The following is a 144179-nucleotide window of genomic DNA, read 5'->3' on the forward strand; positions in this document are numbered from 1 at the left end:
ATTTCAATATGGCCCTTGTAGAAGTTGCTGATGGGCACAAAAACATGCTGAACGTCCTTAGTTTTCCAAGAAAAAGAGGTGTTGAGGGCTGTCATGTCATCATGGTTGGTCTAGGTCAGGACATTGGAAATGTTTGCAACAAAGAACATGAAGCTGTTTGCTCTGTCCGCTTCAGCACCATTGATACAGGCAGGGTTATGGCCTCCGTTCTCTCTCCTGACATCTCTGATCATTTACTTTGTCTTAATTTAATTGTACTTTAGACATACAGCACTGTAACAGGCCCTTTCAGCCCATGAGCCTGTGTCTCCCAATTGACCTACAACTCCTGTACGTTTTGAATGGGTGGAGGAAACTGGAGCCCCCAGGAGAAACTCACGCAGACACCAGGAGAACCTACAAACTCCTTAAAGACAGCATGAGAATTGAACCCTGTTCCCTATCACTGACGCTGTCACAGGGTTGCAATAACCGCTACGCTAATCATGCCACCCTGTTGATGTTGAGAGATTGTTTGTTATGTGGCAACAAGCCAATGGACTCCCAATCTTTTTCTGTATTATGTCTTATCATTATTATTAATCAAGAACCTATCAAATTCTGCCTTAAATCTACTTAATGACTCTGCATCCACGGTCATCTATGGCAATGAATTCCATAGACGCCATGTGGTGATACAACCACCACACTGGCCGCTTTTCTACCAGCCTACTGCAGGGGGAAATCTGAGAGCCTGGCCCCACTTGGCCGGCTGTCAATCACCGGCCTGTATATTGACTTGAGCTGGCCCCTCCCAGGGTCAGTCAGACACATGGAGCCAGCAAAGATATTAAGACTGATGTGTTTGAGCTGATTAAAGTCTGTAGTACATGTTTTGTGTTTGCTTGCTGCACCACAGCCCATCACAATTAAATCAGCTCAACATTTTAAAGGACCATGGAGAAGTTCCTCACCATTGAGAGACTAGATATTGACCCTCAATACTCAGGTGTCCCAGCATACTTCAAGATCTGGAAGCATGCAATTGAGGCGATCATCCAAATGTAGGCTGAGGTCATCAACACAAACCAGAAGAGACTCGTGGTACTTCACACCAAACTAGGGCCCCGTGATTTCCAGCCCACCTGAGACTGCACGGATTTCCATCCTGGAGGGCATGTACCAGCCACGAATGCACATCCCCTATGGCTGGTACCTCCTCAGCATCAGGGTAGAGCAGCTAGGTGAGACGGCAGACACTTATCTGGGAGTGCTGCAGAAGCCCATGCACGATTAAAGCTGGGATAACTGAAGGGGAGGTGGAGCGACTCATCTGAGGTGTCTACATGCAAGATTTACAGTTGAGAGAAACTTGACAGACTGTTGGAGGAGAATAATGCCTCCTTTACCAGGATCATGTAGATGGTCCGCTCCCTTGAAGCTGGAGCTCACCATGAAGAGGCCTTCGATGCTCGACTCCCCCAACGTCCGGCCTGGTTGATGTAGTCACTGAGTGGGCCCATGTGGAAGAGATGATCGTCGCCACTGACACAGTCTGCCGCTATAAGTATTGCGGGTCCCAATGTGGGTCAGAAAGGAACTCCCAAAAGAGCTGCCCAGCGAGGAACATACATTGCTCCTGATGAGGCAAGAAGGCTACTTCATTAAGGTGTGCCTCTCCAGACCCACTAGGAGCACTGCAACTCTCCACAACCAACTGGGAGCCACCCCTGGATGCCGTCATATGTGAGTGTCGAACACTGCCATTACTCCACCCGTCATTTTCGCCCACATATCGACGTCATTTCCGGCACGGCTCTCCACCCACACCACCACAGCATGCTCACCACGGCCCCTACTGTCTTTCATCCTCTGAATTCCACCTGCACTGAAGACATCATGTCCATCTGCACTGATGACATCATATCCGGCCTCAATTCCGGTCAGGTCGCCCAACTCCACTGATGCCACGTGCACCTAGCTAGATGTTTACCCTCTGCCCCATTTCACTGACAGGACCTTTATCAAGGCAGAGTTGAGACGGCTTCTGGTGGAAGGAATTATAGAGCTCAGCACCAGCCCCTGGAGAGCCCAAGTCCTTGTCGTAAAAGGGGGCAGAAACCAAGGATGTCATTGACTATAGCCAGACCATCAACTGGTACACCCAACTCTGCCCCGCATCACCGACATGGTCAACAAGATAGCCCAGTACAGGGTCTTCTCCACAAATGACCTGAAGTTGGCCTACCACCTGCTCCCCATCCATGCCTGGAATAAACCTTATACTGCCTTTGAGGCAGATGGGTACCTCTACCAGTTCCACGGGATTTCTTTAGGGGTGACAAATGGAGTTTCCATCTTCCAGCAGGATATGGACCACAGGTAGACTGGCACAACCTAAGAGTGACCTTCCTGTACCTGGACAATGTCACCATCTGCTGTCATGACCAACAGGACCATGAAGCCGATCTTGAGAGATTTCACCTAATAGCTGAGGTGCTAAACCTCACTTACAACAGGGAGAAGTGCATGTTCAGCACCACCCACCTTGCCATTCTGGGTACATCGTGGAGCATGGTGTCATCAGACCCGATCCCCAATGCATGTTCCCCCTAATAGAATTTCCCCTCCCCCATACACTCAAAGCCCTCTGCAGGTTCCTAGGGCTCTTCTCCTACTACTCCCAGTGGGTCCTCCGCTTCTTGATCAAGGTCCGCCCACTGGCCCAAGCTCCCCCCCCCGTGGTGCAAGTGCCCGCCCATGTCAAACAGGACATGCAGGACATGGCCAATGCCATGATGTATGTCACAAATGAGGACACCCCATTCCAGGTGGAGTGCGATGCCTCTGATCTCACCCTCGCTGTCATCCTCAATTAAGATGGCTGACCCATGGTCTTCTTTTCCAGGACCCTCCACACTTCATAGCTAGGACAGTCCATCATTGAAAAGGAGCCCCAGGTGATTATAGAAGCTGTCCGCCACTGGTGCAACTACCTGGCAGATGGAAGGTTCACCTTTCTCATTGGCTAGTGCGCAGTGGCATTCTTGTTCAGCATTACCCACAGAAGAATGATAAGATCTTCTGCTGGAGAGTCGAGCTGGCTACATTCAGTGACAACATCCAGCACAGACTGGGGAAGTTCAATGACTCCCCCGATGCCCCGTCCTGGACCTGCGCCACTGTGCAGTCTGACCAACTGCAGGTGCTGCACGATACCCTCTGCCACCTGGACGCGCCTGTATCACTTCATTAAGCGTCGGAACTTCCCCATGACCATCCAAGAAGTCCAGACTATGACCGAGTCATGCAGGGTCAGTGTGGAGTGCAAACCACGCTTCTTCCACCCGCCACAGGCCCATGTAGTTAAGGCTACTCAGCCCTTTGAGTGACTCAGTTTCGACTTCAAGGGACCACTGCCTTCCATGAATAAGAATATCTATTTCCTGTCAGTCATAGACGATTATTCTCATTTTCCCTTTGCTGTCCCTTGACCTGAACCTCCATCCCCTCTGTTATCTGGGCCCTGGACACAGATTTTCACCATGTACAGATACCTGGCCTTCATCCACTATGACCGGGGTCTGGCTTCATGCACCAATACCTGACAGAGCGAGGCATCGCGGCTAGTCGCATGATGAGCTATGACCTCAATGGCAACGTGAAAATGGGGTAATATGGAAGGCAGTCCTCCTGGCCCTGAGGTCCAAAGGCTGGTCCATCGACTACTGGCAAGAGGCCCTCCCCGAGGCACTCCATGCCATATGGTCGCTCTTGTGCACGGCTACCAATCAGACCCCTCATGAAAGCCTTTTCTCCTTCCCTAGAAAATCAGGGACTGGCATCTCCCTGCCAGTGTGGCTGACATCTCTGGGACCAGTACTCCTCTGCAAACACATGCAGACCCATAGGTCTGACCCCCGGGCAAGCAAGTGCTCCTTGTCCATTCAGATCCAAACTATGCATACGACAGGTACCCCAATGGACATGAGGACACCGTCTCAACCAGGGTCCCAAACTTCCCACCCTGGGTACCCCTGGCCCACCCTGGTAGTCGACCCCCTCCCTCCATCTCTCCAGAGGGCCCCACTCCTCACAGGCCCACCCCAGACTTAAACCCACCCAGAGCCAGATGCCATTCTGCCCACACCACCAGCCACCCTGGCCATCCCAGACACAGCTGACCCTCAGGCAGCCCCACCCCTGCCGACCATTGACCAGGTGCCAGCTCTGGTCAGAGGCACAGATGACCATTGAACTGCCTAAACCTGTAAATACTACCCTGTGACAAAGGACCCCCCCCCCCCACTCAAGGACTCAATTTAAAAGAAGGGGGTGAATATGGTGATACAATCACTGCACTGGCCACATTCCTACCAGCCTACTGCAGGGGGAAATCACTGTACCTGCAGGTCGGCAACCTGGGAGGTTGGCCCCTCCTGTATATAGACTTGAGCCAGCCCCTCCTGGAGTCAGTCGGACACATGGAGCCACCAAAGGACAGCCAGGCACACGTTGAGCCAGGAAAGATATTAAGACTGGTGTGTATAGAGTTTGAGCTGATTATAGCCTGTAGTACAGTCTTCTCATGTTTTGTGTTTGCTTGCTGCACCACAGCGCACACATTCCTCACCCTCTGGATGAAAACATTTCCTTCATCTTTGTTCTTTTATTTTCTTTTTTAAAATAGTTTCATTGAGTTTAATAGAGAAAAAAAATCTTTATACATGGTCTTCTAATTAATAACATAAATCAAATCCTATCATATCCAAAATTGTAAATCAGAAATATTAACCATAATCATTTATTTAACTTAACCATTCAAAACATTGAATTCTATGATTATATTGAGTTAACATTTAATCCATTCCTCATAATATTGCCAGAATTAATGTTGAATAGAAATAGATAAGAAATAATTAAGATTCCATTATATCAAAAAAAGGGATTTTATACTTCTCAGGTATTCTCATCTTATTCTGTGATATGATCAATCTCAATGATCCACAGTTAAACCCATCTTTACCTAGTTTATCTCAAATTAATAAAAAGAAAAAAACAGAAAGAGAAAAATACTCCAATAATCCATGCCCTCTAAACAAGATAGAACATCTCTGTTCTAAAGGTGTATTGTTTTATTCTGTTCCTGTGCCCTCTGGTTCTAGACACTTCCACAAACATTTTTTCCATGTTCACTCTATCTTCAAATATTCAGTAGGTCTCAATGTGATCCCTCATCTTGTGAATAAAGGCTCAGAGCCATCAAATGGTCCTCATTACATGAACCCCCTTATCCCTGGGATTATTATCGTAATCTTCTTCTGGAGCCTCTCCAACATCATCACGTCCTTTTTTATGTTACGAATCCAGAGGGCCCTAAAACCCAGCAGCAATAGATAATCAGCAAGACAAATGGTTACTTAAACAAAAGTTGCATTTAATTATCTTTATACATGACAACAGAATCACACTTTAACTTATCACTATTGACTTAACTAATCTAAATTAACCCCCTTTTAATTCTAAGTGCACATGTATGTAATGTGTGTGTAAGTTCAGAAAAGTTATTTGATTCTCATTCTTCCAAGTTCACTGGTTGCAGGCATTCTTATATTGTGCACAGAATTTAACATTTATAAAGTTCACCAGGCTTTGGTGCTCGAAGGTAAATGGTCACTGCTCAGGAAGTTTCTTGTCGGTTTTCAGAGAGAGATTTGTTGTTCCTTTTTAATCAGTCACTTCAGTGTCTTGCTAACAAAACTTACCACCTCAGGGTACTCCAGATGATAACCTCTTTCTTTCAGGTCACCACAGGGTTCCTTCTTGTTTCTCTTATTTCAAGTGAAACATTAGACACACAGCCCTCTCCTCTTGCATGAACCACAAGGGCTTTTATCAGGCTGAACCAAAAACTCACAACCCGTCTTCCAAATGGGGTTTTCCACAATCTTGCCAGCTTGTCCTGTTCCAGTCCCAGTTGCTGTTGCAGAACACTGCACAACTGATCTCTGTCTGTCTGTCTGTCTCTCTCTCTCTCTCACACACACACACACACACACACACACACACACACACGCACACACACACACACACACACACACACACACACACACACACAGATAAAGCCTGTTTGATTCTCTCTGCTTGACAAACCACATGAGCATCTTAGAACAGCTCCAGACAATCTGTGGCTCTGACAAGCTCTTTCATTTGTTGTCTTTTTGTAAACAACAATCCATTATTGAAGTCTCTTGGGCACTCTCCAAAGCTCTTACAAAGTCTTTGGGGCTAATATGTCTAGAATTAGCAGAGCTCCAGTATTTCAAATAAGATCTGTTTTAAAGTGTTTGTATGTGACCTTTCCCAATTTATCTCCCAAAAACATATCTATATACTCTGTCATTCTTAGATTTGGGGCCCAAATTGCTCACAATACTCCACATGTGCTCTGACCAAAGCCCGATGAAGCCTCAGCAACACATATTTGCTTTTAAATTCTAGTTCTCTAGAAATGAAGTTGCTTTCCTCTCTACCGACTCAACCTGCAAGTTAACCTTTTGGGAATCTTGCACTAAGAATCCCAAGTCCATTTGGGCCTTTGCTTTCTGAATATTCTCCTCATTTATAAAATAGTTTACACTTTGATTCCTTCTCCATACACTTCTCTGCACTGTATTCCATCTGCCACTCCTTTGCCCAATCTCCCAAACTATCCAAGTCCCTTTGCAGGGAGTCCCCTGCTTCTTCAGTACTCCCCATCCCTTCACCTCTCTTCATATCATCTGCAAACCTGGCCACAAAGCCATCATCTAAATAATTAACATAGAGCTACTCCCCCCTTATGACCGTAATTCAGACCGAAGGTTCGATTGAATCTCAGAATGGTCGGGTGTCAGAATTGCGTGCTTACCTTGTTAGTTGGCATCCTGCGGTCTGCAGATTGGGCGCGGCCATCTTGATTCCTGTATGCAATGTGTGAGTCTTCAGTTGGTCCATGCACGTTGGGTTTGAGTATTAGAGCTCAGTTAGTGCAGCCGCGAGAGTTAAGCACCCTAATGATATTGAATTAGCACCCCTTAACTCTCGTGCATGTGCCAGTCGAACTCCAATATACAAACCCATCATGCATGTGCTTGTGTATGCACACAGGAATCCAGATGGCCGCACCCAGCCTGCATATCCAGGGACACTGACCATCAAGGTAAGTACACACATTTTGGCTCTTACATGCCCTGTATCCCTGGAAATAGTTTGGTAAAATACAACATAAACCACTTAAACTATATATTTTATATTTTTTTCTTTAACAAATTTTCGGTTTTATGTCCAGATGGACTTTAGTCGCATAAGTCGCAATGTAAAAAGTAGTGGACCCAGCACTGACCCCTGTGAAACAATATTAGTTGATGGCAGCCAGCCAGAAAATGTCCTCTTTAACCCACTCTTTGCCTTCTGTCAGTCAGCCAATCTTCTACCCATGCTGGTATATTTCCTGTAACACTGTGGATTCTGATCTTATTTAGCAGCCTCATATGTGGCACCTTACCAAAGGCCTTCTGAAAATCCATTAAAACCACATCCACTTACTTTCCCTTTGTCTCCCTGCTCATTACTTCCTCAGGCAAAATTTCCCCTGAAGGAAACCATGATGAATTTAGCCTACTGTATCTTCTGCTTTCAAGTACCTTTAAGGAAATCATATCCTTAATAATGGAGTCTGGAATCTTGCCCACCATTGAAGTCAAGCTAACTGGCCATAGTTCCCTGTCTTTTGCTGTCTTAAAGTGTGGAGTGACATTTGCAATTTTTCAGTCCTCTGGAACCATTCTTTACAGATCACTTCTAATGCCTTCACAACCCCTTCAGCAAATCCTGGCGTGTCGTCCTTCCAGTCCAGGTGACTTATCCACCTTTAGCTTTTTGTCTCCTCTTTTATGTTACTGGCCCACTTACCTTCTTGCTTCATCTTTTCTCCCCTTATTGCTTTTTCAGTTGCCTTCTGTTGGTATTTTTAAATGCTATCCAATTCTCCGGCTTACCACAATTGTATGCATTTAGTTTCAACAGTGGTATCGCCAGCAAATTTGAAGATAGATTTGGAACAGTATTAAGCTGCGCAGTCATTGGTGCAGAGGGAGTATAGTAGAGAACTGATGACACAGCTGAGTGTATCACTGGTATTGAATCAGCCATCATTCGAAAGGTGGAACAGGCTCGACGTTTGAATTGCCTAATTCTGTTCATACGCCCTATAGTCTTCTGAATGTTGGAGGAGATGCTGCTACCCATCTTTACTGACTGTGGTTTGTGAGACAGAAAGTCGAAGTTGCAGAATAAGTGCTCAGGCCGAAATCTGAAGGTGGAGGATGAGTTTGCTGTGGTCGATGGTACTGAAGACAGTGAACGGCAGTCTGGCATAGGTAGATAGCAATATTTTATGTTGCTGTGTTATTTGTTTTCAAAGGGGTAACTTTATTGTGTATGTGCAAGTTTATCTTGTGCAGCAAACTAGATCATATAGTATAACGCTTGATGCTTGTTGAAACACTACCAATGGTTGACAGCTGATTGCATTCAATGAAGAATTGTTAGAACCACTACCTCTGTTAACTTGCCTAAGGATCAAAAAGTTAATGAATTTATTCAAGGTAGAGAATATATTCAATAAACCTGTGCTATGGAAAGGAGTCAAGGGTATCTTAATAGTGTGTAAAAATGCTGTTGCGATCAAAATGACAGCAGTCACTGGCAAAGAAGGGTCGTCTGGGGACCAAGTGACAACCCTGGTTACTGCTACATTTGTAGTGGGAAGCAGCAACATTAGAAAGATGCACCACTGCAGATCTCTTCCTTCATGTCCTGAGGGTAGATTGGTACTGGTGTCAACTCCTCCTTCAGAATTTCTGCTCATAGTTGGAATTGGATTTCAAGCCACAAGGCTGTATGAACAACATGAAATCATTCAGGAATGCCCTGTTGTTGGGAATTTTGTGGAGTACCTCCATTACCATTGCGCTGCTTCTTCATCCTCATCACTGTTCACAAATATCACGAGGATAAATGAACCAGAAATTGTCCTTTTAGCCATTTTTTTTTTGCTAGGTGAACTGCTTCTTATTCAATTGTAGAACATTTGCATTTGCCATCCTAATCATAAGGCCTTTGTAACAAGTAATTTTATTTTGCACAGAGACCAGGAATTCTGAATAGGTTTAACCATTTGGAACATGAATATACTCAAACCAGATGTCCTGAAATGAATCCTTCATGCCTAATTATTTGAGTACATTACACAGGCAGTGTTAAGATCTGTCAAATGTTTGGACAAGCACCTCTGGGTTCAATAAATTTTTTTTAGACATACAGCACAGTATCAGACCCTACCAGCCCATGAGCCCATACAGCCCTATTAACCTACAATTTTGAAGGGCAGAAGGAAAATGGAACACCCGGAGAAAACCCATGCAGACACGGGAAGAATGTACAAACTCCTTACAGACTTTGCCAGATTCCAACCTGAGTTGCTGTCGCTGTAACAGTGCAACACCGTTATGTTAACCGCTATGCTAACTCTTTCGTTCCAACAGTTGTCACACTGTTGAACATCCCCTTATTACACTCTCATCATTAACTGTTCTGACAGCACAAAAATACTATCAGTATTGCTTTGAATATATGTATTTACTGACTTTTAAAAATTCAATTAAGTTTCCTATTATAACCTTTTTAGCAAATACTCATTTGACTGAAGTAAATAAGAATTTCAGTACATATGAACTGTGAATGACAATATACTCTTTATCACAATCAATGCTTCGATTTTGGTCAAACCTGTTCTATATACTTGGACAGATGCCATCACCTAAACGCTGTTTCTCAAGTGCTGTGCATATCTCATGAGCTCAGGGAGTCTGCAGAAGTCTAATGTAACATTTGTATGTTTATATAACTTGCAAATAAAAAACCTGATGGATTTGCTTCCACAACATTAAAAGGTCTCAATATGATAGACAACATCTGGGCACCATGCATGGGTTGCCTACGACTGGTTAGATGCTGTATCACTTGTTTACTCAAGAATGCTCACTTAAATCAATGCTTAAATTGCAAAATAGATTTTTGAATGCAGGTCATTGTGGTGGAACGCAATAGTGCAGGAGGTGACCTCACAACACTGTCTCGGCTAGCCTGCCTCTGACCCCATAACTCCTCCCTGTAGATTCCCAATAAAGGCTGATAGCCCTAGTCTCCTGCCGCCATACCCCAGCCTTTAGATCCAGGCCAGCAGCATGTAAAGACTTTTTATGTTATTAAAGCCTTTAATAACGTGCTACAATTTAATAACCTGATTACTTGTCGTGGACAATGCGATCCGAGTGGAGATGCTGGAGGCCGACCCCAGTGATCCAGAGGCTTCTGTCAAGTTTGATATCTGGCTGTATTGCTTAATGGCCCACAGGAGGTGCCACGAGATCTCTGCAGACATAGACAAGTACGATCTGCTCTTTCATCAGTGGACTACCGAGTTTACCGAATAATTTGGGACTGCGAAAAGTACGATGACACAATGATCCTGCTGCGGCAGCAATAAGTGCTCCCATGAACTCTATGTATACATATTACCGGCTGGTCACATGGCACCAGGCCCTAGTGAGTCTGTTGATGACTTTGTGAGGGCTAAAAGGGAGTTGGGACAAGCCTGTGGGCGCATGGATGTGACCATGGCAGTCTGTCAAGAGGAGCTCATCCGTGATGGGTTAGTGGTCGGCTTCCGTTTGAACCACATCTTCAAGTGACTCCAGAAGGGCAATTGGACCCTACAGGAAGTTGTACAGATGGCTCAATTGCTTGAGATAGCCCAGAAGAACGATGAGGCTTACTCTGCGAGCCACACGGCCACCAGGTGGGGAGCATGGGTGCTGCCGTCTTGGGACTTGGAGACCTTGACTGCTGAAGACGCCGCTGAGAGAGGTGCAACTACTGAAGCCAGACCAGCACCCGAGGAAGTACCGTCCAGCCCATAGCACAACCTGCTTGAACTGCAGGAGGAAGAGGCACAACACCAAGGCATACTGTTCTAAACCTTCCACCACCAGCGCCGCGTGTGGACGGCAACCTGCATCACCATCTTGGATTGAACCATTTCTAGCGCCACTCCCGGTGGCCACAAACCAAATTGCAGGACATAGGATGATGTCACATCCGGCATCTCTTTCAGACTCCACCATATTCAGTCTATGGCCATCTTCGGGATCTCCAGGGTGGCATCTTAGTAGCAGCCATCTCGACACTACAGCAGCAGTGACTCCAACAATGAGCTAACTCTGGCCTCCGTTGTGCTGGACTAGAATAAGCCATGTCAACTGGCGCACTCTATGATAGACAGAGAGGTAAACAGTCACACCATGGGCTGCCTATACGACACAGGGAGCACTGAAGTTTTATATACCTAACAATGATCCAACACTATTTACTTGCAGTGTCTCCTGCAAAGTGTAAGGTAGCTCTAGGGTCCAAATCCTACTCCACAGAAATCCGCGGGTGCTGCACCATGACCCTGGCCATGAGGGGCATGAAATATAAAAACTTCAAACTGCTCATAATCCCCCTCCTCTGCGTGCCAGTCATACTGGGGCTGGACTTAGCTAAAGTGTGTTTTCATGCAGTTTGGTGGGCCCCATCCTCTCCTCACAGTCATAAACAATCAATTCCTGTATTGTCCGCCCACCTCTCCAAACATGGCCAATCAGTCACCGTCCTGGATCCCCAACTATGGTATGGCCACCTTCTGGGTCCCTCTACACCCCCCACCCCTCCATTCCAGAACCTCATCCCTAACTGAAAACCAGTCACACAAAAAGTAGACGATACAGCCCCGGGATTAGAAAGTGTACGAAATATGAAGTTGGCTGACTGCTAGTGGAGGGCATCATAGAGCCCAGTAACAACCTTGAAGGGCACAAGTGGTGGTGGTTAAGAGTGGGGAGAACCACTGGATGGTCATCGATTATAGCCAGACCATCAACAGATTCACCTTAATGGATGCGTACCCCCTCCTCCGTATAGCCGACATGGTGAATAAGATAGCCCAGTACTGCGTCTTCTCCACCATCGATCTCAAGTTGGTGTATCACCAGATTCTGATCCCCCTGGAGGACCATCCATACGTGGTGCTCGAAGCCAATGGCCGACTCTACCATTTCCTGCAGGTCTCATTTGGACTTATGAATGGACTGTCTGTGTCGAAAAGGAGATGGACCAAATGGTTGATAACAATAAATTAAAAGCCACATATCCGTATTTGGATAATGTTACCAGCAGCAGCCATAATCAGGAGGGACATGATACATGCCTACAGAAGTTCATTGACACCACTAAAGCCCTAAACTTAACATACAACCAGAAAAAGTGTATGTTCTGTACTTTGCGTCTGGCAATACTGGAGTATGTAATGGAGTATGGCATCTTTGCCCTGACTCTAAGCATATGCGCCCCTTTTTGGAACTCCCATTGCCCTAAAACCTTGAGGCCTTGAAAGAGTGCCTGGGGTTCTTCTTGTACTATGCCCAACTCCGACCCTGTAACTCTCACTAACTCCTCCCCATAAGATTCCCAAAATAGGTCGATAGCCCTTGTCTCCTCCCTCCATACCAGCCTTGGATCCTGGCCAGCAGCATGTAAAGACGTGCCTGACACCTCAGGTTATTAAAGCCTTTAGTCACTCACATTGAGTCCACGTGGTTATTGATTGCGCTAAATCATATCATAAATGACAAAATTGCACCAAACATTAGGTCATCTATATTAGTCTATCATCCAGATTATCAAGAAATCCCTCCATTTAAGCATCCTGGTTAGTTTGTGTGTGGCTGATTGCTGCCACAAAGTTGATACCAAGTTGATGGTGGAAGAGTAATGATCTGGGATTGAATTTTCTGATGGATGAAAAGTTAAGAGTAGGAAAGAGCATTGGGAAAATAGCTTTTATAAGAGCTAAAGCTCGGTCCTTAACTGTTGTTGGGTGGCATCCCTTTGGTCTCCGCAGACAATGGCGGCGTCCTGGAGGTTAGTAGGCTGTGCAGAGCCATGTTGATTACTGTGCGCGCAGGTGCTGTCAGGCGCATGTCTGAAGGCCGGCACTGTTTGCGGTTCCGGAGGAGCAAGGTGGTGAATGTGTGTTTGGCTCAGCCCCATCAGTGAACCACTGGAGCCAGGGCCAGCGCGTGCACAAAGGAGTACCATGGGTGGAAGTTTAAATAGAAGCTCCACCATGCGAGTCATCAGTTGGAGATCTGAGGAGGTGAGTTAGATGTCGACAATTTCTGCTGACCGTTTAAACAACATTGAACATAATTGAACCACATTAGAGCAATGTTTAAAACACATTAAGCCATGTTAACTTTTATATGAATATTCTGTTATTAAGAATCAACCACAAAGAGTGTTACTTAAAGACTTATCATAGAACATTAAAGAAGCTGGTTACAAGCTTTATGTGTTTAAAAATAAAGGATTTAAATACAACTGAACTTGTGTTGGAAATTATTGAAAATGTGTCGCAGAAACAAAATGCTTAACTTAGCCTCCAAGTGACTATTTTATTGGAACGAAGTCACTACAGCTTTCGTACATCATGTAATCGATCACTGAGCAATACCCTTAACAACATCTCCTCACTTGTCAGGAATGCAAAACAATGACTGCACATTCTGAGAAGACTGAAGTGGGTAAGGCCATCATGTTAACCTTCTATAGGAGCTCTTTCAAAAATGTTCTGGCCAGCTGCATCACAGTGTGGTGTGGTTACTGCAGAGAAATGGAGCGGAGGTCAATCCATATGTCCATAAGAGTGGCAGAGGTTTCACGTATTGGAGTTCAGATGGCACATGCACACGGCACAAATTCAATAGCATCAGGGTGCTTAAGTTTCGCGCATGCACCAATTGAACTACAATATGCAAATCCACTGCACATGCGCCAACTAAAGACTTGTGCATGCACACAAAAAAATCAAGATGGCCGTACGCAGCCTATGAACCCCGCGATGCTGACTAACAAGGCAAGAATGCACATTTTGGCTCTTTCATGCCCTGTATCCCTGTTATAGTTTATCAAATACAATGTGTGATTAAAAAGTTTGCTTTAAGACTTCGGTACTGTGGTGATATGTAATTACACCACTAGGTCACCAGGGATCATCCTGGTGACCTTGTATATAAAGCAGTCCAGAGCTACAGTCTAGCCTTCCAGGTTCGTTTTGCAGAGAAACAAGACCCCTTAGTGTACATATTAGTTTATTAAAGCTGTCTTATACTCACACTGCTGGTGTGCTTATTGTCATTACAATTTAATAAACTAATATCATAGCTTCTAGGATGGAAGCTGCTTCTGCTCTAAAGCATGTTCCTGACCACCTGGAGACTCTTCCTGAGGAATGGAATCCGGGAACAACCAGCACACGCATGCATCCAAAAACAGAGATGGCGAGGGACCGCTGTACTGGAATCGTGGTAGAATGCGGGGAAGACCGCAGAAGTATGATAGGGCAGGTAAGAAATGGCCAAGAGCCCTGTCTGCCCATGGGTTCACCGGTTCAGGCACCGCCAACCCTAAACCCTAGTCCGATCAGAAAGGGGCCACTACAAGTGTGGGTGGAAGGATCTCCACAAGTCGTGCTCCCGATCGCCACACATGTGCAGAATTCCCAACCACTCCAGACCCAGGGAAAGCAGACACCGTTACCATCACTCCCCCAGCAGCAGTTTCCCCAGTACCATGGAGACCTAACGCTACCACTGAGATAGCCTTCTGCAAACATCCCAAAGCCAGAGACTCAGCCAACAGCCCCAAGCACCCAGGTTACTCCTCCAGCAGACACAAGCCCCACAGAGGCTCTACCAGCAGCTCCCAGTACTCCAGGACCCGCTGTTGCTACACCTAGACCCAGAGACCACGTGGAGACCAGGAACAACCCCCTGGGTTCCCCCACATTACCTAAGGGACCAGAGACTGTGGCTTAGCCGTGTGCTGCGACCAGACAGGCTGGAGCTCGACCCCAGAAATCCTGGAGCTGGCACGCACAGTAGAGAAGCCATTGTGGAAGCAGTAAGGTACTGGCGACATTATCTGGCATGCAAACACTTCACTCTCATCACAGACCAACAGTCTGTGGCTTTTGAGTTCGATAACCAGAACAGGGGGAGAATTAAGAACAACAAAATCCTGTGCTGGTGGATAGAATTGTCTACATTTAATTACGACATTCTATACTGACCCAGGAGACTCAACGAGCCCCCGGACGCGCTGTCCAGAGGCACTTATGCCATCCTTAACCACATGTCCCAGTTGCAGAGTTTGCACAATGAGCTGGGCCACCCGGGGGTCGCTAGACTGTTTCACTTCATTAAAACCCAAAACCTCCCATTTTCAGTAGAGGAAGTGAGGTCAGTGAACAAGTGTTGCCCCACCTGTGCGGAATGCAAACCACAATTTTACCGGCCAGACAAAGCCACCCTGATAAAAGCTACCAAACTTTTCAAGCGCCTCAGCCTCGATTTTAAAGGCCCGCTCCCATCCAATAATAGAAATGTCTATTTCCTAAACGTTATAGATGAATATTCCCGTTTTGCCTTCGCAATCCCGTGTTCTGATGTATCAGCAGCCACTGTTATAAAATGCCTCCAACCCATCTTCAGCATTTTGGGTACCCGAACTACATACAGACAGGGGAGTTGCATTCATGAGCGCAGAAGTACAACAGTACCTGCACGAGAGAGGGATTACTACCAGCCGCACTACAAGTTACAATCCCAGGGGGAATGGACAAGTTGAAAGGGAAAATGCCACTCTCTGGAAAACGATCCTCTTGACCTTAAAAGCAAAAGACCTGCCTGTTACTAGATGGCAAGAAGTGTTGCCAGAAGCCCTACACTCTATACGTTCTTTGTTGTTACTGCCACTAACATGACCCCACATGACTGTATCTTTTCTTTCACAAAGAAAGCCACGACGGGCACAGGTCTGCCTAAATGCAATGATGACACCGGGATCTGTTCTCCTCCGGAAGTACTGCAGACCCCACAAAACAGAACCGCTGGTGGATCAAGTGGAGTTGAGGCACGCAAACCCTCAGTATGCCTTCATCACATTCCCAGATGGAAGAGAAGACTCGGTGGCCACCAGGGATCTCGCGCCGGCTAGATGCTTGAGCAACACGAAGGAAACACAGATGTCTACAGATCAACAAGGAGCATGGCAGCAGTCATTAGAACAGTCGTCCATCGAGTCACCCCAGAGGACTAGACCACCCACCCCGGAAATCAGGACCCTGGGTACGCCCACCCCACAAAATATCACCACCTTAGACTTAGTGGCAAGATCGAATACCATACAAGAGGATCTCCAGCCCACTTGGCCACATAACCAACCAGTACTTCCCACTCCCTCACCTCCACCAAGAAAGGCCAAAAGGCAGACCGCATTCCCCACCCCTATACCACTACTGAGAAGGTCCAGAAGGCAACGGAAGCCACGAAAAATTTTGGACTTATGAACTTAAAAACAAGGAAAGAAGGACGGGGCGGGGGGGAGGGGAACAATTTTTTAAGGGGGAGTGAATGTGGTGATATGTAATTACACCACTAGGTCACATGGGGTCATCTTGATGACCTTGTCCAGAGCTACAGTCTAGCCTTCCAGGTTCGTCTTATTGTACATATTAGTTTATTAAAGCTGGCTTATACTTGCACTGCTGGTGTGGTTATTGTCAGTACAGGTACTCCATGCTCACGGGCAAAGTTCTGACTTAAGTCCTTTTCGAGATACGACCAGTCCCAATTATGGTCGGAAGTCAGAGAGTACCCGTTTTGCTTATGCATCATATGTTGGAATTTCATAAGAGAATTGTTGCATCACTGGAACATATATTTCTGGTGATCTAAATGAAGATAATATTTGAAAATAAGATTGTACTTTTAGCTATTAAATGGAATTTATTCACCAATTTAAATGATGATGTTTTAATGAGTTCCTAGTGAATGTTTTTTGCTCTCAAACTATTGTGAGAGGAATTATTTCCTTTAATAATATCTGTGACAAAAGTAATCAACCAAAAGTTGGGCTATCAGAGATTTTATTTTATACGTATAAAAACTCCTTTATTTTGGATATCTGACATGTGAAAGCTGGAAGTGTCTCCTTGTGAATACAGACTACACTCAGTCACACAAATCCAGGCATGAATCTGTATTCAAAAGCATGATTATATTTCTCATCAATAATATTACACCAAAAATGTTTCTAATGGTACTCAACTGCCTTCACACTTTTTATGCACTGCACAATTTACTCTCAGAAAGTAAGATTTATAACACCATAACAGAAGTATTTCAGATGGGAAAAAATTATGGCATACTATTTACAATGTCAATTCAGCCCAACTGATAGTTACGAAAATAATAAAACCACACCAGATTTTACTACCCAACACAGTGGATCGGCAATTTTCTGAGCTGCCCTGCTTTTGAACAATACAATCAGAAAATTATCTCTATTGTAAATGAAGAAAGTGTTGGGGATATTCAACAGGTTGGATAACTGTAGTGAGAGAAAAATACAGAAAAACTTCTTTGACTGAAAATCAAAACACTGAAGATGCTGGAAATCTGAAACTTAAAAAAAAACCCAAGAAATCCTGGAAACACTCACAGTTCAGACAGTTTCCATGGAAAGATTAATTTTTTCAGGTCAATGGGTGCATGTTTACATTTCAGATAGAAGAATCTTTGTTGGTTGATCACTCAACTAGTTTCCATTTTAACCTGTAAAAAATAAATAAAATGTTTGAGACCTTTTAAATTCTCTGAGCTGGTTTGAAGGCCCAGGCCAATCTAACTCTTAGTTACTCAACTTGACCATACATTAATCACATTTCTTCTAATGTAATGCATTATTACCCAGTGTTCTGTGAAGTTGGGGCAGTGGCATTGCAGGTAGCTTAGACTGATTTTACACAATCACATCACACAATGAAATCTGATGAGATTATTGTCTGACTAATCAGAGTTTAATGGTTCCTATTTGACCTATATAATGGCTCCTATCATTACTTGGTAAAATTGGAGATGTCGCAGGTCTTTAAGTGGTGAACCGTGATTTTTTTTTAATTCACTGGTACTAATAGAGCAAGTGTGAAGGATGTAATTTTTCCTGATTTAAAAAGAACAATGGTCATCCTATATTGCCTCTCCCGCACGGCCACTAAGAATGGATATGTGAGTCATCTTTTTGAACTGCTGCAATTCTTCTGGTGGAAATGCTCAACTGGGTAGTGGGTTCCTTGATTCAGTCGTGAATCTGCAGAGGTTATCCACTGCATCTGATGCTCCCGTTGTGGTGGTATCCTCTACATCGAAGAGACTGGACGCAACCTGGGAGATCGCTTCGTTGAGCACTTCGGTGTTTACAGTGGTGGATGAAATGCTAGTCGAATGGGCTCCTTTATCCTAGATGGGGTTGAGCTTTATCAGTTTTGTTGGAGTGGCATTTATCACGCTGAGCCCATCACATCCTTGGTGGGAGGGATGACTGAGGATACAGCAGGTGGCCTTGGATCAGCCACATACTGCTCTATGTTCCTGTCCATTAACTTTAATGATCCTGAACAAAACTAATTGAGTGTCCCATGAGGATATGGCTAACAGCAAATGCATTGATACAAGGCATGTATATGCACAGAGTGTAGAATTCCAGGGCATTTTGACTGAACAGAATAAGTCAGATTTGAATAAAGATGATGCTAATTAATTAACCTTGCTTTGAATAAATTAACTTGCATTATGCATTTTATGAAACCTGATTATATTGCTTAAAATTATTGGCTAATGCACCCCTGCCATCCAGAACAAAGATTTCAAGTTTAATGAAATTCTTTGGAGAAGGCTTCTACAACCACTGAGAAGAAAACAATTGGTTGGGAATGTAAAATTTACTGAGCGCTTCATTAAACATTTTAAATGTAAGCTGGCTGCAATACCTCCCTGGTGAATGTAATTTAATGTGATGTCCTGTTAGCGAGCAGCGAAAGACTTAAAACAAATTATTGGTAGCTACTTGAACAGTAAAACAAAAATAAGCAGTAGGGGGAAAAAAAATTACCTTGCTGCAGAATTAGAAAAATCTTTTTTTTTCAGGGTCAGAAATAAACGAACAATTTTAGTAAATTGCTTTCAATAATCAGGAATCTTTTAGTGGGCTAAAAAAACTCAGCCTCAGACAATCTCAATAAAATTCTGCATGCCATCTCTCAACAAAAGCTCATTGTCGTGTCTACAGTCACAAGCCTTCCTTTAGTTGCCAAATAATCTGCTCCTGCTCCATTTAATTCACAGAAATTCACGCAAACTCTTGCCGTTGTTCCCCACCAGGAAGCACAAAGCCATTTCCCTGAACTTCCATGATCAGGGGATTCATATTAAACCCCTCCATTTGGCAAGGGGTAATATCGTCACAGTAGGATCATGTAGATATGCAAGGAAATTCTTACTTGCTGCAGCCAAACAGGTACTTGTAGATGTTCTCGATAGTGGGGAGGGTTTTACCTGTGATGTCCTGCACTGAGATCACTATCTTTTGAAGGGCTTTTCACTCGGGGGCATTGGTGAGGCTGGTCAGCACACATTCCACCATACAAATGTAGAAATTTTCCAAGGTTTCCACAAACTCCTGAGGAAGTAGAAGCAGTGACATGCTTTCTTCGTGATGCCATTTGTGTGTCGGGTCTAGCAAGATCCTCTGAAATAGTGACTCCCAAGAACTTAAATTTGTTCACTTCTGATTCCCCAATGATCCCTTCCTGAAGTCAACAATTAGCTCTTTAGTTTTAGTGACATTGAGTGGGAGGTTGTTGTTGGTGCACCATTCAGCCAAGTTTTCAATCTCCCTCCTGTATGCTATTGCTCATTTTTATTATCAGCAAATTGGTAGAGGTTGTTATTGTCATACCAAGCCACACAGTCGAAGGTGTAAAGAAAGTAGAGCAGGGAGCTAAGAACACAGCCTTGTGGTGCTTCAGTACTGTTGGAGATTGTGGAGGAGATGTTCTTGCCAATCCTCACTGATTGCATTGTGCAAGTGAGGAAATCCAGGATCCAATTACACAGTGGGGTGTTGAGTTCCAGGTCTTGGAGTTTGCTGATCAATTTTGAGGGAATGATGTTGTTCAATGGCAAACTGTAGTAAGTAAAGAGCATCCTGTAGCATTCATCTTCGCTGACCAGGTTTTCCAGGGCTTCATGCAGAGCCAATACGATGGCATCTGCCATTGACCTGTTGCTGCGATAGACAAATTGGAACAGATCCATGTCACTGCTCAGTCAAGATCTAATATGCTTCAACACCAGGCTTTCAATACTCTTCATTTCTGTTGATGTGAGGGCCACTGATTGATAGTTATTTAGGCAGGTTACTACACTCTCTTTGGGTTGGTACAATAGATGCCTGTTTGAAACAGGTGGGCACCAAGCCCTGCTGGAGAGAGATGTTGAAGATATCCGTGAATACATTGCAAGGTGGTCAGCACAGATTGTTGATACTTGGCCGGGTACTCCAGATGCTTTCCTCAGATTCATTCTCTTAAAGGCAGCCCTCACATCATCTTGGGTTACGGAGAGGAGAGGATTATCAGGGGACAGGGGAGTATGTAGGGTGGTTCTTTTTGTTTTTATGGTCAAATCAGAAGTAGAAAGCATTTAGTTTATCTGGGAGAGAAGCTTTGCCATCTCCTACTGCACTGGATTTGAGTTTGAATCAGGTTATGTTACTTAGACTCTTCCACAGCTGCCGGGTATCCTTCGTTGTCTCCATTTCGCTGGGTCCATGTGCTGAGTCCAAGGATCCATGTGCTGAGTCCAGGATCTTGAAGGCACTAACCCTCTCCACATCCGTGCCATGAATGTAAACATCCGCAACCTCTGCATTCCTAGACACTTTTGTTGTCAAATCTCATGACTGTTCTGTGGTATCACTGGGAGTGCAGATGAACCAGAATACAATTGCGCTTTGGTTACTGAAGCTGTGAGGATTATGGCAGCAGTGTCATGTTTGTAATGAACTTGCTAAAAGCAGAGTGAATTAACTGGTCTGCATGTGCGATTTAAATTGAAGGGATGGCTGAGGGAGACCCATGATATCCTGTGAGTGTCATTCAGTTAATTTGTGAAAATGGTAAGACACACCAGGGACTCAGCTCTCAATCCATTTTCTTTCCTCATTATTTAATGATCAAGCAACACCTGAACAAAGGATGGTGGGGCTGCTTGCAGTTTGTCAAGCATATTGTGATTGGATGTCCTTCCTTAACTGCATCCAAAGAGACGCTCCAGGAAACCCTGGCTGACCTGAAAGCGTCACGCATGCCTGACAGCAAATTCCAGCAAACCCCCGAACAATCTCAAAACAGTTCTCCAAATGAAACAATTACAAGCTGACTGAACACAAAGTAAAATATGGCAGCTGTTGGAGTTGAAATAAAAATTAAAACAACAGCAAGCCGGTCGGACGGCAGCTGTGGAAAACAGCAGTCAACTGATCGAGCTGCTGGCTTGCTTGGTCTTCGGCACCAATCCCTGCAATTCACGTATGCAAGAGTGATGGGGAGCCTGGAGTTCAATACACTCTCAGCTGTTTTATGATGCAGTGGTGGTTACTGGGAGCGATTATAACTCACCAGGCCCAGAACTTTCATTGAAAGTGTGACTTGATAGGCAATCAAGTGAGAAAGCTGATGAGGAGGGGAGAAATGACTATCTGTCGAACAGCAGGAATGGGTTAGCTCCCTATTTTCGCTTTTCCACAAAACTATTGACTTACTTTCAAAATCCATCAAGAACTGCAAAGATCAAATAAAAATGGTGGTAATAACTTTCTGTATGATTTTGGCTGGGGCATGGTGAGGTGATGAAATTATTGTCAAGGCTTCACATGGACAGCTTCTGTCCTTCAGGGGTGAAAACATTTAAACTGCATGTAGGGCCAAGTCTGGAACATGATCAGGTAATCCAGTGCATGGAGAATTTTTTTTTTAAAATGAAAGATCTAAATGCTCTCCATCAATTCTTATAATTTTTTCAATCTTGAACGTAGTAAACTATAGAACTGAACCGTTGACAATCTGGCAGAGGAACCTGGGCAAGGTATGAACAAATGCAATAAGTGAGCATTGAGGGAAGGAGAACCCAATGTTAAAACTCCACACTAACTAGAAAGCCAAATCCACAGAAAATTCCTTTGAAAGGCATAACTCACAAGAAAATCAGAACGGGAACGATCAGTTGGTCTGGCAGACTCACTCTGACATTTGTTATGATCAGAGGTGACCTAGTGCAGATTCCCTCTCTGCACCAGATCCACATAGCCCTCACTCCCCGATCTTTCAATAATTCATCTTTAAATGCAGCTAATGAGCTCTCCTCCCACAGCTCTCTGAATTCCAGGATAGTTGCGGGAAGACTTTCCTACATACCCCACTTCATGAAAGTAGAGTATGAAACCATTCATAAGCCGAAAGAGCGTAAAACAAAGACTCATTGGGTATTATTGAAGGCTATTTTTGTAAAAGCAGAAACCCATTAAACTTTCTTTTGGATAGCGAACACAGGTTTCTTCATAAAAGTAAATTTGCGTAAAGCACAAATTCCTCTTTCCTGTTGTTTCTCCTACACAGTCCTGCCTTTCCACTCTCCCTCCCCCTCAGTGCTGCTGTCCCCTCCCTCCCTTCTCTGCCTATCATCTCCTGCCCTGCCACCCCACTTCTCCCTCCCAGTCTCTTATTCTGACACTCATTGGGATTTTCACATACTTTGATAAAGGGCTCAAGTCCAAAACATCAGTTATGTATCTCTGTCTTTACTACATAAAGGTCACTGCTTGACCTGTTGAGTCTCTCCAGAATTGTGTGTTTTTACTTCACCCACAGTGTCCGCAGAATTCTGTATTTTAACCCTTGCGTCAATCGAGTATTTGTAAAGCTGGACCTCAGTTTTAAATAATAATAATTTCCTTATCTTGAAACTCTACCCTTTCATCTGAGACTCTTATACAAGTGAGAACAATCTACCCTGATATGAGACCATCAAGTGAGTGCTTACCGGATCCCTTGGACTATCCAGACACCAGCCTGCCGCTTGGATACTGCACCTCGACACCCTTGGGGACAGGTCCCCGATGGAGCTGATGGACAAGATGCTTGCGTTCATGGGTGAGCACATCAACTGCCCACTCTTCCAGTGCATTTTCTTTGACCATATGAACGGGAACATCCGGCCGCTACTGGTCAAGGAGAGCTTCGCCGACCTGTGGAATGTCACTCATAAGGCCCAAGAGCTATGGCTTGTACAATTCCTGGAGCGCTCAGTGGTCCAGCAGGTCATGAGGCATGGGCACGACCATGCCAAGCCCAGCCCTCGCGCTGCAGTAGAGCATCCGGCCCCTAAGAGCATAATCAAAGCCATAGCATCTGCTCCAGGCCTCTGCTTCTACCATCAGCGCTGGGGAGCCAAGGCTCAGAAGTGTCATCAGCCCTGCTCATTCCAGGGAAACGACCAGGACGACCGCTGTTAATGGCAGTGGTGGCTGGCCAAGGACACAGCCTCCTCTACCTGCGGGACTCAGTCAGCGGCCAGCGGTTCCTCGTCGACGCTGGAGCCCAGATCAGCATCATCCCAGCCACGATCATTGAGTCCAGGAACAGACCTTGTGGACTTCCCCTCTGGGTGGCCAACGCAACAGAGATCCAGACGTATGGAGACAAGACAGTCCACTTCCAGATCGGCCAACGAAATTTCGCGTGGAGGTTCACCATCTCATCCCTCCCAACTGCCATCCTGGGTGCAGACTTCCTCCTCACACTCGGGCTTCTGGTGGACATTTGAGGTAGGCACCTGGTGGATGCCTGTACTTTTCAGGCTATTCACATCGACGCCTCCCGCTTGGAGCAACCGCAGATGGTCACGATCAGCAAGCCCAGAGATGAGTTCCAGCGAATCCTGGATGAGTTCCCGACAGTCCTCAAGCCACAGTTCTCTGCTGCCTCACCGCGCCATGGGGTGTTCCACAACATCCCCACCCAGGCCCCACTGGTTCATGCCAAGGCATGCCAGCTCCCACCTGACAAGCTCCAGGTGGTGAAGGAGGAGTTTTTGCACCTGTTGGATCTGGGGATCATTCAGTGATCCAACAGCCCATGGGTCTCGCCAGTCCACCTGATCCCAAAAGCCTCTGGTGGCTGGCATCCCTGCGGAGATTATCGAAGGCTCAATGAGGCAACAGTTCCTGACCTTTACTCCATCCCTCACATCCAAGACTTTACGGCCAATCTGCACAGTACGAGGGTTTTCTCCAAGGTTGACATGGTACACAGATATTACCAGATCCCAGTACACCCTGAGGACATACCCAAGATTGTCATCATCACCCCGTTTGGCTTGTTCGAATTCCTGTGCCATTTGGGCTCAAGAACGCCGCTCAGACCTTCCAGCGCCTCATGGACTCTGTGTGTGGGTAGGGTCTTTATTTATTTGGACGACATTCTCATCGCCAGCAAGGACGGGGCACAACACAAGGCCCACTTATGCGCCATTTTCTCCCGGCTGGCAGACTTCGGCCTTACCGTCAACCTGGCCAACTGCCATTGGCATCCTGCAACCAATGGTTCCCCAGCAATGGTGCAGGGTGGTCTTTCATCACATCCACGACCTTTCACATTCGTCTATCAGGACCATGATCCGGATGGTGGCAGAACGGTTCATATGGCATGGGTTGCAGAAGCAGATCGCGGGCTGGGCCAGAACATGCACCCATTGCAGACATCCAAGGTGCACAGGCACACCAGGGCGCCCGTACAGGAGTTCGAGCACATCCGGGAACTCTTCAGCTACATTCACGTGGACATCGTCGGGCCCTTACCCGTTTCCTGGGGCACCACTCACTGGCCTGAGACCATCCCATTGGTTGACGTCTCCACCAACTCCTGCTCTCAAGCACTGCTACAGGGTTGGGTTGCCAGTTTCGGCGTCCCAGGTCATCTCACCAGCAATTGGGGTGCCCAGTTCACATCTGTGCTCTGGGCACAGCTCACCAACAGGTTGGGGATCCAGCTACACCACACCATGGCCTACCACCCACAGGCCAATGGACTGGTCAAACATCTGCACCACCACCTTAAGTGGGCACTCATGGCCCACCTCACCGGTCCCGATTGGGTGGACGATCAGTGAGCAGATCAGTGCCCAGGTGCTCCTGGGCATCCGCTCCACTCCCAAGGAAGATCTGCAGGTGTCTTCTGCTGAGCTGGTGAATTCGTCAACACACCTCATAATCCCCAGCGGTCGCCGCACAAACTACTTCCTCACCTCAGGGCATGCTTGGACTCGTTCGAACCCCCACCGCCGCCCAGGCATAGCAACCGCCCGGCAAACTGCTTTCCGTGAAGTACATTTTCGTTTGGTGGGGCCCAACCGTGGCACCTCTGCAGTGACTGTACGAGGGGCCATACAAGGTTGTGCAGCGTTCTGGCTCTACGTTCACGCTGGACATTGGTGGTAAGCGGGAGCTGTTAACCCTGGACAGGCTGAAGCCAGCGCACGCCGATCCCACTGAGCCCGTGGTCGTAGCCCATCCCAAGAAGTGAGGCCATCCAGTGAAAAAGGACATTGGCCCGGTTCTGAGGGGGCTCTGTGGTGGCTCATCACTAGGCAGGCAAACCGGCCCCATTTGTAAGCCACGTGTCGGGGCAGCTGGCCAAAATGGCACCGTCGGGGGTTTTTCCTTCCTCCCAGCACGGGACTCAGAAGCCCGGGTGACATCAGTGCCCTCCAGCACAGTTCTCAGCCAGGTCCGGGCTGGGAGTGTAAGTGCAGCCTAGCAGCCCGCAATAAACCAGTCTGCTCACTGAGCTCAACCCATCTGATTGTGTGCGTTCTTTCAGGAGCTGTGTCACTGCCGCTACAGAGATACAATTTAATTTCTTCAGATTTATGTTTTAGATGTCACAAGGAAGTAGGTTTATTTTTACATTCTGTCTGGCTATGTGAAACAGTAAAACCTTTTTGGAATAGACTTAAGTAACTTTTAGAAGCTATTTTGAAAGTGAAACTTTCACTGGACCCTTTAGTATTTTTGTTGGGTAATATTAAAAGATTGAGTTTAGAATTAAGATAAATAGATTTCAAATTGCATTTTTGAGATTGGCATTAGCTGCAGCTAGAAAATGTTCAGCAATTACTTGGAAGAACGAGTCTGATTTGAGTATTCAGAGATGGCATACTGAATTGAGGTCTTGTATTCTGTTGGAGAAGATAACATATAATTTGCATGATAATTTTTTTTATCATAAAATTTGGAGCCCATATTGAACCCCTTGCCCACATAGTATTGGTGTTACTCCAATCCATGATAATTAAGTGACATATTTTGTTGTTATGGTCAATCTCCTCATCTTCTTTGTTTTTACTGTCTTTGGGATAGGTTAGTGGGGGTAAGGTTGGGTGGGAGGGTTAGGGGAGTTGTAGAGGGTTAGTTTTTTTTGAAAATATCATGTATGTACGTTTTTTAAAATGTTTCATTAATTGTTACATCATGATTTCAATAAATAAAATATTTTTTAAAAAGAAGAATGGAATATAAGGATAGGGATGTGACATTGAGGCTTCATACGGCGCTGGTGAGACCTCACAGAGTATTAAGAGCAGTTTTTGGCCCCTCGTTTAAGAAAGAATGTGCTGACATTGGAGAGGGCTCAAAGGAGGTTTACAAAGATGATTCTGGGAATGAAAGGGTTATCTCATAAGGAATGTTAGACAGCTCTTTGCCTGTCCTCATAAGACAAGAGAACGCAACATCAGCATTGAAGAAGATCTGCTTAGAGCAGAGGTGTGTAGGAATTTCTTCAGCCAGAGGGTGATAAATCTGCGGTATTTGTTGCCACAGGTGGTTGTGAAGGCCATGTCATTGGCTGTATTTAAGGCAGAGATTGAAAGGTTCTGCATTAGCCAGGGCATCAAAGGTTATAGGAAAAGGCCGGGCAGTGAGGGTTAGTGGGAAAATAGATCAGCTCATGATTGAATGGAAGGGTAGATTCGATGGGATAAATAGCCTATTTCTGCTCCCAAGTCTTGTGGGTTTATGGTCAATACAGGCAAGGGAGACCCAAAAATGTTCTTAGCCATTTTAAAACTTTCATATGAACTTCAGAATCCACAATATGGAAAAGATGATAAAAGATGATAAAGCAACACTATCTCAGTCCAACATCTTTGGACCTAACATTTCTGGATAGGATCCTATTTGGATCCTGTCTGTAGAGCCCACATTGCTGTTCTAGATCAGAGGCATTAAGCCAAATGTTCAAGGGATCTGTGGTTTTCTAGAGAGATTAGGAAGTTGGTTCATGATAAGAGGAAGGCCTACATTAAATAAAAGAACAAAGGATTAATGAGATGTTTGAACGATACATAGATTATAGAAATAAACTTAAGAGGGAAATTATAAAGGCAAAATGAAGGTATGAGGGGACTATAGCAAATAGGGTGAAAGCAAATCCGAAAGGATTTTACAAATATGTGAACAGAAAAAGGAAAGTTAAGGATAGAATAGGTCCACTGGAAAATCAGAGTGGAGGAATGGGTGAGGAACCATATGAGATGGGGGAGATATGGAATAAATTCTTCTCGTCATTGTTCATGAAGGAATGAAATATTGAATTGTGTAGGATAAGTGAGGCAAAAGGGTTAGTTGTGGAAAAGATAGGGATTAGTAAAGAATGGATTTTAGAACTTCTGGGGGATATAAAGGTAGATAAGTCTCCTGGTCCTAATGGGATTTTTCCCAGGACATTAAGGGAGGTCAGGGAGGAAATAGCGGAGGCTCTGAAAGTGATTTTTCAATGGTCACTGGAGGAAGGTGTGGTGCGGCGGAATTGGTGGGTTGCAAACCTGGTTCTGTTGTTTAAAAAGGGCGCAAGGTGTATGCTAAGCAATTATAGGCCAGTAAGTTTGACATCGGTGGTGGGGAAACTAATGGAAAAACTTCTTAGAGCTAATACGTATAAATATCCAGAAAGGCAGGGATTGATCAGGGGCACCCAACATGGGTTTGTGAGGGGAAAGTCGTGTTTGACGAATCTTGTTGAATTTTTTGAAGAGGTGACCAGAAAGGTTGATGTGATCTATTTGGATTTTAGTAAGGCTTCTGATAAGGTTCCACATGAAAGGTTAGTGAGGAAAGTTCAGTCTCGAGGGATTAATAGAGAGATAGTCAGATGGGTTCAAACAGTGGCTGGAAGGTAGGCACCAGAAAGTCATGCTGGACAACTGTCAGTCAAGATGGAGGCTGGTGATGAGCGGTGTGCCTCAGGGATCGGTGTTGGATCCTTTGTTGATCGTCATTTAAATTGGGTGAGTAAATATGCGGACGATACAAAAATAGGGGGAGTTGTTGATAGTGAGGAGGTTTTTCATGGACTATAGAAGGATTTGGACTGTTTGGAAACGTATCAGATGGAGTTTAATGCAGAAAAGTGTGAGGTGCTTCATTTTGGGAAGAATATCCAAAATAGGATGTATGCAGTGAAGGGGAAGGCATTGAGGAATGCAAAGGAACAGAGAGATCTTGGAATAACAGTTCTTTGAAAGTGGATTCCCATATAGATAGGGTGATGAAGAAGGCTTTTTGTATGCTGGATTTTTTAAATCATAGCAGTGGAGCTGGAAGGTGATGTTGAGACTGTTAAAAGCATTGGTGAGGCCAAGTTTGGAGTATTGTGTGCAGTTCTGGTCACTCAATTATTGGAAGGATATAAATAAGGTAAAGAGGGTGCAAAGAATGTTTACAAAAATGCTGCCTGGATTGCAGTATCTTGAATACAGAGAAAGATTGAGTAGACTGGGACTTTATTTATTGGATCGTAGAAGGTTGAGAGAGGATTTGATAGAGGTATTTAAAATTATGAAGGGAATAGATAGAGTGGATGTGAATAGGTTCTTTCGCCTGAGGGTAGGGGAGATTGGATCAAGGGGTCATAAGTTAAGGGTTAGGGGGCAAAACTTTAGAAGTAATATAAGAGGATGCTTCTTCACTCAAAGAGTGGTGAGTGGGTGGAATGATCTTCTGGAAGAGGTGGTTGCGGCAGGGTCAATTCTGTCACTTAAGAGGAGGTTAGATGAGTACATGGATGTGAGGGGGTTGGAGGGTTATGGGGAGGGAGTGGGCAGGTGGAACTAGTAGAGTTTCACGTAAATCGGTGCGGACTAGAAGGGCCGATATGGCCTGTTTCTGTACTGTAAATTGTTATATGGATATATATATATATGGTTATAGAGTAGATGTTCTTGAGCTACAAAAGAGAAATAAGAACAAATGTGCTCATGTATCACATCTGAGAGTGAATCATTGGTTTCATATAATGAGAAAGAGGAACCACTGGTCAAGGCTCTGAGAAGGAGTCAGGTTTGAAGCCCTGCCTCCAGGACACACTGACAACTCTGATACCTTGGCCCTTATCAAAAGGTACTAAAAGAACATTTTGTTTTAAACTTCAAAATGTATTTGATATTTTTAGACATACATCACTGTAACAGAGCCTGCAAGCACATGAGCCCGTGCCGCGCAAATATACCAATTAACCTACAAACCCTGTGTTTTTGGAAGGTAGAAGGAAACCGGAAACTCTTTACAGAGAGCGCCGGATTCGAGCCCAAGATGCTGTAATAGCGTTGCGCTAACCGTCAAAGTCTTTAAAGAAAACTATTCAGATTGGTTGAAATATATTAGAAAAAGTAAGTAAAAATACATCAAAGCCAACAAATGATTCAAGCTCTTTTTCTCAGTTTATGACTCCATTCCAATGAGTCAGGCTGCTGCCTGAAAACCAGGCGTCTAGCAAATACGCACAACCAAAACAGTGCAGGCAATCTCTGCTAAGCTGACCTCAAAGACTGAGAACAGACTTCACAGTGGAAGATTAGAGGGACACATCTCATGTGCAGGCAATAGTTTTAGTTTAAATACTAACGTCCCCTTGTTACATTAATCATGGTCTGCTCCAATGGCACAATAGGACTGTTTGCACCATCTAGGGAGGCCATTGCAAAAGAAGATGTGGCCATAGGCTATTATATATAAATAAATAAATATATAGGAATGGTAATATATGGTGCTATGGACCCTGGACAATTGGACAAATTTATTTCAGGACCAGGGACAGGACTGAACCTACAGTGGGAGAGAGAGGATTGTGAAGCACTGAAGTAGTGAGGGGAAAACTAATAGCTGCCATGAAATGCTGAAACAGCGCTGGGAAAGCTGACAGCTGTCAAAAGCATGAGAGCCACGTGCTGGAAGCTGGTGGGCTTGCGGAGAGCACACCCACTGCTGTCAACCGCTCTCCACCAATGGGGAGAGCTGAAGGAAAGTGCTGGGACAGTTGAAGGGCCTAGCACGTTGAGTTTTGAGCAGGTTGTCGGTTGGTTGGAGGGCAGTCAGTGTGCTCATCCAATAGTTTCAGTGGGAGAAAGGAGACTGAGCTACTTTGTCTGCGGGTGCCAGCACTGTTGTCCTGACAGCAGTTTGCACCACTCTGATACCTGGGCTTCCCCAGCCCCCTTCCAAAAGGAGGACTTTGTGCGATAGGAGTCAGTTGATGACCCAAGACTGGGTGTTTAGAGGGGAAGACTTGTGTGACAGAAGGCCACTTGTTAACCCTAAGGTGGGCTTCGGAGACGTAAATCTTGTGTAATGACTATGAGGTCACTGGGTGAAGATTCCCATGTGAAGAAATCAAAGGTGGTTGTATCCATATTCGAAACTCAGGAAAGTCGTAAGTCGACAGAGATCATGGCCATCTGACTCCATGTCTAACTAGTAGACCAGTGTGCAGTCAAATTAAGAATCCCAGCCTGGAGACCAGACACTGCGAGCTGTTCCTTTTTGACCGATGGACTTTTTTTTACTTAAACAAGTGATTTTATTTTCCTTTTTTTAAAAATTTTTCACACCATAAACCATACTGACCAAAATACATACAGACATTTTCCTCTTGAATATATAGGGTCATTTTCTCCCCTTTTTCCCCCTCCCTTCCCTCCCTCCATCTCCCCCCTTCCCATTTATTCAAATTTCAATCTATATGATACATTAAACACATTAAACAATGTCGACACTTAATAAAAATAAACAAGAAATTTTTATCTTTTACTTTTACATATTGAGTCAGTTCATTTTGTTGTCTTCTCCTTCTGTCATTTTAGGTGGTGGAGTCCATGGTAGGATTTCTCTACTGTATTTCATGTATGGTTCCCATATTTGTTCGAATATTGTGATGTTATTTCTTAAATTATATGTAATTTTTTTTCTAATGGAATACATTTATTTATTTCTATGTACCATTGTTGTATTCTCAAGTTGTCTTCTAATTTCCAGGTTGACATAATACATTTTTTTGCTACAGCTAAGGCTATCATAATAAATCTTTTTTGTGCTCCATCCAAATCTAATCCAAATTCTTTATTTCTTATATTACTTAGAAGGAAGATCTCTGGGTTTTTTGGTATATTGCTTTTTGTGATTTTATTTAATATCTGGTTTAGATCTTCCCAAAATTTTTTCACTTTCTCACATGTCCAAATTGCATGTATTGTTGTTCCCATTTCCTTTTTACAGCGAAAACATCAGTCTGATACTGTTGGGTCCCATTTATTTAACTTTTGGAGTGTGATGTGTAGCCTGTGTAACCAATTATATTGTATCATGCGTAACCTCGTGTTTATTGTATTTCTCATAGTTCCGGAGCATAGTTCTTCCCATGTTTCATTCTTTATCTTTATATTTAGATCTTGTTCCCATTTTTGTTTAGGTTTACAGTTTGTTTCCTTGTTCTCCTTTTTTTGCAGTTTGATGTACATGTTTGTTATAATTTTTTAAATTATCATTGTGTCTGTAATCACATATTCAAAATTGCTTCCTTCTGTTAACCTCAGACTGTTTCCCAATTTGTCCTTCAAGTAGGTTTTCAGTTGGTGGTATGCAAACCTTGTATCGTGAGTTATATTATATTTGTCCTTCATTTGTTCAAAAGATAATAATTTATTTCCCGAAAAACAATTTTCTATTCTTTTGAACCCTTTTCTCTCCCATTCTCTGAAGGAAAGGTTATTTATTGTGAAAGGGATTAGTTGATTTTGTGTCAATATTAATTTTGGTAGTTGATAATTTATTTTATTTCTTTCTACGTGTATCTTCTTCCAAATGTTGAGCAGATGGTGCAATACAGGTGAATTCCTACGTTGCACCAATTTTTCATCCCACTTATATAGTATATGTTCAGGTATCTTCTCCCCTATTTTATCTAGCTCTAATCTGGTCCAATCTGGTTTTTCCCTTGTTTGATAAATATCTGATAGATATCTTAATTGTGCTGCTCTATAATAATTCTTAAAGTTTGGTAGTTGTAAGCCTCCTTGTTTGTACCATTCTTTTAATTTATCTAGTGCTATCCTCAGTTTTCCCCCTTTCCATAAGAATTTCCTTATTATTTTCTTTAGCTCCTTGAAGAATTTCTCTGTTAGGTGAATTGGTAATGATTGAAATAGGTATTGTATCCTTGGGAAGATGTTCATTTTAATACAGTTTATCCTTCCTATCAGTGCTCGTGGTATGTCTTTCTAGTGCTCTAAGTCGTCTTGTAATTTTTTCATTAATGGCTGATAATTTAATTTATATAGATGGCCGAGATTATTATTTAGTTGTATACCTAGGTATCGAATTGCTTGTGTTTGCCATCTAAATGGTGATTCTTTCTTAAACTTTGTGTAATCCACATTATTCATTGGCATTGCTTCACTTTTATTTGCGTTGATCTTGTACCCTGATACTTCTCCATATTCCTTCAATTTCTTATGTAATTCTTTTATTGATATTTCTGGTTCTGTTAAGTATATTATAACGTCATCTGCAAATAGACTGATTTTATATTCCTTCTCTTTTATTTTTATCCCTCTTATTTTATTTTCTGTTCTTATCAGTTCTGCTAGTGGTTCTATAGCTAACGCGAACAGTGAGGGAGATAGTAGACACCCTTGCCCTGTTGATCTGCTTAATTTAAAGGGCAACTCAGACAGGGGAGGGACTATTGGGGTTAAAGGAATTTTAAATATGGGAATAGTGGAAATATTTTATGTTTTAGAAATGTTATCTTACAATGTGTTCAAAAAAAGAAAACAGAAATGGATAAGAAGGGAAGGTGGTGATGAGGAAACGGAAAGGAAAGATAAACAAAGTATGAAATGGCCATGTTGAACTATATGACTTTAAATATTAATGGAATACATAACCAAATCAAAAGGAAGAAGCTGTTAAATTTACTGAAGAAAGAAAAAATTGATATAGCATTCGTGCAAGAAACACATCTAACTGAAGTGGAACACAAGAAATTAAAGGGAGATTGGATAGGACATGTAACAGCAGCATCATATAATTCAAAAGCCAGAGGAGTCACTATATTAATCAATAAAAATGTACCAATCAAAATAGAAGAGGAAATAATAGATCCAGCAGGGAGGCATGTAATGATAAAATGTCAGATATATTCAGAATTCTGGCATTTACTCAATGTATACACACCTAATGAAGAAGATCAAAAATTTATGCAAGGTATCTTTTTGAAGATCGCAGATAAGCAAGGGAATATACTAATAGGAGGAGATTTTAACCTTAATTTGGACTCAAACATGGATAAAACTGGATAAAAGACTAACAGAAAGAACAAAGTAACCAAATTTATAATTAAATCGATGCAGGAAATGCAACTTTTGGATATATGGAGGAAACAACACCCAGAGGAAAAGGAATATTCATATTATTTGGGTAGACATAAAACATACTCAAAGATAGACCTATTCCTGTTATCAGCCCACATTCAAGGAAGAGTTAAGAAAACGGAATATAAAGCTAGATTGTTATCGGATCACTCACCCCTGTTATTAGCAATAGAGCTGGAGGACATCCCACCAAGAACATATAGATGCAGATTAAACTCCATCCTACTTAAAAGACAGGATTTTACAGAATTAATTGAGAGCCAAATTAAAATGTACTTTGAAATAAATACGGAATCAATGAAAAATAAATTTATACTATGGGACGCAATGAAAGCATTCATCAGAGGACAGATAATAAGTTATGTAATTAAGATGAAGAAGGACTACAATCGAGAAATAGAACAGTTAGAAAGGGAAATAACAAATACAGAAAAAAAATTAGCCATAAAGAAAGATACAACGAAAAGAAGAGAATTGACAGACAAGAAAATAAAATATGAAACACTACAAACATATAAGGTGGAGAAGAACATAATGAAGACAAAACAGAAATATTATGAGCTAGGAAAAAAATGCACAAAATACTAATGTGGCAGCTTAAGACAGAACAAACTAAAAGAACAATATTGGCATCAAGGAAAAAGGACAAACAAATTACATATAACCCAACGGAGATCAACGAAAACTTCAGGGAATTCTACAAGCAACTATATTAAACTGAAAACAAAGGGAAAGAAGACAAAATAGATGAATTTCTAACTAAAACTGAACTACCAAAATTACAAACAGAGGAGCAAAATAAATTAATAAAACCATTTGAAATAGAAGAAATACAGGAGATATTAAAAAAACTACCGAACAATAAAACACCGAGAGAGAATGGACTCCCAATAGAATTCTATAAAACATTCAAAGACTTATTAATTCCTCCTCTCCTGGAAGTAATGAACCAGATTGAAAAAAACACAAAACATACCAGATTCATGTAAATCAGCAATAATTACAGTAATACCAAAGATGGGGAAAGATCCACTAACACCAGCATCGTATAGACCAATATCTCTACTTAATTCAGATTTTAAGATAATAGCAAAATTATTAGCAAACAGATTGGCTGACTGTGTACCAAAAATAGTAAAACTAGACCAAACTGGATTTATTAAAAAAAGACGAACAACGGACAATATCTGTAAACTCATTAACTTAATCCATGCAGTACAAGGAAACTAAACTCCAACGGTAGCAGTTGCTTTAGATGCAGAGAAAGACTTTGACAGAGTAGAATTGAATTACTTGTTCAAAGTACTACCAAAATTCAACATACCAGAGAAATATATTAATTAGATTAAAGCATTATATAAGGGACCACTGGCGAAAGTGACAGTAAATGGATATATATCAAACCAATTTAAATTAAGCAGATTGACTGATGGACTTGACATGACTGACTTGAAATTTGGTTTTGGGAGTTTTCTTTTGGGCATTTTCAGCTTGGACTGTAATGGTCTGGATTTTTACCCTACATATACCTTGTAAATATCTATGGTTAATGCAGATTTGTCATAAAGGCTGATGTTTGGGGGGTGGGGGGGGGTTAAGTTTATTGAGATAATTCTTATTATTGTTAATTTGTTAATAAATTTGGAATTAAACTTAACCCTTCTGTTTATGCTTCTCTCAATTGCTGGTGGTGAGGCATAACATAAATTTGGGGCTCATTCGAGATAGTAACCAAACTTGGGAAGGTTATTTGTATATGTGCTGTAGGAAGAGCACAGTATTTGGAGCTTAGTCATCAATTCAATTTTAATTGATTGGTTAAATTCCTCTAGCAAGTTCATTAAGAGGCTTGTATGTGCGGAAAAATCAACAGTAATGGATGTGAAGAAATTTATAGTCACTCACTCTGGAGAGTTGCGGGGAGCTAGAAAGCATAAATTGGTGGCTATTGTCCAAAAATTAGAAATTGTGTTAAAGTCGAGCTCCTGTCAAGATACAAAAAGTACAACCAAGCCACAAAGTCCAAAACACAGTCTTTATCGAGTCACATCAGTGGGAATGAGGGGTACCAGTGGTGGGTAGACAGAGTCACCTCACTAGCACTGTTCAAACCTCATTCAAAGGACACAGTCACAGGGTACAATATTTAAGGCATTTTCCTGCATACAACTTGGATAATATCTGTTTGAAGGTATTGCTACAGCTTATGTTTTACATTTTGCATATCCTCTTCCTTAAGATAGGGAAAAGATTTGGTGTTGGTCATTTAATCTCAAGTACCAGTTATAATTAAGAACATCTAATATACAAATAAATCAACTGAAGGGTTGCTCACAGTACCCATCAGTATCTATTCTCTGCCTTCCTGATTTCTGGTTTCCAATTTACAATGGCTAGTTTAATAGTAATCTTAAATTCTTGAAGTTGACAATGGTGGCCAACGCTTCAAAGCAGAAACAATGCCATTCAGGGACTGAGTTGTGCTGGCTGCTTATTGCAGCCTTTAGATCGTGTCTAACAGGTAGTCGTTACTTAGCACTGTTGTGTTAAAGAGATCAGGCAAGCTTTAGGATATGGCTCAGTGGAAGAGGTGAGAATTGAATCCTGACTGAGAGTTTGATTGCCTTAATCTTGCGTACCCTGCTCTTTGGAAGCTTCTTGACTGAATAAACTCATGTTGATTCTTACTTATAATAATTTCTGTGTGGTTATTTTAAAACACAATTTCTACATTTCTACAATTGCTTCAGTAAAACCATTAATGAAAAAGGTGGAGATTGGGAGAACGATTGCAAAGTATTACATAGAAGAAGGACAATTTGAAGATGTGTTAAAACATTTTCCCAAGTGTCAAACTTCTGGAAAAATACAGTTGGAACTGAACAGACTGGATATGGAAATAAAACTTAAGAAATTAGAAATGGGAACAAGAGTATCTGAGAGACAAAAGAGATTAGAAATGGAATTAGATAATAGAACTAGGCTATATGAGTTAGAAAAGTTTAGAATGGAGAAGGAAAGGAGAGAAATAATGCCAGAAGACCCACCTCTGGGTCTTGGTGGAGGGTTTAAAGCTAGCAGTGAAATTAAGCTAGTTTCACGATTTGATGAAACTGGAATAGACAAGTATTTCCCGCATTTTGTAAAGTTAGCTGTGAATTTGAACTGGCTAAAAAGTTAGTGGTCCATTATGCTGCAGAGTGTGATTAGGGGAAATGCTCAACAGGCTTATTCTGTCCTTACAATTGCACAAGCTGTGAATAATGACTTGGTAAAAGAGACCATCCTTAAGGCCTGTGAACTAGTCCCAGAGGCCTACTGACAAAAGTTCAGGAACATAAGGAAATCCCCAGCCTAATCGTACACTGATTTTGCATACAAGGTTGTGTGCTTCGTGTCCTTCCAGGAACAAAAATAATGATTATGATGGGTTGATGGAATTATTAATAATAATGGAAGAAATTAAGAGATATGTCCCTAATGACATCAAGGCCTATTTGAACAAGAAAGAGACAACAACTTGGCAGGAATTTGCTAAGAGAGCAGATGAGTATGACTTAACCCATAAGTTTAGGTGGACATCAATTAAAACTTTCCACAGAGGTCAGACGGATAGTCCAAGTAAGGTACCAAGTAAACAAGATAGTAGTAATAAACCCAAAGATGAAGGGAAGGCAATAAGAGGGAAGCCTTCTTTGTAAAGATTGCAAAAAGACTGGTCATGTGATCACCAATTGCTCTGTGTTGAAGAGAAAGAAGGAAAGGGAGGTAGCCCCAAATGGCTACATTCAGAGTGAAAGGAGATTTAACAACTGGAAAATGTCCAGAACTCATGGAGGTAAGGGATTAGGCACTAAGGTGCCAGTAGGATATTATGTTAGGATAGGAGTGCTAATGAGAAAATGGGTATCACCTGATATCACTGCAAGTGAAGACTGGGCAGTGTTGCAGCAAGTCCTGGTACCTAGAGCCTACAGAAACGAAATGTCTTTGGCTCATAGAACCCCTTTCAGAGGTCATCTTGGGGTGAATAAAACTGTAAATAAGATCACCAAGCAATGTTATTGGCTGTCTGTAAGGAAGGAACATTGGATTAATCAGGATATACATTTGAACTCATTGGATTATGTTCTCTAAATTTAAGGAACAATTACAGAAATCCTGTGAAATAGCGAAGGAAAATCTGAAAGTCGCTCAACAGAGCATGAAATTCTGGTACGACCGTAAGGCAAAAGTGAGGAGTTTCATACCTGGTGACAGGGTGGTAGTACTATTTCCTACCCAATCAAATCCTCTTATGGCTAGGATTTCCAGACCATATGAGGTTCAGTCTGAACTTCATGAGGTTACATATGTAATTAAAACACCTGATTGCAGATGGGAGAGACAAGTCCGCCATGTAAATATGATCAAGCCATATTTTGACCAGATGCCTCCTAATGAGATGAAACTCTTGCCAGAGGTGAGGGTGATTGGGCAGGAAAGAACAAAGTTTCAAAGAAGCTCAAGCGACACAGAAACTGATGACTCCGAGATTGGAGAATTCTATAGTTTTACTGGCCCTGGTAACAAAATTGGTTCATCTCAAAATTTAGGAAAGGGAAGAAATGAAACATTTAGTTATAAAATTCAAGAACTTGTTTCCGGTTGAACCCCAACGAACATTCATAACAGCCCATCATGTGGATATAAGTGATGCTGGGCATATTAAGCAACTTACTTATCAGATTGACTTGGAAAAGTGTAGATAAATGAATCAGGAACTTGACTATATGTTAAAGAATGGAATCATCAAAAATTCAACTTCAGATTGGAGTTCATCGTGTGTGTTGATACCTAAGGCAGATGGCGCAGACTATAGAAAGGTTAACACTGTGATGCCTATCTGATTCCTGGAATAGATGATGGTACTGACAAAGTGAGAGGAGCTAAATTCATTACTAAAATAGATTTGTTAATAAAGGTATGGGTGTGGAAAGAGGAAGAACGGTTTCAGTGTTCGTAACCCGATCCGGGCCGTACGAATATAATGTGATGAAAAATGCTCCAAGGACTTTCCAGAGAATTATGAATTCGGTGATTCAGGGATTGAGCTGCTCCTTTTTGACTGACGGACTTGACATGATTGTCTTGAGGTTTTATTTTGGGTGTTTTCTTTTGGAGCATTTTGGGCTTGGAATGTATTGGTCTGGGATTTATCCCACGTACAACTTATAAATGTAGAGTTAATGCAGAGTTGCCATAAAGGCTGATGTTTATGGGTTTAAGTTTATTGAGGTAATTGAGGTTAAACTTAACCTTTCTGTATATGCGTCTCTCAATTGCTGCTGGTGAGGCTTAACACTGGTAACCTATGACCATGTCCTCCTTTGGAATAGCCACTGTCACGTCAATTTTTGGCAGTAATAACATTGTGAATATTTATTATCCAACTATCTCATGAGTTTATTGTCTGTTTAATTCAATGATATTTACTGTTAGTTTGTTTTACCAATACCTGTTCAGCTGTAGCAAGTAAATATTTTCTTGCATGCATAAGACAATAAATTCATTATCAAGTTCATGGGTCAAAGGCCCTGTTCCTGTCCTGCACTGTTCTTTGTTTCAAGATCGGATGAAACACAAGAAAATTCTCGTTCACACTCTACAGATCTAGCTGGACTTCTGGGAGATAATTTCACCTCATTACAAGATAATTAAATAGTTTGCTAATTAGCTTGCACATCACTTCCTGTTCAAAATCAATTGCTCCCTTTTGTGATACCCAGATGATTAATTAATTCAGGTTTATCATGGCTACGCTTTTTCTGATCACACATTTTGGAGAGTCAAGTCTCGGCACTTGCGGGTTCTGCAGTTGTCTGGGGCTTTGTACCATTTGCATGGACTCGTAGCCAACTGATTCTCATCACTCTAATAATTTTGTATCAAATCAATCTCAATTTCTTGGTCATACAATAACTTCATGTCACTCTTTCTCATATTTCTAAAGAAATGTTTTTTTACATGAAGCCGCTTAGAAGTGGCTGTAATATCTCAGTAATTACATTGTCCCTGAAAGGTGGACATCTAGTTTAACTAAAAATCATTTTGTTCTTGTTAAAGCTGCAATAAATGGCAAGGAATCTAATTATTGCTGAATAAAGCATGACAGGGTTCATTTTTGTGCTGGTAAAAGCAAGGTACAGGAATCTAATTCTGATGTGCCAACTTCATTGAGTCTCTTATTCACAATCACATTATTAAAAATCTTTAATACTTTAACTGCCTTCGGTGAAATTTTCTCATGATGCTTTATAGTCGTACTTTTATTCATGCATTATTCGATTGTGTTGCTATAAAAGATGACTGTGAGCGGAGGTAAAACAAATTATAGTCTGTTGTCAGTCAGATGATTAAAAAAATTCAATTAAGAAATCATGACTTTCCAGCAGGTCGCTGAGAAATTGGATTTCCTCCATTGTGAGGCATTAAATGGGTGCTGCATTCCCCCCCCCCCCCAACATCCATTCAGGTGATGAGCAAAATATCGTCTAATGCATGGAATTTGGTGTGCTTCCCTTTCTACCTTCTGCATTAAAATAGTATCTGTGTGATTCCAAGGCATTTGTAACACTGTTCCCACATTAACTGCTGGGAAGTTATTCAGTGCCTTCTGGTACGTTTGTTATTGGTCCAGTGCAGCCACGGACCCTGGTATGCAAACTTAGAGCAGTACATGGATGGGATATGGTCCAAACGCAGGCAGGTTTGGACATTTTGATCAGCGTAGACAAGATGGGCCAAAAGGTCTTTATCCATGCCGTAAGACTCCCATGACTAATGGACATTTGAGAAAATAGGGTAATGGTGAGTTGAAGTTTGGCGATAGGTGACAACTCCTTAATGCTTGTGATCAAAATCCCTTCTGACCCTTGCTTGCAATTGTCAGCACTGATCAAGACTCCATGAAGCTAGGTGCGTTTATAAGCCTTCAGACCTTATCTCACTGAGGGTCTCGGGAATAATAAGTGCCTGTAGCAGTGCACAGAGCAATCCTCAGTCCACATTGAGGTTCGTTGCATGGCTTTCCCATCATTGGGGTGAAAATGAAGATTGTAGCCTGAACTTATTGGTCCAGTTTCTGCTGGTAAGGCAGAGATGCACACCACACAAATTAACCGTGAGATCACATGTGCAAATGACGTTACTTGCAGCAGAGTGAACCAGAGTATGTGGTCCTGATGGACAGGGATTTCAACCAGGAAAAGCACCAGACCTGCAAAATGTGTGTAAAACTGAGTTTAGGTGTGTTCTTTGTGCGGATAGGTTTCCTCCATTGTATATAGTTATTGTAGACCACTGTATATATGGAGCTGGCCTGCCCACTGATGACTCAAACCCTATGACTCCTCCTGCAATGGTCCCGGGCCATAAAGGTCGAGCCACCTCTCCCTTCCCTCCATCCCTATACCTGGATCCAGGCCAGTAAGGTTCTTCTGTATATTAAACCCTATTGTTCCCTCAGCCTCGTCTTTGTGGTTGCTGGTAGTGCCCTACAATCTTTCAACATGAACTACATGTTCAAATTATTATGTATTTATATTGTTACAAAATATATACACTAAAATTCCCATTATACCAATTCAAGCAACCGCAGCCTCAAGCAACCGGCAAAAAAATTCATGGAAAATAAATAGATAAAAAAATACAAAAGTTTAAAAATAGCACCCCCACCTGACAGTTCACCAATCATGCAACACATAGTCTCAAGCAACTGGAACATTCACTTATCCGGCATCAATCAATCCCCAGAGGAGTCAGACATGAGGGGTTTTACTGTAATTAAACACACAAACATGACTTTTCATCAGAGAACCAATAAAAGGTTATTCAGCAAGTCCAAAGGTAAGGAAGAAGAAAGACTCATCCCCCTTAGTGCGTCTCATGCAAACAGGGAGCCAATGAATTTCCTTTGTAATGTTGTCATGGAAAAAAAAGCACAGCCAATTTTCACATTGCAAATTGTCCTAAAAAGCAATGTGATTACAGCTTATTTGTGCATTCTTCCTGTGACCTGCGTGCATTTCCTCCGGGTGGTCTGGTTTCCTCCCATGCTCCAAAAACATATTTGGGCCACCCAGTCTCGTGGCCCAGAAAGGCCTGTAAATGAAATTTAAAAAGTAATAAAGCAATCTGTCTTTTGTAATGTTGATTGATGGGTAAGTACTGGCAGTGAGTCCCTGGTGTGGTTCCGGAAGATTGGAAGGTTGCAAATTTGGTTCTGTTGTACAAGAAAGTTGGGAGGCATACAAAAGGGAACTATAGACCTCCAAGTGTGTCGTCAGAAGTAGGGAAGATACTAAAGTCAATCCTCAAGGATGAAGTTATGAAGGAATTACAGGGAAGCTATTAGATTGGATATAAAATTGGCGGAGAGGCAGAAAGCAAAGGATTGAAATTAAAGGATCCCGTTCAGAATGGCTGCCTTTCACAAGTGGTATTCCACAGGGGCCACTGCTGTTTGCAATTTATATTAACGATTTGGATTGAGGTCTAAATAGTTTTGTGACCAAATTTTCAGATGACACCAAGATAGGTGGTAGAGCAGGAACTGTTGAAGAAACTGTAAAATTGCAAAGGGATAGAGACAGATTGGGAGATTTGGCAAATATATGGCTGATGAAGTGTTCACTCATTCTACATTTTGGCAGTGGAAATAAAAAGGCAGACTACTATCTGGATGGGTAAAAATTCAAACCTCAGAGGTGTAAAGAGACCTGGGTGTCCTTGTGCAGAGTAATCTAAAAGTTAATGCCCAGTTGGGATTGCTAGCATTCATTTCGAGAGGTATTGTGTTATTAAGAGTAGAGAGGCTCTATGGGGCACAGGTGAGACCCCATTTGGAGTATTGTGCATAGTTTTGGGCCCCCTATCTTAGAAAAGATGTGATGTTGTTGGAAAGGGTGGAGAGGAGATATACCAGGTTGATTCCTGGAATGCAGGGGCTGGAGTATGGGGAACGTTTGGCAGCTCTAGGATTGTACTTGTTAGAGTATAGGAGAGTGAGCCGGAAACTCATAGAGAGATTTCAAATGTTGAAAGGTTTTGAATAGGGATAAGATGTTTCCCTTGATGGGTGAGTCGAGGACAAGGAGTCACAGTCTTAAAATTAGAAGTTATCCAGGAGGAAGATCGTGGATCTGAGGAACTCACTGCTATACAAAACAGGAAATGGATAGGAATCTCATTAGTAAGGGATATGGGGAAAAGGCTGGAAATTGGAACAAGGGGTGAGCATAGTTCAGCTTAGTGGATGGCTATGGAACAGACCCGATTGGCCGAGTGAGCTGCTTCTGTTCCTTTATCTTGTGAATTTGTGAGAACACGGAAGATATTTTTGCTACTTTTCCTCGAAACTGAGAAACTTGAATATTGCAGCAATCTCTCAGCAATTTTTTTTGGAGCACGAGGATCCTCTGCTCCTTATTCTTGAGGGTGACGTGAACCACAAAATCTTCCAATTATTTTGGTCACGTGCTGTAAGCTCAGGCTCGACTTCCACGGGGGCTTCTACCATGCACTGCCTCATTAGATCAATACCATCTGATATCAGTGTCACCTTGCTTAAGATGCTAACTGCTAATCACGGCTGCATGATGGATGATCAGTCTCACCAATCTTAGAAGATGCCTCTTTCTGTGACATTCAGAGAAATGGTTAAGTTATAGAAACTAGGATATCACAGCACGATACAGTCCCAAATCTACCTGACAACAATCTTACCCGTCCCCATCTCATAGCCCAAAACCTCTATTTTTCTTACATCCATGGGCCTATCTAAGAATTTTTTTTCCAAAGGACCCTACTGTACCAGTTTCCACCATCAGCCCTGGAAACATATTCCAGGCACCCACCACTCTCGGTGTAAAAAAAACTTACCTCTGATAAACTTTCCTCCAATCACATGAAACATTTATCCTCAAGTCACCCTGGGAAAAAGTCCTATCTGTCCACCCTTTCTATGCTGTAAGTCACCTCTCTCATTCCTCACTGCAAAGTCAGCCTTGCTCTTTTTTTAATATTTTTATTGATTTTAATAAGGAACTTATACAAATGAAAAGGGTATAATTCAATAAGATGGTTACACAAACTAAATAAGATATTCCGTATATCACTAACATACATAAGTTGTAAATCATATTCATAATTCATATTCTAAATAGTATATTGTAGCTGCCCATGGGGCACTCCACAGGCCCACACAAGAAATGGCCATTGAACATGGCGATCCAGCAAACAGCATGCGGGATGAGACACCCGTTCTCATAGGCCACTGTAATAGCAGTTGAGTCGACCAATCACTGCCAGCGGATTGCATGGGGGCCAATCTGGGCCCGCGGATCTGGGACAGTCAGCCCCGCTCAAGCCACGGCCCAGTGGTGACACGGCCAACTGTCTATAAAAGGCAGAGCTATAGCCCAGTAAAGTCAGTACCTCATCTTTAACCTCAACCATAACCACATTATACCTTGCGCTATAACCATAGCGTTCCCACTACCATTTGTAGAAAAAATATACCCTTGGTAGAAATATTCCCAATATACCCTTTGTAGAAAAAAATCTCTAATAATGCAACAAAAAAGGGTTGAAGAAAGTAGTAAAGGAGAAAAACTCAAACCCCTTACCTAACTGTGTTGTCAGATGCAATATATGTCTAGTATTAAAAGGAAAATGAAGGTTAAAAAATGAATATAAAGAACATGGAAAAGATACAAGTCAATTTCATTACATTGAAGTGAAATTATAAAGTAAGATAGTGAGTCATAAATGATTCCCATAAGTTCTGGAATCTTATATCTGAATTATTAAATGAATAATGGCCTGTTTCTGTGCTGTAATTGTTATGTTATGTTATTTATGTTATGAATCGTTTCCATCTTCAAACAAGACAGGATGTCACGCAACCACTGATCATGAGTAGGTGAGGCAGCATCCTTCCATTTAAGTAAAATCGCACACCTCACCAACAGAGAGGCAGAAGAAATAACGCGACCCTGAACCAGAGATAAAGAAGAATCGTCCCCTCATGTCACGCTGAAGCGGGCCACCAAAGGATTTGGTTTTAATTCTATATTGAAAATGTCTGATAAAGTATGGAAAACCACTCTCCAGTATCTTTATAAACTGGGGCAAGTCCAGAAAATACTAATTAATGTCGCTTCTCTGTTCTTGCACCCATCGCACCAGGGAGTCAAGACAATTTAGCCTTAGACTTTGAATTGTAATAGACAACGTCAAGCACATAATGAAGAGCTAGTAACCAACTTAAGAATGGTATCCCATTCCACATCCCATATCATCAAATTTAAATCCTATTCCCGAGCATTTTTGATTTTAATTAACAGTCTGATTTAAACATAACAATTTCTCATAAATAATAGATATTAAACCTTTACGAGAAGGCATGAAGCTAAAAAAACTCATCAACAAAATTTGATTCAGACTCTCTTGGAAAATTAAAAAATAGTGATTCAAGAAAATGCCAGTCTTGCAAATATCTAAAAGATTGAGATTTGGGCATTTAAATTAGGCAGTAATCAGTTTAAATGATGCAAAATATCCATCAATGGACAGATCTTTAAAGCTTCAAATACCCTCTCTGTACCATCTCTGAAAAATGTCATCATGTAAAGAGTGTTGAAAAAAGTGATTGAATGCAATAGGACTTGAGAGAGAAAAATTATGAAATGCAATTTTTTTCTAAATTGTGTCAAAATTCTCATAGAATATTTAACAATGGAATTATCTATTAACATAGTTGAGAATGGAAGTGAAGAGCCAAGAAGCACTTGCATTATTAAACATGTTTCCAATCTAGGCACTATCCTGGTAAATCTCCTCTGCACCCTCTCAAAAGCTTCCACATCCTTCCTGCTATGAGGCAATCAGAACTGCACATAATACACCAAGTGTGGTCCAGCTTGTTTTATATATATCTATATATATATATATATATCTATATATATATATATATAGATATATATAAACGAGCCTGCAGCTGACGTGGACATTACCCCTCCATAAATCTTCGTCCGCGAAGCCAAGCCAAAGAAAGAAAGAAATATATTAGAGCAGCAACATTACAGCTCTTGAACTTAATTCTCTGATAATGAAGGACAGCACACCAGTTGCCTTCTTAACTACTCTATTATCTCATGCAGCAACCTTGAGGAATCTATGGATATGGACCCCAAAATCCTTCTGCACTTCCACACCATTAAGATTCCTGCCATTAACCTTGATGAATAGCTCAGGCCCAAAACATTGGTTATATACTTCTTACTCCTGTGGATGTTGTGACACCTGTTGAATTTCTCCAGCATTTTTGTTTATCAACTGCCATTAACCAAGTTCTTCAGCTTCAAGTTTGACCTTCCAAGTTCATCAATTTACATTAATCTGGATTGAACTCCATCTGTTACTTCTCCACCCAACTCTGCATCCAATATACAGTACAGGTACACAATCCTTTATCCATAAAGCTCCAAAATCCAGCAAGTGGGGAGAGAGATGGCAGCATGAGTCAGGCGGGCGAGAGACCAGCAGCGCGAGTCGGGCAGGTGAGAGACCGGCAGCACGAGTCGGGCTGGCGAGAAACTGGCAGGGCGAGTCGGGCAGGTGAGGGGAAGAAACTGGAAGCACGAGTCGGGTGGGCAAGGTGGGGGGGAGACCAACAGCATGAGTCGGGCGGGTGAGGGATCGGCAGCATACGCCGGGCGGGCGAGGGACTGGCAGCATGCTCCGGGCGAGGGGGGGAAGACCGGCAGCATGCGCTGGGTGGGGGAGGTGGGGAGACAGCAGTGTGACTGGAAGGGTGTGGGGATGGATATGGCAGCACAATTCGGGTGGGCTTAAATCTGGCTTTCCGAAATCCGGAAAAATCCAAGGGTTCTGGATAAAGGATTGTGTACCTGTAAATCCTATTGTAACCTACAAATCTCTTCAAAGGTAAGAGGAACTATGGATGGTACTGAACATTGTCATAAGTTACAAAAGGATATAGACAGGATGCAGATTGGATGGAAAAGTGGAGATGGAGTTCAATCTGCATAAATGTGAAGTGATGCATTTTGGAAAGACAAACCAGAAAGCTGAATACAGGGTTAATGGTTGGTTACTTAAGATTGTGGATGAACAGAGGGTCCTTGGGGTCCAAATCTCTCAAGGTTGCCACACAGGTTGACAGAAGTATTTTCAAGTCCTGTGGGATGTTGGGCTTCAATAATAGGGGGATTAAGTTCAAGAGTCAAGAGGTCATTTTTCAACTCTACAAATCTCTGGTGATATCACTCTTGGAGAATTATGTTCCATTCTGGTCATCTCATTATAGGAAGGATGTGGAAGCTATGGAGAGGATACAAAGGATATTTACCAGGATTTTACCAGTAGTGGAAAATGTCTCATCAGTTAAGTTTAGCAGAGCTGGGACTTTTTTTTTATTTCGAGTGTAGAAGGATGAGAGGTGTCTTAATAGAGGTCTACAAGATTATGAGACATAATCTTGGTGGACAGCCACACCTTTTTCCCAGAGCAGGAAAAGCAAACATCAGAGGACATATGTACAAAGTGAAGGGAGGGAAGTTTAGGGAAGACATCAAGGATAATTTTTTTTTACCCAAAGGTGCCTGGAATGTCTTGCCAAGGATGGTAGTGGAGAACCATTTAAGAGATTCCTTGGACAAACACATGAATGGATAAAAAAATAGAAGGGTAGGGAAGGTTTAGAACATTCTTTTAAGGAAGATGTGGGTTGACACAACATTGAGGGATGAAGGGCCTGTACTGTGCAGCAATGTTCCATGTTCCATTTTCTACCCTTCTCTAATATCCACAACACCTCCAGTCTTTATGTCTTTCAGAAAATTACTGATGCATACTTCCACTTTTTATTTTCAATATATTCGAGTGAATTTACATTGCCACACCATGAGATGGCAAAAAAATTGAAGAGTAATACCCATTGTTGATATGAAATAATATGTTCCAACTACAAGAGTTCCTTTCTATTGAGCTAGGCAGCCTGATGGAACTAATTTACTGCAATAAGCCATGAAGCACTGTGAGTTAGGTTTTGACATTCCATATTTAGATACTCGTGCAGTCATCTGATCATGCTGGCATTTCTCAAAATCCACACACAAGGTCGCAGGTGAGCTGAGGTACACAACTAATGCTCCCACGCCATTCAAATGTTGTGGGTAATGTTTGGGGACCAGTTATTAGACATATATCTGTTCTAATATAAAACAGTTGAAAGTCTAGACTGAAAAAATATTGTTGTTCAACAGAATTGTTTATTGTCAGGTGTACAAAGATGTGATGAAAGAAATCTGCTTTGCATACCATCTGCATTCCTTTGCATACCATCTGCATACCTTTGCATACCATCTGACATGTTAACCTTTCCTTAAGCGGTGAAAGCACACAGTCAATGCTGGAGGATCTCAGCCGGTCTCACAGTGTCCATAAGAGGTAAATATATATTACTGATGTTTCAGGCCCGAGTCCTTCTTCAAGGTGCGAGATTGGCTGAGATCCTCATCATTGATTGTGTTTTTTTTACTAAATCACATCATCTTCAAATCTCTGTGCTTCTCTCCTTGAGTAAATCAGGTGGTGCAAAATAAAACAAAAGGCCACGGTACAGTGTTACAGAGAAAATATTTTAGTAAAAACAGTGCAAGGCAGCATTTTTTTTAAATCCCAAAGTCTCCTAACAGAAGGGAAGAAAATGACCTTGAATCTGCAGGTGCAGGTGTGCAACCTCTGGGATCTTCTTCCTGAAGGGATGGCAGGAGGAGAGTGTGACCGGGGTGGGAAGTGTTTTTTAATACGTTGGCTGTTTTTCTGAGGTAGTGGGAGGTGTAGACGGAGTGGACAATGGCTTGCGTGCACCCTCAGCTGCATTCACACCTCTGCGCTGGCCAGAGATGGATTAAATCGTTCGAAGTCTCAGATCGGTTTTACCTGCAGAGAGGCAATAAATGGAAAATAGATTTGCATGTGGCAATGTTCGGCAATCTCAAAAATACTCTAAAGGATTTTCCGAGCTTGCAGCTAAAGCAAACGATTCAAGCACCTTTCTTTTTCTTTGGCTTGGCTTCGCGGACGAAGATTTATGGAGGGGGTAAAAAGTCCACGTCAGCTGCAGGCTCGTTTGTGGCTGACAAGTCCGATGCGGGACAGGCAGACATGGTTGCAGCGGTTGCAGGGGAAAATTGGTTGGTTGGGGTTGGGGGTTGGGTTTTTCCTCCTTTGCCTTTTGTCAGTGAGGTGGGCTCTGCGGTTTTCAAAGGAGGTTGCTGCCCGCCGAACTGTGAGGCGCCAAGATGCACGGTTTGAGGCGATATCAGCCCACTGGCGGTGGTCAATGGGGCAGGCACCAAGAGATTTCTTTAGGCAGTCCTTGTACCTTTTCTTTGGTGCACCTCTGTCGCGGTGGCCAGTGGAGAGCTCGCCATATAACACGATCTTGGGAAGGCGATGGTCCTCCATTCTGGAGACGTGTACATGATTTTGAAATCACAAAGGGTATTTTGTTGAATAAAATAAAAGTCTCCAGATTGCAAAAGTTCATAACGTCAATGCTGTTCTCAGACAGATTATCAACTATGAGGTATAATGACACCAAAGTATGAATGATTCTGCTGCGAAAATCCTTGATACAGTAAAACCACTGATATTCTACATCTATAGGGATTACTAGATGCCGGATAAGTGTATTTTCTGGTTGCTTGAGGCTTACTCTTATAAGGCTTAACTTATACACCTGCATTAAGAATAAACAGTTTAAAAGACAAAAAAACGATACTGTATGCAAGCTTTACTTGCATGAATATATAAACTTTAGAGCATTTTACTTTATTTTCAGTCATATTCTTTGAAAACATTTAACCATCGCTGCATCTGCGGGTTCTTTCCCCTGCATGGAGGTGCATAAAAGATGAACAATATAGATAATTAACAACCCTTCCCCCCCAAGTTTGCAGATAAAGCCTGTGACTGGGGCAACTCATGCGAAGCAGGGAAAAGGAGACACTTCAAGACAGTTATCCCAACCAGCTCTTCATCCTGGGCGACGCCTTTTAATTCAAACACAACTTTATTCAAATTTTATTTAAAGCGCTGCTAAAAGCAAAGCATGACCAAGACCCTCCGCTGGCAGAATATTTGCTCCCATCTTCACCAAAGGTTACTTCAGAGGTCATTCATTTCTACAATTTTTTACTTATTATTTTAATTTTTAAAATTTATTTTCCTTGATTTTTTTTGCCAGTTGCTTAAGGCTGCCGGTTGCTTGAATTTCAGATACCAGGTGTTTTATAATGGTTCGAAAAGGTGCAAACCTTATTCATTTTTCCTTCAGCATTTGTGCAGTCATTCTCCTGGGTTGCAGCAGGGCTACAGAAGAGCACTCGTGGAAATACAGTCCTTTAATAGGATGCTTTGTTTCTGGCATTTGTAAGCACGATACGTTTGTGAATAATCATTCATCAAATGATTCTAACTGTGGTGTTTTGGTAGTTGAAAATGCTGGATTTAGTGAATTTTGTCCAGTTTGAGGAAAATGGCCTGGATCACAATACCTTTATCAAGCACACCCTCTCCAATCTCCCTGCTGGGTTCCAACACTGGAAACGTATCTGTCAGAATTCTGGAAATATTCTGTGCTTTCTCTTGCTGGTGACACAAGATATTCTGACAATTGAAATTAAAGCTCTTGTATTGTTTCAAGTGTCCAGCCAGTGAACGCCTTCTCCAGGGGTCAATAGAAATTTGAAGAGACCTGCCAATAACTGCAAACCAATGACAGACTCTTGAAACTATTGTTTTGTGAAATTCCAGTAACAATCAGTGTGAAATGGTGTATAGATATAGATATATATCATACAGCAAATATTGGACCCTTCTGGCCCACAAGCTTGTGCTGTCCAATTACACCCAATTAATCTGCAATCCCCGTACGTTTTGAATGGTTGGAGGAACCTGGAGCATCTGGAACAGCTATATAGAGAATGTACAAACTACTTACAGGTTGTCTATGTCCTTATGCCTAGATCCACAAGTTGAAAATAGGTAATGTGAATATTCCTTCTGTTGCCTTAACAATATTCTTTCATAATCCAATCAGGTGATTAATTGCATAGGGCAGAAAGGCCTCAATGACTGCCAGAAATTCATGGCTATCACCATTATCCTATGGTACTCACAACCAGTTCCAGCTGTCTGATGGGTGGAGTCAAGTCAGGAGTGTTTGTAGTGTTCCACTGAGCTGTATGGTCAGTCTTTGAAACTCTCTAGTTCAATCTCTCTTCAGTGTTACACTTGCCGAGTCCCGACGTTGCAATCTGGGGATTTTCCTTCATTTGCACGTTCTTCTTGTGAGTGAATGGGTTTTTCCTGTATGCTTGCTCCAGTTTCCTCATATCCAAGAAGTTCTGCTTAGTAGTTAATTGCCCACTGGTAGTGTAAGTGGGAGAAGTAGAATTGATTTGATGTGAAGGTGTGACCGTTTAGGTTAAATAAGTGTGGCTTGCTCTGAAAGTCCACTTTGACACAATGGTTTGAATGGTTTCCAATACTAAAAACATAAGACAATAGCAGCAGAAATAGGCTATTCAGCCCATCGAGCCTTCCCCTCCATTTTATCATGAGCTGATCCATTTTCCCCATTCAGCCCCACTGCCAGGCCTTCTCCCTATAACCTTTGATGCCCTGGCTAATCAAGAACCTAACCAATAAGAAGAAAAACCAAACAGTACCTACTGGAGTCCCTGAAAAGGCTGAGGACCCTGTGACGGCAAAATCAGAACATCATTTAAGAGGGTAAACCCTTGCAAGGAATCAGGCCCTGATGACGTACCTGGCAGGGTACTAAAAATATACACCAACTAACTAGCTGGAGTGTTCATGGATATTTTCAAACTCTCATTGCTGCAGTCAGATTCCCATCTGCTTCAAAAGATCATCATCCCCTTACCAAAGAAAAGTAGTGTGGGGTGCCTCAACGACTACTGCCCAGTAGCATAAACTTCTACTGTGATGAAATGCTTTGAGAGGCTGGTCATGGCCAGAATTAAAATGCACCTAGGCAAAGAGCTGGACCCACTGCAATCTGCTGATCTCCACAATCGCTCCACAGCAGATGCAATATTGCTGGCTCTCTACTCAGCTCTAGATTACCTTGAAAACAGCAATTCATGCACTTCATCAACTACAGCTGGTCAAGAAGCTACAAACTCTAGACCTCAGTACCTCCCCTCCACAACTGGATCCTTGACTTTCTCATCGGAAGACCACAGTCAGTATGAATTGGAAACAACGTCTCCTCCTCACCTATTGTGCACTCCAAGGATGTGTGCTTACCCACTGCTCTACCCAGCCCTTTCCAGGAAATCCAAGTTCAATATCCACAAGGCTATTGGAGAAATTAAAAGGTGGTAATCATCTAAGCTTGAGATCCAAGAGAACAGCGCAGACACACAAAGACTATAGCAGGGCAAAGGTCCAGAGCAAAGCCCAGCAACACGGCATAGGACTCCCTGATAAGTTAAACATGGTCAATGCTTGCTTTGAACAGAGAACTGTTAGGGAGGTGACATCCACTTCAAATACTAGAAGTTATGCTACAGCCATATTCATCGCACTTTCTACAGATGTGTGCTGACCAGCAGCATTGCCGTCTGATGTGGGAACAATACCCCTGGAGTGTAAAGCCCTCCAAAAGGTAGTGGGCACAGCCGTGGACACGTCCTTCCTACCATTGAGAACATCTAGAGGGGATGTAGCCATTCAGAGAGCAGCAGCAATCATCGAGGATCAACATCATCACCTGTTCTCACTGCTACCATCAGGAAAATGGTTTAGGTGGCACAAGACTCGCACCACCAGGTTCAGTAGCAGCTGCTGCTCCTCCACCATCAGACTCATCGATAACAAACTCCATCAGGGACCCTTTTGCATTTTATTGATCTTTTTCTCTCTGTATTGTACAGTTAGTTTGTTTGCATTTCTTTATTTGATTAAATGTGTTTATTCACTCAATTATTTCTTCCTTACTCACAGGAAAAGGAACATCAGTGTTGCATGTGATGTCATGTACTCTGGCAATAAATCTAAAAATATTATTTGCAATAGATTAAACCTGATGAGATGGAGGAACATAACATTATGAGCATGCATGCAAATTTTTTTCCACTGATGTTAGGTGAGACAAAAACTAGCAAATCAAGAGTGACAGGCATTGAAAAACATTTGCAGTAAATTTAATTAAAGCTTCTTTTGAATATACAGCTATTTTTCCCTGCTAATAGTGGGGCCATACATTTTTTTTTTAATTAAAGAGGGGCCTAGGGCAACAAAAGATTGAGAACCACTGGTTTAGACGGAACGTCATTGGGAATGCCTTCACACAGAGAAGTGGTGAGAGTGTGGAACGAGCTGATGGCTGAACGACGGTTCAATTTTGGCATTCAATAAACATTTGGATGGGTATTTGGATGAGAGGAGTATGGAGTGTTAGGTTCCGGGCGCAGCTCAATGGGACTGGGCAGAAAAACAGTTTGGGAAATAGTAGATGGACTGAAGGCCTTGTTTCTATGCTGTAGTTGTTCTACCCTTCAACGAGATAATAAACTTGTCAGGAAACAGTGTAGAAGACTAATTAATTAATAGAAATTTCCTTTTGCAACTTTTAAAAATTTTCTTTTTTTTTTAATTTAGAGGTACTGCACTTAACTGCCCATGACCACTCGCCACCCAAATACATCCATGTGACCAATTAACCTACTCGTCCTGCACCATCTTATACTTCTACGTCTTCATGCATTATTCTCATGCCTAATCTCAGGATGGTGCTGTATTTGTTTCTTTGAGCCACATGCACTTACATTCCTGTGTGATTTGCAAAAATATTGAACCAACGTTATAAATATATATTGTTTAAAATTTAATTTGATTCTGAGGATGGGAGTAACAACTGGTAAGGCCCCCAGCAAGCAATATACTGTCTGTCCTCTTGATGCTTCCACTTGGCGTCATTTGTTCTTACATTTAACTTCATTTTTAAAATGTCACTTCTGAGACACAAAAGAAAATAATGTTCACACATTCATCAGTCTCATTGCTTGACCTGATATCTTCTGCGAGTCCTGATCTGTATCCCGCAGGACCCCTTTATCAGCAGCAGAGAGGCAAATGGATTAGAGTCCAATTCTATTCAATGATCTGATCTAGATCGGAAGCTCGTCGTGAAGGTGGAGTTTGTCATCACCAGTGGGATAATGGCATGTGCACAGATCAAGTAGCTGATACGAGAAGAAAGCAGGAAGAAAGGAACTAAATGAGGCCATTCAACCCCTTGGGCCAGTACTACCATTGAATTAAAGTCATTAAGTCGCAGAGCTGGACAGAAATGGAAACAGGTGCTTCGGTCCAACAGAGTGAAACACGAAAGTATGCAGACACTGATTATAATAAAAACACACAGAAATGCTGGAGGAACTTAGCTGATCTCGCAGTCTATGGACGCTGTGGGACCATCTGAGATCCTCCAGCATTTTTGTGTGATTTTATTGTGGTCCAACAGACTAAGTCATTGGGTGTACTAAGGCAGAGATTGATAGGTTCATGATATGTCAGGGCCTCAAAGGTTATGGGGTAGCTGGTCAGTGGGGGTGCATGGGGAAATGGATCGACACCTGATTAAATGGCAGAGAGAATTTGATGGGCTGAATAGCCTATTTCTGCTCCAATATCTTCTGTCCATAACAGCCAAACTGCTCACCTGAGCAAGTCTAATTTGCCTGCACATGACCCATATCCCTCAAACGCTTTCCTGTTCAAATGTCTTTTAAATGTTGTGATTTTACTCATGTCTATCACTTTCTCAGGCAACTCGTACCATATGCACATCTCCCTCTGTGTTGGAAAGGTTGCCCTTCAGGTCCCTTTTAAATCTCTCCCCTCTCACCATCAACCTCTTCCCTCTAGATTTGGGCTTTCTTACCTTGGGGAAATTCTGTGACTATTCATCTTGTCTAGACCCATCATAATTCTGTATTCCTCTATCAGGTCACCCTCAATGTCCTGCACTCTCGGGAAAAAAATTCCCATTCTATCTAGCCTCTCCCTATAATCGAAGCCTGAATAGAAAGGTAGGGTGGGGATGGAGGGGAATGGGAAGGGGGAGGAGCATAGGCTAACAGGTAAGGGGCAGTATGTAGGTACGGGTGAGAGGGTAAAAGGGAAAGAAGCTGAGAAGTGATAGAAGAAGAGGGCCAAGAGCGAAGGTTATTAAGGCAAATGGAATGTTGGCTGACTGCAAGAAGAATGAAGGGATGGTGAGCTGGAGGAAAGAAGATCAGGGAAAAGGAGGGATGAGGGAAGGACGTTAATAAAGAAGTCAATATTAATGGCCTCTGCTTGGAGGCAGCCAAGACAAAATACAAGATAAAGGAAATAATGGGAGCTATAGTCGTTGCATTGGGAGTCATTTACCAAATTTCTCTGGACTCTGGGTAGATCCCGGCAGATTAGAAGACAGAAGATGTCACACCACTTTTTTAAATAAGGGATGTAGGCGGAAGACAGCTAGCTATCGGCTAGATAGCTTAACATCTGTAGTCGGGAAAATGCTTGAAGCTGTCATTAAGGATGAAATAGCGAGACATTTAAAATGAAGGGGCTCCATCAGGCAGATGCAGCATGGATTTAGAAACAGCAGGTCTTGTTTGACATGGCCAGGTAGATCCCAATGAAATCTCCACATTTCTGACGTGAGGTGAATCGTTTCCACAGATTTTTGTATCTAGTGCTTTTGCTGCTTCTTCCCCAAGTTCTCCTCCATTTTTATACTGCTCCCTATCAGCTCAATTGCTGTGCTTTGATTTCATTGGCTCTGGCTCAAAAGGTCACCTGACCATAAATTGTCACATTTCATTAGCTCTGGCCCAGAGCTACAAGGCTTCATTACTTTATTGCTTTATTTCCCTCCTGTCAGCCTGAGCACATTCCTTTGTTATGGACCCAAGTCTGACCATTTCAGAAAATGCTGGTTGTAAGCACAGTCCACAAAAGTCCGCCCCGATTCCTTCAAGCACATGATGAGATCAGGGACATTTCTCTGCTTTCACTGTCCTTAGCTCAATTCAGTTCACTGTTTAGAATTCCTTTCTGGCCAACAATTTCAACTAGTTGAAGATTGCCAATGTAACACAATGCAAGATGTGTTTGATCTTGTATTCGTATGTGTAAGGAAAAGGTTCTTTACTTTAAAGTTGTTATAAACAGCACATGAGGCATGCCATGAGGCTGCAAGCCTTCATTACAGATAAGATACTGTGTCTCAGCCCCCTGCAGGCTGCCAACTCTAATCAAACAGTAACTATAATCAAGGCCTTTCTAATGACCATGCAAACTTAATCACTATCATTACAAGGTGTTGTTTCTCTATTTTGCAGGAAGCCTCAGTGGATGTTGTGTGTCCTGATGTTGCTTCCTAAACTAGACCAGAGCATCAGTAGGTTTTCTTCCTTATGTCTTTTATCTCCTGCATTCAACCAAATCTATCCTCCATTTGAATACCATCCCCACTCACAGCAATAATTCATGAGAGAAACACAAAAATTAGTAAAGGGCCCCAACCCAAAACATTGACTGGGCATTTTTATCCATGGATGCTGCCTGATCTACTGAGTACCCAGCTTCTCCCTGTGGCTAAGAATTCATCAGCCTGGACTCCAAGCTCTGAATTCTATGAGTGCATTTCTTTGCTTATCCATCAGCCACATCCCTTCTCAGACCTTCTACTAAGGTAGATGTAGAGGAGGTGGTCTCCTCTGCGTCGGAGTAACTGGACACAGTCTGGGAGATGTTTTGTTGAACACCTTGGCTCTGTCCACCACAGTAGCTTGGATCACCCAGTGGCCACCCATTTCAATTCTCCATCCAATTCCCTTGCCGACATGTCTCTTGCATGTCGCGACTGAGACCACCTGTAAATTGGTGGAACAACACTTCATCTGCTGACTGGGCACCTTCCAACCGGATGGCATTAACATTGACTTCTCTGGGTTACATTGAACCCCACCCCTTTCTTCCCCTGTCACCTCTCCTTTCCCTGTCTTCTTTTGCACAGACATGATAAATTCTCAAGGAGTTCCTTATTATATTCAATTAACGCCTTTTGCTGGTCTGGATTCCTCCCCCATTGTTTGAATTCTGAGACTTTCTGATATATTCTGCTTTTGCTTTTTCTGATTTTTCTTGAAGAAGGTCTCGGGCCCAAAACATTAGCAATATATCATTGTCTCCTTCAGATTCTGAATAGGCCAGCTGAGTTCCTACAGCATTTTGGATTTTGGTGTATTTACTACAATCACAGCATTTCCAGCCTATCATGTTTCACTTCGACTAACAAGGTCATTATTATCACCATTCTGTCATCCCAGAGAGCGGAATAAACAGTAGATTGAAGAGCTCAGTCAACTTAATTGATAACGATTTCCAGAACAGCAAAAGTACATCCATTCGCCTTACAAGCCAGACCAGAAACTCCAGAGCTAACAGTCTGCATCCACTTCTCCCATTAAAAGCAGACTAATTTATCTTAAAAAATGCAATTTATGAGGAATCGTTACATGGAAATTATTAACAGCAGTGGCAACACCAAGCTTGACTGACAGTGGGACAAGGAGAAGAGCAGCAAGCTCATAGCATCAGAGTTTAATCCTTGCCTTGAGTGTTATGTGGAATTTGCAAGCTCTTCCTGTGACTGTAGAAACATAGAACACGGAAACACAGTACAGTCCTATCGGCCCACAATATTGTGCTGACCATATGTCCATATGGGTTCCCTCCAACCTCTCAAAACTGTGAGGGTTGTCAGGAGAATTGGCCACTGCAAATTGTCCCTGGTGTCAGTGAATGATGGAATCTGTGGGAGAAGAGTGGGGTACCAGGAAAGAGGGTTTGTTAAAGTTAAATAAAAAACATAAAATGGAATGCATGTAGGATTAGTACGATTAAATGGATGCCTGGTAGTTGGTAAAAACACAAACTCAGAGTCATTTAAGAGGAACTCAGCCAGACTCAGAGCATCCAGATGAGGTAGATATATTACCGATGCATTGAGCCTGAGCCCTTTTTCAAGGTATAAGCAAACAACAGGCAGGTGTGGCGGCCCACAACCGTGGAGATCAGGCTGGCAGAATGCGCGGTAATAAACAGTGGAAATGCGACCCCTAGCATAGCGAACTGACACAGTTAGAAGCTGGGGCAGTACAAGACCAGCAGCCCTAAAATGGTGCTGGCCAGGCTGCCCAGCTAACAGAACAATACCAGGCTGGGGAAGAAGGGTATTCATATGCAAGAATGTTCCCATGGGCGGGAATCCCCTTGTTGTTATTCATGTGGCTGATATCAGCCAATCAACCAAAGGACAGGAACTTCAACTGTATAAAAGGAACATTTCCAGCCTCAAAAAAGTCAGAGAGTGTGTGTGTGTTTCTTCATAGCAGCTGGCTACAAAGGCATCTTAATTAAAGACTAGAGATTAAAGGTGAAGAACGGGAGGGGGAGGAGTCCAGACCAATAGCCAAAATTGGATATGATAAAAATTTAAATTCCTGGGAGTCACTATCTCAGAGGATCTTTCCTGGACCCAACACACCAATGGCATCGTGAAGAAAGCACGTCAGTTCCTCTACTTCCTCAGGAATTTGCAAAGGTTGGTCTTCGAAGGTGTGATGGAAAGTGAGCTGAGCAGCTGCATCACAGTCTGGTGTGGGAACACCAGTACCCCTGAGTGTAATGCCCTCCAAAAGGTAGTGGACACAGCCCAGGACATCACGGGCAAAACCCACCCCACTATTGAGCACATTTACAGAGAACACTGTCGTCGGAGGGCAGAAGCAATCAACAAAGATCCACGCCACCTAGCACACGCTCTGTTCTTGCTGCTGCCATTAGGAAAGAGGTTTAGATGCCACAAGACTCACACCACCAGGTTCACGAACAGCTGCTACCCCTCCACCATCAGACTCTTCAACTACAAACTCAGAGACTCATTTAAGGATTCTTACTTTTGCACTTTATTGATTTTATTTTGTTCTCTCTGTATTGCAGTTTGCTTACACTTCTTTGTTTGTTTACATATTTTATGCTGTGCACAGTTTATTTTTTGCACTACCAATTATAATTCTGCCACGCCAGCAGGATGAAGGAATCTCAGGACTGTATGTGATGTCATGTATGCACTCTGACAATAAATCTGAATCTGAAATAAGAGGAAAGTTGAGAATTGGTTTTGAGGAGACGGGTGGAAAAGGGAAGAGAGAGAAAGAGACACAGAACTAAAGGGAAAGAGAAGGGGTTTCTTAACAGAAACCAAAGAGTCAGTCTCAACCCAATCTGGTTGGATGATGCCCAGTCGGAAGATGAGGTGCTGTCCCTCCAATTTACAGGATGAACAGATTCATCAGCAAGGGAATGGGATGGGGAATTGAAATGGGTGGCCAGTGGGAAGCCCACGCTATTGGGGCAAAATATTTGCGATATTTGCTGCAGGCTCAGTGGACAGAAGAGCTTCTTTCCTGCTCCATCCCTCAATGGCTATTCTGATAGGCCTACTCTTTGTTAAGAGAAGCCGACTTCCATAAAATGTTCTCTGTAGAAGCTTTTGGACAACTTTCCTAACATCTTTTCTAGCTCAGAATCAACTTTTGTCTAATTGCAAGTTATTGTCAGAGGTACACAACAGCAAGTTCCTGGGGACTACATTATTAGAATGAGATGTTCACATTGTACAGTATTATTCATTTGTAAACAGTCCAACAGTTTGCAGTGAAACTGAGAATTGTCTCTTGCCTGAAGGCTTCAGTTCATGAAACTGCCAACTTCATAAATAGGAACAATATTTATCATTTGATTGAACAAATCCAATCATTCTTTTATGAGTCTTCTCTCTATGGATAACACAACAATGACACTGTGCTCTCTTTTAATACCCATGTTAAAATTTCCACCAAAGTTCTCATGCCTTCATTTCCCAGGGCATTTAACTCTTCGTCCTCCTTCTGTGAGGCCAAGAGTAGTAGTATTGCTTGTCCTGGCTATTCCTGTGGCCCAGAAAGCACATAGATTCAGACGACCACATTCCAACTTCAAGCTTATTGAAGGAGGCCATGCAAGTACATAGCGTGGTGATGGAAGTGTGTGGTATGCTTGGTGTCATTGGGCAAGGCACTGAGTATAAAAATAAAGAGGCCACGCTACCGTTATACAAAACTGGCTGCGCTGCACTTGGAATACTGCATGCAATTCTGATTGCCCCATTACGGGAAGGATGTGGAGACTTTGGAAAAGGTACAGAAGAGGTTTGCTAGGATGTTGCCTGTTTTGGAAAGTATGAGTTATAGGGAAAGATTGGACAAATTACTCTCAATTGCTCCCTTTCAGTTTCTGACTCAGTAGATCCTCCCTTGGCAACGCCCTCCCTTTCTGCAGCTGTGATACTTTCGCTAATTAGTAATTCTACCTCCTCCCTTTTTTTTAACCTCCTGTCCTATCACTTTTAAAACATCTTTATCCCAGTGCCTGCATTAGCCAACCTTATACATGTGTCAGCCAAGTCTACGTGACAGCTACTTTATAATCCTACATACTGATCTATGCTCTAAAACATAAGAAGACCTTATTCCTAATATTTCTTGCATTTAATTAAACAAACTTTAAGCCCTCCAACAAAGTACAATTTTTCCTCCCTCCACTGCCTAATCTTCTTCACAGACTCACTACACTTTTCATCATCCTTTCCACCTTCTGCTCTATTTTCTGCCCTCACATTCTGGTTCCCATCACCTTGTCAAAGTAGTTTAAATCCTTTCCAACAGTTCTAGCTAACCTGCTCGCCATTATATTTGTCACCCTCCAGTTCAGATGCAACCCAACCTTTTTGTACAAGTCATACCCTCCCTAGAAGGGATTTTAATGATCCACGAATCTGTGCCAACACTTCAGGCATGCATTAACCTGCCATAACTTCCTCTACCTTCCCTCACGTGTGCATGGCACAGGCAGAGATCCAGAGTTGACCACCCTTGTGGTCCTGCTTTTTAAGCTTCTTTCTGAACTCCCTATATTCCCTCTTCAGAATAGCATTTGTTTTCCTATCTATGTCATTAGTACCAAAGTGGATCACAATGTCTGGCTCACCATCCCACTTAAGAATTCTGTGGACTCAGTCTGATACGTCCCTGACCCTGGTGCCTGGATGGCAATGTACTATGCAGGAGTCTTAGTCTTTACTATTGACTATTGAATCCCCATTCACTACAGTTCACCTCTCCATTTCCCCTCACCCCCCCCCATCGCCCCCCTCCCCCAACCGCACTTCCCTTCTGAGCCAAAGGGCCAGAGACCTGACCTTTACAACATTCCTGGTTGGCCATTTCATTTCTCCAACAGAATCCAAAATGGCATACTTACTGTTGAGGGGAAAGTTCATGGGTATACTCTGCACTGACTCTGTATTCACTTTCCCTCCCCTAACAGTTGCCCATTTACCTGACTCATGCCTCTTGGATGTAACTGTCTCCTTATAACTTTTGACTATCACTTTCTCTGCCTCCCAAATTACTCAGAGGTCATCCAGCTCAACCTGCAATTCCATAACATGGTCTGGAGTTGGATGCACCTCTTGCAGGTGTATTTATCATGGTCAGTTGCATTGGCCAAGACTTCCTAAATCCTGCAGTTGGAGCTTTTCCCAAATCCTGCAGTTGGAGCTTTTCCAAAATCCTGCAGTTGGAGCTTTTCCAAAATCCTGCAGTTGGAGCATTCCACTCCCCCAGTTGCTAAAAAAAAATCTTATCTAACCTCACCTGTAGCATGTCCTGAGCGTCTGCTCACTGGATCTTCTCGAATAAACTCACCACTCTTACACTGGGCCACTCACACACTGGCCACTCCATTTCTTTTCATTTACTGCTGGCATTATCACAGGCTCCAATGAGGTTCTCATTCCACTTCAACTCCCATGAAATTAAGCACAGCTCCTGTCACTCAGTAGTTATAGTTGTACAAAACATTAGTTTGACCACCCTGGAGTATTGTGTGTCACACTAAAGGAAGGGTGCGACAAAGTTTAAGAGAGGTAATCGTGCGATGAAATATAAGGAAAGAATGACTTTTTACAAATCTGTAACTCTGGATTGCTTTCCATGAAGATTCAAAGTTTGATTGAAGTACATAAAATTATGGGAAGCAAAGATAAAGTGGACAGGGTCTTTTTTTTCTCAAGATGGAAATGCCAAATATATTTAAGACATTGATTTAAGATGAGAGATTGAATGTTTTACTCTGCAGAGAGGGATTAGTGCCTGGAATGCATTGCCAGGGGTAGTGGTCGAAGCAGAGTTTAAAAGGCATTTAGCCAGACATTTAAATAGACAGGGAATAGAAATGTATGGACCATGTGCTGCCAGATAGGATTAGTTAAACTGGCATTATGGGTGTTGTATATATTTATATATAATATATATATATATTTATATAGTGGCTTGCTTCTGTGTTGTATTCCAGGAACAATTTACATAGGATATTAAACCTCAAAATGCCTTTTGGATGTGGAAAAAAAACCAGAAGACTGGAACAAACACATATGGTCAAACGGAGAACATCCACACTCAATTGAACTTGGGTCTCTATGAGCTAAATCATCATATTTTAATATCTTACAGTTCAGAGGTGGTGAAGAGAGTGTGGCCAGGGTGGAATGAGTCTTTTAACATGTTGGTTGCTTTTCCAAGGTAGTGGGAGAAAGTGCTGTCCTATTTTTTTTAATCTCTGCTGTTGCTTTAGTGCATATCTCATAGGGTAGGGAGGAAACTCTGGGAGTAGGCTCAGTATCAATATAGTGACAAATAAAGTGTTCAAGTCAGTACTGTATGGGACTTGGAGGACATGGAGCTGGTGTATGATCAAGGTGTGGATGGGAGTAGTCTTGGTGGGTTTTCATCCAGTTCTTCATCCTCCACCATCTAAAGCAGTGATTTTCAAACTACCACACCCCCCCCCCACCCCAACTCACATTCCATCTTAAGCAATCCCGATGTCATAAGTGCTCTGTGATTACTTCAGGTGGTATGTGAGTGGGAAGGGAAGGTTGAGAATCACTGCTCTAGACCCAATTGTTACTGTAATATTTTGCTTGAGAAAAATTGTAATTGGCCCATTTCCTTTGGAGTTATTAAACCAAGCACATAACGAGTCAATTAGGTACAATTACAACAGTGGTTTTCAAACTTTTTCTTTCCCTTACTAATCACAGAGCACTTATGGCATAAGGAATGCTTAAGGTGGAAGGTGAGTTTAGGAGGGCAATTTGAAACCAATGATCTAAATGAAGAAAGGAAGGAAAAATTCAAGGTAAGAATGTAGACAGCATAACCATTTTTTTAATTCAAGAAGATGTGAAGGGCAGTATATGAGATGATGCCTTGATGGTGTTCTGATTAACATTAGCATCTTTGGACTACAATCACAGAAAGTTAAGAGGCAAGCTCAAGAAGCAGTTATGTTGGCCTTTAGACATTATGCTGGCCTTTATTGGAGGAAGATTTGAAGTCAAGAGTAGGGGTATCCTTTCCTAATTGGGTATTGTATTCATCATATGTAAATTACATGACCTTTCCTGGTTGACCCTGCTCTCACTGGAAGCTGGTGACTCCTCCCCTTTTTTCACCATAAAGGCTGTCATGCCACAAGCCTGCCCCCAGTTCAAGTCCAGGTCAGTGTGAGCGACCAACTCAAGGATGCTGTCCGTCTCTTGCAAATAAAAGCCTTCAGTTTCGGCAACTTCAGTCTTTGTGCAATTGATCGTGTATCAAATGTAACCCTGCCATGACTGTGTTTGAAATATTGTGCACTGATCTGATTACCCTCGCTAAGAAAGAAAACACAAGTCAAAAGGAGTGCATCAAATTTTCAGCAGATTGATTCGTAGGATGGCAGATTTGTTGTATGAGGAGCTGTTAAGGAGACTGAGCCTACATTTTTGAGAATTTCAAAGCATCCAAAGTGGGGTTAGTGCAGGAAAGTGGTGCTGTGGTAAAAGATCAACCATGATCTTATCAAAATGGCAAAGGCAGCATATGGGTTTCAGTAGCTTACCTCTGCTCATAATATGTTCTTAGTCTCTCAGTGACACTGGAGGAACTACACAAACAAGCACCTGCTGGCTGCACTGTCCTATCATTTTCCCAATTTTCCATTGGCTGTGTTCAATTTCTCTCACAGCCTGCTTCAAATATATTTTAACTCATTCTTTTATGAGATACAGATGCCATGGGTAATGCCAGCACTTATTGCCCATCCTTAATTCTTTGAATTAAGGAGTCAAACATTTCAGAGGGTCTGGAGCAGCACCGAGGGCAGGACAAAGTTTCTCCCCTGAAAAACACTGGTGCAGCAGATACGTTTTATTTTATTAGAAATCCATTCTTTCCATGGTTACAGATTCGATTGTTTTAATGTATATTACCCAGGTCCTGCACTAGGATTCAAATTTGTGTTGCTGGATCAACGCACAAGAACCTTACATGCTTGTTCAAAACCACAAAGCCATTGTAATCACCACGACCAACTCCATGAACTCCGCTTGATTATCAATTGTCAAATCAATCTCGATAAGAACTCAGGGTCTGTGAAGTCTGGTAGTAGAACTCAGAAACTTGATTAACCTAGCGGCTAGTGCCCCACTATCACAGCGCAGGCGACCTGAGTTCAAATCCGGCACTCTCTGGGAGGAGTTTGTACATTCTCTTCGTGTCTGCGTGGGTTTCCTCTGGGTGCTCTAGTATCCTCCCGCCCTTCAAAAATGCACGGTAATTGCAGATTAATTGGTGAATTTGGGGAGCACGAGTTCATGGGCCAGAAAGGCCTGTTACTGTGCTGTATGTCCAAATTAACTTAGGTGTGAAAGGCAATATTAGGTTGCTGCAGAGCTGCGGTCATTTTTGTGTCATTCCTGAGCAAACATGGGGGTCACACGATGAAAGAATTTATCACAACTAGACTATTCCCTCTGTTATAAGACTGCAAGCAGGCCTATCAGTAAACCTTCATGACGGGCTTGAATGCGCAGTGACAGATTTCAAGGAAATTGCAGCCACTTCAACTACAAAGAGAAGCTAACAGCATAATATTAAGCTAGCACTTGAGATTGAATGGGTTTTGAGGTGTAACAGAATCTCTAGGTTTAGTCAATTACAAATTATTCGAGCTTCAATCTGTAGCAAACAGGTTGGTTGAAATCCTTCAATTGCTTTCCAACCTTCTCTGTGAAAAACTTCGGAAAGCACCGAGCCATGTTGTGAAGGGCAGAACCAAGGACGAGAAATGAACACTGAAGTAATAAAAATGGCAACGCTGATGCTCGTGTGTATCTGGGAGAGCGAGGGCCTGAAACACAGCGATCCTTCTCAGGCTCCTAATCCACCCCTCAGTTCAACTACTAGTGGCTCTGCACAGGCTTTAAATGGCCTGTTAAAAGAGTAGGCGGTGTTTAATTTTGAAATCCTGTGACCATGGGGGTCTGGCACAAGATAGCGATGTCTTTGCTAGCAGCAGCTTTGAGGGGTTGCAAACTCTGGGGAGGCAAGGACTGGCACAGGGAAACATGAAATAGAGAGACCACTCCTCCACCCCCCTCCCCATTTCAGAAGAATAAACAGAGGAGATGACCCAGGGGTCGATGACCATTGAGGGGCTCTGCAGGTGAAGAAACACAGGCGGTGGGCTGTTGGTGGCTCGAGGCGATGAGCCCACGCAGGCTGCAGACTGCTGGCAAGACAGGATGAAGGAGGGGGTGCCATGAATCAGAACTGAGATGCAAGAGGGTGCTGAGAGTGGAAGAGCTCTGGAGGGGCTTCAGACACCAAAGGCATCCTGATCATGTCAGAGAATTGGATCTGGAGCTTGGGTTACCAATGGTTTGGACTTGTGTGGAGGCAGAGGTTAGGGAGTGTTGGATCCAAATCCACGGACACTCAGTGACTCTGAAAGGATTCTCTTTTGCTTCTCTTTTTTTCTGACTATAAAGAGTGCTAGGCAACATCTGCTGATGGCAAATCTTTATCTGCCTTATAACAGATTAAATATAATTCCATGTAATATTACCTGTGTTTTAATACATGACAATGAAAGAATCTTGAATCTTGAGAAGACTGGAATTAAAGGTTGATATTGATGAAGGAAGAATGGGAGGAGTGCTCATAAACACCGGCAGGGAACAGATGGGCCTGATGACCCACTGATGTGGTGGACACTCTGTGCAATTAAATATAAGAGAGGACACAAAGCCATCCAGGATCTGTTTGAAAAAAAAGTGAAATAGACAGCATATTCCTTTTGGAATGAAGGGCAAAGTTGTCAGGATTAGGGAACCATGAGATATTGCAGGAAAAAAGAAAGAGGACATTTGTAAGGCAAAAAACAGCAGGGATCAAGTGAATTCTTTGATGTTGTTGTGAGTGAGGAAACAGGTTTGGTAAGTCTCAAAGGCAAGAACTCTGGACAGTTTTAGTAGTGAATGATTTTCATTACAGAAGGCAATTATGGGAAATGGTAACAGATGCAGCACACACACACACACACACACACACACACACACACACACACACACACACACACACACACACACACACACACACACACACACACACACACACACACACACACACACACACACACACACACCAGTTTACAGCAGGAAAGTAATACCAAACAATTAATAACAAATGTGGGGAAAAGAGCATGGGAACAAAATATACACATGCACACATACAACAAACTTGTACATACAATGATCAAGGAATCAATCACTAGGATCCCCCACCACCCCTTGACTCAGTGCAGGCATGACTCTACGCTACAAGGGACACTAATTAAACACTCCCAACCCTTTTAACATTGCACATCTTACCAACAGTTTCTCCAGCACCCTTCCACATTACTAGGCCTGGAGTGAAGGAGGATGGTCCCAAGCTGACAAAGAGAGAGAACAAAGAACACATGGCACCTTAAGAGTGCTAGAGGGACAAGCCCAGGTCATTAGCTCAGTGCCAGGAGGGTTAATCCAATTACAACAGCCAGTTCCCCAAGGCCAAGTACAGGCAGGCTAGAGAGTCCAGTCCAGGTAATATACATGGACACAATGGCAAGATATGGAACCAAATGAGTGGAACCAAACTTTAATTGGAAGCTGCTATGTCCTCTGACTAGGTAGGGGGCAGTGTTGTTACATGTCAGCCACAACCTTTCCCAATATAGACATGTATAAACAATGTAGGAATATAATTTAGAGTAAATAAGGAGTGAAAAGAGAATAGGAAGTAGCTCTAGCTGATAATGTAAAGGAGAATCAAATAAATCTGATGTCTATTTAGAGTAATCAGGGAGAGAAGTGGGTCCATTGAAAATTTAACAAAATTGTCTGTGTAAATGTGCAGGAGTTGGTCAGGATCCTAAACCATTTCTCTGTATTTACCATGGAGAAAGATATGGATGTGAGAGAATTTTGGAAGGGTCGAGAGGCATTCAGTGGAGAAAAGATGAGATATGAAGGTAAGCTAGCTGGTAACATAAAAGAGGATAACAAAAGGCTTTTTCAGACATAGATGAGAAGCAAGAGTGGACATGGGACTGCTGGAAAATGATGCTGGAGAAGATGTGACCGGGAACATGGTGGATGAGCTGAATTGGTTCTTTGCATCAGTATTTATTGTGGAAGGCCCTAGCATCATGCCAGAAATTCAAAAGAGTCAGGGGGCATGGTCGCTCTAATTCAGGGGAAGGTGTTTGGGAAGCTGAAGGCACTGAAGGTGAATAAGTCACATGGACCGCATGAACTTCTTCCCAGGATCATGAAAGAGGTATCTGAAGTGATTGTGAATGAACTAACAGTGATCATTCAAGAATCGCTGGAATCAAGAATTGTTCCAAAGGAATGCAAAATTGAAAATGTCTCTCAACTCTTCAGGAAATTATTGGCCAGTTAGCCTGAATTCAGATATAGGAAAGACTCTTAGTCCAGTATAAAGGATAAGGTGTCAGGGTATTTGAAAGTGCAAGATACAACAGGCTGAAGTCAACACAGGTGAGATCTTGCTTGACATATTGGTTGGAATTCTTTGAAGAAACAAGCAGGGCAGACAAAGAAGAGCCAATGAATCTTATTTATGTGAATTTTCAGATGGCATTTGACAAGGTGCTGCATATAATGTCACTAAATTAGATAGGAGCACATTGCATTATAGGAATGGTACCTGAGTGGATAGAAGTTTGGCTAACTGACAGAAAGCAAAGAATGGGAGGATTAAAGGGGGTCTTTTCAGCCTGGCTACCGATGACTTGTGGTGTTCTGCAGTGTTCAGTGTTGGGTCCATAACTTTTCACATGATAGGTAAATGATTTAGATGGCAGAACTGATGGCTTTGCGGCCAGGTTTGCGGATAATACAAAGGAGAGAGTTAGGGGTGAGGAAGCCGAGGAATTTGGACAGGTTGGGAAAAGTAGCAGATGGGATACCGCACAGTGTATGGTCATGCACTTTAGTGTAAGGTATAAAGATGCAGACTATTTTACTAAATGGGGAGAAAATATACTTTCAGCGTTTTAATTTTCTCCCATTGTTCAGTACGAAAGGATACAATGAAAAAAAAATGATCCATTATTTTTGTCCATAATTGATGCTACCACAACACAAAAGTCCAATTATTGTTATATATTATGGACATGATTGACTTTGCAGTCGCAAACATACTGAACACTCTTTCTCCACTAACAATTGATAAGAGAGGAGATGGCAGACTATATATTTGACTCCAAGCAATATGCAACTTTTCCATTATAAATTGAACACCATAGCTATCAAATCAAAATGATCGACTGCAATGAAGTACTTACATAGAGAAGGTACATTGGCATTTGAACAGAATTCTGTTAAACACTGAACAGCATCTTCCAGCCAGGTGGAACCATGACAACAAGATCGAATTGAAAAATTTATATCACAATGTTAAGCTGATATCCAGCAGTTTGCATTCAATTACTTTCAAAAGTTGACAAGAAATTCTTAAGGAGTCAATCTCTTATCGGTGTCTCTGTTTCTTTTCATAACTCTCAATTTGGTCCTTAACTAGATATTCATTCAGTTCCTTTTCAAATGCAGTTCATCAGCATATTGTTTGCGGCTTTATGTATCCACAAATCTGCCTTTCTTGTCGAAGGAAAGGAAAGCTTCTGATCTCATTTAGTGATAGGTTTCAAAGAATAGGTCCCTGGACTGTAGCACCCAGAGAATCTGCACAAGTTTACTCCATTTTCCCTTTGACAAAGTGGTATTTTTGTATCAGTTGCTGATCATGTTTCAGAAGAAAACTTTTTTTTTCGGCACCATTCTGTTTGGCTCCAGTTGCTTTCTTCTGTAAACTATCAATATTATTTTAGCTTGGACATGATCTCTAAAACTTAACCCTGGATCTTGCTCAAAAGGTTCTGCCTGATGCTTTCAAAGATTTCGGCTTTAGAGTCATACAGTTTTACCGCAGGCCTTTCATGCCCACTTCTCCATGCTGAGCTAGTTGCCTGCCTAACCTAACCTAGGCCCATTTGCCCATGTTTGGCTAATATCTCTCCAAGCCTATGCATATATCTGTATCAATGTCTTTTTAACTTTCCAATTGTACCTACCAGCACTGCAAGCTCTGGCAGCTTGTTCAATTCACCATCTCCCCTCTCCCAACCTCAGTGTATTAAGGCCCTCAAGTCCCTTTTAAAACATTCTTTTCTCACCTTTAATCAATGTCTTCCAGTTTTAGACTCCCCTGCCCTGGGAATAAAACTATTTACCTTATTTATGATTTCAAAAATTCTCCAGAAATTCATCTCTCAGCCTACTACACTCAAAGAAAAAGGCTCAGTCTCTCCAGTGTGTCTTTATAATTAAACCTTCTAGTCCCAGTAATATCCTTTAGATCTTTTTCAACACATTTTCAAGGGGTCCAGTCTGCACACAGTATGTGGCCTCACCCATGTTTAATACAGCTGTAAAATAATATCCAAGTTCCTGTACTCAATCCCCTGGCCACTGAAGGCAAGCATGCAAAACATCTTCTTCACCATCCTGCCCAACTGCATGGCCACTTTCAGGGAAGTATGTACCCGTATCCCTCAGTCTATCAGTTCTACAATACTCCCCAGTACCTTAAGGTTTAATGTAAGTCCTGCCCTGAATTGACTGACCAAAATGCAACAACTCCATCTGCATTACACAGGAAAGTCAGCAGATGCTGTGATTATAGTTTAATACATAAAAGTGCTGGAGAAACTCAGCAGGTCGTACAACATCCATAGGAAGCAAAGGTATTTTACCGACATTCTGGGTCCTTCATCATTCCTGAACATGCAAGACACAAAGAGCTCAAATAAGGTGTGTGGAGTTTATCTAAGGGCTCCCAACAAGCCTTGGATCATTCTATATATGGGCGCCCCTTGTGGGGTGCGGGAAGTGCAGACCACACCAGGTAACACTATCAGAGAGTGGTCAACAAATTTTTTGTGCAGTGTTTCAGCAGAAATTTATTATTTTTTATAAAAATATTCCTGTAGTAATAACAACAAGATCATATTTTGTATGCATCAAACCTCGATGATAATTTACTTTTTGAACCTTCTAATGCACTCCAGCCAGAGCTGTCATTATTACTGAATGACAATGACGGTTCGGATCACCTCGGTCCATCTCTGCGCGTGTTGCGAGCACACGCTGTTGTTTTCATTGCTGCTAGTGTTTTTATAGTCACTGCTTTTGTCGTATTTTCTGCTGTTTTAGCTACAATATTGTGGTTATTAGTATTTGTCAATCAATAGATCAATAATTCTTTTGAGAATGAAGTAGCCATTAGAGGAAAAGAAGGAGAAAAATCAAAAAAAGTTTTCCACTCAGTTACTAATAAAGTTGTAATTCAATGTAGAAAAGTTTTACAAACTATTTTTGTCGTTAATATTGATATAATCTAAGAAATATTACAGTTATGCAATTTAGAACAGTATTTATCTCAAATTATTCTATAATTTTACAACTATATATGGAGTGGGGGCAGCTGACTCCATGAGCAACCGCACTGGATGACACCAACCCTAGTGACGTCATTGATTCTATACATTTTGGTGTGACCAAAGAGCAGGTGTAAACCTTAAAAGAATGATGGCCTTAAAACAATGACCTTGGTTCATAACCAATATTATCTGTAATACACCCAGTGTAGTGTTTATTCACAGCCTGGGTGAGGGCACTCACAGTCAAAGAGCTTGCCCTCCTTATACACATTTCAAGTCGGTTAATTTGCCACTTTACCTTTAACAGTTCAGCATTTTCTTCACTGCTCATCTCATTAGGTATACTATTAATTTATTGATAAACACTTAAACTGAACCAATTTTTGGATGCCTGCTTTGCATCTCTGGCTCTCGCATTCAAGCTTGCCAGAATATCCATCGAAATCTGTGGCTTGTAAACCATTTTATTCCCTGTAATTATTAGATTAATATTTAAGTCCTTTGATCCGCAAATCTTTTCACAGCAGGGTTCCAATTAAAATGACAGAACAGAACATATGTGTCATGTTAGCCCATCGCTTTAAAAGGATCTCCCTTGAAAAGACACCATTTAATAACTCCTTTAGTCAAACGTGCTGGACGTTACAGAAAGAGACAAAGCACAAACTCAATATTTTACATGACATCAGGAGAAGCAGGAGATTTAGTTCATCCAATAAATAGGCATTGCAGATCACATGCTTCAAGAGGTATAAAAGATTGGGTAGCACGTTAACATTCGAATCCGGTGCTGTCTGTAAGGAGTTTGTATCTTCTCCCCATATCTCCAAATTCCTTCCACCTTTCCAAATATACCAGCATTGTCGGTCAATTGGGAATAATCGGAAGACACAAGTTCGTGGACCAAAAGGACCTGTTACCATGCTGGATGTCCAAATTTGAAATTTAAAACTTAGAAGTAAAATTTTAAATATAATGCTAGGAATATCTGGAGTGTATTTGACATGACTGGGAGCTTAGATAAAGGTGAGAACTAGCCACAAGAAGTAGCTGTGCTTTAATCCCCTACTGAGAAAAGGCTTTTAGGTCTTCATGAGAATATCAATTCTACAGACTTCATGTATCTGATGCACCCACATACACACATGCAGCTGTAACTCGAACTAAATTGTATCAGCGATGCAATATCAACTGTTTCTATACTGAGCTCTCCATATTTTACATAAAATATTTTAACACATCATAACTTGGATTTCTTTATATCAGCCAATCCATTAATCCTGGCCAGTGTTAGCAGTTGAATTTCATGACAGATAAACATCCATAACTGGCTAGAGATTTTATAATTTTAAATTTTGACATAGCACTTAACAGTCCACTTTGGCCCACAAGCACATACCACCCAATTGCACCTAATTAACAACAATCTCAAGTATGTTTCAAATGGTGAGAGAAAACCGGAGCCCCCAGGGATTACCCATGCAGTCACGGGGAGAACGTACACTCTGCTTACAGATAGCGCGGGATTTGAACCCCAGTCACTGGCGCTGTAGTGGCATTGTGCTAACTGATATGTCAACCGTGCCACCCAAGATGAATTAGCAGGGACTATGATGTTGTACATGCACTGATTTCCAGACTCACGAAGGTACAAAATTATAGGATTAGAATTTTAATTTCCCCATATTAACCAGGATTTTCTTTGGGCGATGCCTTATACTGAGATACAATTGTTAATGTCCATCCAGTTAATCATTTAATTTTTAATTTAGTACTACATCAAGGATGGGGGGAGTGACAGTGGCTGTGCCTCCGGCACGAGGTCGGCCCCTATAGCTCAGAAAGGGAGGGAAAGGAAGAGGAGGGCAATTGTGGTAGGAGACTCCATAGTTAAGAAGACGGATAGGGGATTCTGCGGACGCAGCAAGGAGAACCGGATGGTGGTTTGCCTCCCTGGTGCCAGGGTCCAAGATGTTGCTGCTCGTGTCCCAGATATCCTAAAGTGGGAGGGACAGGAGCCAGAGGTCGTGGTACATGTAGGTACCAATGACATAGGGAGAATTAGAGAAGAGGTCCTAAAAAGTGAGTACAGGCAGTTAGGTAGGGAGTTAAAAAGAAGGACCGCAAAGGGGGTAATCTCTGGATTACTCCCTGTGCCACGTGACAGTGTGAATAGAAATAGGATGAGGTGGAGGATTAACACGTGGCTGAAGGGGTGGAGTAAGGGGCAGGGTTTTAAGTTTCTGGATAACTGGGACCTTTTTTGGGGGAGATGTGACCTGTACAGTAAGGACGGGTTACACTTAAATCCCAGGGGGACCAGAATCCTGGCAGAGGTATTTGCTAGGGCTACTCAGGATCCTTTAAACTAGAATGGTTGGGAGGAGGGAACAAAATAGTACAGAGCAGTAAGGAGAAGGTTAGAATGAAAACAATGAAAGTTTGTAGTAAGTATTTGAATATGGATGGGCAGGTGATAGAGAAGGGAAATGCTCTGGAAGAAGATGAAGGGCAATTGTCAGGAAAAGTAAATAATGTTGTTCTTAAAGATGAGGGAAAACAGGGATTAAAAAATGGGAAATCCCTGAAATTCATATATTTTAATGCCAGGAGTATTGTAAAAAAGGTGGATGAGCTGAAGGTGTGGATTGATACTTGGAAGTATGATGTGGTAGCGATTAGTGAGACATGGTTGCAGGAGGGATGTGATTGGCAACTGAATATCCCTGGGTTTCGTTGTTTTAGGTGTGATAGAGTCGGAGGGGCAAGAGGAGGTGGGGTTGCATTGCTTGTCAGGGAAAATATTACAGCGGTACCTAGGAAGGATAGATTAGAGGGCACATCCACGGAGGCTATTTGGGTGGAACTGAGGAGTAGGAAAGGAGAGGTTACACTTGTAGGGGTGTATTATAGACCACCCGGAGGGGACCGAGACCTAGAGGAGCAAATCTGTAGGGAGATAGTAGATATTTGTGATAAGCACAGGGTTGTAATTATGGGAGATTTTAATTTTCCACATATAGATTGGGAAACACATTCTGTGAAAGGAATGGATGGGTTAGAGTTTGTGAAATGTGTGCAAGATAGTTTTTTACAACAATATGTAGAGGTGCCGACCAGAGAAGGAGCAGTGTTAGATCTACTGTTGGCAAATGGGATGGGTCAAGTGACGGAGGTTAGTGTTGGCGAGCACTTCGGGTCCAGTGATCATAATGCCATCAGCTTCAATGTCATTATGGAAAGAGAGAAATCAGGGCCAAGGATTGAGGTTTTTGATTGGGGAAAAGCTAGATTTGAGGAGATGCGAAAGGACTTGCAGGGTGTGCATTGGGACAATTTGTTTTATGGGCAGGATGTAGTAGAGAGATGGAAGTCTTTTAAAGATCAGATTTTAAGAGTGCAAAAGCTTTATGTTCCTGTTAGGTTAAAAGGAGGGGCTAAAGGTTTGAGAGAGCCGTGGTTTTCAAGGAATATTGGAAACTTGGTTCGAAGAAAAAGGGAGGCGTACATTAGATATAAGAAGCATGGAGTTAAGGAGATGTTTGAAAGATACATTGAATGTAAGAGGAATCTTAAGAGAGGAATTAGGAAAGCTAAAAGAAGGTACGAGAAAACTATGGCAAGCAGGGTGAAAACTAATCCAAAAGAGTTCTACAAATATGTTAATGGTAAGAGGAAAGCTAGAGACAAAATTGGTCCCTTAGAAAATCAGAGTGGAAAACTGTGTGTGGAACCTAGAGAAATGGGGGAGATATTGAACAGTTTCTTTTCTTCGGTATTCACTAAGGAGAAGGATATTGGGAGATGTGGGATAAAAAAAGCAAATTGGGTAAATATGGGGAATATAGAGATTACAAAAGGTGTAGTTTTAAGGCTTTTGAAGAATATAAAGGTGGATAAGTCTCCGGGACCAGACGGGATCTTCCCCAGGACATTGAGAGAAGTGAAGGAGGAAATAGCAGAGGCTCTGGCGGTAATTTTTCGAATGTCATTAGATATGGGGATAGTGCCGGATGATTGGCGCATTGCGCATGTGGTTCCGTTATTTAAAAAGGGTTCAAGGAGGAAGCCTGGCAACTATCGGCCTGTAAGTTTGACATCTGTGGTAGGTAAATTAATGGAGAAAATTCTTAGAGATAGTACTTATAAACATCTGGATAGACAGGGTCTGATCAGGAGCACTCAACATGGATTTGTGGGAGGAAGGTCATGTTTGACCAATCTGATTGAATTTTTTGAAGAGGTGACTAGGAATGTGGATGAGGGTAGCGCAGTGGATGTTGTCTATATGGACTTCAGTAAGGCCTTCGATAAGGTACCACATGGAAGGTTAGTTAGGAAGGTGCAGTCTTTAGGTATAAATTTTGAGATAGTCAAATGGATTGAACATTGGCTGAAAGGGAGAGGCCAGAGAGTGGTAGTGGATAATTGTCTGTCAGGTTGGAGGCCGGTGACCAGTGGTGTGCCTCAAGGATCTGTATTGGGCCCATTGTTGTTCGTTATATACATTAATGATCTAGATGATGGGGTGGTGAATTGGATTAGTAAATATGCAGACGATACTAAGATAGGTGGAATAGTGGATAATGAAGAAGGTTTTTCTAGGATTGCAGAGGGATTTGGGCTGCTTAGAAAAGTGGGCTGAAAAATGGCAGATGGAATTTAATGCTGATAAGTGTGAGGTGCTTCATTTTGGTAAGAAGAATCAGAATAGGACATATGTGGTAAATGGGAGAGCATTGAGGAATACAGAAGAGCAGAAAGATTTAGGAGTGACGGTACATCGTTCCCTGAAGGTAGAAACTCACGTGAATAGGGTGGTGAAGAAGGCTTTTAGTATGCTGGCCTTTATCAATCATTGCATGGAATATAGGAGTTGGGAGGTGATGTTGAGATTGTATAAGACGTTGGTGAGGCCTAATTTGGAGTTCTGTGTGCAGTTCTGGTCGCCTAATTATAGGAAGGATATAAACAGAGTGGAGAGAGTGCAGAGAAGGTTTACCAGAATGTTGCCTGGGTTTAAGCATCTGGAGTATGGGGAGAGATTGGACAGATTGGGTCTTTATTCTTTGGAGCGTAGAAGGTTGAGAGGGGATTTGATAGAAGTATTTAAGATTATGAAAGGGATAGACAGAGTGGATGTGGATAGACTATTTCCGTTAAGAGGAGGAAAGATTAAAACAAGAGGACATGAGTTAAGAATTAAGGGGCAGAGGTTTAGAGGTAACATGAGGGGGAACTTCTTTACTCAGAGAGTGGTAGCTGTGTGGAATGATCTTCCGGGAGAAATAGTGGCGGCGGAGTCAATTGTATTATTTAAGAAAAGGTTGGACAGGTATATGAATGAGAGGAAGATGGAGGGTTATGGGCATTGTGCAGGGAGGTGGGATTAGAAAGGGGTGTTTGGTTTGGTGCGGACTAGAAGGGCCTAATGGCCTGTTTCCGTGCTGTAATTGTTATGTTATGTTATGTTATGTTAAGCCTTTCCAGCCCATGAGCCCGTGCTGCTCAAATAGCCCAATCAACCTATACGTTTTGGATGGGAAGAAACCAGAGTGCCGGGGGAAATCTATGCGGACACGGGAGAGTGTACAAACTCTTTACAGACACCTTGGATTCAAATCCATGTCGCTGATGTTATAATAGCATTGCATGAACCACTCTGCTAAATGCGCCACCCTGGAGCCACTACATAAGAGAGAAGAGACAGTTCAGCACCAGGCAAGTGGTGAAAGTGTCAATAGGTGAGCGTTTTCGAGATAAGGATCAGTTTCATTGAAATTATGAAAAATTAGAAAATTATTTGGAAATCAAGGAATGGAATTTGGGATTGGTTGGATAATGTTATGGCTCTCAGCTATTGAGTCTATGGTGACACATTTTTGATCAAGATAGCCCTAATCATCCTGTTGTTCCTGCATGTTATTTTCTCATTATTGTCTCTTCAATAAGGTACCTCCTTAATGCAAACAGTTCAGATTGGGCAGAATTGGTTAGGTGTGCCAAGGAAGGAATCCTGACACAGTATCTGGATAGGCCAACTGGAGAGGAGGCCATGCTGGATTTAGTACTGGGCAATGATGAACCTGGTCAGGGGACAGACATCTCGGTGGATGAGCACTTCGGAGACAGTGACCACAACTCCCTAACTTTTAGCATACCTATGGACAAAGCATAGGAGCAGTTGAAATGTTAAATTAGGGCAAGGTCTAATTATAATGGTAGGGTTTTTGGATAGGTTTGTCCCACTGAGACAGGGAAAGGATGGTAGGGTAAAGGTTGACAAGAGAGATGGAAAATTTAGCAAAGAGGAAGAAAGAGGCTGAGGAAGTAAAGCTCAGGCAGGAATGATGAGAATTATAAGGAAGCCAGGAAGAAATGTGGCAAGTCAAATACCTCCCTCATCCCAACAATCTGCAAGTTTGGAGGTTAATTTCTCATTATAAATTATCCATACATAGAGTGTTGATGAGTGGCAGGGTATGAGAGGGGTGGGGGGGAGGGGGAGTTAATGACAATATTGGGAATGTAAAAAAGATATTCATGTGCAGTGAGTTTAAATGGATGGTTGACAACGTCATGTTTCCGTGTAGCGCAATGGTTCCCAACCTTTTTCTTTCCACTCACATGCCACTTTAAGTAACCCCTATGCCATCGGTGCTCTGTGATTAGTAAAGGATTGCTTAAGGTGGTATGTGAGTGGGAAGGGAAGGTTGAGAATCACTGCTCTAGACCCAATTGTTATTGAAATATTTTGCTTGAGAAAAAATTGTCATTGACCCATTTCCTTTGGAGTTATGAAACAGTGCACGATTAAAACAGTGGTTTTCAAACTTTGTCTTTCCACTCACATACCATCTTAAGCAATCCCTTACTAATCACAGAGGCTTTGTCACACGTAAATCAAGCTGACATGAACCACTTGCACAGATGTGGAAGCAGGGTTCATTCCCCCACCAAATATAATGCAACATTTTGCGAGCTGACACTGGTCGATCCTCTCCTTGCATTCATTACAAGTGCTCTTCTCACTTATATCTCAACTCTAACACTGCCTGTTTTTTTTTTGTGTGAATTTATCCTTTGTACTGCCGTTTTTATTCTTGGCCTAAAAGCTGCACTCTGCTAAGGCAGATGTGCCTGGATAGGAGGCAAAACAAGCTTTTTTTTTCAAGTTCCAGTCCAAGAACACCTTATCTTCCAACTGAGAACCTTCTAACCAAATGACATTAAAATCGACTTCTCAAGCTTTCGTTAAACCCCGCCCACCCCCTTCTTCCCTCTCCCCCTCCCTTTTGCACAGACATGATAAATTCGACCTAGTCCCTTATCATATCCAATTAACACCTTGTGCTGGTCTGGATTTTTCCCCCATTATTTGAAGTCTGAGACTTTCTGATATATCCTAATTCTGGCTTTTACGATTCTTCCTTGAAGAAGGACTCAGGTCCAGCATTTCAGTGTGTTTAGCACAATCACAATGTCTGCAACCTATCATTTTTCATTAAAAGTTTATAATCATCTAACTGTACATATACAACCAGAAGAAACAGCATTTCTCTGGACCACGGTGTACACACATGCACACATGATACACACCACATAATAATCATCTCAATAATATAAAGGTGTAATTTAAAATAAAATTAAACCTCACTGTTTACTTAGTTACAGGATAACATTCCTCAATCTCAATCTCAGAGCCTGCTGGAAGAAGGCCTTCCTCAGCCTGGCAGTCCTGACATTAATGCTCCTGTACCTCTTTCTTGATGGAGATATCTCAATTCAGCTAGATTACTCCTTCACAAAGTTTTATTCAATTTGCTCAGAGGAACAGAGAGATCTTGGAATAACAGTTCATCGTTCTTTGAAGGTGGCTTCTCATGTAGATAGGGTGGTGAAGAAGGCTTTTGGTATGCTGGCCTTTATAAATCAAAGCATAGAATATAGGAGCTGGGAGGTGATGTTGAGACTGTTCAAGACACTGGTGAGGCCAAGTTTGGAATATCGTGAGCAGTTCTGGTCCCCAAATTATAGGAAGGATATCAATAAGGTAGAGAAGGTGCAGAGAAAATTTACTAAAATGTTGCCTGGATTGCAGTACCTTGAATATGGAGAAAGACTGAGTAGACTGGGTCTTTATTCATTGGAGCGTAGAAGGTTGAGAGGGGATTTGATAGGGGTATTTAAAATTATGAGGGGAATAGAGTAGCTGTGAATAGGCTCTTCCCCTTGAGGGTAGGAGAGATTGGAACAAGGGGTCATAAGTTAAGGGTGAGGGGTCAAAACTTTAGAATTAACTTAAGAGGAAGCTTCTTCACAGAGAGTGGTGGCTGAGTGGAATGACCTTCTAGAAGAGGAGGTTGCAGCAGGGTCATTTAAGAGGAGGTTGGATGAGTGCATGGATGTGAAGGGGTTGGAGGGTTATGGGCAGGGAGCAGTTAGGCGGAACTAGTGAAGTTTCACTTAAATCGGTGCAGACTAGAAGGGCCGATATGGTCTGTTTCCGCACTGTAATTGTTATATGGTTATAAAGACTAGCTATCTTAATTGGAGTCACCTATCTGCATGAATCAGGAAATTCAATCACAAGTATTTCAATGACAGCACACAGCTTTGGAAAATTGTAAATCACAGCAAAGGAGACTCTGGAAATGGAAAGGTCCTGCAAGTGGATGATCACTATGGAAGAGGTGAGTCAGGCTGAGGAGCAGTACATGACTAAAAGTGACTTTGAGACTTCTCATGGTCAACACTGCAATGAGGGGGATGGGCATTACTCTGCCAGGAAAACTGTATCTGATGTTACAGGCAGAGAAAACAGCTGGAGTTCCTGAATCTCCACGCAACAGCAGAGAGAAACAGCTGCTGACTGTACTGCATGACAGTTTATTTCTAATGGAAAAATCCCAATGGGATGTGGCGTGAAGAAACGATAACTCCAAACAAGGCAGCAAGACGTACACTGCAATTCCTGTTCGTTATTGAGTTTTTAAAAGTCAAAATTGCTTCATCATCACTTATCAATGTTCCTCCTTCTGCCGAATATCAGGTAATTAAAAAAAAATATATCTGAATATTCCAAAAAAACAAAAAACAAAACATTGGAAAGATCAGCAATTGATGCTTGATGCCATCCTTCCATCCCTTCCGATCATTCGGCTGTACATTTTCGGCATTTTCTCATTTTGTCTCCTGGAGGGTACCATGAATACTTGAATAAAGTTGTGTTTGAATTCTCAGATCATGGCATAAAAGGGAACAAGTCCCCTACAGTGTACAGTAAAACCTCCTGAGGGATTGGTAGCTGCTGGATAAGTGAGTTTTCTAGTTGCTTGAGACTCACTCTTACAATGCATAACTAATGTACCTGCATTAAGAATGAACAGTTTAAAGGAGAAAAATGCTACACTGTATTTACACTGAACAAACTTCACTTCGAGGAATATATAAACCTTGTATCATTTTACTTTATTTTCAGTCACATTCGTGGAAATCATTTAACCATTTTTTTTATTTCCTCCCATCCAAGGAGCTGCCCAGAAGATGAATAGTATTATAAATAACCCCCTCCCCCAAGTTTACAGATAAAGTCTTATGAATATACTTAATAATGTACTAATAAAGATAAAGGCTCCTACTAAGCAAGGATTACTTTAAGAGATTCACCCCAATGGTGAGCGACATCAACCAGCTCTTCATCCTGGGTGATGTCCTTTTATTCAAGCACAACTTCATTCGAACACCTGCTACAAGCAAAGCATGGCCAAGGCACTCCACTGGATGAATATTTACTCCCATATTTCACGAAAGGTTTACCTCATAGAACATTTACTTTTACAATTTTAAGCATTTATTTAAATTTTTATTTATTCTCATTGATTTTCGGATTTATTTATTTTCCTCAGGTTTTTTAAAAATATTTTGTCAGTGGCTGGTTGCTTGAGGTTGCCGATTGCGGATCAGCAGAAGGATGTAGGCCACTGCTTGAAGGGCAGGCCTATATATGAAACAATTCTCATTTTCAGAGCTTCCTTAGCATTGTCTTAATTATTGTGACATAGAAAATGTGACAGCCAATTTTCAAGCTGCATGCTCTCACAAACTTCAGGCAACCAGTACCACAAAAATGTCCTATTATTAAGGTTGATTCAGGGATAAGCATTAGGTGGGGAAATTAATTTCAGAAATGTAACTTAATCTCGACTGTAGTTGGCTCTGACAAAAGTCGACTTCCCCTCTCTTGGCCCAAGAGAGATGCTTAGAAGCATCTTGAAGGGGTGGAGAGAAACAGTGAAGTGAAGAGGTTGAGGGGAAGAATTCTAAAGTGCATTCCCAGTTTGGAGATTAATGCAGCCACTGTTTTTCCACCAAAAAATATCAATATTCACTGTTAAATGAATGGATTTCTCACTTTGAGCTCATTGGTTTTATCTCTTGAAGACAAGGAGACAAGATTTTATTTGAAATGGCTTCAGAACCAGTCAAAGGGCTGTCAGCCTGAAACATCAAATATTTCTCTTGTTGTAGACGTTGCTTGGCACATGAGAAAGAAGATTTTAGAAGATAATCCAAATGTAAATTTTAAAATTGTGGTGCGCTGTTAGCCAGAATCAGACACACACAAGGTAAAGACTGTACAACTGGCTTTAATCCACAAAGACTTCCACAGAGCCAGGTTGGCTGTGGCTGCAGCAACTCTGAGTGAGGCCTCAGGAGGGTGATTGACACCCGACCGGGTGTGGCTTGATCCATTCAGGCCGACTGATTGACAGCCAGCCAGGTGTTGTCCTGTCCCCTTATACTCCTGCAGGTACAGAGCTTGCCCCCTGCAATAGGCTGGTGGTGTGCCACCACAAAAATGTTGATCGGAAGGGTGAAGTTGGGGGGGGGGGGGTGCTGCATTCCTTTCTCTTTATCAGCTTGGGAGCTGATAAGGAGCTCCTTATTTGGTGAAGTGCTATGAGACTAACCAATGAATCCCCAGAGCATTTTATTTACAGGGAGCAGTCTATTTGAATGTTTCGGAAAACTAGAGATTAGAAACCATGAATGAGGTGATACTGTAAGCCATGAGTTGGTCTCTTTTTTTGTAGTAATTTAGCGACTCGTGGCAGTGCTTCTTGTAACGGAGAGCCCACGCTTTGCAAAGTGATTAAAAGTTTGTTTTGGCAGCTGTATTCGTGTTCGCTTTGGAGCAACTTCAGGGCCATGTTAACACATGCTGATTGTATGAAACATCCTTGTGGTGTTACTACTGGATTCCTATTGCACCAGCTTCAGCATGAAGCTGAAACAAGCCATGAAAGACCTCAACAAGGAAGACGCTGTTTACATCCGGTACTGCACGGATGGCAGTCTCTTCAATCTGAGGTGCCTGCAAGCTCACATCAAGACACAAGAGCAACTTGTCCGTGAACTACTCTTTGCAGACGATGCCGCTTTAGTTGCCCATTCAGAGCCAGCTCTTCAGCGCTTGACGTCCTGTTTTGCGGAAACTGCCAAAATGTTTGGCCTGAAGAAAATGGAGGTCCTCCATCAGCCAGCTCCCCACCATGACTACCAGCCCCCCGACATCTCCATCGGGCACACAAAACTCAAAACGGTCAACCAGTTTACCTATCTCGGCTGCACCATTTCATCAGATGCAAGGATCGACAACGAGATAGAGAACAGACTCGCCAAGGCAAATAGCACCTTTGGAAGACTACACAAAAGAGTCTGGAAAAACAACCAACTGAAAAACCTCACAAAGATTAGCGTATACAGAGCCGTTGTCATACCCACACTCCTGTTCGGCTCCGAATCATGGGTCCTCTACCGGCATCACCTACGGCTCCTAGAACGCTTCCACCAGCGTTGTCTCCGCTCCATCCTCAACATCCATTGGAGCGCTTTCATCCCTAACGTCGAAGTACTCGAGATGGCAGAGGTCGACAGCATCGAGTCCACGCTGCTGAAGATCCAGCTGCGCTGGGTGGGTCACGTCTCCAGAATGGAGGACCATCGCCTTCCCAAGATCGTGTTATATGGCGAGCTCTCCACTGGCCACCGTGACAGAGGTGCACCAAAGAAAAGGTACAAGGACTGCTTAAAGAAATCTCTTGCTGCCTGCCACATTGACCACTGCCAGTGGGCTGATATCACCTCCAACCCGGATCTTGCATCTTGGCACCTCACAGTTTGGCGGGCAGCAACCTCCTATGAAGAAGACCGCAGAGCCCACCTCACTGACAAAAGACAAAGGAGAAAAAACCCAACACCCAACTCCAACCAACCAATTTTCCCTTGCAACCGCTGCAACCGTGTCTGCCTGTCCCGCATCGGACTTGTCAGCCACAAACGAGCCTGCAGCTGATGTGGATATTACCCCTCCATAAATCTTCGTCCGCGAAACTAAGCCAAAGAAGAAGAAAGAATGCAGTATGACACCAGCAGGAAGTGCTCGAGTCCGGAGAAATAGCTGCAGTATTCTGGCACAAATATTCTGAATCTCCCAGGAACAGCGAAGTTACTGGATCCACCTCTGTTGTCCTTTTTGTTTTCCGTTCGGCTGATCAGAATTGTTTTACCTTGGCGTTGACATTGAGAGTCCTAGAGCATAATGAGGATTTTTTTTAAAAACCTGTAATAAATGAGGTGACTACTTCTCATGAGTGTGTGAAAACATCTGTGCAAGTAAGTGGAATCTGTATGCGGCCAGCACTGAATCAGAAAGGTGTCATTTTCCACGAGCTCATAGTGGTTTAGTTAAGATAGCCGATGTGATTCGAACTTATGCAGATAGATCTCTTAATAGCTGGAAATTGACTATTTAGTCTTTGAAGACGAAGTTGGCTTAATTGGGCAGCAATATCGAATCATGGAACAAGGCTCTTCACTCAATAAATACATTCTATCTTAAGCTCAGCTTTCATACCTTGGTACCTGATAAGGAAGTTGCGCCTGCTGGGTCTAAACACCTCCCACTGCAATTGGATTCCCAATTCCTGTCGGGGTGACCTCAAGCAGTCCAGATTGGCAACAGCACCTCCAAGACAATCACACTGAGGTTGGAGGACCCCCCCCCTACCCCACCCCCAGGACTGCGTGCTTAGTCCACAGCTGTTCACTCTGCTGACCCATGACTATGCAGATCAATACATCACGTTCGCTGACGACACAGCAGTGGTGGGCCTGATTAGTAAGATGCCGAGGTAAGATGCAGTCGCTAACAGACTGGTGCAGAGCCAGCAACTGGTACTTGAACGTTAAAAAACAAAAGGGATGGTTGTCGACTTCAGGAGGGCTCTGAGGGAACCACACTCCACTGACAATTGACAGTGTATCAAGTTCCTTGGAGTGCACTTGGCAGAGAATCTCACATAGCCAAGAAAGCCCATCAGCTCCTTTACTTCCTGCGAAGGCTGAGATTCATCTCCACCCTCTATCCTCACTACATCCTACGGAGGATGCATCGACAGCATCCTGCGCAACTGCATCACCGTCTGGTTTGGAAGCTGCACCTCCTCGGACCGTAAGACCCTGCAGAGGATAGTGACATCAGTGGAAAAGACCACTGGGGGCTCTCTTCCCATGATGAAGGACATCTACAACACTCGATGCAGGTGAAAGGCAATAAATATTGTGAAGGACTCCACACACCCCTCACGTAAACTGTTCTCCCTTCTGCCATCTGGTAGGAGATACTGCGGCACTCAGGCCCTTATGTCCAGATTGGGCAAAAGCAACAGTTTTTTTTCCACCAACCCATCGGTCTCCTGAATTCCCAAAATATTTGTGGATAGGGTACCATGGACTTTCACTGTATATGTTTTAATATTTTAATGAGTTTATCTTTTATTCTAACTTCTATTTATGTAAATATGCTCCGTGTTCCTGGAGGAACACTCTCATCTTTTCAGTGCGAGCATGGTATAAATGCTGAATAAAGGTGTCTTGACTTGACTTTATGAATTAATACGCATCAGGATTTCCTGTTGTGAAAGTTAATAAACGTCATTAATTTGATCCCTATTCTACACAATAGATCGAGGTCTGAAGCACATGAGTTATGCTGTGTACCAATACCAACGTAGAGTAGACATTGCTCATCCAAGGCATTCACTGGCCACAAGGAACAGCCAGCACAGATTTAAGTATGAATGTACGCTGCTGGATTGAGCTGAAGAGATATCAAAACTTGAAGATGATGCAAGGTCCACTGACACAATCTCTAGATTTTGAGAAAGTGTTTATTGTAATGCATTTGTGCAAAAATATAGACTCCCCTATATCCATCTGTCAACAATGTTTCACTTGCATAGCCAAGCACACAGACATCTTAAACAAATATCAAGATTACAAGAAATGTTCAACTTGTAGATGTTCACATTGCATAATTAATTGATCTTAAATCCTCTCTCTCTCTCTCTCTCTCTCTCTCGCTCTCTCTCTCTCTCTCTCTCTCTCTCTCTCTCTCTCTCTCTCTCTCTCTCCTTCCATCTCCTTCAGTACTGCCATGCCACACAGTTTAGAGGGAAATGAAAGGATCCATGGATTAGGCACAGACTAATTTCATAGTAGACTGGGTCTATCAGAAAGTGTGTGAATCAAGGATATTTTTCACAAGCCACAGTATCCTTTAATTCTCAAGATAGAAGATGATGATGAGAAGGTACAGGCTTTGAACACTCTAATGAAGGAACAAAGCAAAAGAATATTTCCTTTGGAAAACAGCTTTGAAATGACTCACACTCTCACTCACCTGGTAGCATTGCTGAAAGCTAAAGAGTTCTCATTTATAGATGTAGTACAGGAGTTAGGGTGTAGTTCAATTCACAGCTGGCACACACAGTTTGAAAATAGGGTAAAAGGTGAATGACTAAGATGTTGCTCCGAAAGATTCATCAAGGTTTTGTAGCTATGAAGAGATTTTAGTTTGTGAACAGACAGTTAGATTTGAGAACAGTTCAAGAGACAAAGAGATTCAGCCTGAACAGTTGTACATGAAAAGAACATAGAACAAAGTGTGGTCTCACCAGAGCTTCATATTTTATTGGTCGTGTGGGTTAGTTACAGACTGGGACTAAAATATCAGGGAATTCTGTCCTGCACAATCCCAACAATAATGATAACCTACACTTGGAGTGATTGCTTCTCAAGTGGACGATGAAATGACCAGCAAGCCACTTAGTTATCGGATATTTGGCACAGACATTAAATGCTGAGTTTGCCAGCAATGTCAAGGTAAACATTAGAGTGGTCCAACAAAATAATCCACACTTTAAATGCTGCTGAGTGATTGCTATCTCGATTGACAAAACTGAAAAACTTTCTGATAAAACTCATCACACCTCAATAACACTGGATAACAAAGATTTTGCTTTCTGGACACTTTGGGGTGTATTTTATGGATTTGGGGTTAGTGATCATGAAAATCACCTTAAAACTTTCCTATTATGAACCATTCTTATGAGATAAAATCTATTCTTGTGATTTCCTGTCATACTTTTAAGTGTACTAGTATATTGCCCATGAAGCAAGCTGCTTTGGCCAGTCCATACCTATGCTGTGCAAATGTTGTCTTCGGCCTACGATTGCTTAGTCAGGATAGATGCAGACAGGCTATAAAGCAGCTCACATATACAGATGTTGTGCATTACATTGATATAAGATAAATGCATGTTGATGCACATGTTCTTTAGGCAACACCATCGTGGATCTACTTAAAAATAGCATTTATTTTCTTCAGAATGATTCAATACAGCAGAAATGTCTCAGCAACGTTGCAACAGCTGTGATACATTCTGTTATGTTTGTGCTGAGTACACGCTTCATGCTAAATTCAATAAAAGTTAATTCAGTGTTTCCCCAACTTTCTACGTAATACAGCAAATCTAAAATTATCCTTGAGTTCAGCGTGAAGTTGTCTTTATTAATCCCCCATTGTTTTTTCAGGAAACAAACCTTTTGGGAAAAAAAATTGTTGTCCAGTGCAATGGTTCCATGAGTATCTATCCTAACACAGTCAGCAAGTTAAGTCAAGTTTATTGTCACCTGATTAAGTCAAGTACAACCAAATTAAAAAGCGTTTTCTGGTTCTCAGTGTTAAACACACAGATACACAATTAAATATAACACACATACACACAATACATATGCAGAATAAGTATTGCTTCATGAATATGAGAATCTTGGATAGTTAGTGAGAGCTGGTCCTTTGGTCATTCAGTGTTCTCACTGCCCATGGGAAGAATATGTTTCTCAGTCTGGTCGTGCTGGCTCTGATACTCCTGTATCTCTTCTCCAATGAGAGTAGATGAAAGATGCTGTGTGTAGGGTGGTCCTCAATGATTTTGCATGCCCTCTTCAGATGATGATCCTGGTTCTTCACATTGATGGGGTGGATGGAGAGAGACACCACTGATCCTCTCTACCATACTTAAGGTCTTGTGGCTTGATGTCCAATCTATTTCTCTACACCGTGATGCTGCCTGTTAGGACACTCTCGAGAGTGATCCTTTAGGAGGTTGACATAATGGTGGCTGGTAGCCTTGCCCACTTCAATCTCCTCAGGAAGTGCAATCACTGTTGCTCCTTCCTGAAAAATGAGAAGTTAAGTGTCGTGATAGGTGACAAGAAACTTGAAGCTCTCCACTATCTCCACTTCAGACTTGTTGATGTGTAGCAGAAGGTGGTCATTCCTGGTCCTCCTGAAGTCCACAATTATCTCCTCTGACTTAATCAAATAAGAGAGCATAAAGCTTCCATGTGAAGAGGAGAGGATTCGGCAGATTATGTCAAGACAATAAAAGCACAACGTGGTAAGGAGGAATTAAGATGAAGATAGTTGCATTAAAACGATTCTTTCACTGTGAAAAGACATCAGTAGGTGGGAAGTTTAGCAAGTTTGCGGATGATACAATGAGTAATGAAGTTATGATCAGTTTAGAGGGTTGTCAAATAATGCAACAGTGTCTGCCTGTCCCGCATCGGACTTGTCAGCCACAAACGAGCCTGCAGCTGACGTGGACTTTTACCCCCTCCATAAATCTTCGTCCGCGAAGCCAAGCCAAAGAAAAAAGAATAATAATCAGTTAAAATGTTGGTAGAGAAATGGCTGATGGAGTTTCATCCAGATACGTGTGAGGTGTTGCTCTTTGGGAAGTCAAATGTAAAGGGAAAGTACACAGTTAATGGAAGGACTGTTAAAAGCGTTGAGAGATCTAGATGCCCAAGTCTATTGCTCCTTGAAAACAGCCACACAAATAGATAGGGTGGTAAAAAAGGGTGTATGATTTCAGAGGGTGGGTCATTGAGCACAAATGTAAGGATATCAAGTTCCAGCTGCATAAAAATTTGGTTTGGCTGCACTTGGAGTCTTGTGTACAGTTCTGGTCACCCCATTACCAGAAGGATGTCAACTCTTGAAAGGGTACAGAGGGGCTTACCAAGATGCTGCCTGGATTAGACTTTATATGCTCTGGTGGGAGGTTAGTCAACATCGGGGGCTGATGGGAGACCTGATAGAAATTTGTAAAATTATGATTGAGCTTGATAGAGTAGTCGAAATCTTTTTTTTTTAACCCAGGTTAAAAATATCAAGTACTGGAGCTCATGCACTTAAGGTGATGGGTTGGAAATTTAAAGGTAAAGACTTTTACACAGTTTGTTAGATGCCTGGAATGAGTTGCCAGGTAGTTGTGGAAGTGTATAAGAAATCCTAGATAGATACATGACTATGCAGAGAATAGACGGGAATGTATCGTGTCAGAATCAGAATTTAATATAAACAAGTCAGGAAATTGTATTGTGGCAGCATCACAGTGTAAAACATTCATATAAAGACCTTACAAAAAATAAATAGTGCACAAAAAGGCTTTGGTTCATTGATCATTAAGGAATCTGAGACCAGCAGGGAAGAAGCTGTCCTTATGATGCTAAGTGCTCACCTTTAGGCTCCTGTACTTTTGTCCCGATGGTAGCAGAGTGAAGAGGGCATGGCCTGGGTGGTGGGGGGGGGGGGGGTCTTTGAGGGTAGAGGCAGCTTTCTTGAGATATCTTGTATATGCCCTCTGGTGTCTGTGATGTTGCAGGCCGAGTTAGTATCCCTCTGGAATTTTCTCTTATCCTGAATGTTGGCGCCCCCATTCCAGACAGAGGTGGAACCAGCCAGAAGGCTCTCCACAGTACAACTGTAGAAGTTTTTGATAGCCTTTGGTGACATACCGAATCTTCTCAGACTCCTCACGAAGTATGGCCTTCTTCATGACTGCATCAACGTGGAGGCTCCAGGACGGAACCTCAGAGTCGTTGACATCTAGGAATTTCAAGTTCTTGACCCTCTCCACCTCTAAGCCCTTGATAGTTCATTTTCTTCTAATTTCCTCCAAGCTGCAGAGATTTAGTTTACTTTCAGCATTATGTTCAGCATAGATATGTATTATGTTCTATGATTTTGTTTCTATGTTCAGTGTAAAAATGTCAAATACTGGAGGTCATGAATTAAAAATAAGTGGAGAAAATTTAAAGGAGATGCGCAGGGAGTGCAGCTTGTGGGAGCTTGCTCTGTAAAATGGCGGCAATATTCCTATAATCGATAAGTGACTATTTTAAATATTTCAGAAATATTTAATTGGCTGTGAAACTGTCGTGAGATGAACTTAGAGATATGAAAGGTCACAAGATCACAAGATATAGGAGTAGAAGGAGGCCCATTAGCCCATCAAGTCTGCTCCACCATTCTAATCATGAGCTGATCCATCCTCCCACTCAGTCCCATTGCCCAACCTTTTCCTCTTAACTCTTGATGCCCTGACTAATTAAATACCTGTCAATCTCTTCCTTAAATACACCCAATGACCTCACTTTCACAGCTGCCTGTGCCAACAAGTTCCACAGAATCACAACTCTTTGGCTTCAGACATTTTTCCACATCTCAGTTTTAAATTGATGCTCTTTCATCCTGAAGTTATGCCCGTTTATCCTTGACACCCCTTGCATGGGAAACAACCTTTTCAGATCTATGAAATCCCCCTTCACACTTCTGTACTCTGCAGTCCAAGAGCCGACAAGCTAGCCCTTTCATTCCTGGTATCATTCTGGTAAATATTCTCTGAACCGTCACCAATGCCAGCACATCTTTTCTCAAATAAGGCACCCAAAACTGTGAACAGTACTCCAAGTAAGGACTTACAAGTGCCCAACAGAGCCTCAATAATACATCCCTGGTATCCTAACGCCATTCCTTTTACACCAAGTTTTCATCAAATTACATTTAATTTACTTGTGGAGTTATGGAATTTTTTTTTACCACAAGCAGCTTTCAATCTCCACATTCCTCACCTGTGGGGGATACATTCAGTCCACAGACCCATTTTATCTGTGGAGTTCATCCTAGTCTCATTCTCAGAAGAACGTAGTTACTCCTCCAGAAGGCCGACCAACCATTGCTACAAGCCAAATGATAATTTCAGAATTAGGGTGGCTCAATTAATGCAACGCTATTACACTAGGGTTCAAATCCGCCTCTGTCAGTAAGGAGATTTTTTATGCTCTCCCCATGACTCTGTGTATTTTCTTCAAGGGCACTGGTTTCCTCCCACGTTTCAAACATGTGCAGGTTAGTGGGTTAATTGGCGTAGTTGAGCATTGCAAGTTTTAGGCTGGAAGGGCCAGCTACAATGCTGTATCTCAATTTTTTTTTTTAAATGGCATTGCTTTCTTGAATGGTCTTAAGAAGGCAACACTGAGCCGTTTTCTTGGCTACTGCGGACTGTGTGGCAAAGATACTCACTGTTGTTGGGTAAAGAATTTCAGGATTTTGACCAGTGACAGTAATACTCAACAAAAAAGTTGTACTAACAATGATCACACAAATATCTATGTCGCCTTCCAGCTGAGGACAAAGGACACATCCAGCTTTGTGTTGTTATAATAGCAATATTGGTAGATATTTTGCATCTAATAGAATATTATATAGCTATGAGAGAATAGTGGGAATCTCTATAGGGACTTCATTCTGAAGGCAAGGGTGTCTCCCATCTTGCCATGGAGAATTAGCTACACTTCAAAAAGTCAGCTTCTCAATCACCTTCTCTCTGGTGATCTTGACTGCACTCACTCCTTTTCCCTGCCACCCTTGAAAATCAGGTACGCTGCTAATGTCTTCCACTGTGAAAACTTAGGCAAAATACTCATTCAGTTCCTCTTCCATCTCCTTGTCTCCCATTACAATGTCTCCAGCATCCTATATCTATGCTTGCCTCTTTCTATCTCTTCATATGATTTAAAAATCTTCTGGTATCCTTTTTTATGTTATTTTCTGGCTTTCTTTCAAAGTTAATCTTTTCCTTCTAAATTACCTTCTTAGTTGCTTTCGGTATGCTTTGAAAAAACTTTCCAGTCATGTCTCTTTCCATTCATTTTTGCTTGCTTGCGTGTCATTTCTTTTACATTGGCTTTGACTTCTCTTGGCAGCCACAGTTGTGTCATTTTTTCTTTTAAATGTTTCTTATGTTTTGGAATATACCCGTCCTGTCCCTTCCTTATTTCTTGCAGAATCTCCCGTCATTGCTGCTCTGCCGTACCCCCTGATAGTGTGCCTTTCCAAGCAACATTGGCCAGTTCCTCTCTCATACCTCTGTAGTCCCCTTTATTCCACTTGTATACTGTCATATCTGATGTTAGTTTCTCCTTTTTAAACTGCAGGGTAATTTCCATCGTTTTACGATCACTGCCTCCGAAGTGTTCCCTTGACTTCAGCCCCCTTATCAACGCCCGCTCATTGCACAAGGGTTCATGTGCCAAAGGACTTGTTCCTGTACCGTTCTATGTTGCACGTTCCGTGTTTTCATGTGGCACTTTTAACAGGGAAAACTGAGGCCGCAGTACACAATAAGCTCATGGCCAAGTTAAAAGCTTCATCATCCTAGAGTGGCTTTTCAACATGCATTGATGTAAATGCATCACATATGGCGGATCCTTTTAGTTTCATGTTCCATATTTGTTACTTTATGTCTGGTGTCAGTGCACATGGCACCAGTGCTCCATCATGTTATTGAGCTGAAAAAGCACATCTAATGAATGCAAATGATGCAAACAGTGCTATAAATGGGAAGAATTGCCTGATTGCCCTCAGGATGCAAGACAAACACATTGAAGGCTCCAGCTAGAAATCAAACCATCCTCAAAAAGATTGAATTCCCTGTTCATGAGCTTGAACTAATTATAGTCGAATCCATAAAAAAATGCTTTACTTGCGACTGAAGCTAAAATCGCATCTCTCGCATATGTCCCTGTGTATCTGCCAGAGTGCAGCTGATAAACTGAGCGTAAGATGGAACAGTAGCAGCATAGCCACAGCTGGTTGAATGCACTGGGGGATGAGAATAAGCCAAGCTTGGTTGGCAGGTCTAAGAGGGGCATATGAATTTACAATTTTTTGCGCATTAGGGTGGCTTGGAATTATAGCAACGACACAAACGTCTCCGAAATTTGAATCCTGTGACTGCTGAGAAATTCTAGAGCTCCAGTGACATGAATTCAGAAAGCAATTCTAATTCCATGAAGTGTCCCGAGGAGCTTCACAGGAACACATTTGCACTGCAATTACTCAGTCAGGCTACTCCAATGGCAACTTTTAAACGTCTACCATTGAAAAGGACAGGAACATAACACCACCTGCAGTTTCCCCTCCAAGACCTGTATAGTACTGAACTGGAACTGCCTGCCTGCCAATGTCTACATCAGAAAGATTGCCGAAGTTCAGGAAATGGCTAATCATCGCTTTCTCGGGGGGGGGTGGGGGAAATGAAGGACAGGCTGTCAATACTAGCCTTGCCAGATCCCAAAAGTGACGATGAAATAAAATTCATCAGAAGAATGGACATTTGATTGTACTGAGAGCTTGCTGAGGCTAAGGGCTCTGAAGGAAATCACAACATCTAGATAAGTAATTCCCAGAATTCTCCATGTTTGTGCAGTGCTTAAGTTACTGGGCTACAAAACAAAGGTCAAACCATTGAATCAGAGATACGAGTTCAAATCTCCTAGCAGCAGATGGAGGATTTAAATGTTATTATTTACAGGTGCAAAAGTAATGTTCACAAAGACTGCAACATGGACACACGAATATGCAGGGAATTAAAGGGATTTGTATCATATGCAAGCCCCAGTGTTTTAGTTCACTTTCAGAGCAGACATTGTGGGCCAAAAGGCCTGTTCCCATGTTGCACCATTCTATGTTGAATAAGTTAAATATGAAACATCTCAAAATCTAAGAAAAAAACCTGTCTCAGTAGCCATGAAATTACTGGATTGTTATAAGAACCATGGCCTCTAGGGGAGGAAATGTATCATCTTTACCTTCTTTTTGCCGATACCCAATTTAAGATCCACCATTGTGTTGTCTCGTGTCTTGATTCTGTAAAAGCCCAAATTATCCACGATGTCTCGTACCCCATGATGGATTGCAGAAAACGAAATACAGCCTTGGTTTAAGTCTGTGATGAGCTGATCTTGGTTCACCTAGGTTCCAACTAGAGCAGCCTGTTTTGCTGGGATTGTTCAGCTAGGAAAGCAATATGCAATGACAAAATGAGATCTGATGGAATTATGAAAAGTTAGATCACATGGAGAGATTTTTTTTCCCACCCCCCTTTGCAGAAGTGTCTATAACCAGAAGGCATAGATTTAAGGTCAGGGGTGGGAGATTTAGAGGAGGTTTGAAAAATATTTGTTTCATCCAGAGGGTGGTTGAAATACGAAACACACTGCGGGAGGGTGTTAGGTCTGCTTTGTTCATGAATGAGTGAGTCAGACACCAGACTGAGTCGAAATCAAGGTTCTTTGTTCTTTATTACCGGATTGTAACACTTGCAACTAACAGTGTTAGTTGGAGAAGGCGCATTCTGCCGTTATCAGCAAGTGGTGTTTTTTTTTATACCTCAGGATACGTACTTAGTAAATTATCATACCATTACATTGTCCAATGAATAAGCTGTTGCTACCCTTCTCTGTTAGTCTGCTACACATCATCTTGTTATTGCCACACTTATCTTGAGTGTACAAGGTCACATCTGCATCTTGTTACGGCCCAGCACTGGGTGACTCCTTCTTCATTCCCAGCTCATGATGTTTTTACCTAACAAGGGGGGAATGTGAATTCAGTGCCTCACAGTGTTTAAGGGAGCATTTTGATGAGCACTGGAAATGCCCATGGGATTAGTGTAGAGGAAAACCTGCTGGCTGACTGCCAGAAACATCTTCCCTGCTGCTCCCCTCTCTGCTTTCTGCAGGGACCCCTCACTCCATGACTCCCTCATCTACTCCTCTCTTTCCACCCCTTGGCATCTACACCTGTGGCCACAGGAGGTGCTCCACTTGTGGCCACGCCTCCTCCCTCACCACCATTTAAGGCCCCAAACAGTCCTTCTAAGTGAAGCAATAATTCATTTGCGAAGCTGCAGGGGTCTCCTCTATATCGGAGAGACTGGACGTAGACAGGGAGAATCACTTCATTAAGCACCTCAGCTCTGTCCACTGCAATAGTGTGGATCTCTCAGAAGCCACCAATTTCAAATCCCTGACATATCTATGCCAGACTGACACTACCTGCAAATTGGAGGAACAACACATCATATTTCGTCTGAACAGCCTCCAACAAGATGGCGTTATCATCTACGTCTCCAGTTTCCATTAGCTCCGCTGCCCACCACCCATCTTTCCCTATGCCTCCCTTCCTCATGCTCTGCCTCTCTCTCTCTCTCTCTCTCTCTCTCTCTCTCTCTCTCTCTCTCTCTCTCTCTCTCTCTGCCTCCTTTCACAGAGCCAGAAACAACAACCCCTCCCCCAATCAATATATAACCATATAATCATATAACAATTACAGCACGGAAACAGGCCATTATGTCCCTTCTAGTCCATGCCAAAACTCTTACACTTTCCTAGTCCCACTGATCTGCTTCCCACTTTACTCTCTCCTGTCCTCATTATATCCAATGACCAGTTTTTATTTGTCGGTCTGTCTTCCTCTCCCTCCCATTCCTCCCTTTTCACCAATCTTTTAATATAGGGGCTTTGCCTATTTTTAGCTCATAACTTGAGGAAGGACTCTGGCCTGATATATCTATACCTCCTATGGATGCTGCGAGACTTGTTGAGTTCCTAAGGCATTCTGTGGTTTTACTTCTCTTCACCACAATGGGCTGACTGGCCAGTTTCGGTGTCTAAGACTCTTTTATTTCCTGACACAATACCTTTTGAATTGCCTGGTGAATGTGGCTAGTTGGAAGAAAGGAATGAACAAAGGAATATGCTGAAAGTGTGCAAAGTGGAATGAAGCTGTTGCCGGAAATCTGAAACAAGTGAAAATGCTGAAAGTACCATCAAATCAGTCAGCATCTGAGGAGAGAGAGAGAGATACTGAGCACGTTGCAAGTGGATGACCTATCTTGGACAGACTACATCTCCTCACTTGTCAGGAAGGTGCAACAGTGACCGCACTTGCCGAGAAGATTGAGGCAGGCCAGGTTACAAGCATCCATCCTGTCAAATTTCTACAGGAGGTCTTTGGAACTAAACAGGGCTGTTAGATGATAGACTGGTTATCTGCATAATTGCTGTATTAAAAATTGAGTCCAAAGGGGTACAAGGTGTCAAGAAAGAGCAAGAGGTTCTATACCTCAAGCTTGTGTTGGGCTTCTTTGGAACAGTGGATGGAGCCCAAAGACTGAATGGGAAAGGGGAAGGGGCTGTTATTGGCTCTGCAAAAGGAGACAGAGGGAAAAGAGAAGGGGGTGGGGAGAGAGAGAGAGAGAGAGAGAGAGAGAGAGAGAGAGAGAGAGAGAGAGAGAGTGGGGGGGAGAGAGAGGGGAGAGAGAGAGGTAAGGAGACCTAAGGAAGGGGGAGGGGTGGCTAACAGAAACCAGAGAAGTCAATGTTAATGCCATTCAATTGGCAGGTGTCCACACAGAATATGAGGTGTTGTTCCTCAAATTTGTGGGTGATCTCATTCTGGCAGATTCATGTCAGTAAGTGAATGGGGGTAGGGAGAAATAAAGAGACAAGTGGATGAAAGTCGGTGGGCCTTTTGTTTATTTCTGTTCTTTTGTATATATTATTTATTACTCAAAATAAAGGATACAATCAAAGCAGAAGACAAATATGCATAGAATTTTCTCCCCTATAGTCCCTCACCCCCAATCCTAACCCACCTCCCACCTCTCCCCACTCCCTTCTAAACTACCCTGAAAAAAAGAAAAAAGAATAGAAAGTAGGAAAAAAAAGCAGAGGAGATCAACTCACATAACAATCGTTCAATATCGCCATGGTTTGGTGCAACCCCAACAGTGGGAGAGAAATAAAAAAAGCTACTACTGATTTAAACCCATATATTTCATATACAGGCTCCACACCTTGACAAAAAAAAGGATAATTATTACGTAAATTATACGTTATCTTTTCCAGCAGAATACAGGACCTCATTTCCACATGCCACTGTTGAATACTTAAATCAGTCTCATTTTTCCAAGTAATAGCCAAACATTTTCTTGCCACAGCTAATGCCAGTCTCAAAAAGCAATTTGAAACTTATCTAATTTTAATTCCAAACTCAGTTTTTTAAAAATATAATCCATTAAAAATACCATAGGCGCAAGCAAAATTTTGAATTTAAATAAACATTCTAAAAAATTCCATAATTCTATTCTGAAAAGGTTTTGCTGTCTCACACCACCAAATCGAGTGTAAAAGGGAACCAACTTTTGTTTATTTCTTGAGTAGAGGCCCAATCAGAGCCCCTTCATCACACAGAGCAGTCACCTCCTCTTCCTACTTCATTGCTCGCAACAGATGGAAGTTGATTGGGTCTTCAAAGCTTAACTCAGTTCTCAGAGCAATTTCATCAATCCCATGATGCTATTTACTTCACTATTCGCCAGTATGCGCCCATCAGCCTCCTCCTGATTCTTCCTAGCCCGACTGCTCAAAGGGGTCCTTTGGAGGAGCTGATTAGCCTAACAACTTATCATTGTAATGTGGGACACAATCAGAGGGCCCAGGGGAAACTATGTAAACTCCACACAGACAGTGTCCAAGGATGGAACCTAGAGCTGTGAGGTGGGGCTATCAACTACTACCACTCTGCCTCTGCTCTCCCTCCAGCCCCCATCCCCAACACTGGAACACGGTCCCACCACTGGCCATTATTTAAGCTTCAGTTTGGTAGATTTTTACATAAAAAGGGAATTGAGGGATATGGGGAAAAGGTGGGTAGGTGGAGTTGAGTCGATGATCAGATCAGCCATGATCTTATTGAATGGCGGAGCAGGCTCGATGGGCCAGATGGCCGACTCCCACTCCTGTTTCTTATGTTTTTATATTCTTATAAAAAGTCATTGACTCTAGACGACACTTTCCTTATTCTAAAATATCCTAATTTCAAAATATCATCTTCCAAAATCTTGAGCTATGATATTTCGAATTTCTGTCTCTTTAATCCAATAAATCTAACTCTGTGACTATTGCTTTATGTAGCTTTAATTTGTTGATAAAACCGATAAACATTTTGCATAGCCTCATATTCAGACTTTTATATCAATGAATAACAAAGTATTTAATGTACAATAGAGATGCAAAATGTATATAAAGAAGCTATAACTTTAAAGAGATTCATAATGATATTTAAAGAGATTCATGGAAAAATTCAAAGAAAATTTCTCGTGCTCACGCTTCCTTCACATGTTGTCGAATAATGAGCAAGCCATTAGTCTGGGCAGATATTATGACATATTCCATCATAGTCACTATGGTAACACCACAAACAATAGTTCTATTAAAGAGACAGGCATTTTAGGTGGTGGAGGTCCACGGTAGGACTTCTCTGTTGTGTTCCATGTACGGTTCCCAAATTTGTTTGAATACTGTGATGTTATTTCTTAAATTTTATATTATGTTTTCCAATGGAATACATTTATTCATTTCTATGGACCATTGCTGTATTCTCAGGCTATCTTCTAATTTCCAGGTTGACAGTCTGCATTTTTTTGCTACAGCTAAGGCTATCATAATAAATCTTTTTTTGTGCTCCATCTAAATAGAGTCCAAGTTCTTTATTTCTTATATTACTTAGAAGAAAGATCTCTGGATTTTTTGATGTTGTTTTTTGTGATTTTATTTAATACCTGGTTTAGATCTTCCCAAGACTTTTCCTTTCCTTTTCCAATCTTTTTATTATTATTATAATTTATAAACACATACAGTTCAAAGAGATATGAAAAATACATAGTAAGTAATGAATTAATACAGAGATATTAAACAATAATATTGCAGAATAAAAATATATCATAAAAAAAAATTTAGATCAGTTTAGAGTATGAACTATCTCTAAAAAAAATGATATAATTAATAAAAATATATAAAAAAAGAGAGAAAAAAAAAACCCAAAAAGGAAGAAAAGACAAATCTGAATTAAAAACTTTAAAAAAAAAATACCTACCGATATAGCTAAATCACGCCGATCACTCCGATCTCATCTAACAGCCCAATTATCATACATAATCATAAAAAGAAAACAGAGCCAGATCAACTCACCACAAATGAAGATATTGAATAAATGGTCACCAGGTTAACTCAAACTTAGAAGGGGATTCATAGACAGAGTTTCTAATTTTCTCTAAATTTAAACATAGTATTTAAACTTTTCCACTTTCTCACATGCCCAAATTGCATGTACTGTTGTTCCTGTTTCCTTCTTACAGCGAAATGACAGAATGAGAGGAAGACGAAATGAACTGATCCAGTGTGTAAAAGTAGATGACACAATTTTCTTGTTTATTTTCATTGTGTGATGACATTTTTTAATGGGTTCAATGCATTGTATATGTTGAACGTTTAGTGGGTGGGGAGGGGGGTGGGAAGGAGGGAGGGAAGGGAGGGGGGAAAGGGGAGAAAATGACACTGAGTAATTTCAAGTGGGAAATGTTTATGTGTATTTTGGTCAATATGGTTCATAGTGTGAAAAATAAAAAATTTAAAAAAAGAGACAGGCACAATTTTAACTAAGAGTTAACCACACAAGGTTTTAACCTTTACACTGACCTCATTCCATGGGGAGATCTTCCCTCAATGGCTTCCAACCTTCCAGTTTGTCAGCCCCACGTAGCCCACTGCGTCTCCTTCTCCAATGGCCATAAACAGAGCGATTCAGATGTAACTATGCTTTCAACCTGCTCTTGTCCCATGTAACTCTGATCTTGACTCTTCCCCTGCTCCCTTGCATAAAACTAAATGAATTTCTTTTTAATTGCAGGTAAAATAGATGTGAAATAAAAAGAGAAAATGGTGGAAGATTCGCATCATTTCAGATGGCATCCATTAAAAGAGAAACACAGGAATGTTTCAAGTTGAAAACCATCCACTTATATCTTTGACATCTCTCATGCTTTTTGTCACTTTAACAGTTTCCAGTATCCTGATCCAAAAGGGCTGATTTTCACCGTGGGCATCTGCTACCTTGATATTTCCAAACTATAATGTTTAAGAATCCTTTAATCTCTTTCTTGAACAGAGGCACACATGGCTATCACACTCATTCATCTTGATGAGCTTGTCCTTGCATTGAGTCAATGCACTTTCCCAAACCAAACGACAGCTATGGGCACGGGAGCCAAGTGATGCTTATCTCTTTGTGGCTTACATCGTAAATTTATAGTCAGGCTCCCTCTCTCAACTCTTTCACCATTATAAGGTTATCAAGTTTGCCGATGACACAACAGTCGTTGGCCTCCTCAGCACCAATAATGAGTCACAGACTGCAGAAGAGGTGGAAATTTTCGTGAAATTATGCGAGAATAATAACCTGAGTCTCAACATGGATAGGACAAAGGAGATGATTGTGGACTTCAGGAGGAAAAGGGTTGAATGCTCTCCACTGCACATTCTTAGCTTGGTATTGGAGAGAGTGGAGAGTAGGGTCGGCGCCAATGGGGGGGGCATCGGTGGGCATTTCCCCCCGTGAAGTGCTGTCCCCCATACGCTCACAGCCTTCGCTCGCCATCAGACCCGCCCCTTGCCCTCATCACTAGCATGCGTTAAGCATCACTAGCATCTAATTTGATACATGCTAGTGAGTCTCCCAGCTACGTCAGAGGGACGGAGGCTATAACATTAATCGGCATGAAGGTACCAGCATCAGCATTCCCCACCCACCCCCTCCCCGTGCAAGTTTACGAGCATTGGACTGTGCCCTCACCCCCGTTACCCTAATTCTCCCCCCCCCACTTGTTCTGGTGCTGACCCCGATGGAGGGCCCCAATTTCCTCAGAGTCCATTTAATTAGTGACCATTCCTGGACACCCAACATCTCTTCACTTGTTAGGAAGGTGCAACAGTGACTGCACTTTCTGAGAAGACTGAGGCAGGCAAGATTACGAGCCTCCATCCTGTTAAATTTCTACAAGACCACCCTAGCCAGCTGCATCACAGTATGGTACAGAGGTTGCTGCAGAGGTTGGATTAGAGGTCATTTGACAGGAACACAAGAGTGGCAGAAAGGATCACAGAGGTCTCCCTCCCCTCCCATCTCCATAGACATGATTGACTGGATCGTTGTTTGAAGAGGGCTCGCAAAATTGTTGAGGACCCCTACCACCCCCATCAGGAAAGAGATACAGATGTATCTATCACAGCCAGATCCACCAGGATGAGAAATAGCTTCTTGCTACAGGCAGTGAGACTACTGAATGACTGATGAACTGCTCATACCAAAGCCTCCAAGTCTCAATTTATTAAAAAATATTTATTTATTTTTGTAAATGTATATATTTGTACTGCATATGTATTGTTTGTCTATGTGTTGTGTCTGTATATCTGTTTCCATGTATTTTTCTTCAAGGACCAGATAACACTGTTTTGTCAGGTACTCCCTGACAGACATCCGTGTTCCGTTCTGGATGACCAGTTGTATCTCGGAATGAACGTATGTCGGGGAATTGCCCTACCTGTGATACTGAAGAATAAAATGATGGAATTCCTTCCATTCTCTGTCTCCAAATCCCTCTCATTCTCTCTGTTGCTGCAGACCCTGAGCACCCACCGACTCTATTGGCCTCTAAAATCTTTCTGACCATCAGAATATTGAGCAACTGAATCACAAAAAAGTGGAACACAAGGAGTTAAAATGCAGTGTAATATCTCAACATGGCGGCCACCAAGGCCAGCTCTCGAAAGAGAGTGGACACCAGCCAACATGGCGGCCACTAAGGCCAGCTCTTGCAATAGGTTGGAACCGGTCAACATGGCGGCCACCAAGTCCAGCTCTCGCAAGAGGTTGGATACCAGCCAACATGGCGACTACCATAGACGGGCCAAATTTTCACCATAATTGCACAAGTTTTATAATTTTCTTTTTTTTATTATTTTCTGTCATATGTGCAGATGGACGCAAGTTGCACAGGTTGCAAGTTGGGAAGTACGTCTACTTGTACAATCAGATGATAATAAACTTGAACTTGAAGTAATTTCTTTCCATGGAAATATAGAACTCTGGAATGTCATCCCTTTTGCTACCAACTCTGATCCTGCTGCCACTTCACTTGGTCCCTCTTGTGTCCCTTTCTTCATCTTCAAGGAAGGTTAGCAACTTTACAAGCTCAGTCTACCACAGCAATCAGATTTGCTTCTACCCAACTTTCTGTAAGATTGGCATCGTATTTTGACAGTTCTTTTGTCTCTGTCCTATCTTCTCTTATGACAACACTTATTTTTACAATGCATTAAAGTTTTCTTTTCCTTAACAATTGGAAATGGTACAGAAGTTGTCTGGTTTAGATGGCATGAGTTGTGGAAAGAGATTGGACAAAATTAGGTTTAAGTGTGGGAGAATACCTGATAGAGGAGCATAAGATCATAAGAGGAATAGATAAGGTGAACATCTGAATATTTTCCTCAGGGCAAAATTCTTACACATGTGTGGACATACATTTCGGGTGAGGGGCAGAAAGATGAAGGGAGAAGTGCATGGAAAATATTTTACATCAAAAGTGGTGTATACTTGAAATGCGGTACCAGGACTAGTGGTGGAAGCTTCAGTAGAAGTTTAAGAGGCTTCTAGATAGACTCCTAAATATGAAGGGGATGGGAGGCTATCCATCTGATGTAAGCAGCAGATTAGTTTGATGTGGACATCATGTTCCACAAAGACATATAATCCCAAGGGCCGATTCCTGTGCTGTACATTTCTGTTTTGTAATTGCTTTCCCTTTATGATGGTTGATGGGTCTCTCAACCCCAACTCCTCTATTGCCCATGCTTCTGTTCTCATCACCTCTCCTCCCATACTGTTCCCCTTGCAACATCTCAGTCCAACTCATCCATTTCCCAACTACTCATGCTGGGGCATATTCCCATGTAACTGCAAAACTTGCAACCTTTGATTTTTTACCTCTGACTCCTCCCACACACTGGAGTCCTAAACATCCCTTGCAGGATTCACTTGTATTTCCTCCAATCAAGTGTATCATAATTTATATTCATATTCTTTTAAAACTTTGAGATTCAACACAGTAATAAACCCTTCAGGCCCATGAGCCCGTGCCACCTAATTAAACCTACATGGCCAATTAAGCTACAAACCTCATGCACATCTTTAGAATTTGGGAGGGAATCGGAGCACCTGGTGGAAACCTCCACAGACACAGGGAGAATGTACAAACTCCTCTCAGATAGGGCTGGAGTTGAGCCCATGTAACGGTCCTGGAATAACATTGCAGTAACCGCTATGCTAACTATGCCACCAGCATGGCCACATCTACTCTTCTTTTCCCTTTAGTTGTCTTCATTCATCCATTTATTAGGTGTGCAGAAAGCATTGCATTCCCCTTTACTTTTGTGGTCTTCAACCTTTCATAGATAATCCCTTTTGTTCTTTCCACCCTCTCCCTTCTCTGCAACTTTAAACGTACATGCTTTATTTTTCAGTTTTCCATTTCAGATGAAAGATTGACCCTGGTTTGTGGTGTGACCGTTTCACTCGACTTTACAAAAAAATGTGCTTGGAAATGTGCTGCCCTAATGGCTAGATTTTCCCAATGGGTTCAGGGCCAGACACAGATAATCCATAGCAGACAGGATGAGCTGCAACAGTTCATTATTAATGTTGGTTTTCTAGGAGCTCAGATTAATTGCTTTAACATCTCTATTAGCTTTCCAGTGAAAAAGAATTCCGATTTTCATTGTTTTAAAATAAGCCTAAATGGATGGAATAATCTGAACTGGTTCTTGCCAAACTGGCCATTTCTTTAACATTTCTGCCCAATGATTTTCAACTGCAGCTCTACTTGCTTCTCATTCGATGGACAAAGAGTCACCATCTGTGTTAAAATCCCCTGCTGGAACACCCTTGGCTCCTCAGGTGGCAGAAACGCCTACATATAAAATCCAGCTCATCGTACCCACTTCCTTAGTGGAGGGGATGTTGAAAAAAGTGACTGAATTCGTGCTTGAATGGGTACTCTCAACAGACGCTCTGGTGGTCACACAATACTCCGATTTGAAGCCTGTACATTCCACCGCCTAATGAAGTGTGACTTCTGAGAAACTGGAGGATTTAATAAAATCCTGTGTCCACATTTCCCTTTCTTTGATAATGGTCCAATATGAACATAGCACATTGCACAGTACATTGTAGGAACAGTTTATTAGGCTACCATGTCTATGCCAACCATGACATCAATCCTGATAAATTCCACCTGACTGCAGTGTTCATATCCCTTTGTTCCTCCATTCCTTGCCTGTTCACATCTGTCCAAAATGCCCTTTAAGCATTTGTATTTTAAGAATTGTATTAGCATCTACCACCTCCCCTGACAGCACATTCCTAGCACCAAACATTGTACTACTTGCCTCTCACAGATATGTATCTTCCACCTCTCCCCATAAAGCTCTTGTACTTGATATTTTCACTCTGGGAAAAAGACTCCATCTATGCCTCTCATAATTTCATATAGTTATCTCAGATCAATCCTCAGCTCTGACACTCCAATCCAAGTTTGCTCAACTTTTTCTGCACTAATACTCTCTAATTCAGGAAACATTCTTGTAAAGCTCTTCTGTACCCTTTCCGAAGTCTCCTCATCTTTCCTTGAGAGTGGTGATCAGAACTGCACACTATATCCAAATGTCTAACTAAAATTTTATACAGCTGCAACATGAATTCCCAACTTTGATACTCTTGTCGCCTGACCAATGAAGGCAAGCATCTAATTCATCTTCTTTACCATTTGCCTGGCCATTTTTGGGTAGCTGTGGACTTGCAACTGAAGATCCTCATGTCGTTCATAAGAGTCCTGTCATTTGTTTTAAGATTGAAAATTCTTTTATTGTCATGCAATGAAAACAAAAAAGTTATATTGTGGAGATGCACATAATTGCAGCAGCGAACCGGCCCCACTTGTCATGTGCGGACAGTGGGGCAGCCATGGCAAAGATGGCATTGTGGGTCCTTCTCTTCTGATACAGATGCATGCGCGCTTATGTCAGTGTGATGTAAGTTCCAGAATGCAAGGGGTGGGTTCAGGACAGCTTGAGCCGCAGCGTGAATTTCAAAGCAAATCAGTTGTTCTAAACAAGTTCACAGCCTGTTGTCTCAGTTCTTTGCTGCGCTCTTGTATAGCAAGCCACACTGGTGACCCTGACAAGTCCCCACATTCTGAAGACTTGGCATAGGCGTAGGCACCGTTGCATTAAAGCTGCTGACCAGGAAGCCACCTCACAGGTCGATGACCTCATCCAGGCACCACCAGAGGAAGGTAAATACGCAACTCTTAAAAACCTCTTCATTAGCACTTACGGCCTATCACAACACGAGGACCTCTAGAGACCTTCACTTGGATGGCCTAGGGGACAGGTCTCCGACTGCCCTCATGGATGGGATCCTCACCTTGGCAGAGGTACACAAGCCCCGCCTCATGTTCGACCAGGCATTCCTCAAGCAAATCCCTGATGACATTAGGCTCCTACTGGACGACATAGATTTCAGCGGCCCATATAGGGTCGCAGCACGAGCAGATGTGCTCTATCCCTCCAAGCGCGAGCCCATAGACACAGTCAACTGTGTTACTAGGCCTCCACCCAGGCCAACACTCAAGATATCCAACACATGAGCAGGAACCCCCGCCCCCCCCCCCACCCCCCACACAAGAACTGAAAGGTCTGAGCCAAAATGGTGTTTCTATAATCAGCGGTGGGGTGCAGGAGCACACAGGTGCCTCCAGCCGTGCTCATTTCCAGGAATCGACAGAGCCAGCTGCCATTAATGGCCATGGCGGCTAGATAACTAAACAGCCTACTCAATGTATAGGACAGGATCTCGGGCTGCAGGTTCCCCATGAACACGGGGACAGAAATAAGCATCATTCCCCCGATGTCATTTGAGACATGCACGAGGCCTCATGCCCCCACCCTGTGCGCAGCCAACAACGCCGCCATTAAAAATTGTGGCAACAGGTGCATTCCTGTACATTTCGGCCTCTGTTAGGTGCCGCATGGATAGCAGTCTCTTCAATCTGAGGCGCCTGCAAGCTCACACCAAGACACAAGAGAAACTTGTCCGTGAACTACTCTTTGCAGATGATGCCGCTTTAGTTGCCCATTCAGAGCCAGCTCTTCAGCGCTTGACGTCCTGCTTTGCGGAAACTGCCAAAATGTTTGGCCTGGAAGTCAGCCTGAAGAAAACTGAGGTCCTCCATCAGCCAGCTCCCCACCATGACTACCAGCCCCCCGACATCTCCATCGGGCACACAAAACTCAAAACGGTCAACCAGTTTACCTATCTCGGCTGCACCATTTCATCAGATGCAAGGATCGACAATGAGATAGACAACAGACTCGCCAAGGCAAATAGCGCCTTTGGAAGACTACACAAAAGAGTCTGGAAAAACAACCAACTGAAAAACCTCACAAAGATAAGCGTATACAGAGCCGTTGTCATACCCACACTCCTGTTCGGCTCCGAATCATGGGTCCTCTACCGGCACCACCTACGGCTCCTAGAACGCTTCCACCAGCGTTGTCTCCGCTCCATCCTCAACATCCATTGGAGCGCTTACACCCCTAACGTCGAAGTACTCGAGATGGCAGAGGTCGACAGCATCGAGTCCACGCTGCTGAAGATCCAGCTGCGCTGGATGGGTCACGTCTCCAGAATGGAGGACCATCGCCTTCCCAAGATCGTGTTATATGGCGAGCTCTCCACTGGCCACCGTGACAGAGGTGCACCAAAGAAAAGGTACAAGGACTGCCTAAAGAAATCTCTTGGTGCCTGCCACATTGACCACCGCCAGTGGGCTGATAACGCCTCAAACCGTGCATCTTGGCGCCTCACAGTTTGGCGGGCAGCAACCTCCTTTGAAGAAGACCGCAGAGCCCACCTCACTGACAAAAGGCAAAGGAGGAAAAACCCAACACCCAACCCCAACCAACCAATTTTCCCTTGCAACCGCTGCAATCGTGTCTGCCTGTCCCGCATCGGACTTGTCAGCCACAAACGAGCCTGCAGCTGACGTGGACTTTTTACCCCCTCCATAAATCTTCGTCCGCGAAGCCAAGCCAAAGAAGGGAGGTGCAGACTTCCTGTGTGCACACTGTCTACTGGTAGACCTCCAGGGCAAAGATGGCATCGTGGGTCATTCTCTTCTGGTGCAGACCAGAAGAGCACGTACGCGCTTATATTAGCATGGCGCAAGTTCCGGAACGCAAGAGGCGAGCTCAGGACAGCCTTAAAGGCCGCAGGGTGAACTTCAAAATAAATTAGTTTATGCTAAACGATCTCTTAGCCTGTTGTCTCAATTCTTTCACTGGGCTCGAGCACAACCCACCACAATATTACCATCTGATTGGGTAATTGAGTTTAACTGTTGAAGACAAAGGAGTTGACAAGGAGAGACTTAGCAGAGAGCAGCTGATTGGGCAGTCGGGTTCAGTGGTAAAGAAAAAGGAGCAGCTGATTGGGCAATTGAGTTCAAATGGTGAAAGATAGAGGAGCAGCTGATTGGTCAATTGAGTTGAAGACAAATAGGTTAAAAAGGAGAGACCCAGTAGATAGCAGCTAATTGAGCAATCGAGTATAATAACCGAAGGGCAATCAAGGTCATGTGACACAAACATCACTAAACCCTTTCAGGTGGCCTGAACACCCCATTGTAAAGCCACATATTCTTCTCCCAATGTGGCTAAGGATGTACTCACCTAAATGTTTTGAAAGTGCCTCTGAGGCGCCGAAGCCAACCCTCCTCCAGGAGGGATCATCGGCAGAGAACTGAGCTCCCCCGATGCATCTGAATGCAACCAGGGAGTAAGGAGCTGTTTAGGGGAAGGCTGATGATGTCATCAGGATGAGACGCATTCGCGCAAATTTTGAGACAGCTGAGGCATGCAGGGCATTGTAGGTATGGTCTCTTTTTGCAGTAGATTTGAGGCTTACATTATCAGTGGACATTATGGGTTCTAATTGGGGAGATGCAGAGATTAGATTGCTTCTTAATCATTTGTCTCTAGAAGCCCAGAAAAGGGAGCTCACCGGGACAGTGAGGGATGGGCTTACATTTGAAGGCCTGGCCAGTGCATTTTCAGCACTTGTTAAAGCCCAAGTAGTGACCAAGCTAACGAGCCTGAGGAAAAAGTTTCAGTCAGTGCTGGATCACAATAGGAGGAGTGGCAGAGGTCATTTGGAGTGGCAGAGGTCATTTGGAGTGGCAGAGGTCATTTGGAGTGGCAATACTTGGAGCAATGCCTCAATATCTGGGGGATTAGCTACTCAGCAACACCCTTGAACGTAGTTAGTGCTCTGGAGAGCCCTGATTCCTCGATGCCCATTCCTGAGGCATCTAAGGCCACAACCAGCAGCGCTGATGGGGGAGACATGCAAGCCAAGGAGGGGCAGGTCACCGCAGATGATTCCACTGGCATGGATGTCCCCGAAAGAGACAATGCAGAGCTCACTGTCCGTGGAAGTGGTAAGGCGGGACTAGCACCAGAGCAGACAGGTTTTAAGTATCAAAAAGCACGTAATTCCAATATTGATGCCCTTTTCCTGATATGACCCACAGTAGCCCATTACAAAATGCAAGCGCCAGAGGTTGACGAAGGCTCGGCTTCTTTCTAAGGAGTTGGAGAGTGTGATGACAGCACTTGACAATGAGGATGGAGAGAGGGATCGCCTGCATGCAGAGATGATGCTGGAGCAGGAGAGAGCAATGCTTGGCAGTTTGAGGGAGGAGGAGGATGCAGTACGCCAGCCGGAAGTGGACAAGCAAGTGCAGGCGGTGATTGGGTTGTCATCTCCGCTGCATCAGCTCAGTGCTGCAACAGACAGGCAGTCCCCCATTTTCCAGAGATTGGTCACGCGAATGGAGACTCGTCAGATCCTGTACCCGCAGCCCTTCAGTTCCCCTCATCCCGTGTACCAGCCCCCTCCCATCAGCATGCCATTTCATTCTACCCCGGCACATCACAGTAGTGGACACATGGAGAGCAGTGAGATGGCGGGGTCGATTACCGGTTCTCTCCCCTTCCACCTCATTCCTCTCAATGCCAGAATGATTTGTGTGTCCGATGTAACTACGGGAGGGAGTAACGTTAATGCTGCTCACTCACTCGCCACTTTGTTGTTAATGTGCGTCATTCTTGGAATGAAGCACTGATTTGAACAATGTGCTGTGCACTTTTTAAAGGATTAATGCACTCAGCAGTGCAATATTGTGGTGCTAGTTTTGTGAACTGTGTTTGTATCTGTTCAATAGTTTTGCAATGTGTTTTTGTGCGTGGAATGGATTTGCACTGTGTTTTGTGCATTCAATGGTTTACACCTAGATAGTGGAATAGGTTGAATTGTTATTTCACTTTATTATCTATCTCGAATATTTATGAAACCAAAAAAGTGCCATGGAAAACAATTATTAAAGTTCCATTTCTATCACCCTGTTCCCTTCATGAGATTACAACAGATAAGATGCCAGGCAGCAGGCTCATGTCACAGCATTTGTGGGGTTGGGGGGGGGAGTGGGTAGTTGTGGGTTTGGTGGATGGGAGGGACATATCCCAGTGACAGCAGCAACCCTGAGACCCCTTACCACCACCTCCCCGCCTTAACAGGATGGACATAACTGCAGAACAGATGGCCTGGTGTCCATGCACCTGCTGATCATTGCAATCTTGGCTATTGGGTGCAGGGGGATCTCTGGCAACAAATTATCCTTGTTAAGTTCACATATATTGTGCAGTACACAGCAGGCAAACACAACATCTGGAACAAAAGTAGTAGAAATATCAAGACGTTTGGGCAGGCACCACCAGCGGCCTTTTAGACGCCCAAAGGCATTATCCACCATTATCCTTGCGGAACTCAGCACTTTGTTAAATCTTCGCTGGTCTGATCCAGTACCCGGTGCTGTGTGTGAACCCCTTCATCAGCCATGTTCTGAGGGGGTACGCCGCGTCGCCACAAGTGTGCTGGGACCTCCACTCCATTAATATCTTGGGAAACCTGTGCTCACAAAAATGCAGATATGTAGTTAGTTCACCAACCTGCCCGTGGACACTAGAAGCATGAATAATGTCAGTGCAAGAAGCTTTAAATCAAGCACACTCATGTCACGTGGGAAGAGGTACTTGGTCTGGTCCTCTGCCTTTCTGTACTGGGGAGAATTGGCAAGCACTCGTACATTGTCCATGTGGCCAGGCCAACCCACAAACTCATCTGTGAAGCTGTAACAGAGTGTAATTATCGACATGGAGACATGTGAGGTGACAAACATCCATGGCTTAAACTCACCAGAACTTGTGGTCAACAACCGCTAGCGGAACAACTGAGTGCCACCCTTTCTGATTGTAGAAGACTGCATCTTCCATGAGGGGGGCAATAATGGGAATATGTGACCCATCAATGGCACCAGAGCACATTGGGTAGCCCCTTTCCACAACACCATCAATTGTCTCCTGGAAAGGTGTTCCACTTGGCAGCGAGATGAAACACACCGAGGACCTTCCTCAAAGCTCCAATCACCTGCCGCACCACCATGCTCATGGTGCTAACACCTATTCCAAAGATGGTACTGATGGATGATAATCACATGGGGTGGCAATACCACCACAGGGTGACAGCTAATCAAAGTCCAGGCTCCAATGATCGCTGCCAATTTGATGTCTGAGGCCTTAGGTGAGGTTCTATGAGTTCCAGCATGAAGTGAAAGATACCACGCAACATAAGAAAGTGTCTCCGCCACTCTTCATCATCAAATTTGGTGAGGACATTACTCCAAAACTCGGCCCCCTGGGATCTGTTTAACCTCCAGAGAGACCGATTTGTTATCACAGCTAATTGGCTGACAAGCAGCGTTTGCCTTTGTCTGTGGCGCCTAGGCTCTCCACACCTTTCCACCTTGAATTGCTGCCTTGTGCTCCACAACCTCTGCAGGAACCGTTACCTGATCTCAATTATACAATTGTCAGACCTCAAGGAGGTGAGAAGAGCTTCAATAGCATTAATGGACTGACCAAGGATTCAGCGTATTTCAGTCTGAATGCTGACACAGACTGATAACATCATATGTATTTCCCTTGCCTGCTCCTGGTCCCGTCATAATCCTGTGCTCTTCTGCTTCGACATGCTTCAATTGACATCTCATCGGTGGGCAGAGCTATGAGTCCAGTTGACCGTGCTCCATTCTGGTTGAACAGCCCTTTCAGATGGACCAGGCGACACTGCAAGCAGCCTTTCAGGGCTGCCACCTGAAAGGTGAGTCTGAAGGTTAAGATCCGCTCCTGCCGCTGCCCTCAAGACCTGAAAGGACCTAAAAGTGAGAGTATGTGTGGCAGAGAAGGCATTGAAGGAACGGTTATCGTTGGAGAGGACTGAGGCAGAGTGGAAAGGGTTTGGCTGAAGGGGCTTTGGTGAATAGGGGCTGAGGTGGTGATGCAGGAGTTGAAGTAAGAAAGAGCCACCATATTTGTGGAACAAACAGGATTCAGCAGGTAGGCAAAGGTAAAGGTAGGTTTTAAATATCATATTTTTTTCCTCTAGTCATAGACAATGGGAATAGTAGCCAAGGCAGGGGAATGCTCCTCTTCCAGAATGTGGGTCATCAGGGAAGCCAGCAGTATCCCTGATGACTTCATTTGTGAGAAGTGCATCCAGCTGCATCTCCTGACAAACCTAGTTAAGGAATTGGAGCTGGAGTTGGATGATCATCCTGATGGTGAGAGACAGGAGTTATACGCATGCTATCACATCTGAAGGTCAGAGGAAGACAGACGAGTGACATTCAGGAAAGGGAACAGGCAGACAGTGCAGGGAATCCCTGTGGCCATCCCCCTCAATAGCAAGTAGAACATTTTGGATACTGTTGTGGGGGGAGGGTGGTGGGGAATAAGTCACGGTGATCAGAAATCTGGTCCTGTGGTAAGAAGGAAAAGAAGAGGTGAGCTATAGTTAGGAAGACAAATAAAGGTTTTTTCACACCTTTGCTCAGGAAGGACACATAGGGCTTGTCTATTGAGGCTATATGGGTGGAGCTGAAGAACGGGAAAGATATGACCACACTTATGGGATTGTATTATAGAATCAATAGTCAATGAGAAATGGAGGAACAAATCTGTAGAGTGATAGCAGGCAGCTGCAGGAAACCTAAGATTGTCATAGAACATAGAACACTACAGCACAGAACAAGCCCTTCGCCCCTCCATGTATCCCTAGTACTAAACCCTCCCTACCCCATAACCCTCTATTTTTCCTTCATCCATGCGCCTGTCTAAGAGTCTCTTAAATGCCCCTGTTTCACCCTCCAACAACATCCCAGACAAGGCATTTCAGGCTCCCATAACTTTCTGTATTTTTAAAAAAACTTACCCCTGATGTCTCCCCTAAACTTACCTCTGCTAACTTTGTGCACATGTCCTCTGGTGTTTGCTCTTCCTGCCCTGGGAAAAAGGAGCTGGCTGTCCACCCTACCTACGCCTCTCATAATCTTGTAGTCCTCTATTACGTCTACTCTCATCCTTTTACCTTCCAAAGAGAAAAGTCCCAGCTCTGTCATCCTTCCCCCATAAAACTTGTTTTCCAATCCAGGCAACATCCTTGTAAATCTCCTCTGCACCCTCACCGTAGCTTCTACATTCTTCTTATAATGAGGTGACCAGAACTGAACACAATGTTCCAAGTGTAGTCTCACCAAAGATTGGTAGAGTTGCAAATGGACCTCTCTACACTGGAACTCAATTCCCCTATTAATGAATCCCAGCATTTCATAGGCCTTCTTAACTGTCCTATCAATCTATGTGGCAACCTTAATAGATCTGTGGATTTGAACCCCAAGGTCCCTCTGTTCATCCACACTCCTAAGTAACTGACCATTAACCCTGTATTCAACCTTCTGCTTTGTCCTTCCATGCCCAACTCAGCATTTTCTCTTTATCCTCTTGTAACCTTTGACAAGCTTCAGCTCCAACCTTCGTGTCATCTGCGAACTTACTGAACCATCCTTCTGCCTCTTCATCAAGGTCACTTATAAAGATCACAAAAAGCAGGGGTCCCAGAACAGATCCCTGTGGAACCCCACTAGTCACCGACCTCCAGTCAGAATACTATCCTTCCACTATTACTCTGGTTTCAACTGCCAAGCCAATTTCTTTTATCCACACAGCCATGAATCATGACTTTCTGGATGAGTCTCTTGCCTTGCTAAAATCCATGTAGACTACATCTACCACCCTACCTTCATCAATGTCTTTTGTTCTCTCCACATAAAACTTAATAGAGCTCATTCACCAAGTAGGAGATTTTAATCTTCCACATATTGACTGGGACTCCCATACTGTAAAAGGGTTTGATGGCTTGGAGATTGTCAAATGTATTCAAGAAGGTTTTCTAAATCAATATATAGAGGTACCAACGAGAGAGAGAATGCAATACTTGATTTCCTATTAGGGAACGAGACAGGACAGGGAACCAGTGATCATAATGCTATTAGTTTCAAGTTAATTATGGAGAAGGGTAGGACTGGGTCTCAGGTTGAGATTCTAAATTGGAGAAAGGCCAATTTTGAGGAAATGAGAAAGGATCCAGAATGTGTGGATTGGGTGAGTTGTTTTCAGGCAAGGATGTGCGAGGTAAGTGGAGGACCTTCAAAGGAGAAATTTTTTGAGAGCACAGAGTTTGTCCATTACTGTCACGATTAAAGGCAAAGTGAGCAGACATAGGTTTTCGAGGGAAATGGGGATCTGGTTCAGAAGAAGAGAGAATTGAGGTACCTGAGGAGTATAAAAATTCAAGAAGAACCTGAAGAAAGAAATCAGGAAGGCTAAGACACATAGTCACTTTTGCAGACAACGTGAAGGAAAATCCTAAGAGCTTCCACAGGTATATTAAGAGCAGAAGGACAAAATTGGTTCCCTTGAAGATCAAGCAGTTGGGTACATATGGAACCCATAGAGATGGGAGAGATCTTTCTTTCTTTTCCTGAGTTTAATAAAAAAATACACACATATAAATCTACTACATTAGCTGGAATATAAGAAAGGACAGATAATTTGTACGTTTCAAATAAATCCTTGATCATACACAGTACAAATTGTGTGCACCCTTTTCAATCAAACCTGTGACATCAAAATAATGAAAAAGAAAACAAAAACAGGAAAAGAAAAAGTCGCCCCTTTCATTAATCAAACCCCCCCCATCTAAACAAAGCAAAATGAAGGACAATGTTTGGAAACCAGGCAATGCACCTCAGGAGCATCCAAATACCCAAATTCCTTAAATTATGGTAATCTCTGTTACGGGCCCAGAGGATCCCAAACCCAGCAGCAACAGAAATTCACCAAGGCAAATGGTCACATACACAAAGGCTGCCCCCAATTATCTTTAAACATGAAAGCAGAATCAATCTTCAACTTATTGCTACCAACTTAACCTAACTTAACCCCCTTCTAATTTTAAGCGCACATGTATGTAATGTGTGTACAAGTTCGAAAATGTTCTTTAATTCACAGTCCAATCTCACTTCTCACTCCTCCAAGTTCACTGGTGTCAGGCAATTCTTAACTGTGCACAGAATCCCATGAATTTCACCAGGCTTTGGTGCCTGAAAGGTAAATGGTTACTGCTCAGGAAGGTTCCCATCAGTTTTGAGAGAGAAAGCGATTTGTTGCTCGTTGGACACAAACTGATTCCTCCCAATCAGACACTCCAGTGTCCTGTTGAAAATACTTGCCCTGCCCTCATCTGCTCATTTATAACCCTATTTCCCGCCTAAACCTAGAACCCTCCTGAAGACTACTGTGAAACTCTACCATTAGTTCTAAGCTAATAAAAGCGTTTGTTCTCCTTCCAGTCATGAGACCTTTTATACACACTACAATTTTATTAGCCTATTCCATAATGATGGAGGAACTACTTAAGTCAGGTATGCTACTGATATACCCTCTGTCCCCTGACGCAGCTGAGCAATCACATACTGGCTAGACTGCTTCCAGGCCTACATGAACGCGACCAGAGACATCTTCCACTCCAATGAACTCAGCAGGTCGGCACTCATTTCGAGGGTAGGAACGAAAGAGTATGCAGTCATCAGGGACTGCACTACATATGATGCTACCATCGAGGTGTTGAAGGCTCTGTACCTGAAGTCACAGAACGAGGTCCTAGTGAGGCACCGACTCACTCTACCTTGAGAGACCATCGAAGACTACCTGCTGGATCTGTGGACACTTCCCAAGAAGAGCAAGTATAGGCTGTATTCTTGAGGAAAAACAGATCTGGGACACCCTAGTCACATGGATCTGCTCCAAGTACATGAGGCAGCAACTGCTCAAGTTGGGAAAGAAGGAGCTGGCCAAATTGCTGCAACAGGCCAGCAAGCTCACTTACTCAGGTGACCCCTTCCAAAGACCAGCTGCTCCCACTACCCCTGCCCTAATGGCTGCTGCTTCCCGTGCTGGGGAGTGCTTTATCTGCAGCAAGAGCCAACATCCGCAATCTTGGTGCCTGACAAAAGATTCAGTGTGTTCCAGCTGTAGCAAGCAAGGGCATTGGGAGAAGTCCACAGCTTGCACTGCTCCCGGATCAAATTCCAGCCCCAAGCCATCAGCCCAAAATTCACCCGACCCCACTTGCTGCACAACACGCCAATGGAGGGTGGCAGTGAAGAAACAGCACAAAAAGACTCTGCGGCCATCTTGCCTCGACCCATATTCAGACTCGACATCATCATTATCAAAGGAAGAAGGAGGGCGGCCATCTTGCTGCATCACAAGGCCGACGCCATCTTATCCACACAGGGCAGCCCAGGACAGTGGGGATGACTCAAATGAGGAGCATGGAGTCTCCGGGGACCTAGCCTCGATGGTTCTAGATCAGGATAGACCTCACCAGCTCAGCAACTCCACAGTGACTGTGAAGGTAAATGGACATTCCTCTAAATGCCTAATTGACATGGGCTCTACTGAAAGCTTCATAGACTCACGAACTGTGCTAAAATACAACCTGAAGACATATCCTTCTAATTACTGCATATTTATCACATCTCATTTGTATTCTATGAATGTTCAACAACATTGTATAGTACATTTGTCATTTGAAGAGGAGGAATTCTGTAAATTTCACATGTATATACTTGACCAATTGTGTGCTCCGGTGTTGTTGGGTCCTGAACTTCTTGTGTCACCTTAAAAGCTTGATCTTGGAGTATTCTGGTTCAAATGGAGGGTCCCTAAAATCGCATCCACATGCAGCCTCTCCACACTGAAAATGACCCCCTCCTCTCTTCCCGAATCTGTCCTCAGACTCCATCGCTAGCAAGAGCAGGAAGTACTGTTCAGGAGACCGAGATTTTCTAGTCTGAGACACAACGCCTGCTTGACAAAGGTATCATCGAACCTAGCTCCAGTCCGTGGATAGCACAAGTGGTAGTGGTAAAAGGGGAAAACACTCCAGGCTAGTAATTGGCTATAACCAAACTATTAAACAGTACACTCTCATGGGCGCATACCCACCATTCAAATTTCGGACATGGCGAATGATATTACACAGTATCGGATCTATTCGACCATTGCCCTGAAATCTGCCTATCACCAGCTGCCAATCCATTCTGCAGACCGTCCATATGAGGCATTTGAGGCTAACAGTCATCTCTATCAATTCCAGAGGGTCCCTTTCAGTATTACTAATGGGGTTTCTATCTTCCAGAAGCACATGGACAGAATAGTGGATGAGTATGGGTTGAAAGCTATCTTCCCCTACCTTGGTAACGTCACCATGGAAGACCATAATGCCAACCTCCAGAGTTTTCTCCATGCGGCAAAAGCCCTGAACCTCACTTATAACTCTGACAAGTGCATATTCAGGACTAAATGGCTGGCTATCCTTGGCCACGTGTGGAGAATGGCATCATTAGCCCCAATCCCAATAGGATGATCCCCCTGTTAGAGCTCCCCATCCCCAGGATCACAAATGTTTTGAGGAGATGCCTGGGATTTTTCTCATATTATGCCCAGTGGATCCCTCAATATGCTGATAAGGTTCACCCTCTCTTAAAAACCACTAATTTCACCCTCCAGGCTGAAGCCCAAATGGCTTTTAACTACCTCCAGAACCACATTGTGATAACTGCCATGTATGCAGTGGACAAGAATTTACCTTTCCAAGTAGAAAGCAATGCTTCGGACATAGCCCTGGCTGCTACCCTCAACCAGGCGAGCAGGCCGGTTGCTTTCTTTTCACAGACATTACAAGACCACAAATTCCGGAGCCCATTGGTGGAAAAGAGGCTCAAGCTATTGTAGAGCCGTAAGGCACTGGAGACACTACCTGGCTGGTAGAAGATTTATGCTCCTCACTGACCAGTGCTCGGTCGCATTCATGTTCAATGTCAAGAGGGGAAAAATCAAAAATGACAATATTGCTAGGTGGAGGATCAAGCTCTCCACCTACAATTATAACAGTGTCTAATGGCCAGGAGCCCTTAATGACCCTCCAGATGCCTTACCCAGTGGAAGCTGTGTCTCTGCACACACCAGCCAACTGCAGTCTCTGCATAATGAGCTCTGCCATCCAGGGGTCATTTGCATGGTTCATTTTGTCAAGGTACGCAATCTGCCCTACTCCATGGAAGACATCAGGGAAATGATCAGGTCTTGCCAGGTCTGCACGGAGTACAAGCCATACTTCTACTGCCCCTTGAAGGTGCACCTGATCAAGTCATCCAAGCCCTTCGAATGGTTCAGTGTCAATTTTAAGGGACCTCTCCCCTCCACGAACTGGAACACCTTCTTCCTCTCCATCACTGACAAGTACTCCCACTTCCTGATTGCCATTCCATGTCCAGACATGTCCACATCATCAGTCATAAAGGCCATAGACTCCATTTTTTCCCTGTTCAGATATCCCAGCTATATTCATAGTGACCGGGGCTCAGCCTTTATGACCGATGAGCTACGTCAGTACCTGCTGGTGAGGGGCATCATATCCAGCAGGACAACTAGCTACAACCCCCCAGGGGAATGGGCAGGTTGAAAAGGAGAACACCACGGTCTGGATGGCTGTCAAACTGGCCCTGAAGTCAAAGGCCTTTCAGACTCACAATGGCAGGAAGTCCTCCCTACGGCACTCCATTGCATCCAGTCACTACTATCTACTGCGACCAACACTAATCCTCACGAGCTCTTATTCACTTTCGAGAGAAGGTCGGCATCGGGAACTACACTCCCAATCTGGCTCACCACTCCTGGTCCAGTCCTTCTTAGGAAGCACATGAGGAGAAGCCAGACCAACCACCTGGTGGGAAGGGTGAAACTGCTCCATGCCAATACACCTATGTGGCAAGAAGGAAACCATCTCCATCAGGGACCTGGCACCCGCCAGAACAGAGGGTCCACTGCCTCAGATGCCCTGTGAGACATGTAGCTCATTCTCGCCACCCCTAGCCAGGGCCTCGGGGGATCTGGTTCAGGAGGAATGTGCATCCCCCTGCACCTTTCAGCCGGAGATCCAGCCCACCTCTCCTCCCTCACAAGGGGACCAGGACACCCAAGGAGTCCAAGGCCCCCCCGGAGCTAAGACGTTCCACCAGGATCTCCAGACCCCAGGACCATTTAAATCTGTAAATTTGTAAATAATTGTATATTTTTCAGCCGTTTATTTTGAACCCATGTTCTCTGTCTTCATTCACAGACCCTAAATTCTACAGGATGGGGTGAATGAAGTAAACTGGGATTCACTGGTAGTCTTCACCACTTCACCAAAAGATTAATAAGTTTGTGAGACAGGAACCTCAAACCTCACAGAGCCATGCTGACTTTCTTGACCATGTCTATTTTTTTTTTATTTTTAAATTTTAAATAAAATTTAGATTCACGGTAACAGGCTCTCTCGGCCCACAAGCCCATGGTATCAGGCCCTTTGGCCCTATGCCCAATTAATCTACAATCCCTGGTCCATTTTGAATGGTGGGGGGGGGATATTAGAGCCCCCGGGGAAAACCCACACAGACTCGAGGAGAATGTACAAACTCCTTACCAATAGCACGGGATTCAAACCACTGTCCTGACAGCTAGTGCTATAACAGCGTTGCGCTAACCACTATGCTCTCCGTGTCACCTAAATGTGAGTAAATCCTGCCCCTTGGAATCTTCTGTGAAACTGTTCCTACTTCTGCACCTGAAAGTCAAAGCTTCACAACCTAACCTTAATGGAAATTAAAATGTGAAAGTAACAACATGGGCTGCAGAGCGCATATTCATTCAGATCGTACCAGTTCACTGGGTCATGATCTATTTTGCACGGAGCTTATTCCTGAACTCATTCCCAAGATCTCAAGCAGCATTCAGCATTTGTCGGCCAAGGCGTGACCGCAATGATAAACCTGCAGCAGTCCAACTTCACCGTGAAGTTAACTGAGATTATCGTACTGGCAACATTGGCAAGTAAGGCTTTCTCTTATTTAATACCTTCTTGTATACTCAGGATGTACAAGAATGAGATATCTCCTAGCCATTGGACCTGGTTTCCCTGCATCTGATTCACTGCCCAACCTCGAACTCATAGTAAAAGCATAGAGATGGTGGAGGAACTCGGCAGGTCTTGCTGTGCCTATAGGAGGTACAGATATATTACCGATGTTTAGCGCCTGAGCACTTCCTCAAGGACTGAGCAAAAAAGCAGGCAAGGGGCCTATGTTAAAAAAAAAGCTGGTGAAAAGGGATTGGGAGATGTACAGATCAACAGACAGAAGGTGCTAATTGGATATAAGAAGGCAGGAAAGAGGAATGTTGAGAATTGACAGGCAAGAGGGAGGGGTTTGTTTTTGGTTCTGTGAAAGGATACAGGGAGAAAAGGGAAGAGAGGGGGACAGTGAGCCGGAGAGCCGGAGAGGAGGCATATAGAAAGATGGGGGGATGCTAATGGAAACCAGAGAAGTCAAGGCTTCTGCCATTCATACCCAGATAGAAGATGAGGTGTTGCTCTTCCGATTTACAGGCAGTTTCAGTCTAGCAATGCATGAGACCATGGACAGACATGTCAGCAAGGGGAATTGGGCAGGGAATTGAAATGAGTTGTGGCAGACTCAGCAATGTGCTCAACGAAGCATCAGTAATATTAACTCCTATTGGCCCTGTGAGGCTGGCTGATTTCTTCCAGCATTTCTGTTTTTTTACTGCAATGTTTTACCTCAAACTCACAACTACAAACTGACAAAGTCCCAACCCGACCTGAATGCAGAAGGCTGCCCAAGCCGAAACTTATTCCACAGATGAGCGCAGGCAGTGAACATCTGAAGGGCACCTGCTGACCAAAGTTTTTAAGCCATTTTAAACCTTTCTTTATTTGTTTACATGTATATGTTGAGGTACAGTTTTTTTTTGTACTGCCAATACGTGGTAATTCTGTCTCACCCACAGGAAAAAGAATCTCAGGGTCGTATGTGATGTCATGTATGTACCCTGGCAATAAATCTGAATCTGAATCTGAAATCTCATCAACAGAAACATTTAAAACTGATCAAATTCAAACATAATGGAAAGAATTATTTAAAAAAAGGTACTTTAACATTTTTGAAATGAGTTGCACTTGCCTTTTCACTAGGGTTGGTAAATGCATTTCAATGAATGGGGCTATATTAGACACCAGCCATCTCTGGACCACGTTTGGCAGACTACTTGTGTGGCTGTTACCAGAATTCTGAAACAGACACTTATTCCAAGAATTCTCATGGGAAGAATTTACCAGGTAGAAAAAAAAGAGAAGATAATGTGCACGATGGAATTAAACAGGAAAGTCTGCGGATCCTGGGGACGAGTGCAATATTGAAATGTGCTGGAGAATTCAGCAGGTCACTTAGCATCTATGGAAAGGAACCACATATCCCTCTGACTCCCTTCCTTAAGCTCCCCTCCCACTTCCCTTTTTTCCCCTATCAGAAAGCTACCCTCAGCCCTCTCTGCCTCACTTCTCAGCTTTTTTCTCTACTACCCTCCAATCAGTATCAAACTATTACCTCTTCCCTATTAGCCTGTGATACTTCCTCTGCCCTTTTCTCCCACCTCTCCTCTCCCCCTTTCCCCCACCTTTTTAATCGGGCACCTGCCTGCTTTTGCTTTTACGTGATGAAGGGTCCCAGCCCAAAATATAGGTTACCCTTTACCTCCTATGGATGCTGCATGACCTGCTGAGTTTCTCCAGCACTTCTGTGTGCTGCCCAAGATAATGAGAGCAAAGCCTCCTTGAAGAAATGTCACATCCCCACTGACACCTGGGAATTGCTGACCCATCCCGGCTCAAAGTCTGGATGGAATGTTTGGGAGATTATTGGAAACCATAGCATCATACATTAGAAAAGGACATCCCACATTAGTAATAGAAGAAGTGAACCCCCTCAAACTGCCCCAGCTGCCACAGTAAGTCAGTGGACTTGTCATGGAGGGTTGTTGGGGAACAGTACTTCAAGGCTGAGATATATCAGTTTCTAATCAGCTAGGGAATCAAGAGCAAAAAATTTGATTTGAAGGATGTCAGATCAACCGGGATCAGAGTGACGTAAAACACGAAAGTCTACTTATGTTGCAATTGTAGTAAAAACACATAATAATGCTGGAGAAACTCATTCGGTCATGTAGCGTCGATAGGAAGTTAAGATATATTACCAATATTTCAGACCCGAGCCCTACTTCAAGGTTTCAGCAGGAAGCCGTCAGAATGGAAGGGGGAGGAGTCAAGACCAATAAAAGGAGTTAAATGGAGGAAAGGTAAGAAATGATGTTTACTCTTTGAAAGGAGAGGGGGGGATAATGGAAGAGAGACAGAGACAGAACTGGGGAAAGGAGTCAGGGGAAAGAAGGAGGGGGTGGATTTAATGGAATCCAGTGTTAATGCCATCGGGTTCAAGGATGCCCGGATGGAAGACGAGGTGTTGTTCCTCAGGCTTGCCTGTGGTCTCAGTCTGGAAGTGCATGAGACCATGGACAGATATCAGCATGGCAATGGGGTGGCGAATTGAAATGAGTAGATCATATGATTTATGATCATGGTGGAGATAGGTAGGCAGAAGAAGCTGGAGAAACACCAGGTCAAGCAGCATCTGAAGGAAGTAAAATGTAACCAACTTTGCAGGCCTGTGCCCTTCGTCAGGTGTAATATTTACTCCTACTCCACTTTCTTACAATCTATGACAGTCTTACTTCTGTTTCTACTTGCGATCATTGCCTGCCTATGTCTGAACTCCAAATCCCTCTTGATTCCATGGCACTTCTGCCTTTGGCAAACTAAAGCCTACCTTACTCAGTGTTTTATTTATCAATAGGTTTTGGCAGATTTAAGAGCATGAGATCATGTTTATTGGCATCAAAACAATTGGAGGAGCAGCGTGTGACACAGCAATTATTCACAATTTTAGTATTAGTTCTTCACTGCACTGGAAAACCATTTGATTTGAATCCATGTCCTCCATTCACAAATAACATCATTGACCTTGAAGTCATGCAACATTATCAGCTCAGTAATTTGCAACAATGCTTCCATTGTACATCTTCCAGCACAGCGGCTTATCGAGAAAACTCAGGGGCAGAAAATTACGTGTCTCGGTGGGAAAAGAAAAGAGAGAATGGAACAAAGAGACTGTTATTAACTAGCCTGCAGAAGAGAAACAACTTCTACAGCTAAAAGAGGACAAATTGAAAATTCTGATTTGATGTGCTGGGGCCATTGAGGTCTGTCCTACATGTTATTCCAAAGGTGAAGACCATTACCCCATTAAATATAATAATTATTGGCATTAACAAATCCTATTCTAAAGGGGCCAGAGTAAATTGTCAACATCCTTTTTCTGTTAAACATTGGAAGTATCCAATGTTTTTAATGAGATAATTACTTGAAAGATGTTTCCTTTCTATGCAGCCAAAGCAATAATTGCGATGGCTTAAGATATAAATGAGCCTCTCCTCACTACAATGTATCGACATTTGCATAGGAGTGATGAATGAATTCATTGCTCTTTCTGGCCTAAGACAGAAAATATGGCATGCGCAGGGGGGCTCAGAGTGAGAGAATAGGAGCAGCCTGTGGCAGGCAGCCTTCATCTAAGCTTTGCTGCTCGGGAGACTGTACTGGTCAAAGCTTCTCAGAGAAGTGGAGAAGTTCCCTCAGGCAACCATTGTTCACTGAGAAAAGGAACTTTGACACAAGCAACAACATGTACTCAGAAAATTACTGAAAGAGGCACACATCCATCTGGCTGGTTCCAATTTCAGCTTTCAATTGCCTTAATGATTTTTTTGTCTTGTAGCTTTCTCCCCACCATTATCCCCCACCATCTCCCAGTTTTCACTTTTCTATCAATCAAAGCATTGCAGCAAATTCGCAGGATAGAAACAGTCTGATTTATGCCTGAGTTTATGGACTAAAAGAATATTTTCCACACAACTTCATCAAATTCATCAAATCAACATTCTGTTAAGATGCGATTATTCGCCTTTCTTGATGTGTCTCATGTTCACTCCTGAACTGTGTATATGGATTTTAGAAAGGCATTTGACAAGGAATCCAATGAAGGGCTCCTTCAGAGGAATAGGGTCCATGGAACCTTGTGTTGCAGGTTATATTATATTTTATATGATATATAAATATATCTTTAAAAGAGATAGATTGCGGAGGTGTAGTGTAGGTCACTTCACAAACAGATACTAGAAAACACATCTCATTTCAAATGCCAGAGCTTTGCTCAAGCCAGGGATCCCAGCTCCGAGTGCCTGTGCAAAGACAATGAAACTAATTTGGAAGGAATTTTTAAAAGGCAGGTGCAAATAGAGGGTCTGGGCTCAAAGTGCTGATAAAGATCTTTCAAGGATTGGGTTAGCCCTGCAAGAAGTTCTGTTTTTTACAAGCAGAGAGAGAACACTAAACAGGTTTTCTCTTTTAGAGAGAGAGTGTTCTGCAGTAGCTTTTAGAAACTGCAACAAGGCAAGCTGGCAGGCTTGTTAAAACCACATTTTGAAGATGGGTTGTGAGTTCTGAGTTCAGCCTGTTGAAAACCCTTGTAGTCTTTACAAGAGGAAAAGGCTGGCTAGAGTGTTTCTCCAGAAAAAAGGAAAAAAGAAATGCAGTGACCTGGAAGAAGAGGCTATCGTTTGGAAAACCCACGATGGGGCAAGTTTCTTCAGCAAGACAGTGAAGTGGCTGATCAAAGGGAATCAGTTTGTGTGTGTGTTCAATGAGCAAAAAAATCACTCTCTGGAACAAGAACAAGAACAACAAGAACCTTCTAAGCACCAGAGCCTGGTGAAAATTCATAAATGTTAAATTCTGTGCACAGTATAAGAATTGCCTGATACTGGTGAATTTGGCGGAGTGAGAAGTGAGATTGGACTGTGAATCAAAGAACTTTCCTGAACATATACACATTACATACACATGCATTAGAAGGGGGTTAAGTTAGGTTAAGTTAATAGTAAAAAGTTAATGTTTGATCCTGTTTTTATGTTTAAAGAAAATTAAAGGCAACTTTTGTTTAAGTAACCATTTGTCTTGGTGAATTTCCATTGCTGCTGGGTTTTGGGGTCCCCTGGGTGTGTAACAACACTAAAGGAAGAGAAAGGCATTGACTGAAATTATGATGGAAAATCAAAAGGTTGGAACTATTCAGAAGGTCATGTTGCCGTGCAGGTTGATAGGATAGTTAAGAAGGCCTAATGAATGCTACGCTTCATAAGTTGAGGGATTGAGTTAAGGAGTCGAGAGGTCACACTGCAACTTTACAAATCTCCGGCGAGATGACACTTGGAATATTGTGTTCAGTTGTGGTCACCGAATTATAAAAAGGAAGTGGAATCTTTGAAGAGGTCACAGAGGAGTTTTACTAGGATGTTCCCTGGATTGAAAGGCAAGGTTAACAAAGCTGTGACTTTTCTCTTTGGAGTGAAGAAGGATGAGAGGTGACTTCATAGATGTCTGAGAAGTATGGATAAGTCAGACAGGCAATGCTTTTTTTCCCAGGGAGGGAATAGCAAACACCAGGGGACAGAGGAAAGTTTAGGGAAGACATGAAGGGTATTTTTTTTTGCACAGAGAGTTGTGGGTGCCTGAATACATTACCAGGTGTGGTGGTGGAGGACAAAATTTTAGGGACATTTAATGAACTCAAAGTAGGAAGGGTTTAGATTGTTTGTTGGTAGGAATATATAGGTCAGCACAATATCGCAGGCAGAAGGGCCTGTACTGAACTGTAGTGTTCTATTTCAAAGTTCAGATTTACTGTCAGAGTTCAGGCACAGCATCAAATACAACCCTAAAATTATTTTCTCCTGTGGGCTGGACAGAATTTCTACATATCCTAACTTTACACTGTATTCAAGTAAAGGGTATATGCAAAAGAGAAAAAAATGTAAACATAAAAAAGAATGAAAACAAATTCAGGAAAAAAATAAATATTCAGTAATAAATAATGTTCAAAGAGCCTTTCTAAATGAGTCCCTAAATGAGTTTAGTTTTGATTATTAGTAAAAACACAAAAGGAACTCAGCGTCCATAGGAAATAAAGTTATTTATAAGAAGGGCTCAGGCCTGAAACATTGATTATAAATCTTTACCTCCTATGGAAGTTGAGAGACCTGCTGAGTTCCTCCACATATCTGTGCTTTTAGTCTGATTGAATTTGTTGTTTAGAAGTCTGAAGCTGGTGGTACGTGTCTTGAGGCACCATCTGACAGAGCATGTCCTGGGTGGTGTGGATCCTTGATGTTTGCTGCTGTTCTCCAATGGTAGCGTTCCATTTAGATTTTCTCGCTGGTGAAGAGCATTTTGCCTGTGATGGACAAAGCTCTGTCCACTACCTTATGAAGGGATTTCTGCTCAGGAGTACTGGCCATGATGCAGTACACCTTCCACTGCAAATCTGTAGAAGTTTGCCAAAGTTTCCGATGTCATTCCAAACCTCCGCCAATTCCTGAGGAAATAAAGGCGATGACGTGCTTTCTTCATGCTGGTATTAGCATGTTGAGTCCAGGAAAGGGCCTCCAAGATGGTGACTCCCAATAATTTAGATTAAATCACCATCCCCACCTTTCATTCTCCCAATGATCACTGTGTTATACATCCCTGGTTTTCCCTTCCAAAATTCCACAGTCAGCTCATTGGTAATGGTGACAATTGAGTAAGAGGCTATTGTTTGTGTACCATTCGGTTAAGTTTCCAATCTCCCTCCTGTATGCTGATTCATTGTATATTTTCATACAGCCCACTACTGTGGTATCATCACCAAATTTGCAGATGGTATTGTGGTCGTACTGAGCCACACAGTTCATGGGTGTAAAGTGAGTAGAGCAGGGAGCTGGGTATGTGGTTCTCCTGTACTGATGGAGGTTGTGGAGGAGATGTTCTGGAAAATCTGCACTGATTGGGTCTGGAGGTGACAATATTCAGGATCCAATCACACAGTGAGGTACTGAGGCCCAGTTGCAGGAGTTTGCTGGCCGGTTTTGAGGGGACAACGGTGTTGAATTCCGAACTGTAGTCAATAAAGAGCATCTTGATGTATGCACCAGAGACACATTCAGAGACTCACTTAAGGGCTCTTAATTTGCTCCTAATTTATGCCTGAATATTTATATTTCTGTATTTGAACAGTCAATTTGTTTACACTTCTTTATTTTGTTTACATTTTTTTGTTCTTGAGTACAGCTCTCAGTTACCAGTAATTGGAAGTTTTGCCTGGCCCACAGGAAAAACAATCTCAGGGTTGTATGTCATGTCATGCATGGTATGTACTCTGAAAATTAACTTGAACTTGAACTTGAGTCGAAGCTGATTTTCCACGTCTGCAGAATTTCATGTTCCACTCCACGGTGTGGCAACATTATTATATCTCATACAGTATTCTATTCATTTCAAGACTTGGCAAAACCGCAATTCTCACTTCAAAGACAATTTCCACATAACTGAAAAAGCCTTGATCTAATTTTTGTTATTTGTTTTATTTATTAAGGTAACAAGATGCTGAATTTCGATTGTATCATGCACAAGAAATGGGTCCTGGAACATCAGCAGTCCAATGAGATCCCGTGAACCAGACAGTAGGATGATATTCAATTGGCAGATATTTCTCACACGCTCTTTTAGTCCCCGTGGCCAAATTCAAATTAACACAAAAAATGTAAAAAAAAATGCAAAGAACAAATATTTTTTTCTTAAATTCTGGATGCTGAGAGAATAACAATACATTTGCAGTATATTTATTAGAGTTCTGTTCAATTGCAAATCCATAAATCTCTAGCGAGACCATACATTTGCATTCAGTTCTGGTCACCTCATTATGGGAAGGATGTGGAAGCCATGGAGAGAGCGCAGAGTAGATTTAGTGGAGCTAGGGCCTTTCTCTTTGGAGTGAGGAAGGATGAGAGGTGACTTAATAGAGGTGTACAAGGTCATGACAGGCAGTCAGTGCTTTTTTTTAACCAAGGGTATGAATAGCAAACACCAGAGGACATAAAATATGTAGAAAGTGAAGGGAGGAAAGTTTAGAGGAGACATCAGAGGTAAGATTTTTACCCAGAGAATAATGGTTGCCTGGAATGCATTGGTGGAGGCTGAAACATTAAGGACATCTAAGAGACTCATGGATGAAAGAAAAATAGGCTATGAAATTGGAAGGGTTAAGTGTTTTTTTTGGTAGGAATATAATATATACGTCAGTACCACATGGTGGGCTGAAGGGCCTCTAAAGTTCTATATTTTATGTATTCGGTGGAATGATTGGATTTTATGTCAGGTTTAGTTTTTAATGCAGAGTATCCGGAGGGGAAGGAATGGCATTCTTAGCCATAGCAGAGTTGCAATCTTCTTTAGCAGTGAGATTTACAAAAATAATCACAATTCATTTTTTTTTACTAGTTTGCACTTTTCAGTAAAAATTAAAAGCCATACAATATTTTGGAGCATTTCCTAATCTTTTAACTCTTATTAACATATTGTTGTCCTTTATATGGCATCAAAAAAGGAGATTCCTTTTGTATATTTCAAGGATAATAATAACTCATATTTCACACATTAACGCACTTGAAACACCAAAAGGACCAGACACATTAATGTGAATAAAAATAAATTGGGTTCAGGTTTGATTTGTATTTCAACCTGTATTAAGGGCTTTGAGACCTTCAGTAATAAAATTGACTGATGCTGGGCAATTCGCAAATGGGCTGGAGAAACAGCAGGTCACGCATCATCCACCGTTCGTAAGGGTAACCAGCATGTCAGGCCTGGGTCCTTCTTCCATACAGCACAATAATTGGCCCTTCCAGCCCATAAACTTGTGTCGCCCAATTACACCCATGCGACCAACTATCTGATATCTCTTTGGAAAGTGGGAGAAAACACAAGCGCCTCGAAGAAACACCCGCAGTCATGGGTTGAACACACAAACTCCTGATAGACAGTGGCAGATTTGAACCCAGATCACTGGCACCATATTAGCATCCAGATCCTTCCCATCCGGGACACTTCACGGTGCCTTCCATCACTTCAACAACTTCCAGTTCCCTGAACTTGATCATCTCATATTTGCCATGAATATCCAATCCCTCTACATCTCCGTTCCCCATACTGAAGGCCTCAAAGCCCTTAGTTTCAACCAGCCAGTCCCCCTTCACCATTGCCCTCCTCCACGTGGTAGAACTTGTCCTCATCCTCAATAACTTGTCATGCCACTTTCTCCAGGTTAAAGGGGTACCCTTGGGTACCTGCATGGGCCCTGGCTATGCCTGCCTTTTTGTTGGCTACATGGAGCAATCCATGCTGCAGGCAAGGCCTCTCAACTCTTCCTCTGCAAAATCAATGTCTACTTTGGTGATACCTCATATACCCATGATGAGCTCAATGACTTCATCCACTTTGCCGCCAACTTCCACCCCGACCTCAAATTCACTTGGTCCATCTCTAGCAACACTCTCCCTTTCCTCGATCTCGCTGTCTCCATCTCAGGAGACAATCAACAGATACCTGCTATAAACCCACCAACTCCCACAGGTTCTTCAACTACACCTCGTCCCACCCTGTGCCCTATAAGGATTCCATTCCATTCTTTCAATTCCTTCACCTCTGCCGCATCGGCACCCAGGATAATGACCCATGCCAGATCATCAGAGATGACCTTTTTCTACAAACAATGTGACTTTCCCTCTACCACCATCAATTCAGCATTCACCCGCATATCCTCCATTACCTGCACATCTACCCTGGCCCCCTCCCCCCCCCCAAGTCACAACAAGGGCAGGATTCCTCTTGTCCTCACCTACCACTTCACGAGGCTCCACATCCAACACATCCTCCTCTGCCATTTCTGCCACCTACTACATGATCCCACCACCAAACACATATTCCCCTCTCCTCCCCTCATCACCATTCAGAGTCCTTCCAAGTGAGGCAACATTTCCTTGTGAACCTGCATGGGTCATCAACTGCATTCGGTGCTTTCATATGCTCTCCTCTACATCGGAGAGACTGGACACAGACAGGGAGATCGCTTTGTTGAACACCTCAGCTCTGTCCACCGCAATAGCCTGGATCTCCCAGTTGCCACCCATTTCAACTCTCCATCCCACTCCCTTGCCAACATGTCTGTGCATGGTCTCATGCACTGCCAGACAGAGACCACCCGTAAATTAGAGGAACAACATCTTATCTTCTGACTTAGAACCCTCTAACCGGATCGCATTCATATCGACTTCTCTGACTTTCGTTAAACCCTCCCCCATCCACTTCTTTCCCCATCATCTCTCCTTTCCCTGTCTCCTTTCATACAGACATGATAAATTCTACCTAGTCCTTTATCACATCCAATTAACCACTTTTGTTGGTCTGGATTACTCCGCCTTGTTTGAATTCTAAGACTTTCTGATAGATTCTTCCCTGCCTTTCCTGATTTTTCCTTGAAGAAGGACTCTGGCCCAAAATGTCAGTAATATATCTTTGTCTCCTGTAGTTGGTAAAAAGACTGGCTGAGTTCCTCCAGCATTTTGGAGGGTTACTACAATCACAGCGACTGCAGCCTATCGCGTTTCACTGAGATTTTTAATACTCGGCCAGGTACACTGTCCAGGCTAGATGCTTTCCTCAGATTCACTATGCTGAAGGCAACAGGCACATCATCCTCAGATACAGGCAGGGTGCAATCATGGGATGTGGGGGTATGGAGGGGTGGTTCTTTGCTACTTCTGTCATCAAAGCACACGTAGCAGGCATCGAGTTCCTCTGGGAATGAAGTTCTACCGCCTGCTACTTTACTAGATTTCGCTTATGCTATTTATGCTATTTATACCCTGCCATGGCTGTCAGATGTCCCTTTTTGTTTCCATTTTCATCAAGGATCTCCACTTCGCCTGGGAACTAGATGTTTGTAGGTCATACCTCCTCCTTCTATATTGATGTGGATCTCTGGACTTAAATGTCTGGATTTCATTGTTCATCCTGGGCCTCTGGTTAGGAAAAACCCTGACTGATTTGGTGGGGACACACTCATCCACAGCTGTTTTGATAAAGTCTATGGTGTAATCATTCAGATCATCAGCTGAGTCCTTGAACACCGCTCAATCCACTGATTCAAAGAAGTCCTGTAATTGTTCTTCAGTCTCCTGTGACCACCTTCTAGTTCTCCAGATATCCAGATCCTCCCTTTTTAGGCTCTGCCTGCATTAAGGCAGAAAGCAGAAGGATCCTGTCCCTCAGAATCCTATTCAATAATTTGACCACTACTGACGTAAGACTCAGTGGTCCATAATTCCCAGGATTCTCCATATACACTTTTTAAACAAGGGGACCACATTTGGCACACTCCAATTCTCTGGTACCTCCCCTGTGGCCAGGAAGGATTTAAAGATCATTACCAGTGCCCAGCAATCATTTGCCTCATTTCCTGTAATAACTTTGGGCATATTTCATCTGCTTCCAGGGACTTATCAATCCCAACATTTTCCAGATTTAGCACTTACTCTTTCTTAACCTTAATGTGCTCTGTCATATGAATTTGTTCTCTATTGACCTCATATTGACCAAGCTGCCTCTCCATGGTGAACACTGAAGCATGGATGGAAGGTAGGGATATCCCCCAAAAATGCCCTTGATCCAGAATAACTTAATACCTTGAACTCTGGGTAATAAAGTCCTGAGCACCTGGTGCCAGAAAGGGATCAGGTGTATCGAGGATTGTTACAAAAGTGGGATCTTATTTCATTTGAGCAGTTGAGAAATAAATATAATTTATCTGACAGAACATTCTTCTGCTATCTGTAAATAAGATCTTTCTTAACGGAAAAATTTGGGCTTACCTGAATGTAGTGATATGGAGATTCTAATTCGACAAGGGAATGTGTGTAAATTTATTTCTAAGATGTAATACATATCCCAAAGTGAGGGACTTGGGCACAACAATCAATGAAGAGTGGTGGCAAGGCCTGTGTCTGGACAGAGTGACGAGGGTTGTCAATGCCAGATACAGGTTGATGCAGTACAATTGCTTGCACCAGTTCTACCTCACACCACAAAAATTACACAAATCAAAGCCTCAAATTTCACAAATGTGCTTTAGGTGAGGTGTGGAAATTGAAACTGTTGGCCACCTGAGCAACATTCTGAAAAAAATTACAAAAGTGGATTTTCCACAGGATCCAAAGTTGTATCTTTTGGGAAATATTGGGGGATCGTGAGTTTTAGATTGACAAAAGATCAAATTCCTTGGTGGTAGCCAGGAAGTGTATAGTGGTTTTGAGGACAACCGACTCCAAACTAAACACCACACAGTAGCGAGGCACTACTGTAGAGTGAGAGAGGAATGACATATACGGGTGTAAGTGAAGTCGACTGATTTATTGATTTCCCCAGCCCTGCTTTTATAGACCCAGCTTCCCACCACTGTGCCTGGTATTCCCGCCATTCCAGACAGATGTGACGTCACCAGTGAGCTGGCCTTTGATTGGACGTGGTTCCCACCTTGCAGGCTCCAAGCCAGTGAAGGCCATTAGTGTATGTGGGCTTTCCACACCTGCCACATTTGTCTGCCATTTTGAGTGCTGGTTCACTTTCCAGGTACATAACTTCCCCTGCCCCCCCCCTCAAAATGGCAATGCAGATGCTGTTATCTTCGGTTGTGGTCCGCCTTTGCTCGGGCATCCTGCCCCTGTGACTTGATGGCTGTGCATTGGTTGATTGGTTTGCATCCAGGTGTGCTGGTTTAAGGCCATCAATAGTGAATGTCTCTTTTTATTTCCCATCTATGTTCAGCACGCATATTGACCCATTGTGACTGATCACCTTGTACAGTCCTTCGTGTGGCCAGTGTGCTCCCCTGTGGATGAAGACATACTTGCAAGTCCTCAAGTCCTTGGGGATGAAATTTTTTGTTTGCCCATGTGGTGTGGGTGGCACCGGGGGCAGGGAACCCAGTCTTTCCCTGAGCTTCTCCAGGGTTGCTACGGGTGGCTCATCTGGATCTTTGATGGGGGGGGCATGAATTCCCCAGGAATAACCAAAGGTGCACCTTACACTAGCTCTGCTGCTGAGACATTCAGGTCTTCATTGGGGGCTGTACAGATCCCTAGTAGGACCCACGGAAGCTCATCTGACCAGATGGGTTCCATGATCCAAGCCATCAGTGCCACTTTTAGGTGTCTGTGGAATTGCTCCATCAACCTGTTTGCCTGGTGGTGGTATGCTGAGGTATGGTGGAGCTGCGTCCCCAGTAGGTTTGCCAGCGCTGTCCACAGGCTTGAGGTAAACAGTGTGCCTCTGTCCAAAGTCATGTGTTCTGGGACTCCGAACCTTGCTACCCAAGTGTTTATCAGGGCTCTGGTGCAGGCCTCCATCATTGTCTCTCTCAGTGGCACTGCTTCCAGCCATCTTGTGAAGCAACTGGCCATTGGCAGTAGAAATCGCCTCTCCCCCACCTCCCAGGACACAGGCAGTTGTTCCACAATGTCTATGTGTATGTGGCTGAACCTTCTTTGTGCTGACTTGAACAACTGGAGTGGGTGGGAGGTGCTGCTGGACTTTTGATGTCTGGCACAATATGCAGGTTCTGGCCCACTGGCTGACCTGCTTCTGAAGGCCGTGCCACACGAACCTGCTGACTACCATGCGAAAGGTTGTCCTGATAGCTGGGTATGCCAAATTGTGTACTGCATTGAAGACTTGTCACTTCTAGGGCGCGAGTAGTATGGGGTGAGTGTGGCCAGTGGACATGTCACAGTGGATATGTCACTTGGACCTACTGGGATGTCTTCCAGGCATAGTCCCTGTATGCTGGTCATGGTTCTGTATGCTGGTTTCTCTGGGTCCACCTGCTGAACTTCTGCTAGAGCCATTTAGTCTATTCCTTGGGTTGTGATAAAGCATCAGCCACTAAGTTGGTTTTCCCAGCTGTATGCTCGATGTTGGTGGTGAATTCTGACACAGGGGCCTCTGCTGCCGAGCCGACCAGGGTCCTACACTTTGTTAAATGCAAAAGTCAGTAGTTTATGGTTTGTAAAGTCTTTGAATTATCGTCCTTCCGGAAAATAGCCAAAATGTGGGACTGCAAGATACAACGCCAAGAGCTCTCAATCAAAGGCCCTGTATTTCAGCTCGGATGGTTGAAGGTCCCTGCTGAAGAAAGCCACAGGCCACCAATGTACCTCGATCAATTGCTCTAGCACTTCTCTGATTGCCGTGTTGGGTGCGTCCACTGTAAGGGCTGTGAGGGGCTTCTGACCTGAGGTGCACCAGCAATATGGCATTGCCCAGTGCCTCCTTCACCTTCTTGAAGGCTTCCTTTTCCAGGTGCTTTCTTTCTTCTTCTCTGCCATTAACGAGAGCAGAGAGCACATGATGCGGGCTGCTGCTGGTATGAAAGAATGGTAAAAGTTGACCATATGTGCAAATTCTTGTAGGCTCTTCACCGAGTGAGGTTTTGTGAAGTGCCTGATGGCCTCTACCTTCTCCGACAGCGGTTTTGCTCTAGGCCTAGGAAGTCAAAGGTTTTGAGCCCTAACTGATGGGTTGATGGTTAGGCCAAAGTCACTCAGACGGGTCTATAACTATTGCAGATGGGCTGCGTGCTCCTTGCGGTCGCAGCTGGTGACTAGGCTAGCATCCAGGTAGATGAATGAGAACTTGAGATCCTGTCCCACCATGTCCATCAGCCTCTGGAACATCTGGGCTGTGTTTTTGAGTCTGAAGGGCATCCTCAGGAACTTGAACGGGCCAAATGGGGTGATGAGGGCAGTCTTTGGGATGTCATCTGGGTCGACAGATGATAGCCCCAGATGAGGTTGACTTCGGAGAATATGTGAGAGTCCTGTAGATTTGCTGTAAAATCCTGTATGTGCGATACTGGATATCTACCTGCATGGCAGCCTCATTCAGTTGGCGGTGGTCTCCGCATGGCCTCCAATTTCCTTCTGCCTTGGGCACCATGTCCTGTGGGGAGGCCCAAGGGCTGACGGAGTGCTGCATGATCCCCAACTCCTCTTCAGATTTCCTGGAGGGAGGCAACGGACCCTGGCATGAATCAGAGACCCCTCTGTGAGACAGCGGTGACTCATCCCGTGCTTGGGCTCAGTTGAGGTGAACTGTGATGCCACTATGGAGGGGAATTCTGCTAGGATGCAGATGAACTCATTGCCTGAGAGGGTGATTGAGTCAAGGTGGGGGGCTGGTAGCTTTGCCTCGCCCAGGGAAAAAGTTTGGAATGTCTTGGTGTGTACCAACCACCATCCTTTCACGTCTACCAGTAGGCAGTGCACCAGGAGAAAGTCTGCACCCAGGAGTGGTTGTACCTCTGCCGCCAGCATGAAGTCCAGGTGAAGCGGCTATCACTGAAACAAGTCCGGATGTTACTTTAGTTTGATGTCCTCAGGGCCAAGCCTGGCTTCCCATTCCGGATGTCGTAGGCTGACCTCCTCGCCCATTTTCACCAGGAACCGCCGACCTGAGAGTGTGTCCCAGACATACAAGAGGCTATCTCACTGGCCAGCCACTGTGACCATCAATGATGACTGGCCATGCTGTTTCCCTGAAATGCACATGGGTGGGATGGCATCGATGGGCCTCCATACCCAATTGTTGGTGGTAGAAACAGTATTGTACAGCAGGAGAATCCACTTGCCTTTCCATCGTTGGATGCAGCCTCATTGATCACTGCATGTAGGGCCTAGCGACTTGCTCTACCAATGCGCTGTTGTCCAGCTTTGCTCTCCAGAGCATGTCCGCCCAGGCTGCGACTTTCCGGGGGATCACTGAAGTCCTCGTCAGCCAGCAGCAGTCGGATATCGTCAAGCAGGTGCTCCAGAAAATTCTCCCCTCGGCCAAAGCCAGCATATTGCTCATGAGGCCCTATCCCCCAGGCCACCCATATGCAGCAAACGAGTGGCAGGCTAGTGCCTTGAGATGCCAAAAGAAGGTGTTAATCGCTCTTTTTAGGGCCTTATATTTGCCCTGTTCTGGAGGCTACCGTAGGAAATCAACTATCCTTGCTGCAGTGTCCTGGGCTGGCAAGCTCACCATGTAGTCGTGGAATTGGTGGAAATCTGCCGCAGTTGAACTTGAGCTTTGAGCTTCTGCCTGTTTGAACCACACCAGTGATTGAGATGTCCAGAAAGTTGGCAGTTTTAGCGTAGACGGTACGGTCATCTTCAGATCCAAATTCCGTTTGGACCATTCGGGTCACCAATGTAGCAAGAGGCTACTACAGAATGAGAGAAGAATGGGAGTAAGTGAAGTCAAGACTGATTTATTAATCTGCTTGGCCCTGTTTTTATTGATCCAGCTTCCTGCCACTAGGTCCGGTATTCCCGCCGCTGCTGGCAGACATGATGTCATCAATGAGCTGGCCTTTGATCTGCTGTGTTTCCTGCCGTACAGACTCCTGGCCCGTGAAGGCCAATAGTGTGCACAGACTTCCCGCGCTCGCCGGGGTTAGTCTGCCATTTTGAGTACCAGTTCGTTTGCCAGGTAGTGGGCCTTACAATACGATGGAATGTGGAAATGCAGGGTTGCATTCCCCTGGAGAAAATCACACACAATCTAAGGAAGAAACACGGCACATTCGTTAGAGTGTGGCAACCTTAGCTGAAATATATTGGCACACAGATTGATTAGAGCCCTCTCCCCCCCCCCCCACCCCGAAATAGGGGGACGATAGCAATCCATCCTAGAAGGGAAATGAAAGGACCAAGAAAGTGAGAAATGGTGCAGGTGGAGTGCTTCTTTTAAATTTAGTTGTAAGTTTTCCTTTTAATTTTATTGCTTTTAACCTTTGTTATTTAGCCATCCTAGTTGTTTTCTTCCTAGGTTTCTGTATTAGTCATTGACCCCATTGGAATTTGTATCTGTACAACTTAATTGACATTTTTCAGTGGGGTAAGGGTTGGGCGGGGGGCGGGGGTGGAGATGGAGAGGGGAGACATAAACAGAGACTCTGTGTATTGTATGAATGTTGAAAGATTATACCATTTGTTTGAATTTTGCAACTTTATGAAAATCAAAATATTCAACAAAAAAACGCTCAAAGTATTCATTTAGGACCTCCCCCAACAATCTTGCCTCCTTTTTCTACAGCGGACCTACCTTCATTCTCATCATCCTTCTGTTTCTCATGTATGCATGTATGCATGCACGCCTTCGGGCTTTCCTTAATCCTGCTTGCCAGTGCCCTCTCATGTTCCCTCCTTGCTCTCCTTAAACATGGGACAGGATGATGTTCTTCTGGAGAGAGCCATCAGCTTGAGCTTTAAAGGTAAGATAAAACTGCCGAAAGAGCTCAGCAGGTCGAGCAGCATCAGTGGGAGAATTATAATGCTCAACACTTCAGGCTGGAACCTTTCATCAGGGTGTTCTGAGGAAGGGTTCCAGCCTGGAATGTTGCTCGACGTGCAGAGTTTCTCCAATGGATCGCTTTAGGCTGCAGATTCCAGCATCTGCCATCTCTTCACCTGACCTGATTGTAGGTTCCCAGCCATTGTCCACAATTGCCACCAGGAGGAATGGCTCTCTGCTCTTATGTGTGTGAAGCCACTTTTAGTCTCAGGCTATTTCACTGATGCTGGTTCCCATTACCAACAGTTGCTTTTTGAGCTGCTTCAAAGAAAGGATTTGATTACATGCACTTACATGCATTTACTGTGCCTGAATCAGATTACATGTGCAACAACCCCAATCGCTCACATAAGATAAATACTAGAGACAGTCTCCAACATACTGCCACTTTTCGTCCTTGCTTCCATAGGATGAAATGTCTTAGTTAATGATTGTAGGTCCTATGATGTTAATCAACCGATCATATATTTTCTGCTCAGTAACTGGAAACTGCTAAACAGCACTATGCGGAGGGGGGATGAGTTCAATTGTGAAAATTACATTAGAGCCATAGAACAGTGAAGCACAGAAAACAGGCCAGTTGGCCCTTCTAGTCTGTGCCAAAACACCATTCCGCTGGTCCCACTGACCTTCACCCATTCTATAACCTTACAGTCCTCTCCCATCCATGCATCGATCCAATTTATTCTTAAAATGTAAGAGTGAGCCCACATTTATCATGTCAGATAGCAGCTCATTCCACCCTCCCACATTTCTTTGAGTGCAGAAGTTCCCCTTAAACCTTTCCCCTTTCACCCTAAACCTATGTCCTCTCTCCTAATCTAAGTGGAAAGAGACTATGCACAGTTACTCTGTCTCCCAAATAATTTTTTAAACCTCAATCAAATTTTTTAAACCTCAATCAAATCTTCCAAGGAATAAAGTCCTAACTTATTTAATCTTGCCCTGTAACTCAACTCCTGAAGATATTTTATGAGGGCAACACACAAGTTACTGGAAGAAGTCAGCGGCTCAGACCGAATCCATGGAAGGCATCAGATAGTTCACATTTCAAGCCAAAACCGTTCATCAGGAAAGCCCAAAATGTTGTCCATCTATTGCCTTCCATGGATGCTGCCAGACTCACTGAGTTTCCTACAGCATCTTTTGTGCTATTTCAGATTTCCAGCATTGCGCAGCCTCTACTGTTTACCTTTCATTTTCCTAAATCCATTCCACCCACATATCCAAGATGAGTCGTTTGGTAAGTAAATTAACCCTGGGAGGACTTGATGGATACAAATGGAGGGCATGGAAAATTAGAAGTGGAATGGAAATGTTCTGGGACTCATAAGATTGAATTGGCCATATACCAATGTTACTACATAAGAAAATGTGAATATACTATTGATAACACTGGACAATGAAAATTTTCCTTCCTGAACACTTTGGGGTCTACGATATGAATTGTCAGCTGCTGATCACAAACATCACCTTAATATTTTCCTATCACGTCATGTGTTTTACCGCAGAGCCCACCTCACTGACAAAAGGCAAAGGAGGAAAAACCCAACACCCAACCCCAACCAACCAATTTTCCGCTGCAACCGTGTCTGCCTGTCCCGCATCGGACTTGTCAGCCACAAACGAGCCTGCAGCTGACGTGGACATTTACCCCCCTCCATAAATCTTCGTCCGCGAAGCCAAGCCAAAGAATTTTTGTGGATTTTTCTGTCATATTTTAAGTCTAGGTCAAGCATGAAATGCCACATGTCAAATGAAACTTCCTTTTCTGCATTCACACTTGGGGTTCTTCCCTGTTGATCTTGGTGCAGTCGGTGACAAAATAGTGAAAAGTTCCATCAGGACACTGCAAACCTGGAAAAGCGGTATCAGGGCAACTGGAATCCATCAATTCTGCATGGCTATTGTTGGACACTGACATGAGAGGCATCAGATGCTGAGTACAAATGAAAATCAGCAGCAAAACGTTTTTAGATCAGTCGAACTAACGCAACGTGACAGCATCATTATGCGAAAAAAAACATTAAATTCAATGAAAGTCAATTTAATGTTTCTCCAACTTCCTATGTGATGAGGCAAATCTGAAATTACCTTTGTGTTCAGCTTGAAGTAGTCTATCATAATCCCCAATTTCTCTTCAGGGAGCAAATCTGTTGAAATTAATTGTTGTCCAGTGTAATTGGAGACATGATCAGGATTGAATTGGTTAAATTAATGAGCTTGTGCTACATCAATGTCAAAAGAATGAAATTCAGCTGATTATTTTTTACTTTGCAACGGGGCCTCTGTTCATTGTGGTCTCTGTCTAAGGAAGGTAAATCGGAACTGGTGTTTACAGTGATCCTTACCCCAACCATTTATTTATTGATGCTTTCTTCATGGGCAGTGGGACATAGGCAGAGGGCAGGAAACATGCCTTTAACAGTGTCGGCTCAATTCATTTTTCTTTCTCCAGTTTCTGAATCAAAAACCAGATGAATATTTTCCAAAAATAATCAGGAGGCTATTTAAGAAGTTGTAAATCTCAGGAAATAGAGAAATCCAAATCTTAAAAAAGATTCTTAAAATCATTCCATAAAATAGTTTAGCGCAAAGTGGACCTGAAATTAAGAAACAACACAAATTCAGTTCAAAGCACCATACTTTATTATGGCTTTTCAAAGCGTGAGAACTCTGTTACAGCAAGAAGCACTGCCACATTGCAGTTAATCCTACTACAAGAGAGCTTGCTTTGTGGCTAATGATCTGTAGCAGTGAAACTACGATTATAGCTCGTGGTATAATGTGGTTATAGCTTGAGATTAAAGAAAGAAAACTCTCACATGAAGGGAGTGTAATCAACTCTGACTTTATGGGGCTGTAGCTCTGCCTTTTATAGGCAGATGGCTGCTTCATTACAGGGGCGTGGCTTGAGCGAGGCTGGTTGCCGACTGGCTGACCTGGATGTAAAGGCCCAGGTTGGACCCCCTGCAATCTTCTGGCGGTGATTGGAAGATTCAAGTGCTATTTCTGCGGCCTATAGGAGTGGGTGTCTCAACCCGTGTTCTGTTTGTTCGATCTGTGTGTTCAACAGCCATTTCCTGTGTCAGCCCACTAAAGATCCATATTTATACATCAAACTTTTAGTTTTACGCAACATTTGAACAGACTTCTCCCTATAAGTACATGTTTCTTAGAATTCTCTTGGGATTCAATCTTCAGGGTTGTGTTCCTTACCCAATGGTTTATAGATTTTTACTGTCTTAGCCAATTAAGCTCCTTATCAGACCAAGCCTTGTTGACTCTCCCGTCAACATTTTCAAAAATGTAAAAAATGATTAAAGAACAAGGCAATGAATAGATTCTAAATATGTTTGGATCTTTATAAAATCCAGGGATGCACTATAAAGATTTTTTTTTGAGGAAGAAGAACGTGTACCTGAGATGGAGCTGGTATGACCTTGCTAAACACTGGAGCACACTCAAATACCTGAATGATCCATTCCTAGTTTTATTTTTTGATATGTAAAATGAGCAACACAGAAAAGCAATCACAAGATATCTATGCACGCATTGAGAAGTAATAGTAATGGAAAGGACAGCTTTAAAAAGAGATTGAATCTCTTGATTGAGTTTGGGTTCCATTTACTGGTTGCCCAAAGCATCAGGCAGGCTGTAACACTATCAAGAACTTATCAAATTGATACCTTAAAATATGGTCCCATTGTGAATATCTCATTTTTTATCTTTTTAAACATACAGCATGGTAACAGGCCATTTTGGCCCATGAGTCCATGATGCCCAATTAACATCCAATTAACCTGCAATGTTTCAAACAGTGGGAGGAAACCAGAGCCTCAGGGAAACCCATGCAGAAATGGGGAGAATGTGCAAACTCCTTATAGCCAGCAGGGGATTTAAACCCCTGGTCCTGATCGCTGGTGCTGCAAAGGTGTTGCATTAATTGCTCTGCCAAGAGTACTGCCCATAAATTATGAAATAATTATGATATATGATAATATATCCATAGGCTCTGACTTGTGTGGGATCGGTTACCCTGCAGTTATTCCCTGCAATTACTGAAACACCACAACAAATTCCTTCATTGCTTTCACATATTATTTGGAGAAAAAATAATTACAAATCATCTCTAAGTGTTTCTGAAGATTGAGGACTGTGATAATAGAGTAAAAACTGGAATGTGAGTGCTAAAACACAGATTGTGTGCATAAAATTCATATAATCCCATATCATTAGACTGGTTATTACCATCAGGTTGCAGGTAATGTTATTTTGTTTGAAAATACATGAGATACATGACAATGTTACCACATCAGGTCCACAATCTCCACAAATTGTGAAAATGAGATGTATGTGAGAGTGATTTAGACCCATAATTATATTTTATTTTCATGTATATTTTAATCACTGAATTCAAGCTGTTATTTTTGTGTTTAAATATTTATTGATATTTGAACTCGAAGGGGACTCCGTCTTGGCGTGGCATGGGGCTAGGGGAAGGGCTTGTTCAACAGCTTTCTTTAAAGTTTTAAAAGCGAGCTCCCGCTCTCTTCCCCAGAGAAAGATAGCCTTTTTTCTGGGATACAGCGGATGCAGCAACATGGATAGGTGTGGGATGTACTGCCACCAGTATCCCAGGAGCCCGACAAACCTTTGAGTTTCCGTCTTGCTGGTGGGGATGGTGGTATTCAGGATTTTATTCTTTGCTGTTGTGGGAATGTGCCTCTGACCTGAGTGCCATTGAATGCCCAGGAAGAGTACGGACTGATTGTGATCCTGTACCTTTTCCCTGTTGAGGGCCCAGCCATGCTTGCAGAGTCCTGTAATAAGGGTGTCGAGCACTTGGGCCACCAAGTCCTCAGTGGGACCCGTATTAAGACATTTTCAATGTAGTGAGCCAGACTAATGTCCATAGGGAGGTTGATGTTTTGGAGGTTATCATTTGTAATTATAAGCCTGTGGCAAAGGGTCGGACCGTGAATGTAAACCTGAGGCAGGTGGAAAAAGGTGTATTGTCAGCCATGCCAGGTGAAGAAAAACTGGTCCTTGGATTCGGGGCAGAGAGAATGGAGAAAAAAGCATGGGTAAGGCCTATGACAGCATACCAGGGTGTGGTATTCCTGCCAGCAATGGGGCCGCTGAGGCAAGTGGCGGTGCAACTTTGTTAAGTCATCTGAAGTCAAAAGTCATGTGCCACTAGCCGTTCTTCTTGACAGACCATACAGGGCAGCTGAAGGGGGAGGCAGCTGGTTTTATCACCCCCTTCGTGGAGGAGAGCCATGATCATATTGTTAGTTCCCCCACAGATGTGGTTCTGGGGTGTTTAGACAGTCTGAGGAGAGGGGTGAATGAGGGTATATATTTGACTGCACCAACCCTAATAGATGCCTGGGCAACCCCCCCCCCCCCCCCACCAAGAGTGAATTTACCTCCCTTGAGTACATTCATTGCTGAGAATGAATTCGGGAAAGGCTGCAACTAAAACCAGGAATGGGCTGGGGCGGGGGTGGGTGGGGAAGAGAGTGTTGTGCTCTGGCTGGTGGGCAGGCATGCACCTGGTTGGCCAGGTGGAGAGGCTGGGTGGTGCCTGACAGTGACTGTTAGTTCTGTGTGGCTTCCAAACTCAGGCAAAATGCTGAAGTTTTCTTCCAGCGAATATGGGACCTGTTCCGACAGGACAGTTTGCATCTGAAATAGAAGGGGACTAATATCATCACAGGAAGATTTGCTAGTGCTGCTTGGGGTTTAAACTAGATGTGCAGGGGGGCGGGGTGGGAACCATGGTGCCAGAGCAGATAGAGGAGTGGAGGAGGGAATATATGATGTTAAAATTGCATGAACTGTTAAAAGTCAATGGGTTGTCAAGTAGTATTTTACGAAAAGCAGACAAGCTTAGATTGTAGATAGGCACATGGAATTATGACATTGTGGCCATTAGTGAAACTTTGTTGCAAGAGGGGCAGGACTGGCAGCTCGATGTTCCAGGATTCCATTGCTTTAGACGTGATAGAATGGTGGGGGGGGGAATAAATGGGGGAGGAGTGGCATTGCTTGTCAGGGAAAATATCACACCTGTGCTTAGGCAGGACAGACCAGAGGGCTCATCTATTTAGGATATATGAGTGGAGCTGAGGAATGGGAAAGGTGTGACCAAACTCATGGAGTTGTATTATAGGTTTGACCAATCTTCTTGAATTTTTTTGAAGATGTGACTAGGAATGTTGATGAGGGTAAAGCAGTGGATATTGTCTATATGGACTTCAATAAGGCCTTTGATAAGGTTCTGCATGAAAGGTTAGTTAGGAAGGTTTAGTCATTAGGTATTAATTTTGAGATAGTCTTGTTTATTCAACAGTGGCTGAAAGGGAGATGCTAGAGAGTCGTAGTGGATAACCATTTGTCAGCCTGGAGGCTGGTGGCTAGCAGTGTGTCTCAGGGTTCTGTATTGGGTCCCTTGATGTTTGTCATTTACATTAATGATCTGGATGATGAGATGGTAAATTGGATTAGTAAATATGCAGATGATACTAAAATAGGTGGAATTCTGGATAAGGAAGAAGGTTTTCAAAGATTGCAAAAGGATTTGGACTACTTAGAAGAGTGGGCTGAAAGATGGCAGATGGGGTTTAATGCTGAGAAGTGTGAAGTGCTTCATTTTGGAAGCAATAATCAAAACAGGACATACATAGTAAATGGGAGGGCATTGAAAAATGCTGTGGAGCAGAAAGATCTAGGAATAATGATTCATCATTCCCTGAAGGTAGAATCTCATGTGAATAGGGTGGTGATGAAGGCTTTTAGTATGCTGGCCTTTATAAATCAAAGCATAGAATACAGGATTTGGGAGGTGATGTTGAGACTTTTCAAGGCATTTGTGAGGCCAAATTTGGAATACTGTGTGCAGTTCTGGTCACCGAATTATAGGAAGGAGGTCAACAAGGTAGAGAAAGTTCAGAGAATATTTACAAACATTTTGTCTGCGATTCAGAATCAAGATTACAAAGTAAGATTGTGCAGATTAGGTCTTTATTCCTTGGAACATAGAGGGGAGATTTGATAGAGGTATTGAAGATTATGAGTGGGATAGATAGAGTTGATGTGGATAGGCCTTTCTCTTGAGGGTAAGAGACATTGAAACAAGAGGTCATGAGTTAAGGGGCAAAAGTTTAGAAGTAACATAAGGGGAAATGAGCTTCTGGGAGAAATAATAGTGGCAGGGTCCATTTTGTCATTTAAGGAAAAATTGGATAGGTATATGGATGGGAGGGGAATGGAGGGTTATGGGCAAGGTGCAGATAGGTGGGTCTAGAGGAGAGTAGTTGGTTCTGTGCGGATTAGAAGGGCCCAGGTGGCTTGTTTCTATGTTGTAATTGTTATATGGTTATAATGTATAGAGCTACCAACTAGAGAGAGTGCAATACTGGATCTCCTTTTAATGAATGAGACAGGACAGGTGATAGATATATGTGTAGGGGAAGAGTTTGGGACCAGGGATCATAATGCCATTAGTCTAAATTATGGAGAAGAATCTGTTTGGGCCTTGGGTTGAGATTCTAAATTGGAGAAAGCATCTAGAATGTGTGGATTGGGACATGTTTTCAGGCAAGGATGTGCAAGTTAAGTGGAAAAACTCCAAAAGTGAATTTTGAGGATACAGAGTTCGTATGTTCCTGTCAGGATTAAAAACAAAGTGAACAGGCATCAGAAATGTTAGTTTTCGAGTGATATTGTGGATTTGATTTGGAAGAGAGAGATCTATAGCAAGTATAGGCAACATGGAGCAAATGAAGTTCTTGAGGAGTATAAAAAATGAAAGAAAA

General features: G+C 43.0%; 2 long non-coding RNA genes across 2 annotated transcripts; one reads left to right on the top strand and one right to left on the bottom strand.

The window, feature by feature from the left end:
- Positions 1 to 48175: 48175 nt before the first annotated feature.
- Positions 48176 to 97744, bottom strand: LOC138753783 (uncharacterized). Its single transcript, XR_011351431.1, has 3 exons — positions 97717 to 97744; positions 93354 to 93558; positions 48176 to 48854 (listed from the first exon to the last, which is right to left on the bottom strand). It is a non-coding gene; the product is annotated as an uncharacterized lncRNA (long non-coding RNA).
- Positions 97745 to 97815: 71 nt separating this feature from the next.
- LOC138753786 (uncharacterized) lies at positions 97816 to 99401 on the top strand. Its single transcript, XR_011351435.1, has 2 exons — positions 97816 to 97883; positions 99298 to 99401. It is a non-coding gene; the product is annotated as an uncharacterized lncRNA (long non-coding RNA).
- The last annotated feature ends 44778 nt before the right edge of the window (positions 99402 to 144179 follow it).

The sequence above is a fragment of the Narcine bancroftii genome, chromosome 1, assembly GCF_036971445.1.
Source record: "Narcine bancroftii isolate sNarBan1 chromosome 1, sNarBan1.hap1, whole genome shotgun sequence".
Classification (NCBI taxonomy): Eukaryota; Metazoa; Chordata; class Chondrichthyes; order Torpediniformes; family Narcinidae; genus Narcine; species Narcine bancroftii.